We start from the raw sequence: 144,179 nt of genomic DNA on the forward strand, positions 1-144,179 counted from the left end.
CTTTCTCAGAATGGTTTACATGAATTTATTCAGGTGTTCAAGCATTTCCCCCTGTCTGTCCTAGTGGGCTCACAATCTATCTAATATACCTGGGGTATTGGGGGGACCAAGTTATGTGCCTAGGGTCACAAGGAACAGTGAGTGTCAGAACCCACAACCCCAGGGTGCCGAGGCTGCAGCTCCAACGCCTGCGCCACATTCTCAGACATAGTATGGTAGGAGTTAGCATGGCAAATATTGTCAGACAGGGGTCTTTTTACTAAGATGTGTTAAATCGGTTATTGTGTCTTACTAAAAAGACCCCATAGTTAACAAAACATGATAAAACAGGGATCTCAAAGTCTCTCCTTGAGGGCCTCAATCTAGTCGGGTTTTCAGGATTTCCCCAATGAATATGCATGAGATCTATTTGCATGCACTGCTTTCAATGCATATTCACTGGGGAAATCCTGAAAACCCGACTGGATTGCAGCCCTCAAGGAGGGACTTTGAGACCCCTGTGATAAAACATAATATGATAAACAGTATGGTGAAAAATAGTAATTTATGTGGCAGAACATTCATTAGCTGTAAATACAAACAAAAAATAGTTGAAAAACACCACAGGAATGAACAAGCCCTGTAACATTAACAAAAGAGGAGAAAAAAAGCCTCAGATATAATAGCAGCGATATAACAGCATAAAAGCCGATTCATCAAAAGCTGCTTAAATCAAGGCATAGGCACAAAACCACTTCACTCATAGTTCAAAGTTCATCCTGCTGTGTACATATGCAGTTCATAACCTATAGTAAAGGACACAGTGAGGAATTTGACTGAATCGCTCTGGTAAATCTTCACTGCAGTCTTCAAACGCTACTCCTGAATAAAGTACTCTACCACATCTTAACAACAGAGCCAGTCCAGCAGAATTATGAGTGGAGTTTTTCTGTTCCTATGACTTCATTTAAGGAGCTTTTCATGAATCGGCTTTTATGCTGTTATATCGCTGCTATTATTTCTGAGGCTTTTTTCTCCATGTTTGTTAATGTTACAGGGTAACATATTGGCTTGTTCATTCCTGTAGTGTTTTTCAACAGTCTTTTTGCTTGTATTTGCAATGTCTGTTCTGTTGGAATCCCTTTTTGGATATTGTGTTATACAGAAGAATATTCATTAGCCAATTTAGAAACAACCATGTAGATTCTGCCTGTTAGAAACAGCTTGGCAATGATCTCTTCTAGTATTAGGTGGGCGAACTTTTGACTTGGAAAGATCTCACAGTTTCCAGAGCAAGGGCTGGCTCTCCTGCCTGAGTGATAGGATAAATCTGACAGACTAGACAGTACCTTTGGTTTTGGCTTTCTGCTCCCTTGGCATCTACAGCTCATGTAAGAGGAAGATGGTTAACACAGCTAGTGCCACAGACTGTTGGTAGTTAGACACATACCCTCAGATTCTGTAACCTGTGCCCATGTTGGACATCTGCCTTAAAAATGGTCGCTGATTGCGTGTTAATTATGCAACACCGGTTACAGAATTGTTTGGCAGGGGAATTTATCCTTGATCAGCTGAGTCGTCAGGACTCATGAAGCCTGGGATGCACTGGGAGGGGCCTAAGACTGACTGGTCCAGGCACATAAGGCCCCTCCCATCTGGCCCCAATCAGAGCCTTAGGCTTCTCCCAGTGCATCACAGGATGCACCAGGAAGGGGAAGACCCATAATTTTGAAGAGGTGGCATCCCTCCTACCAGATTTGTGTGTGTCTGTAGTGGGGGGGGGGGGGGGGGTTCAGAGTGTCCGGTTGGGGTGTTAAGAGTTCGAGGTAGAGTGTTGGGTTGGGGGGGGGGGGTATTGTCAGGCAAGAGGCATCCCTCCTGCTGATTTCTGATGGTGGGGTATTGGGGGGTATCAGGCAGGAGGGAGTGGGCATCCATCCTGCCAATTGGGGTGGGGGTCCTCTGTCCGCTGCAGCTGGCTCAGCTGATCATTGCAGGGGAGTTTCCCCCTGATCAGCTGAGTCAGCAGGACTCTCTGAAGCCATAGCTTTGGGGAGTCCTGCCAACTCAGCTGATTGGGGATAAATTCCCCTGTCACAATTAGCTTTAAAGTTCTATTTAACTAAACACTGTGGGACATCGAGAGGCTTGAAATTAGAAAGAGTGAAATATTCAGAAATTGTTTCAAAGTTAAGTATTTAAGAACCGGAATATCAAACATTTCTTCTGCTGGAGTTTTTTGGCCGATGAAGTTATTGAAAGTTTCAAGTTTATTTAGGACTTGATATACCGCTTTTATGTGCAAAGCAGTTTACAAATTATATAAAGTATTAAAAAGATGTTTAAAAAAAAAATCATGGGGAACAATTTCGCAAGAACATTACAGACAAAATGAGATACATATGGGAAGTATGCATTGCTTAAATTAAAAGAAAGGAGAGGAGAAATATAATAGGAGGAGAGGGAATCTTTAATATCTGGCCTAATGTCTGAGGGCTCCTTTTACAAAGGTGCACTAGCGTTTTTAGCGCACGCACTGGATTAGTGCGTACTAGCCGAAAAACTACCGCCTGCTCAAGAGGAAACGGCTAGCATGCGCTATTCCGCGCGTTAAAGCCCTAACGCACCTTTGTAAAAGGAGCCCTGAGATTTTGAATAAGGAGAACTAAGTATAGATCTCAAAAGCATTTCTGAAAAGAAATGTTTTGAGATTAGATTTAAAGTTAAGGTTCTTTTCTTGTCTCAGGGACAATGGTAGGATATTCCACAATGTGGGTGCAGTTACAGAAAGATTGCTTTACATGTTGTATCATAAAACAACTGACGATACCCTCGCTAGTCTGAGGAGAGTTTTCCCCAATGGGGTCCCTAAGACCTTTTTCTTTTCCAGTTATCAGAATCACCATTTCCCAATATATAGCCTTCGGTGGAAAGTATGTTTAAATAGTGGGGTTCCCCAGGAGTCTGCCCAGCCACGATGCTCACCCCGAAGTGCCGAGGGGTGGGGGGCGACCACCATCTCTCCTGCAGCGATAGTTTCAGTAGGCGGTAGGCAGGTTGCTGGGGCCGCTGAGCTGCAGCGATCAGTTCAGTGGCCCCTTTTTCGGCACTTATACCTGTTTTGTCTATGTCAAAACGTATAAGTGCCGAGTAGACAACCTGCCTAAACTTTTGGTTATACCTGCTGTACGCCTAGGTGTAGGTTGGCCCACCTTCCGCCCACTGCCCGCTCTTTTCCCTCCTCTAAAAATGCCTCTTTTCGCTCTATGCGTTTAGAGGCAGGGGAAAGGACTAAGCTGGTTTTAGATACGTCTAAAACCAGCTTTGGTTATGGGTACTTGGACAATCATGCTTTTTGATCATCCAAGTACCCATTTAGGCCACTTTTTAGATGTTTGGTTTTTTTTTTATTATGAGACCCATACTGTATATGCATTCTCTCATTCTGAACCTGTAACATTATTTATTTAATTTTCAGCAGATTGATATAGGCACCATGCTTATAATGTGTTTTCTATTCCTTTGAGTCCGATATGTCCCTCCCTTCACCTTCTCCTAGAATCTATTTTGTTACTTGGGATCTATCTAGATACTTGGAACCTGGGTTGATCACTGTTGGAAACAGGATACTGGGCTTGATGGACCTTCGGTCTGTCCCGGTATGGCAATTTTTATGTCCTTATGTCCTTATTTATATGAGCCAAGTATAGGACAATGAAGCCATTGTGACATCACTGATGAGGCTGGCTCTTAGGCACTGGTGAAATGAGGCATTATGACATCACAATATGAGCTCTGGAATGTTGGCTACTATTTGAGTTTCTGCTAGGTACTTGGGACCTGGGTCGGCCACTGTTGGAAACAGGATACTGTTTACTTAATGGACCTTCGGTCTGCCCAGTATGGCAATTCTTATGTTCTTTCCCTTCTGTAAAAACTGTAAAAACTTGCCTTTTTTTTTTTTTTTTTTTGCTGCTCTCTAGACCTGGAGCTGTACATGGCAAAATTAAGATATTTATTTTTCATGTTTTAGAGAGTTAGGCAATTGATTCCTTCAAGGATGCTTCAACTGCTCCCAGGGGGAAGAGACTGGAGTGGCTAAAGTATAAGGAGGAAGAAAGTTGAAAGAAAAGAAACAGCCCTAAAATGCAAAACCTTTCCTTTCCCAACTTTTACTGGTCTTAAATAAAATTCAGGGAGGTCCTACACTTTCAAGAAAATCTGCAACAAAGGGGGAAGAGGATTAAAAAGAATGAGGAACTGCATTGGCTCCCGGTATATTGAAGAGTTCAGTTCAAATGTGCCAATGTAGTATTTAAAAATCTATATGGGATCTTTTCTCCATTATTTCCCCTTGGGAAGGGATAAAACGCGGACCTCACTGACCTGACGGACCTCGCGGATCTAAACCCGCACGTCCTTAAAAATCTGAGGTCCTTGCCGCTTGTAGTTAGTTTCTGGCTCTGACAGACCTCGGTGACAATTTAGCGCTGACGGATCCGTCTCAGCATAGGGAGGGAAAAGTATTAGGATCCGTCAGCACTACAATGTCACTGAGGTCTGTCAGAGCCAGAAGCTAACTATAAGCGGCACGGACCTCAGATTTTTAAGGACGCGCGGGTTTAGATCCGCGAGGTCCGTCAGGTCTGCGTTTTACCCTTTCCCTTTCCCCTTTCTTTCAACTCTCGACCTCGAGGCATACATAAATTTAAACTAGTATTCCCCTTCTACTAGAGGAATTCAAACTTTAGGTAGACTTTCCCATTCTATGGCATTTACCATGGTGAAAATCTGGAATAATTTCCTTTCAGAAATCAGAGTTCTTTTCATTTTGACATGTTTTAGAAAAACCCTAAAAACATATCTGTTCAATAAATTTTTAGATGACAAATAAGAGATGGTAATAGATGAACTTTCCTGTCCAACTATTGTTCCCTAATATTACTTTGAGTAAACTTTTGTTAACTGGTTTGAGTCCCTCTGGGGAATGACCCGGTATACAAGAGTAAGGGCTCCTTTTATCAAGCCGCACTAGCGGTTTAATGTGCGTAATAGCGAGCGTTAAACCGCTAGCCACTAATGCCTGCCTTGAGCAGGCGGTAGTTTTTTGGCCAGCGCAGGGGTTAGCGTGTGATTAAAAGTCGCGTGCGCTAACCCCGCTAGCGTGGCTTGATAAAAGGAACCTCTCATATGAAATAAAAGAAGTCCACCCAACATGGGGCAATAAAGATGTTAAAATGTCTATCACATATTCTTAGGTGGTTTGGCAGTACCAATAAAACTTAAGTGGCAAAGTATATTTCCCCCAACTTGAAGTACAAATGTAAGGAATCAAGGTGGCATAGGAGAATATGTTATAGCTAAGGTATTAACGTAGAACAAAATCTTTTCCAGAGAAAGGAAAATGGTAAAACCAGAGGACATAAGTTGAGGTTGAGGGGTGGTAGATTCAAGAGCAATGTAAGGAAAGTCTACTTTATGGAGAGGGTGGTGGATGCCTGGAATGTGCTCCCGAGAGAGGTGGTGGAGAACAAAACGGTGACAGAGTTCAAAGAAGCGTGGGATGAACACAGAGGATCTAGAATCAGAAAATAATAGTAAATATTGAAGAACTAAGGCCAGTACTGGGCAGACTTGCATGGTCTGTGTCTGTATATGGCCTTTTGGTTGAGGATGGGCTGGGAAGGGCTTCAATGGCTGGAAGAGTGTAGATGGGCTGGAGTGAGCTTTGACGGAGACTTCAGCAGTTGGAACCCAGGTAGAGCTTTGGATTCTTGCCCAGAAATAGCTAAGAAAAATTGAATCAGGTTGGGAAGACTGGATGGACCATTTGGATCTTTATCTGCCGTCATCTACTATGTTATTATATTAGAAAGAAATGCTACAGTAGCAAAATTATTATTATTTTTTTTATATCCTCAGTCTACAAAAATTGCAATCACCTCCACCTGCATCATTTACAGAGAAAAAGAGATGGAGAATGTTCCTAAAAAGTAAAAAAAAAATTAAAAAAAAGAGGGACAAGTTCTTCAAGAAGGGCTTTTTATTTGGCATAATTGTACATTTTATAAATATTATACAAATATATACACAGATGAACAGACACTTCTGGAAACATTTTTAAAAATAGTAAAATGCAATACACATAATACTAAGGTTCCCATGTAGTATAGGCTTGTGCAGATTTACCTATTCATAATTTCAGAGTAGGAACTTCTTCTCTCCTCCCGCCTTTATTTTTTTTTTTGGCATCATTTGAGAAAATGAGATTTTGAACAGAAATATGGTGATTTTTGTTTGCACTTCCTTGTTGAAATTCACACAGCTCTTTGGAAACCTGTTTTGCTGTGTCTTCATTACTCCTCTTCTGACCCAGCCAGGAGGGCAGCTTTGGCATCCTTGTCTGAATTTAGCTTCCGAATCTCAACATTCATTTCAGAGTTGTTCCACCTTCGTCTCTTTACAAAACTGTGTGGAGCAGAGAGAGTGACTAGATTACATAGCAGTCCATAAATGTTACTATAGCACAGTACTGTACATTAGATGGGACATCCTTCTTCCTAACAGGATCTCTGCAGGCTTTACACTTACTACTTCAAAACAAATGCCCTATTCTTTACCTTGCACAGTTTAGTGGCACTGCTGAGACAGGTTTAAAAACAAGAATGAGTTCTCTAAGGCATGCAGAGGGAAAATGAATTTGCTTATAGTCATTATTAATCCGCTATAATAATTCCCTTAGCACGCATGCGCACTTCAAACCTGGTGGCTCCGTGCGTCCGTGGCTTTGCATGGGCAGTAGAAGGAGTCGGCGGTGGTTTCTTCTGCGCATGCGGAGGCACGTGAAGCAGGGATGCACAGAGGTGACTCCCCCCTCCTGCTCTCACTCTGTATAACAGCGGTGTCAAACTTGCGGCCCCGCAGGTACTGTTCTGCAGCCCGCGGTCTAGCAGGCTCCCTTACCCTTGCCAAAGTTATTTTTAAGTTCAAAGCAGCTATGGCGGCTCCTCTCATGAGCTGCACCTGCGTCAGAAGCCTCTCTGATGTCATTTCAGAGAGAAGGCTTCCGATGCAGGTGCGGATTGTGAGAGGAGCCGCCGCGACAGCTTTAAACTCAAAAATAACTTTGGCAAGGGTAAGGGAGCCGGCCAGAAATGCTGCTGCACAAGGAAATGGGGTGGGAGGAGGGAAATGCTGCTGCTGCACAGGGAAATGGAGGGGAGGGAATGCTGCTGCTGCACAGGGAAGAGGGGTGGGAGGAGGGAAATGCTGCTGCTGCACAGGGAAGTGGGGTGGGAGGAGGGAAATGCTGCTGCTGCTGCTGGACAGGGAAGAGGGGGCAGGTGGAGGGAAATGCTGCTGCTGCACAGGGAAGTCGGGTGGGAGAAGGGAAATGCTGCTGCTGCACAGGGAAATGGAGGGGGAGGGAATGCTGATGCTTCATAGGGAAGTGGGGGGTAGGGAATGCTGCTGCTGCACAGGGAAGTGGGGGGATAGGAAAATGCTGCTGCTGCTGCACAGGCAAATGGGATGGGGGAGGGAAATGCTGCTGCTGCAAAGGGAAATGGAAGGGGAGGGAATGCTGCTGCTGCACAGGGAAGTGGGGTGGGGGAGGGAAATGCTGCTGTTGCTGCACAGAGAAATGGAGGGGGAGGGAATGCTGTTGATGCTGCTGCACAGGGAAGTGGGAGGATAGGAAAATGCTGCTGTGCAGCTGCTGCTGCTGCACCGGCAAGTGGGGTGGGGGAGGAAAATGCTGATGCTGCACAGGGAAATGGAGGGGGAGGGAATGCTGCTGCTGCACAGGGAAATGGAGGGGGAGGGAATGCTGCTGCTGCATAGGGAAGTGGGGGGTAGGGAATGCTGCTGCTGCTGCTGATGCACAGGAAAGTGGGGGATAGGAAAATGCTGCTGCTACTGCACAGGTAAGTGGGGTGGGGAGGGAAATGATGATGCTGCACAGGGAAATGGAGGGGGAGGGAATGCTGATGATGCTGCTGCACAGGGAAGTGGGGTGGGGGAGGGAAATGCTGATGCTGCACAGGGAAATGGAGGGGGAGGGAATGCTGCTGCTGCACAGGGTAGTGGGGGGGGGAAGAGGGAAAGGGGGCCAGAGAGCAAACTTGCTTTGATTTTGGGGGAGGGGTGTGCTGGGGGGGCAGGGAACAATCTTGGTTTGCTTTGGGGGGGGACAGAAGGGGGCCACAGAGAAAGACAAAGAAAGGCAGGCAGGCAGGGGGCCATGGAGAGAGACAGAAAGACAGGCAGGCAATGCAGAGAACAAAAGACAGAAAGACAGACAGACAGGGGGCCAGGGAGAAAGACAGACAGAAAGAAAGACAGGCAGGGGGCCAGAGAGAGACAGACAGACAAAGGGGGCTAGGGAAAGAGAAAGACATAAAGAAAGACAGGCAGACAGCGGGAGGGAGAGAGAGAGAGAAAGAAAGAAAGATAACAGGAGGGAGACAGAAAGAAAGGAAAAAAGAGACAGGGGCAGGGAGAGAGATAGAAAGACAGACAAAGGAGGCACCCTCAACCAGAAGACACCATAAAATATTTTGATGTTTCACCAATCAGTAGTAGTAAAGGCAGTAGCGTATGAAAGGAGGGTGGCTGTTCCTGGCATCACCACACTGTGCACCTCCCACTACTCTTTCCCATTGTGCCCACCTCTTGAAAATGTTCACAGGCACAAGCAGCATTTTTCACCTGCTGCTCGTGCCAGCATTGGCTCCCTTCTGACATCACTTTCTGGTTATGGAATCAGAAAGTGACATCAGAATGGAGCTGAGGCCAGTGTGAGCAGCAGGTTTGTGCCAGTGAACATTTCAAGCTTGTGCGTGCAAACATTTCAAGAGGTATGGGGATGGGGTGGGGAAGGAGGAATGGTGCCAGCACTGGTGTCCCTGTGAAGATGGCACCTGGGACAGTATGCCCCCATCTCCCTTTACTATGCTACCGAGTAGAGACATCTCTGTGAAATAACAAGTCATACCTCGGCTCTAACAGGCAAGATGCTATAATTTAAGCACCCAGAACAGAAAACAGAGAGTGGGCATAAATGGGAAGTTCTCCTACTGGGAGAAAGTGACTAGCGGTGTACCCCGATCTTATTTAATATTTATATCAATGACCTAGAAGAAGGAACATCTAGTGAGATCATCAAGTTTGCAGACGACACAAAGCTATGCCGGGCGATCAGATCGCAGAAGGATAGCAAGGAACTCCAGAGCGACTTGTGTCGGTTAGAGAAATGGGCAGAGAAATGGCAGATGAAGTTTAATGTGGAGAAATGCAAAGTAATGCATTTAGGCAGAAAAAATAAGGAATACAAGTATAGAATGTCAGGTGCAACTCTGGGTAAGAGCAAACAAGAAAAGGACCTGGGTGTACTGATAGATAGGACCCTGAAACCGTCAGCACAATGTGCGGTGGCAGCAAAGAAAGCAAATAGAATGTTGGGCATGATAAAGAAGGGAATCACGAGTAGATCGGAGAGGGTCATAATGCCGCTTTATAAAGCAATGGTCAGACTCCACTTGGAATACTGCATCCAACAATGGTCCCCCAACTTATAGAAGGATATAAAACTGCTGGAGAGGGTGCAGAGACGAGCAACGAAGCTAGTAAAAGGTATGGAGAAACTGGAATATGAGGATCGACTTAAGAAACTGGGATTGTTCTCCCTTGAGAAAAGAAGACTGCGAAAGGATATGATCGAGACCTTCAAAATACTGAAAGGAATCGACAAAATAGAGCAGAAAAAATTATTTACATTGTCCAATTTGACATGGACAAGAGGACATGGAATGAAGCTAAGGGGGTACAAGTTCAGGACAAATATCAGGAAGTTCTGCTTCACGCAGAGAGTGGTTGACACCTGGAATGCTCTCCCAGAGGAGGTTATTGCGGAATCGACCGTCCTAGGTTTCAAAAGCAAACTAAATACACATCTACGAGAGACATAAAAGGATATGGGTGAATTACGCCAGGTGTACACCTGGCGGGGCCTCCGCATGTGCGGATTGCCGGACTTGATGGACCGAGGGTCTGATCCGGAGATGACGCTTCTTATGTTTTTATTCAGGCTTAACATTAGACAAGATCACCCTCCAGTTCCTGCTCTTCTCTCTCAGGCCTAGTGGTTTAGCAGTCATCAGGACAAGAGTGAACCCCACTCCTACTCCTAGTGAATCAGTATTAAAAATGAAAAATGACCAACATGATCTCTAGCAGTAGTCTTACAATACTACTGCTAAAGTTCATGGTAGCCATTTTTAATCTGGAGCCACTTTTTTTTGGGGGGGGGAGAGGGCACTGTTGCAACTTGCTGGATGGTGAAGGGGCTTTTCTAGTATGAGGTGGTGAGTTGAAGAGAGGGAGGAGAGTGTGGACATTCATGACTGAATGGGGACTTGGGGTTGAAGTAACCGGGGACTGAAGAACTGAGTGGGGGACATAGGGGTTGGTTGGTAGTGAGGACAAGGCAACTGGTTAATAATAATAATAATTTATTTCTTATATACCGCTATACCGTATGGTATGTGTAAGGGTATATTAAATTTGCTGGGCTAGAAATGTGGGTTAATATAGAGAATCAAAAACGTAGGGAATGGAGGGAAAGTAATTCAAAACAAAAATCAAACACACTCCATGGTAATGTTAGTGCATTAAAGCAAATAAATTTAACCAACGAAAGAAAAAGCCTGGGTGAGTGTGTATTTGCATTACCATGGAGTGTTTGATTTGGGTCAATATAGAAAGACAGTATGAAACTGAAGGACAGAAAGTAGGAAAGGTATAAGTCTATGAAGGAGTGAGAAAAGGTGAAAATTGGTGGAGAAGGCAAAAGGGAGTATGGGATGGGTAAGAAGCAGAACAAATGAAACACAGGATGGAGCTGGTCCAGAGGACAGCAATTAAATTGGTCAGCGGTCTTCATTATAAAGGGCATGGGACAGAAAGATCTTAATACGAGTGGCCGCTAAAAAGTTCTCAGCTCAACCAACAAAGTCGGGGCAGTCTCCATCGATGACTATACACACAGTCCGGTAATTTTCCACTTTTTCGTTCTGCATTTTTCTGCCAGAAGCAGAGTAAATGTGCATAATTGACTTTCCCTGACTTTTATCCCCAATGTTTTACTTACCAATAAACTAGATAGTAGTTGATGGCTGTTACGATCAGGGCAATCAAATAATGCCAGCAGAAACACATGGTGATAAACATGATGTTGTTATGGTCCGTTTGTTTCCACTCTGGTCCTCCTGAAGGTGGAAATAGCACAAATCCAATCTGGGACAAAAAACACAAAAAGATGTTAACTTTCCAAATTCATTACCTGTGTGTGTCATGTGTCTTCCCATTTTCATTTGAAAATGGGAAGACACATGCCCCTAGATCACATATGACTAAGGTGATCATACGTCCCGTTATTACATTGCCCTGCCAGCTGAACATCTCTTTCTCTAGTTCAGCAGCCAGAACTTTGGATTTATAAAATGACAATTGTACAGAATATTGTTTCTTTTCATACTTTAATAAAATAAGTTAAGTATAAAACTATTTGAGGCTTATGTGGATAGGATCAGATGGTTTGCGGGGACGGGGACTGGGCTCGCGGGGACAGACAGAGACAGGGACAAATTTTTTCCTCGTGTCATTCTCTACTGCTACACAGCTTATTTGTGGTGGTGGTGGTAAGTTTGAACATATTGCTTCTCTTTTTACAATTGTACTGGTTCTTATTAAGAGCTTGATAGTATATAAGGCATTGGTGCCGATTTTTCAAGCAGTTCATAATGGAGCGTCGTGGTATTTATCACAATCTATGACATGGCATCACCCACAGCGCTCATTGAGATCCGAAAGTACAAGGTGGCTGTCAATTTCAGTAGTTGGGGTGAATCTTTGGAATAAACTGATTGGGCAAGTGAGGCTGATGGATAACATCCAGCATTTCAAGTAACTTCTGAAAAATCACTATTTATGGAATTTTTTTTTTTTTAATAGTTATGAGGTATTGTTTAATAATAAATAGCAGATGAAAGATGTTTGATTTTATGTTGATTTTATTTGGTTTATGTATACTGTATGTTACTATAACCTGCTTAGATTTTAAGCAGGATATAAAACTGTTAAATAAATAAATAAAATACTAACCTGCCAGAACCAGGTACCCTGGAGGATGAGGAGGCTGGTACAGAAGAGCTCCAAAACAACATGGTCCCTTATGAACACCTCCAGAAAGATAATGAATGCCCCACCAAATATCGCAATGAGAAGCAGTGTGTGGATATGCTGGTCCAGTTCAGGGCGATTATGGACATGAAAATAGAAGAGAAACCCTGATAAAATTATGAAATACTAAATTAACTTTGAAACAACTTTATGAAAGGCACAACAGTCCATGACTTTAGAACATATCAACCCAAACCAGAAAGGAGAGTTATACTCTTTTTTCCAGAACAATCCTACCCATCTGCATTGCAACTTCCCTAAAATAGATTATGGGGTCCTTTTACAAAGTTGTGTTAGCGGTTTTATCGCACGTACCGGATTAGCGCACGCTAGCCGGAAAACTACCGCCTGCTCATAAGGAGGCGGTAGCGGCTAGCGCCTGCGGCAATCTAGCGTGCGCTATTCCACGCGTTAAGGCCCTAGCGCGGCTTTGTAAAAGGAGCCCTATATGCAGTGTAGAGGATTTGCAGTTTGCAAATTAAGATATTAATAATGAGTCAAAATGCTGGGACACTTCCAAGCCAACCAACCGCTGAAAAATGGAATGAATTGCAGATTGTTCAGCTTAACATTCCTGTCTAACAAGGTGTGAGAGATTCCTGGCCGGGGTTTCCAGGAACCCTACACATTCACCCAATCAGCACACATAAACCACTTTAGAAGGTGCAACAAAATGTTTTATTGAGACATCTTCCCAAGTCTATTCCTTCATAGGCTCAGGAAAGGCAAAGAAATGGCCAGTGCAGTAGCCTGTACTCTTTAGGCAGTTAGCCATATCACATTCAGTCCAGCAACCTCAGCTTTTGGTTCAATTTCCCCAGTTCTCTCAGCTTTAAAACACCATAAGCCTCGTTCCTACTTCACTTTGTTCAATAGTCCAAACAGAAGAACATTTTGGAGAAAGAAACCTCTTTTCTCCAACAACAGTCTCAACTCAGCTGTTACACCCCCAAACACAGGCAGTCACCTTTAAACAAGCTGGTTCAGTTTCCAACGTTTTTGGTTTAGAGCAAGCATGTCAAACTCAAAGGCTGACATGGGCCAAATAAACAGAGGGGCATAATTTAAAAAACCGTCTAAGTCCCCTTTTGGCCTAAGTCTCTAAACGTTGAAAGAAGAAGCAGGGAAAATGTCCATTATCAAATAAAAGTCCAAAAGGAGGTTTTTTTAAAATAATGGCCTGCCTCTACGTTCAGCTGTTTAAACGCCCAGACCACCACTATGTCTAAACTTACACCATATAATCAACCTAAAAAAGGCCTAAGTCCCAAATGCCCAAAACAATGGCTTTTATGGCGAAGGAGGGGCCAGTCCTTCGCCTAAAAGCTAGATTCTGTAACCAGTGTCTGTCAAAAAGAACACCGGATACAGAATCCCCAGCACCCCAGTAACGATCAGGTCAGGAGGGAGCCCAAGCCCTCCTGGCCTGGCGAAGGTCGACACCCTCACCCCGACAGCAATTGGGCCAGGAGGGAGCCTAAGCCCTGCTGCCCAGGTGACTCCCCTAACCCCCATCCCCACTAAGATACAGGCAGCAGGGATTCCAGGCTCTCCTGCTCTCGGCGCTGTCACAATCCGTCCCCTGTGGCTCCGCTCATCCCAGAGCTGCCGGTGACTAAACCCTATCCAGTCATACAGCGAGCTAACCACGGGGATAGGATTGTGACTAGTCCCAGGGGAAAATGTGGATTTCCCTTTAACTTAAAGCAGGCTGAACTGCAGGGAGTAGAGGAAGGGGAGCAGAACAGCTCAGAAGAGCTTCAGAGGAACCTCCCTCCTCCTGTTCACTCTCAGCTGAGACCTATAATGAAAAATCCAAGACAAACTAAGCAAACAGGGCAGGTAACTCCTCCCCCTCAGAGAGCAGGGTGTGTTCGGTTGAACAATATAGAGGCTGCTCTGAGGAGAGGAAAGTTAGTTGGCCCTGAGCCAGCTCAGGGAAGGGTCTCTCCTGATTATATTCCTGACTGTGAGGATGTGATAATGCAGGAAGCTGACACTGACCCTATTGCCAACCAGCCAGCTCTGCCTGAACCCATGGATTGGGGAGAAAACCTTGGACTGCCTGAAGACATGCTCCTGGAGTGAGGATAAGTGGCAGGTCTGGAGGTTTGTGCAGGCAGGAGCTTTCTCTGTTTAATAGAGTATTCTTGTGCAGTAGTGCTGTATGTGGGAAACTGCATAGACTTGTGCTAAGAAGAAAAAAAAAACACGTTTTTTTTTAGTTAATTCAATTGGCCTGAATTGGGGACTCATGTATGTGAATGTGAGGGAAGTAAATGTTGTGATTTTTGGGGAGAATTCACTTAAGATCCAGGTTGGGATAGTGGGGCCATTATTGGCATTCTGAGGTATCAGAAAAGTGATAAGTGAGTTCCTTTACTCCCCTCCCCCACCAACAGCTTCTCTGTTGGTTACAGCCAAGCTTTAAGACTTGCTGAGCTTGGAGGCCCAGAACTTGTGTGAGGGAAAAAAGGTTCCTTTGCCTTCTTAAGGTAAAGACAACCCCTCTAGAGTTCTGTTAGTGATTGCAATACTGAACTGTTACTTACCTGAATTGCCTGAGTGAAGGTAGCAGTGGTAAACCCATTCCGGTGGGTCCACTCCATACTTTATTTTTGATATTTGGTTAAAGCATTCTACTTGGACTTTGATTTTTCTTTGAGTGCTTAAGGGAGACGTTGCTCCCATCATCGTTTCACTGAATAAAGTGACTTTGAACCAGTAAAGCTGATTTGTTTATTTTTTATATTGGATTTCTGACAAGTAAGGATATACCAGCAGGACTTCCTTCCTTCATCGGAAGCACGCCGGAGTTGCGCTCGGGTGAGCAGAGACCGGGTTCCGGAAAATACAGGTACCGGCTCTGTCACAGCGCACCCCCCTCCCACGATCACCCCCCCGAGCCCCTGATCGGCCCCCCACCCACCGACCCCGCGACCCCCTGCCGACCACTTGACCTGTAAAAATGTTGGCCAGATGGACGGGTCCCAAGCCCATCCATCCAGCAGGCCTGCCATCCATTGAATGGTGGGCCATAAGGCCCGATTGGCGGGGTTTGAGGCGCCTGGGCCAATTGGGCCCTAAGGCCTGCCATTCAACAGATGGCAGACCTGCCGGACGAAAGGGCTTAGAAACTGTCTGTCCGGCCAACATTTTTACAAGTACGAGGAGGGAGGTTAGGGGTATGGGAGATTGAGGGGTTGGCAGGGGTGGGGGGTGGGGGGCCAATCGGGGGTTTCGGGAGTGATCATGGGAGGGGGTGCGCCGAGGGCAGGAGGGCCTAGGATCCCCAGGAGGGCTTGGGCTCCTTCCTGCCCGGATTGTAGTCAGCAGGGTGGGGGTTGCCGGGACAGGAGGACTTGGGCTCCCTCCTGCCCGTTCTTGTTGGGGGGCGTGATGGATCACAGCAAGAGAGATTGGCTATCTCCCCTGGTGCGATGGCGATCACCCCTCTACCCGAGCTGCCACAAACCGCGGCAGGAGAGATTAGGCATCTCTCCTGTTGCGGGTTGCGGTAGTTTGGGTAGAGGGGTGATTGCCATTGTGGCAGGGGAGATGAGCCATCTCTCCTGCCGCGATGGTTACAGTAGAGGGTGGGTAGGTTTCTGGGCTGCTGAGCTGATGGCGCCAGCCGCCATCAGCTCAGTGGGCCCTTTTTCGGCACTTATACCTGTTTTGACTTGGTCTAAGTTAAAATGTATAAGTGCCGACTAGGCAACCTGCCTAAAGTTTTGGTTATACCTGCTGGACGCCTAGGTCTAAGTCGGCCCATCTCCCGCCCACCTCCTGCCCTTTCCCCTCCTCTAAACACGCCTCTTTTCTCTCTGTGCGTTTAGAGGCAGGGGAAAGGCCTAAGCTGGTTTTAGATACGTCTAAAACCAGCTTTGGTTATGGGTACTTGGACGATCAGACTTTTTGTTTGTCCAAGTACCCATTTAGGCCACTTTTTAGATGTTTGTTTTTGATTATGAGCCCCACAAGGTTTATGTTTATGTGGACCACAAAAAAAACAAAAAATGTAATTTTTCATAGAAACTTAGGTTTATTTTGAAAAGTAGAGTATAAAATAGAACAAGAGCAACGATAAAATTAATGTTTTCTTCCTGACACTTGGTATCTCTGCTCTGCTACTATTTTTCCTATTTCAGGTGAAATCTTGTCTGCGGTGATTACTTTAAAAACTGACCCAAGGTGAATGTCGATAATTCTGGATCTTATAGGAGACTTATTTCCTTTCATAAGTATAATTAACTGCTTGTACCGATAAGTACTTCCAAACATGGAAATAATTTCATATGCAAATTTTCAAACCTGATTGGCAAATATTTGTAAAATGCAAGCAAGCCAACTTCACTGTATTTCGTCTTCAAATCTGAATCTCACTGGATCTCGATTACTTCCATTTGCATATGATTAGGAACTGATTCTATATTTATTGAGAAAATCAAAGAAAACAAAGATTTTAAATTTGCAAATCTTGTTTCAAACTCAGTTCTAAGGCTTAAAATTTTTTCCGTGTATTTTTGATAAGATGCAATTTCACCTAAACTTGATTTGTTGATGTTACATGTCAGAAAGTGCTTTAAATCTTCATTTTTCAACTGCTTTTCCCAAAGAACTAGCTTACATTGGAATGCTTTAACTTGATCACACGTTTGTAACGATCTCATCTTTTCCTTGCACTTTTAAATTTAAATCATTTAAGTGTTTTGTTATATCAACCATGAAGGATAAATCTTGTAAACATAGTGGATCAGAAAACACCTTTGTATCTTGATTTTTAGTTATTAAAAACTGACATATTTCTTCTTTCAAGTCCTAGAATTGTTTAAGGACCTAGGACAAACCGGAATATTCACTTTCTAATTCACTTAAGAAAACAGAGAATTGTCGCTGATTTAAGCTTCGAGATCTTATGAAATTGATTATTTTTTTGACAAATGCAATACATTTTCCATGTTTGTTACCTTTATGCATAATACTTCTTGATGTATAATGCAATGTGTATGATGAATCTTGGAGCCGTCATAAATTTCACTTTATTTTTTTGAAGTAATGCCACAAAACTGTTGGTGTTTTCTGGCCATTGAAGGAGCTCTATCTGTAGCTACAGAAGTTAAAGGTAAATTGTATTTTTGCAGAAGTTCATAAACACAAATATATCTTGTCCCGTAGTAGTGCCACGCATTGGTACTAGTTCCAATAATTCCTCAAAATGTTTAAATTTGTGTCGCAAGCATGAAGAAACACAGCTAATTGAGCTACAACCCCAATGTCCGTACTCTCGCCACAGGCAATGGAAAATGCTTAGAAACTAGATGATTTTGCTTTGATATGATCACTTAAATTGCCGGCCAAATCAGTAATTCTTTCTGCAACCGTATTTCACGACAAAGATTGTTTGAAAAACCTTCATGTTTCCAGGACCAACAATTTCTGCAGCTTTAATTAGACATCCCTTGATTAAATCACCTTCGGTAAAAGATTTTGAGTGTTTAGTATCAACTCTGACAAGGCGTAGCTTGCATGCACCACCTCTTCACTTTCTTGTGATACTTTAGTAAACATGAACTGTTGTTTTTCAATCCCAACTTGAGCTCTTTCAACTTTTCTTGTCTCATTAATCCTTCGTAGTGCCGTTTAATGTTATATAACTTTGGCACACTAATAGCATTATTACATATCAAATTATTTTATCTTTTACTTCACTGCAAAAATACTCCAATTCCCACTTTTCTTGGAAATTTCGATGTTCATCAGCAATTTTTCGTTTAGTTTTACTACCACTTGGTTTTGATAAAGATATACTGAATACAAAGAGCTGAAATAAGAGTAATTGTTAACACAAAAAATAAAACATTTCAATAAAATTCAATAACTTTTCTTAAATATTAACTTACCAGACACAGAATAATTGCACAAATTAATAAACCTATACTCGTATTTTTATTGTACTCAAAAGGCAAAATATTTCCTGTTAGACACACCATGCAAGTCAGTACAAGACTAATGGTGTCTGATTCACTGCTAGTATTAGTGGGGAAATTGTGCGTTATAACTAGAGGTGTGAACTTGTACACATTGTAGTACTTAATAAGAATAAGCAACTGATTATACTCGTACATTGTATCATTTTCGACCGGCTTAGATAGGCGACTGCTCGGCACTGATGGATTGCAGAATAAATTTCAGGACTCTAGTTATGACTTATTGGATTACATTGGCTGGGCCACAAAGATGTTTGTTCTGGGCTGCGAGTTTGACATGCTTGATTTAGAGGCTCACCTCTCTAGTGTCTTCCTGTATAGGTTCTTGGCTAGCTTCTTCGCTCAAGTCCTCCCCAGGGCTTGAATGCAGCCATGGCTAGGGAAGGTTACTCTCCCTCAGAATCCTTGCACTCTAGGACCTCCATGAATGATTCTCCTCTGTGGCAGATAAATACCTCCCCGCTGAACCCCACCGCCTGACTCAACAGGGTTACCTGTAAAGCCAAGTGCAGTCTTTGCCATGTAGTCTACTCAGTCTTGTGCTAGCAGCCCCTGCTATATGGAGGTGGAATGGCTGCATTAGCAGACAATAACTCCTTACTCTTCCACAAAGGCCTGCACTTATGTGCAAAATCCATTAGCATTGCATTGAAAGGAAGGACTAGAGGAGATGGTACTGTACTTCTCCATAAAATTATTTCCTAACTGCCCTCTCAGTTACATTATAGCATAAGTTTGAATCCATACTCTCTGATATTTAAACTCTGGGGTGGTTTTTTCTCTGAAAATGGCAGCTTCAGCATTAAAGATATACCTGAATTTTAAGGTCAGTGATGCTGAAAATCTGAGGATGGAGATATCTAGTGATTGATTTTATTGTAAACCACCTTAAAAATACTTTTTGTTAAAAAAATCCATCTTCAAAGCTTCAATTACCTTTCCCTACTCCGAGCAATGCAAAACTAACAGTTTTGCAAAAATAACAGTTAACTATTGAAAAGTATTCTGAAAGATCCAAGTTTTAAATATCATACAGAAACCAAGTTAACTTTTTACCAAATTAACAATGCCAGGACAGACCCTTGGCACAATTCAAGAACTTATTTTTCCTGAATCAACCCAATTCTGCTCCGAGTGAGTCAGTGTGTGTGTGAGAGAGAACAAGAGAGAGAGAGACGGGTTTTGAAAAGCTGTCCGGACCCCCAGACATGTTCTCAAAATGATGACATGTCCGAGGAAATCTAGACGCCTGGTAATCCTACTTGTCTGTCACTCACTCAGTTCTCCCTGTTTTCTCACCTTTCACAGGAAGAGGAAGGGGGTATGTAATTGCCACTGGAATGCTTTTGTGTTTTGACTTATATAGTCTGATATTTGTCAATATTTGCTTATTTCTGATCTGAAAAAGAAGGGTTAGCTTCGAAAGCTAATAAAAAAATGCAGTTAGTTAAAAAAAAGTTTATCAACCCATTTTCATTTATGTTTTGTTTTATTCTATATATTACCAACAAATATTTAAAACAACACTCAATCACATAGAAACATACACAAATGAAAGTAGATAAAGGCCATATGGCCTATCCAGTCTGCCCATACATACCGTCTACTATCCCTTCTTTTCCCTTTGATATCCTATTTACTTGTCCCAGGCCTTCTTGAATTTAGATACAGTGTTTGCCTCCACATTGAACCCATAACACTCCTTTCAAGCAGGGGCCTGGAATAGAGAGTTGCGCGGGGACAGAAATCCCACCCGTCCCTGCCAAAATCCCATCCGTCCCCACCCGTCCTCGTGAGGAAGCCCTCCGTCCCCACGATGAATCCACTCCATCCCTGCCCATCCCTATAAACTTCAGAAATAGTTAATTAAGGCTCTGGTAGAGACCCATTTACAAATAAGCAAAGACACTTTATTAATTTGGAAATATTAATTGGGAAGAATACATACTTTGTAAATGGGTTTCTACCAGAGCCTCTAATGTAAATAAAATAGAACTACTCAGCTGATGAGAGGACCCTCAAGCTTTCAGCTGAGGACTTCCTCTGCAGTTGGCCGGCGGTCCGTTTTGCCAAGCTTGGCAGACAGCAGTAGCGTCCCTGAGTCACAGATGCTGGCACCTCAGTGGCTCATGGATGCTGCCAGCAACTGCTGTGCTTGGTGGAGGGGAGTTCTGGCCGTCTCCAGAGGAGGTCCTCTGCTGGCGGTGCTTGGGGATTCCCACCAGCCACAGCAAAGGTTAGCAAGTACTTCAACACTGTAGAAATAAAACCAGAAATGCATTTCCTTTTCTTTTGAACACAATACAAAGACATCTGCTCCATACATTTCCCAAAGCTAACATGGTTTAGTTAATAAATTCTGTTTTTTACCTTTGTTGTTAGATTGAACTGAAAAGCTAAAAACCAAAAGGTAATAATAAATATTAAAAATCATTTTAAAAACGGATAATTTTTTTAAAAAAATTATTTATTCATTTTCAGACTTACAATAAGTGTGACAATAAATCCAAACAAATTAATAATAAATATATCGTTTTAAAAACGGCTAGAATAGGAGCAACTAGGCTAAAAATAAAAATAGGAGCAGAGACTGCCCAATCTCCTATGGAGATTTGTACAAATCCAGGCTAAGAAATGGAACGGGTCGTCTAAAGAAAGCTAACCACCCCTCCCCCCGCCTCCAATGCCAAAAAGCAAAAATCCAGAGAAAGTGCAATAAACTTGAAAGGACAAAGCCTACAGGAAAGCCCCCAAACAATGTATTTAAATAATCACTTACCAGATATGGGGGTCTACAATGCAAAACAGCTCTGCTTCTCCCAACTGACTGAGCTGCACTTCTTTGCAGGGCAGCAGTCCCTGTCTTTTCTGCCCCCCTCCTGTCTCCCGAGTGCTGCACATCGCAGAGCAGCGGGCCCTGCCTTTTCTGTCCACCTCCGAGGCTCCCACAAGACTCTACCTCTCCCAAGTGCTGCACATCTTCACATGGCAGCGGGCACTGCTCGCTCCACGTGGCTGACCCAAAAAGCCTTGCCTCCGACGTCAGCTCTGACGTCTGGGGAAGACTTCCGGGTTAGCTACGTGTGGTGTGCTGGGAGCAGAAGGGCAGGAAAAGAAGACGAGCCACTTGGCTCGAGCTGCCTCTCAACCCCACGGGATCCCCATGACCAGAGGGGATCCCACGGGATTCCCGTCGTCCCTGTTCCCGTGCAGCTCTCTAGTCTGGAATAACACCTTACGCTACCTAATCCTGAACTCTCTAACATACCACTCTTTCAGAAAATCACTAAAAATCCACCTTTTCGACAAATTTATCTGATCTTCCAAATCTGCGCGACATCTACCTCATTTTACACACCTCTTCCTCCTACCCTATTCTACTTCATCACAAAACTGTCTTTATACCCTTCCCCAATTCTAATTGATGTCACCTCGCTGTCCTTACAGCACCTCTTGTTCTACACCGTCTTGAACTGAAAAGCTATTATTATTATTATTTGCAGCGGTAAGGGGACTGTTTTGTGTGTTGTTCTCTGAGCATCAGGAGAGAATAGGAAATGACCTCATTAATATCCATTTGATTATATTTGCATGCTATTTGTGCTAATCTTTGACACACCTGTCATCTCTCATATTACAGCCCTCTGAGCATTCTGCATTCATTAACGCCACTGCTAGTCCAGCACTAGTTGCCTCTAGTACCAGCATTAGGTTTTGAGCATCCCCATCAGTGTGTCAGGGCAATAATCTGATTATAGGAACTCTTCTACAAAAGGGACACTTACTCCACGGCTCGGTGCTTGGGCCGCTGCTATTTAATATATTTATAAATGATCTAGACGAAGGACGAAGTGTGAGATAATAAAATTTGCGGACGACACCAAACTATTTAGTGGAGCTCGTACTAAAGAGGACTGTGAAGAATTGCAAAGGGACTTGAACAAACTAGGGGAATGAGCGACGAGATGGCAGATGAAGTTCAACGTTGAGAAATGTAAAGTATTACATGTGAGAAGCAGAAATTCGAGGTACAACTATACGAAGGGAGGGATGTTATTGAATGAGAGTACCCAAGAAAGGGACTTGGGGGTAATGGTGGACATGACAATGAAGCCGACGGCACAGTGCGCAGCAGCCGCTAAGAGAGCGAATAGGATGCTAGGTATAATCAAGAAGGGTATTACAACCAGAACGAAAGAAGTTATCCTGCCATTGTATCGGGCGATGGTGCATCCGCATCTGGAGTACTGCATCCAATATTGGTCGCCATACCTTAAGAAGGATATGGCGTTACTCGAGAGGGTTCAGAGGAGGGCGACACGTCTTATAAAGGGTATGGAAAACCTTTCATAAGCTGAGAGATTGGAGAAACTGGGTCTCTATTCCCTGGAGAAAAGGAGACTTAGAGGGGATATGATAGACTTACAAGATCATGAAGGGCATTGAGAGATTAGAGAGGGACAGATTCTTCAAACTTTCAAACAATAAAAGAACAAGAGGGTATTCGGAAAAGTTGAAGGGGGACAGATTCAAAACGAATGCTAGGAAGTTCTTCTTTACCCAAATGCGCTTCCAGAGGACATAATAGGGCAGAGTACGGTACTGAGGTTTAAGAAAGGATTGGACAATTTCCTGCTGGAAAAGGGGATAGAGGAGTACATAGTAACATACATAGTAACATAGTAGATGACGGCAGATAAAAACCCGAATGGTCCATCCAGTCTGCCCAACCTGATTCAATTTAAATTTTTTTTTTTTTTTCTTCTTAGCTATTTCTGGGCGAGAATCCAAAGCTTTACCCGGTACTGTGCTTGGGTTCCAACTGCCGAAATCTCTGTTAAGACTTACTCCAGCCCATCTACACCCTCCCAGCCATTGAAGCCCTCCCCTGCCCATCCTCCTCCAAACGGCCATACACAGACGCAGACCGTACAAGTCTGCCCAGTAACTGGCCTAGTTCAATCTTTAATATTATTTTCTGATTCTAAATCTTCTGTGTTCATCCCACGCTTCTTTGAACTCAGTCACAGTTTTACTCTCCACCACCTATCTCGGGAGCGCATTCCAGGCATCCACCACTCTCTCTGTAAAGTAGAATTTCCTAACATTGCCCCTGAATCTACCACCCCTCAACCTCAAATTATGTCCTCTGGTTTTACCATTTTCCTTTCTCTGGAAAAGATTTTGTTCTACGTTAATACCCTTTAAGTATTTGAACGTCTGAATCATATCTCCCCTGTCTCTCCTTTCCTCTAGGGTATACATATTCAGGGCTTCCAGTCTCTCCTCATACGTCTTCTGGCGCAAGCCTCCTATCATTTTCGTCGCCCTCCTCTGGACCGCCTCAAGTCTTCTTACGTTTTTCGCCAGATACGGTCTCCAAAACTGAACACAATACTCCAAGTGGGGCCTCACCAATGACCTGTACAGGGGCATCAACACCTTCTTCCTTCTACTGACTACGCCTCTCTTTATACAGCCCAGAATCCTTCTGGCAGCAGCCACTGCCTCGTCACACTGTTTTTTCGCCTTTAGATCTTCGGACACTATCTCCCCGTCCGTGCATATCAGCTTCTCTCCTCCCAGCATATACGGTTCCTTCCTATTATTAATCCCCAAATGCATTACTCTGCATTTCTTTGCATTGAATTTTAGTTGCCAGGCATTAGACCATTCCTCTAACTTTTGCAGATCCTTTTTCATATTTTCCACTCCCTCTTCGGTGTCTACTCTGTTACAAATCTTGGTATCATCTGCAAAAAGGCACACTTTTCCTTCTAACCCTTCAGCAATGTCACTTACATACATATTGAACAGGATGGGCCCCAGCACCGAACCCTGAGGGACTCCACTAGTCACCTTTCCTTCCTTCGAGCGACTTCCGTTAACCACCACCCTCTGGCGTCTGTCCGACAGCCAGTTTCTGACCCAGTTCACCACTTTGGGTCCTAACTTCAGATAGAGGATTACTGCGCAGGTCCTGGACCTGTTGGGCCGCCGCGTGAGCGGACTGCTGGGCATGATGGACCTCAGGTCTGATCCAATGGAGGCATTGCTTATGTTCTTATGTTCATCCAATACAGCTTCCTGACACTCTCTAGTCCCTTCTTCTAATGACCTTACCATCAAATCTAACCTCTTTTACTAAGCCCAATAGCGCGGGCTGATGCAGTAAATGCTCCAACGCCCATAGAGACCGAATGGGTGTTGAAGCATTTGCCATTCGACACTCACCTGTGCAGCTTTGTAAAAGGGGGCCTATGTTTGATTTAGTGTTCTAGTATGGGGGTCAAACCACCTTGTCCTATATATCAATGGTGTACCAGTATGGTTTATGTGGATTTTGTTTCTTAAATTTTATGGTCTTTCTGACTTGCCCTAGATTGGGCTAGGAAGCTATAGTTTATTTTTATTTATTTATTAAAAAACGTATATACCACATACAACTATGCGGTTTCCATATCACACAAATAAAATATTGTTTCCCTATGATTATCATATATGACATAGACATATCTAAACAACATCATTAATTGTCCCCGTTATAAACAGGGTTAGAGCACAAATTCAATCAATTCAGAAATACAAGCAAGCTTTAAATCATACATTGCAGTAAAAAAAAAATTCTAAAAGGTGATTATCAACTGAAATATTCCTTAGTTATATATATAGTTATTATGATTTAATATTCTGTAATGCTTTATCCTTTTTCTTTTATTTGATTGGAAGAAATTGTTAATAAAAAGAGAGTTTGGTCTATGTTGCACTATGGAAATTGTTAACATGTATAACAGTCATTCTCATTTCCAGAATCATTAGACAATTTTAATAATAAATTGATAGAATTACTGACCTTCAGCAAACAGAGCAAGAGCCATAGACAAACGATCCATTCCTACAGGTATGTTGAGTGGGAAGTATGTGAGCACATCCAATATACCAGAGAGTCCGAAGAACAAATACATGGTGGAGTGTTGCCAATTCATCAGTTTGACCCAGCTGTGATCCTCCCCATTAACGAGACGCATGTGAGGGCCATCGGGAACAAACTGCTCTGCCAATATTCCTAAGACGGAAAAATACAAGCGATGAAGTCTCTCTTTGAAAGCAAGGTTTGAGTAATGATTCACACAAAGTGAGAGGGACAAGCAAGATATCTAATCAGTCCAAGAGGGAAAACTTTATTATACGCGTTCCAATAAGGATCCATGTTTTGACAAAATAAAATTGTCTTTCTCAGGGGATAAAAATACTACATAACAATAAAAAAAGTATTGAAACATTAAAATAAAAACAATAAATACAAGTGCACATATCATTATAAAATTAAAATAAACATATGATTTAATTGGAGAAACACTAAATGAACTTACCCCCTCCCCTTTTACAAAACTATAGCACAGATTTTAGCACCAGCCGTGACAGTAACAGCTCCGATGCTGTTACCGCCATGGCCAGCGCTAAAAATTGCATTACATTTTGCAAAAAAGGGGGGGGGGGGGATTAATGAGACAAGAACAAAGAGAAAGTGAATATACTGTAGTGCCAAAAGTATCAGAAAGGAGTAAACTTGTGCCAAAATAGTGCAAGAACGTGATTTAAAAAACTTTTTAAAAAAAAATATCTTTATTCATTTTGAAGCCATAAGTAAGTGCAACATATAATAAAATCATATTACACTATAAAAGCACTTAAATACAATTAAAATTGTAATCTATGACAAATAGATATCACCCCCCCCCCCCATAATTATATTCAAAAAGAACACTCAAATTAAGAAATTAAAAATATGTTCCAACCCACCCTGGGCGTGCATGACCAAAGAGCAAAATCAACAATCATTCTTTGAAAAACTTTGTCAATGGCTCCCAAATCTTCAGAAACTTTTTGTAATGTCCCTGTTGTATAGCCATAATATGTTTCATTTAAAAACATGAAAGAGAGACTCCCACGAAAAGGTATAGTTCAATCTATCCCAGTTTTCCCAAATGGCAACCCCTGTCATAATAAAGAGAAGTTTATTATTATGAGATGATATTTGGCTTTTAGCTCTCATCATAGAGCCAAATAGCACAGTGTCATATGTTAGCGCCACTGGATTTTCCATTACTTTGTTTACTTGATTCCCAAATGTATCTCCAAAATTGATGTATCAAGGGACAATAATATAATAAATGATCCGATGTCCCAGGTTCAAGATGGCAGTGCCAGCATCTATTAGACTTGGAACTATTTAATTTCTGTAATCTAACCGGAGTCCAACATGCTCTACGTAACAAGAAAAACCACGTTTGTCTCATAGATGCAGATACCGTACATCCCATCCTCCAAGTCCAGATTCGTGCCATTGAGACGCAGTAATCTGATGCTTTATCTCAATGCTCCAAATGTCACGAAGTCCAGTTTTTAGTTTCTTATTCAAAAATCCAGATATTAATTTATACCACTGGGCCTGATGACCCAGGAAATCCGCTTGGAAGCACAGGAACGGCAAACTATACTGATTTTTAAGATTTTACAGCCAGAGAACCCCTCCTGAATGGCCTGCTTCAACTGCAACCATCTTCAACTGCAACCATGCTTCAACTGCAACCATCTTCAACTGCAACTTTGAGTTTTAGCAATATCAAATTTTTGTTGCAGTCGTGAAAACTCAAACAGCTTTCCATCTGATACTACATTGTCTAAAGCAGAGGTTCCCAACCCTGTCCTGGAGGAACACCAGGCCAATTGGATTTTCAGGCTAGCCCTAATGAATATGCATGAAGCAAATTTGCATGCCTATCACTTCCATCATATGCAAATCTCTCTCATGCATATTCATTAGGGCTAGCCTGAAAACCCGATTGGCCTGGTGTTCCTCCAGGACAGGGTTGGGAATCACTGGTCTAAAGTATGTATGCCTGCCTTCATCCAGTACTTCCAGATGATCTTAAACCCGCCAATTTGAATCATGGGGTCCAACCAAAGGGACTGACAAGTGGATTTATGAGTTGGAATATCTTTTAAATTAGTAATAAATTTTAATGTCTTCCAAGTGTCCATTAAAATTCTATTGTCCTTATACAGCCTAGGCATCTTGATACTCAAAATGTGACACAAATGGAATGATAAACATCAAACAAGGTTAAGAAAGAAGCAGAGTGTTCCCAATAAAACCCTTTGATCCTTGTTGGGACTCATATAAAGTTTTCTTTCTTGGAATGATTAGACATCTCACTTGCCCTTCTCACCGTATGTGCTCTGTTTTGCGGGGTGGACTCTCTTCCTTTTGGAGGCACACAGGTTTGCTTAGCTTTTATGTACAATTTTGTGTGCATCTAGGTCAGGGGTAGGCAATTCCGGTCCTCAAGAGCCGGAGCCAGGTCAGGTTTTCAGGATATCCAAAATAAATATGCATGAGATAGATTTGCTTCTCAAGGAGGCAGTGCATTCAAATCCATCTCATACTAAACTAAACTAAACTAAACCTTAAGTTTATATACCGCATCATCTCCACGGAAGTAGAGCTCGGCACGGTTTACAAGAACTTAAAAATGAGAAAGGGTAGGAAAAGGTTTACATAAGTTTATAAATCGAGTGGAAAAGTAAGGGAAAAGAAATTACATGTTAGAGAAGAGCCAGGTTTTTAGTTGCTTGCGGAATAAATGGAGGGAGCTCAGGTTCCACAGCTGGATAGTAAGGTCATTCCAGAGACCTGTGATTTTGAAAAGAAGTGATTTTCCCAGTTTACCTGCATGGAGAATACCATGTAGGGAGGGGAAGGATAGTTTTAATTTATGGGCGGTCCTGGTGGAGTCAGGGCACGAGGAGTTGAGTATCCTGAAAACCTGACCTGGCTCCAGTTCTCGAGGACCGTAATCGCCTACCCCTGATCTAGGTAGAAACGAGTTTTGCAAACAAGACATTGGTGCACAGCACACTTAAATCCATGGTAATGAAGCTTAGCTATTCTCTGCAGATGCAAAGAAATACATAGAAAACAAGAAAGCTGCATGCAACTCCAAGACTTTAATGCAAGTTCTGAGGAAGAGTTGAAGTTTAGCTCATTTGCCTGTGAGGATTTCATACTTGTTTCTTCTCATTGCCACTAGTATAAACATCCCACAACTTTTTTCCTGGATTTCAGGAACAGTATGGTTAAAAGTAGCAAAATATAGCCCAGAGATCTGAGAGGGGTATTGTTCTTAAAGGCCTTCCAAATTTTGGTTTCAGTTTCAGCATCAAAAACTGACCTGAAAATTAGGTTTGTGTTTCAGCTGAAATCAAAACTTTCTGCCCCCAACCACCAAGCCCCATGCAGTAGTACATCTTCCCCAGGACTATCTTAACAAACCCTGGTGGTTTAGTGGCTCTTCAGGGACAGGGGAGAAGGTTCCAGCAGATATATTGAGATTGGCACCAGCATAAACAAGACCAGGGATACCAAAACAGAGCTGGAGATGTCAGCCCATTGGTTTTGGTCACGCTTTATCTTCCTCTCTAAGCTGAGCTGCATTGCTGCCAGTGAGGGTACTGTTGTTTCAATACTGTGTTTTCAAGTGCTAGAGATGGGTAAGCTCCCTGGAGATCTACAGAGCTTTCCTGTCTCTCACTATTGAAAATGTGATAGAGAAACAGCATCCTCTACTGGTAGTATTGTAGATAGAGGCCTCCAGCTTAGAGGGGACAGTGGATATCAAAATATATAAAAAAGTGAACAGGGAAGGACTGGTGGTATCATTTACTGTAAACAAACACTGTCAAGTACCTTCTTTGATGTGAAAGTTGACTAACGTGACCATATGTTCCATTTTGAACGGGACCATCCCGTTTTTAATTAGCTTGTCCCGTTGTCCCAAAGCACAGCTTTGGGATGCCGTTTTTGAGCAACCCACTGTAGTATTCTCCCTAGTGCAGGGGTGCCCAAAATGAAGGCAATGCGAGTCGATCGCCTGGGAACATCGCCAACGCAGGAACAGATCAGGTGCGTGAGGCGACTGCACAAGCTTTCCCCTCATCAATTTTGAGGTTATCAATTTTGAGGTCGGAGAGGAAGTTCTGGGCCAGTCAATCGCTGCCTGGCTGGCCTGGAACTTCCTCGCTGACATCAGAATTAACGTTGGGGGGAAGGCTTCTGCAGTCATTGCACGCAACTGGCCTGTTGCTGCGGCGTGGCTTGGAGAAATCTGTGGCGATGGCTTGGGGGGGGCAGGAAGAGAGAGAGAACGACAGAAAGAAAGGAGGGGCAGGGAGAGAGAGAGAAAGAAAGAAAGAAAGGGGGCAGGGAGAGAGAAAGAAATACAGAAAGAAAGAAAGGGGGCAGGGAGAGAGAAAGAAAGAAAGAAAGGGGGGGCAGGGAGAGAAAAAGAAAGAAAGAAAGAAAGGGGAACAGGGAGAGAGAAAGAAAGAAAGGGGAGGCAGGGAGAAAGAAAGAAACATAAGAACATAAGTAATGCCTCCGCTGGGTCAGACCTGTGGTCCATCGCGCCCAGCAGCCCACTCACGCGGCAGCCCAACAGGTCCAAGACCTATGCAGTAATCCTCTATCTATACCCTTCTATCCCCTTCTCCAACAGGAAATTGTCCAATCCTTTCTTAAACCCCAGTACTGTACTCTGCCCTATTACGTCCTCTGGAAGCGCATTCCAGGTGTCCACCACACGTTGGGTAAAGAAGAACTTCCTGGCATTTGTTTTGAATCTGTCCCCTTTTAACTTTTTCTAATGCCCTTATGTTCTTATATTTTTTGAAAGTTTGAAGAATCTGTCCCTCTCTGCTCTCTCTATGCCCTTCATGATTTTGTAGGTCTCTTATTATGTCCCCTCTGAGTCTCCTCTTCTCCAGGGAAAAAAGACCCAGTTTCTCCAATCTCTCAGTGTATGAAAGATTTTCCATCCCTTTTATCAGACGTGTCGCTCTCCTCTGAACCCTCTCGAGTAACGCCATATCCTTCTTAAGGTACGGCGACCAATATTTGACGTAGTACTCCAAATGCGGATGCACCATTGCCCGATACATTGGCAGGATAACTTCTTTCGTTCTGGTAGTAATACCCTTCTTGATTATACCTAGCATTCTATTCGCTCTTTTAGCGGCCGCTGCGCACTGGGCCGTCGGCTTCATTGTCATGTCCACCATTACCCCCAAGTCCCTATCTTGGGTACTCTCATTCAATAACATCCCTCCCATCGTATAGTTGTACCTCAGGTTTCTGCTTCCCACAGACAGAAAGAAAGAAAGGAGGGCAGGGAGAGAGAAAGACAGACAGAAAGAAAGAAAGATTAAGAAATGAAAGAAAGAAAGGATGCAGTCAGAAGGAAATGCAACCACAGACTCACCAGACAACAAAGGTAGGAAAAATGATTTTATTTTCAATATCTGCTGTCTATATTTTGCACTATATTTGTCTATTTTTCTATAGTTGTTACTGAGGTGACATTGCATATTTTAAAGTCATCTGGCTTGACCTCTTTTTAAACCCCCTGAATATAAATAATAATTAACATTTTCTCTGTATACAGCGTGCTTTGTGTTTTTTAAAAATTTTATGGTTACCATTATTTTTTTTTTTTATTATATTTTTATTATTTTCAACTTAAATTTCAAGTATTACACTTGTACAGAAAGCAAGAATAGAATGGATATCAAATACAATAGTAATATAATTCCTAAGTTAACAATTATACTATTTATGCTCAAGTCCACAAATTAAGATCCAAGAATTAAAGAAACTTGGCGAAGAAAAAAAAAAAAAAAGAACAGTAATAATAACAGAAAACTGAGAGCTATAGCATTGAGATAGGGGTCACAATATCTAAATTATAGGGCTCAAAGATTGTTAACATTCAGACGAGACATAGCCACGAAGTTAGTCAGTTGTGATGGTTCAAAAAACACATATTTAAACGTACGATAATATACAATACACTTACACGGATGTCTCAAATAAAAAGTTGCCCCCAAAGATAAAACCCCAGGTTTCAAAAGAAGAAATTCACGGCGGCGCCTTTGCGTCTCCCGTGCCAGATCTGGGAACATTAATATTTTATAACCAAGAAAGCTTTTTTGTCTATTTTTAAAGTAAAGTTTTAACAACCATGTTTTGTCAATTGGCAAAGCTAAGGTGATAATCATAGTGGCTGGTGATGCTAAATCCTTCTCAGATGTTTCTAAAACCTGTGAAATATTTAAAGGTTCTTGATCTGAAGATTTTACTTTTGGTTGTTGATTTTGTTCTTTATCAGGCAAGTAATAAACCCTTGAAAATGGTGGTAATGAGTCCTCGGATATCTCTAAATTTTCCATTAGATATCTCTTAAGCATATCTCTAGGTGTTACTAACTCGAGTCTTGGAAAATTAATTAACCTTAAATTATTGCTACGTGAGTTATTCTCAAGCATTTCAATCTTCTTCCTTAGGTTAATATTGTCTTTAACTAAGATCTCTTGAATTTGTTTCGATGATTCAATTTCTTTTTCTATTTTTTGAATTGATGAATTAGAAGTATTTGTTTCTTCTCTTAAGTTCTTCAGTTCCTTATCATGTTCCTTAATTTTCTCTTCAATTTGTTGAAATGTAGGAGTAATATTTTTAACAAAACCAGCCATTAAGTCCCAAATAGAGTCTAAAGTCACTACTGCAGGTTTAATCAGTACAATTGGAGTTTGTGTAAGTGTAAATTGCTCACCGTCCTGAAGTCCTTCGAGGTTACCATTATAAATTAATAAGATATTGTGTGTACATGAAAAATGAATGGAAGAAATTGGGGGTGGGGCTAGGGTGGAACTGAAAATTAGTAGATGCCCTGTTTTGAGGAAAAAAAAAATGGTCATGTTAAAGTTGACAGGTATGGTGCACCAGCTCTTTCTGCAACCCTTACCTATTAAAGAACAGATGATTTTAATCAGGCCCTCAATGAGCTCTAATCGCTGGTAAAACAAGCTTGGTCGACAATTGGTCTTCACCCTCCTGCTCAAGTATTTCAGTGGATATTTTACTGACCACCAAAGCCCAAACATCAAGAAGAAGCTGCCTGGAAGTGCGTGGCCTTTGAAATTTGCCATTGCAGACCAGAATCCCTGAAAGAATAAAAATGTAACAATAATGTCACTGAGTGCACAAAATAGTGGAGCTTCTTTCTATTGTGCTATTAGAAACATACACCAAGTTCTAGAAAGTTGGATGCCGAACTTTACATTTTACATGCAATTTATAGAATAAAGTTGGTTGCGCATACAACTTAATTTAAAAAGTGACCAAATAGAAACAAAGAAACATGATGGCAGATAAAGGCTAAATGGCCCATCTAGTCTGCTCATCCACAGTAACCATTATCTCTTTCCCTCTCTGAGAGATCACATGTGCCTTTCCCATGCCTTCTTGAATTCAGTCTCTGTCTCCACCAATTCTTCTCAGAGACTGTTTCACGCATCTACCACCCTTTCTATAAAAAAGTATTTCCTTAGATTACTCCCGAGTCTATCACCTCTTAACTTCATTCTATGCCTTTTCATTCCAGAGCTTCCTATCAATTGAAAGAGACTCGACTCATGCACATTTATGCCACGTAGGTATTTAAATGTCTCTATCATATCTCCCCTCTCCTGCTTGATAAATATTATTACAGATTGTCTCAGGACCATCATAGTTTCAGGATGGAGCACGATTGCACTGCATTATGGAAGTTGCGCTCCATTAAAAAAATACTTTGACCCTACTTCTTTCAGATTACTATTTCAAGTATTAATCTATTTGGGAGCTTATAAAACTGTCTTAGGAAGATTAAGGCTAATCCAAAATACAGCGGTCTGTTTAATTTTCGGATTAAAAAAACAGGAACATGTCAGACCTTACTACCATCAGCTGCACTGGTTGCCAATGGAAGCAAGAGTACTTTTTAAATTTGCTTGCATTTGCTATAAGATGTTATTTGGATTAGCTCTTCTATATTTCTTCTCTCATTTTGAATGGTACTGTTCTGTTAAGTCTACTCGGCGTACTGGTTTATTCACTTTTCCTAATCCCAAAAATTGCCATTATAAAAAATATTTTGATCGATCCTTGGCTTATCAAGCAGGTAAAGTTCAAGTATGGTTAGCCGATCTGATTCAACAATTTGCATCTTATTGCACCTTTAGAAATTGGTTAAGACCTATTTGTTAAAAAAATTTGTTTAAAAACTATGTCATAGTTTCTTATGGTATTTTTCATTATTGAGATATTGTACTGCTTGTTACATTACATTACATTAGTGATTTTTATTCCGCTTGTACCTTGCGGTTCAAAGTGGATTACATAAGAAGAGAACTGGACATTTCCAGGATGGTACATGACAATAGAGAATACAGTTTGAGGATAGAGACTTAATAACAGAATGATAGTAAAGACTTAATAACATCGGAAGATGTTTTGGACGGCAGTGTTTTGGTTTCTTGGGGGATGGGGTGAGGGAGGTTAGGTAGATTGTATATGCTTTTTGAACAGCAGTGTTTTGATTTCTTTACGGAATGTCTTGAGGTCTGATGTTGTGGTTAACAATCTGGTGATGGAAGGTTCGAGTTTTGCAGCATGTGTTGCCAGGAGGCTATCATAAAGCTTTTTGCGGTGAGTACCCTTGAGTGGTGGGTATGTGAATGATGTCAGTTTTCTTCTTGTTCTGGTTGGAAGGTTACGGTTTAGGCGGTCATTTAGGTAGGTGGGTGCAGTACCGTTAATTACTTTGAAGAGTAGACAGTATAGTTTGAATTGAATTCTGGCTCGAATCGGTAGCCAGTGTGAGTCTAGGTAGGCATTGGTGATGTGGTCAAATTTTCCGAGTGAGTAAATTAGTCTAAGGGCTGTATTCTGAACAGTTTGAAGTTTTTTGATCATGTTTGTGGGGCATGGTAGATAAAGGATATTGCAGTAGTCCACGAGACCTAGTACCAGGGATTGTACAATTATCCTGTAGTGTTCTTTGTCAAAGAATTTCCTTATTTTTCTTAAGTTGCGCATTGTGAAGAATGCTTTTTGGGTAGTTTTGTTGATTTGGGTCTGCATAGTGCAGCATCTGTCTATCTGCACTCCCAAGATTCTGAGTGAGGTCTGGATTGGGTATTTGGTTGCTTTAATTTCTAGGTCTGTTATGGATGGGTTTTTGTCCGTTTCAAGCATTAGGAATTTGGTTTTGTCCGAGTTTAGTTTCAGTTTGTGGTTTGTCATCCATTTTTCTACTTCATCCAGAATTATTTCCAGGTGTCCTGTTGAGGTGTGGTCTTGGATTTCAAAGGGGAGGAGAATAGTTATGTCATCTGCGTAGCTGAATGATGTTACATTTAGGTTGTCTAAAGTGGTACCGAGGGAGGAGATGAAGAGATTGAATAGAATGGGCGATAGTGGTGACCCCTGCGGGACTCCGCATGGATTTGACCATGTGTTAGATTTCGTGTTGTTTGTCTTAACTCTGTACGTTCTTGTTTTGAGGAATCCTTGGAACCAATTGTAAACCACCCCTGAGATCCCGATTGCATCAAGTATCTGGAGTAATATGGTGTGATCGACTAGATCGAAGGCGGCGGAAAGATCTAGTTGGATAATTAGGATCCTGTGTCCTTTACTGAGGTGTTGTCGGGCTATGTCTAGTAGTGTAGCTAGTAGTGTTTCCGTGCTGTGGTGAGATCTAAATCCTGATTGAGAGGAGTGAAGTATATTATGGTCAAATAGGTAGTTGGTGAGGTATTGAGCCACAAGTCCTTCAATCAGTTTGACATATAATGGGATCGAAGCGATAGGTCTGTAGTTGGTAGGAGCGTCTATAGGGCCTTTTTGATCTTTCAGTAGGGGTGTGATTATAATCTCTCCAAGATCTTGTGGGAATTGACCTTCTATGAGAGTGCTTTGAATCCATTGCATGAGGTTGGTTTTGAATTTAAGGGAGGCATTTGTAAGCAGATACGATGGGCAGTAGTTCAAGTCGCATGAGGTGTGGCTGTATTTTTTGTATAGTCGGTTCAAATCAGACCATTGTAGGGTTGGGAATGTGGTCCATGTTCTGTCTGCAGATATGGCTTCTTCCGTTGTGGGGGTTATTATCTCGTAGAGTTTGGTGGTTGAGTTGTTGAAGGTATTTCTGATTGTAGTGATCTTGTGTTTGAAGTGGTCTGCTAGTTGAGAAGCTGTTGGTGGTTTATTGCCTTGAGTGGCAAGGAATGGGTTTGTGTCCGTAAGTTTTTTTACTAAGTTGAAGAGTGTTTTTGTGTCAGAGGTGTTTGTGCCAATTAGTTTAGAGTAGTATGTTTTGCGCTTTTCTTTAAGTTTGATATTGTATAGTTTGATTTGGATTCTCCAAGCGGATTTGGTTTGATCATTTTTCTTTTTTCTCCAAGATCTTTCAAGTTGTCTGCAATGCCTTTTATGTAGGAGGAGTTCGGAGTCGAACCACTTGTCTGAGGATCTGCAGGTTCTATGTTTGGTTTTTTCAGGGGCTAGCTCGTTCAAGGTTGTTTCACTTAGGATGCGCCAGTGATTTACGAAGTCAGTTGGGTCGATGGGGGCGATTATAGGGTCAACTTTATCCCAGAATGTGGCAGGCTCAATTTTCTGTCTAGATTTGAAGGTTGTTTTTTGTGGCTTGGGTTTTGTGATATTTTGAGGCCAGTTGATGGTGAAAGTGTATTTGTGGTGGTCTGACCAAAGAGAGGGATGCCAGGTACCATTGGTGATATGAATTTTTGGGGTGTGGAGGTTATGAGACGTGAATGCTGCTATATCAAGTTGGTGGCCTTTTTCGTGCGTGGGTTCAGGATTGAGGATCTGGTAGGATAGGGCGTCGAGGTATGAGAGTATATCGTCTACTTGTTTGGATGTGTGGTCCTCGAGGTGGAGATTGATGTCTCCTAGGAGCAAATTGTATGTGGAGGTTAGAGAGTTTTGAAGTGTTCCATTTTCCTGGAGTGATGTAGCATAATAGACAGTTCAAGGTGTCTGTGAGTGTATTGTCGGAGAGTTGGCATGCAAGAAGGTCTAAGTGAGGGGTTGAGTGTTTGTGTAGAACTTTTAGGTTGAGGTTGTTTTGTACTAGAATAGCTAGTCCTCCCCCTCGTTTGTTTTCTCGACAAACCAGCTCTAATTTGTACCCTTTGGGGCAGAATTCGGTTATGCATGGGTCCGAATTGGATGTTAGCCAGGTTTCGGCTAGGAAGAGACAGCTTAGTTGTTCTTCAGTCAGCCAGTCTTTAATTAGGTTTGCTTTTGGGCTAATTGATCTTATATTCATGTAGGCACAGGTTAACGAGGTATATTTTGTGTTGGAATTAGGATTGCAATTAAGGTAGAGGATATTTTTTGGTGGTGTGAGTTGTTTTTGAGTAGTAGTCTTGTGCTTTGGTGGAGGTCTTTTTCCCCAGGTGGTGGGAATGTGGTCTTGGCTGGTCAGTGGGCAGGATGTTAGGGTTCTCGTGGTGTGGATTTTTCTGGGTGGTTGTGGTTGTCTGTAGGTTGTTGTCAGAATTGGGATGGGTGATAGGTGATATCCTGTGGTTTGCCAGTTGGAAATGAGTAGTGAAAGTATTAGGATGGCAAGTGTGGTTTTGTATATGTAATTTTCCATTTTGTTTGTGGTGTGGAAGATTCTTTGGTTCTGGTATGTCTCTGGTTTGGGCTGTGGTAATGGTGTTGGTGCGGGCTGGGTTGTCTCTGTCGGCAAAAGCTCCCGCTGCTGGAGTTCCCGAAGCAAATCAAGAAAGTAAGGAAAATAACTGTAAAATAACTGAAAAAGTCTCCTCTCCCGTCTGGCAATGGGGAGGAGGCGGATCGGGGCTTGAGTGGCCTGTTTGCAGGTCCGATGCTCTCCTTCTCGGCAGCGTGGGCTGGCTCCCGCTGCTGGAGTTCCCGAAGCAAAATCAAGAAAGTAAAAAAATAACTATAAAATAACTGAAAAAAGTCTCCTCTCCCGTCTGGCAATGGGGAGGAGGTGGATCGGGGCTTGAGTGGCCTGTTTGCAGGTCCGATGCTCTCCTTCTCGGCGGCGTGGGCTGGCTCCCGCTGCTGGAGTTCCCGAAGCAAAATCAAGAAAGTAAAAAAATAACTATAAAATAACTGAAAAAGTCTCCTCTCCCGTCTGGCAATGGGGAGGAGGCGGATCGGGGCTTGAGTGGTCTATAACAAGGTATAACAAGGTATAACAAGGTATACCAACTAATAAGAATAGCACGGTATATTGCCGGCAAGGTATACTGAATAACTGTTAAGTATAACAAGGGATATTGCAAGCAAGGCAGATCGCCGGTGTGGGGCTCTAAAATCAAGGAGACCCCGCTGGTTTCGGGGGAGGGGCGGACTGCCTCACGCTCCCCTGCAGGATCGGGCTCCTCTCTCTGCTTTTCCTGCCTTCCTGCTGTTCAGAGTGCAGGCAAGGCAGATCGCCGGTGTGGGGCTCTAAAATCAAGGAGACCCCGCTGGTTTCGGGGGAGGGGCGGACTGCCTCACGCTCCCCTGCAGGATCGGGCTCCTCTCTCTGCTTTTCCTGCCTTCCTGCTGTTCAGAGTGCAGGCAAGGCAGATCGCCGGTGTGGGGCTCTAAAATCAAGGAGACCCCGCTGGTTTCGGGGGAGGGGCGGACTGCCTCACGCTCCCCTGCAGGATCGGGCTCCTCTCTCTGCTTTTCCTGCCTTCCTGCTGTTCAGAGTGCAGGCAAGGCAGATCGCCGGTGTGGGGCTCTAAAATCAAGGAGACCCCGCTGGTTTCGGGGGAGGGGCGGACTGCCTCACGCTCCCCTGCAGGATCGGGCTCCTCTCTCTGCTTTTCCTGCCTTCCTGCTGTTCAGAGTGCAGGCAAGGCAGATCGCCGGTGTGGGGCTCTAAAATCAAGGAGACCCCGCTGGTTTCGGGGGAGGGGCGGACTGTCCGCCTCACGCTCCCCTGCAGGATCGGGCTCCTCTCTCTGCTTTTCCTGCCTTCCTGCTGTTCAGAGTGCAGGCAAGGCAGATCGCCGGTGTGGGGCTCTAAAATCAAGGAGACCCCGCTGGTTTCGGGGGAGGGGCGGACTGCCTCACGCTCCCCTGCAGGATCGGGCTCCTCTCTCTGCTTTTCCTGCCTTCCTGCCTTGTCTGTGTGCCTTGTATCATCACTGGAATGTCCAGGCCTTTTTATTCTGTGAACCACCTAGAACTTTTTGGGTGTTGGCGGTATAGAAAAATAGAAACATAGATAGTTATTATTATTATTATTATTATTATATAGCAAGCAGGGTTAAGCCACTACAGGAACTAAGCAGTTTGATTTAGGAGTCATTTTGCTAGCCTAAATTTAACCACAGCTACATGGATAATATCTGAATATCACCGTTATACATAGAGCTTTGGAATCATATGTATATTCAGACTCATTGAGTGAACTATGACAGTTCATTTTAGTAGTGCTATTCCCATTGTAGATGGGTATAAAGTGTCTACCTTTTCCAAAAAGATGTCCACCGAGCCCAATATCTCTTGCCATTATTGCCGTCGAGGGTGGGGGTGAGAGGAAGATAAAAATAATGGGGATTAAGGGGGTAACCATCCTTACTCCCTTCAAGTGGTGCATTGTACAAAACAAGCTGCTTTCTAAAACTTAGATATTCCCCAGGTGCAGGTGTAAATGCTGCCGTTCATGTCGGCAGACATAAATTTACATTCCCCCTCTGATATGGGTCAATGCAGGTGTTATCTTTTAGGCCCTTCCTAGTTCCACTGAAAACACACCCAAATCATGCCCCTTCCTGTGTGCACATTTTATAGTTTTAGACTTGTGTATTCTCCAGTTTTCTAAAATCTGGATTAGTTCTGTTTGTAATACTACTACTACTATCCATTCAGTCGTGTCCAACCCATGGATACTCTGTAGGCCAGTCCTCGCCATGATACCTGTTTTCCACAGCTTCTTTCAATTTCTTGATGTTCATTCTCGTGCCATTCTTGATGGTATCTGGCCAACGGGCCTTTGATGTCTCCTGCTTCCTTTTACCACTGACTATTCCGAGTAGCATCTCCTGTTCTAGTGAATTTGCCCTCATCACATGTCCAAAAATTGGTCAGTTTCTGTCTGGTAATCTTGGCTTCCAGGGACAACTCTGGGTTTATATGATTAAGAACTAGGGCTTCCAGATGTCTGGGAAAACCTGGACATGTCCTCTTTCCAAAACCCAGCAGTTTGTCTGGGTTTTGGAAAGCCCCAAGCTCTGGCCATGTCTGAAGGGCCTTAAAAATGCATGCGCAGATGATATCACATGCTTCTACACATGCTGGAGGCTCTCCAGTCACAGCCTGGAGGTTGGTGGGGGGGGGGGGGGGAAGAAGAGTTGAGGCTTTTTGGGGGCGGGGCTGGAGACAGAATGGGGTGAGGCCATTCATCCGGGTTTGCCCTTCGTTAACTCTATTAAGAACATCTTTGTTGGTGATCCTAGCTGTCCAAGGGATTCATAGAATGGAGCTTTAAGCAGCCAAGACAAATGAGCAATGTGTGTTGAAGCTAGTGTTAACCCTGATGAAGCACAATGAGGGTGAAACATGCCCCATTGGCATATGCTCAATCCTATGTGACTCAAATTTTACATCAGTAATTCCAAGACAAAAGCTTGGGACTAATTGTCTTCCCAAAATTTGCTATCAGGTCCCAAAAGGCTTCTAAGGTCACCTCAGCAGGCCTGTCCCAAAAGGAAACTTGTATTGAAGTGCATAGTCTCTCACCTTCCTTAGGATATCCTGGGTTTTGTTCCTTCTGGTTCAATCTAGAGAGCTGCACGGGAACAGGGACGACGGGCATCCTGCAGGTTCCCCCTTCGGGTCACGGGGATCCCGTGGGGACGCCCCCTAGGGTCGCGGGGTTCCTGTGGGCCTGGATGTACTCAGTTGCGCGGCTCTTCTTCTCCCTACCTGCTCTGCTTGCAGCACAGAGCCGAACGGAAGTCTTCCCGATGTCAGCGCTGACGTCGGAGGGGAGGGAGAGCTTAAACAAAGCCCTCCCTCCCTCCGACATCAGAGCTGACGTCGGGAAGACTTCCGTTCGGCTCTGTGCTGCAGGCAGGTCAGGTAAGGAGAAGGAGAGTAGCCTCGCGGCTCGAGTGGCGTACCAAGGAAGGGGGGCAGTCTGCCCCAGGTGCAGCACAGACGCCCAGGTCCCCTTACTTTTGTGGCGCTTCCCTGACCTACCGACCGACCAACAACAGCCCCGGTCCGACAAACCTCCCTGCCCTGTAGCCGCGAATCTAAATTACCTTGTTACAGCAGCTGTAAGAAGGTAATTTAGATTCACGGTTAAGGGCAGGGAGGTTTGTCGGACCGGGCCTGTTCTGTTGTCGGTCAGGCGGGGAAGCGCCACGAAGGTAAAGGGGCAGGAAGAGAGAAAGGGAGGAAAGGTGGAGTGGAGAGGAAAAGACGCTTAAGGGAAATGGGTAAAACTGAGGGGGGGGGAAGGACGCTGAAAGCACTGGGGAAGACAGAGGGGGGAGAAGGACGCTGACAGGACATGGGGAAGATGGGGGGGGAGAAGGACGCTGAAAGCACATGGGGAAGACAGAGGGGGGAAAAGGACACTGAAAGCACATGTGGAAGACAGAGGGGGGAGAAGGACGCTGACATGACATGGAGAAGATGGGGGGAGAAGGACGCTGAAAGGAAATGGGGAAGGGAGAGTGGGGAGAAGACGCTGGCAGGGAAGAAGACAGAGATGCCAGACTATGGGGGGAGCGGAGGGAAGAAGATGGGTGCCAGACCAATTTGGAAGGGGGGAGAGGCACAGTAACAGAGCAAATGGAAGACGCAGAGGAAGAGAGACAGTGGATGGAAGGAATTGAATGAGAACACGAGGAAAGCAGAAACCAGGCAACAAAGGTAGGAAAAAAGTTGTTTTTTTTTGCTTCAGGATAAAGTAGTATATTAGTTGTGTTGATAAAAATTTATAAACATTAGAGGCTCTGGTAGAAACCCGTTTACAAAGTATGTATTCTTCCCAATTAATATTTCCAAATTAATAAAGTCTTTTTGCTTATTTGTAAATGGGTTTCTACCAGAGCCTTTAATTCAGTAGCATAATTAAATGAAATAACTATTTTTGAAGTTTATAGGGACGGGCGGGGACGGAGGAGATTCCTCACGGGGACGGAGGGGATTCCTCACGGGGACGGGTGGGGACGGAGGGATCCTCACGGGGATGGGTGGGATTCCTCACGGGGACAGGTGGGGACGGGTGGGACTTTGGCGGGGACCGTTGGGGACGGGTGGGATTTCTGTCCCCGTGCAACTCTCTAGTTCAATCCTCCTCCTGCTGTTGTAATTTCCACAGAATCTTTTCCAGAGCCTACCCGAACCAGGGTCTCCATTTCCAGGCTCCCTGATGTTGAGTCATCCGCCTCTGGGGATAGTACCGCCCCTTCTTTTGAGGTTTCCTGGCCCCTGGGAAAACTGGCTCTTTAAATTATTTATCTTTTTTATTTTTTAGGTGCTAGCAGAGGAATGCAAACCATGAGATAAAATAAATCATACATGCCTGCTGCTGCCAGGTATTCAAACAGCAAAACAAACAGGGCATGACAAAAGCAGGTCTTTGAAATCATTTGAAAACAAAAATGTTTACGAGAGGTTTTTCAAGTCTCATTGCTCATGGTTTTCAGAGCTGCATTACTTTCTACTAATTCAACCTGTAAAACTTTCTGAGGATTTGGGTACTGTGCATCCCTCAAATATGATACAAATCACCAAAAAAATAACCTTTGTAAGTTTTTTTTTAGAAGTCTTACATTCCAGGGATCTATGTCTCTGCAGAGATCCTTGCAATATACATTGGTGTCTGTAATACTTTTAGATCAGTGTTTCACAAAGGGGTATGCGGTACCGGCGCTGTATGTCTCCCAACTTCCTTCTGCTTCGTGTATCTCCTGCCTTCCTCACTGTGTGCTTTTAACTTTTCCACACAGCTGCTGTTAGCGTTAGTTTAGCATTTCATCAGGTAGCCTTGGCCCGCCTCCGAAGAAAGAGAACGTTGCATCATCAGAGGCGGGCCAGCCTAGCAAAGGCCCCGAAGCTGCTTGATGGAATTAGAGAATGACACGGGGAGCGATCCCCGCAGGGAGCCGCGGCGTGGCTGCGGTTTGGCTGCGGGCTATGGAGACTCCATAGCCAAATCACCGCAGACACGGGGACAAAAGTTTTCACCGCCCGCAAAAACGGTGAAAAGATTTGTCCCCGCAGGCAAATGTACCCCCTTCTATGTACCGCTATTTACCGTGAGTCTTTGGTTCGGGACCGGGTGTCAGATTTTTTCCGGCGGCCATGTTTGTCTCCGCGTGGTCTGTCTCCTCAACCCGACTTGCACGTTGCCGCATTGACTCCGCCCCCTAATATACAGGCTCTTCATTGGTCAGTTCTTTTTGCTCAGAGGACCAATCGCTACTGCCACACCTGATATTTAATGGGTTGTAGTGCAGCAGTAGCAATTGGATTTCGGAGCCGAGCCCAGGATTTCAATTTTGTTTGCAGTCGCTGCCTCGCTTGGATTCACTCGTTTCACTTCGTCAGGTACAAGTAAGTGTTCTCCCCGGCTGATTTAGATGACCACCCAGCTAATCCTGCTGCTGCCGCCGATGCTCCTTCCCGGGCTAACTCGCCGCCGAAAATTTTGTTTGATGCCTGCCTTTTTTTGCCAGCATGCTTTTACTTGCTTTGGGCCTTCCTCGTTGCCGGATCCTGCCTACTTTCTGTTTCCGCGAAGGCAGGACCCGGCAGCGAGGAAGGCCCGAAGCAAGTAAAAGCATCAAGTTGTAAGCTTCCCTCCGGGCCGGGGCTCTATCGTGTGCGTGCCGGCTTCCCTTCTCTTCCCCCCCCCCCCCGGGATGCTACTTCTGGTTTCGGAGGGAAGAGAAGGGAAGCCAGCACGCACACAATAGAGCCCCGGTGGGAAGCTTACAACTTGCTGCTTTTACTTGCTTCGGGCCTTCCTCGCTGCCGGGTCCTGCCTTCGCGGAAACAGAAAGTAGGCAGGTCCCGGCAACGAGGAAGGCCCGAAGCAAGTAAAAGCAGCAAGTGTAGTGGTATACCATTTGAGGAAAAAAAAAACGCACGTACGTCGGACCTGATTCTGCTTGCTCTTGCCACGGACACGGACCGACACGGCCCTCAGATTTTTAAGGCAGTACGGGTTTAGATCCGCGAGGTCCGTCAGGTCCGTGAGGTCCGCGTTTTACCCCTTCCCCAACCTTGGTGTTTATTGTGGTCAGCCAGGAAGAATGAAATCAAAAAAGTTTGAATTTAATCAAGCTGTGATTTGAACTTTATAGGCTTTATTTTTTCATCCTTTAACTGGCAGGCAGAAGAATGCTCCATTTATTAATCTTGCAAAGTCTGATACAGGAAAAGCTAGAAGTGCATCAGGATTTAAGGAGCTTGGGGTGTGCAAATCTACTTAATGCAGAGATTACAGTAAAACAAAATCACTTTTCTATTTCACTGCAGGTCTATGAGGTTCTTTTGCCCTTAGCTATAGTCAAATGATGGATAGGAATATGTTTATTTCATTTAAGTTAAGGGAAAACAATATTTTTTCTGAGTATCCTTTAAATAATGGTTCACAAATTAATTCAGCCTGTTTTAAGGCTGGGTTTTGTTTTTCATATTATTGCTTCTATTTTTATAATCCTTAAAAAATAAGGGGCAATTTTCCAAGTGGGTTCTTTCTCGTAGGCACCCTGAGACTGTACAGGGAATGCCTATTCTATAGCAGTGAATGGGCTCCCAGGTTCCATTACAGAATGGTAGCATATAGCCTTAGATTCAGGCGCCTTACAGTTAAAGCAGCCATAGAGCATGTCTACTTGTGGGAGAAATGATTTTATTTTCAGTTTAGTGATCAAAATGTGTCTGTTTTGAGAATTTATATCTGCTGTCTATATTTTGCACTATGGCCCCCTTTTACTAAATCGCAATAGCGGTTTTTAGCACAGGGAGCCTATGAGCATTGAAAGCAGTGCAGGGCATTCAGCGCATCTCCCTGCGCTAAAAACCGCTATTGCGATTTAGTAAAAGGGGAGGGGGGTATATTTATCTATTTTTGTATGGTTGTTCCTGATGTGACATTGCATAAAATCATCTGCCTTGATCTCTTTGAAAACCTGCGGAATATATATGGGGTGGGGGAAGATTAGTGATAGAAAAATTGTATGAAAAATGACTATTTTCAATTTAGTGATCAAAATGTGTCAGTTTTGAGAATTTATATCAGTTATCTATATTTTGCATTATATTTGTCTATTTTTCTATAGTTGTTTCTGAAGTGACATTGCATATTTTAGTCATCTGTCTTGACCTCTTTGAAACAAATATTAATTAATATTTTCTCTGCATACAGTGTGCTTTGTGTTTCTTTTAATTTTGTGGTTACCATAATGAATTAATATTATATACAGTAGTGATGCTGATGTTTTAAGATTTTGGAGAAATAAACAAGAATGCTGGCCAAAATTAGCAAAAGTTGCACGAGGGATACTGTGCATTCCAGCTACCAGCACATCTTCAGAGAGGGCATTCTCAATTGCAGGAAGGACTGTGGAAGAAAGGAGAACTAGACTGAATCCAGAGATTGTGCATGATTTGTTTCTACGGGTTAAAAAATAAGGACAATTAAAAGTATAGGTTGTGTTTTGTTTTTGTATAGTTAACTAAGTTGTAAAGTTGTAAATAATGTTTCCTTTATACGTTAATAAAGATAAGTATATAAAATCATACCTGTTTGAGGCTTTTATGCATGCTGCGGTGACGGTGACGGGGCGGTGAATGGGATGGCAGTGGCGGTGACGGGGCGGTGAAAGGGATGGCGGTGGCGGTGACGGGGCGGTGAAGGGAATGGCCGTGACAGGGCGGTGCAGAGGATAGTCGGCCGGTGACGGGGACAAATTTTTTCCCCGTGTGATTCTCTAGATGGAATCATAGGCTCAGCAGTACCTCTCCTTTCCCTAGCGGCAGCTCACTGCGTGCTTTTAACTTCCCCATACAGCTGTCGCTAGCATTAGTTTAGCCATGGTTCCATCAGGCAGCCTCAGGGCCTTTGCTAGGCTGGCCCGCCTCCAATGAAAGAGGAAGTTGCATCATCAGAGGCAGGCCAGCCTAGCAAAGACCCCAAGGCTGCCTGATGTAACTGCGACTAAACTAATGCTAGCGATAGCCGTGTGGGGAAGTTAAAAGCTCGCAGTGCGCTGCTGCTAGAGAGAGGGGGTAATGCGCAACATGGGGAGAGGGAGAGGTGCTGTTGGACAAGGGGGTTTCGAAAGGGAAGGGAGAAGAGGTGCTGCTGGACCTGGCAGAAAAGGAGGGGAAGGGAAAGGTGTGGCTGGACTTGAAGGGGAAGGGGAGGGAAAGGAAAGGTGCTGCACGCTGGAGGGGAGGGTGAGATGGTGCATGGGGAGAGAGCATATTAGTTGTTAGTGGGGTTGGGGGAGGGAAGAAAGGAAAATTGTTGGAGGATGAGTGAGTGATGAAAGAGGGAGAAATTGACATGGTTTGAAGGAGAGAGAGAAATGGGGCATAGGGAGAGAACATGTGAGTGGAGTTGGGAAAAGATGGACTTGGAGTTGGGAAGGAGGGATGTCACACTTGCAGGAAGGGGCGAGGAGAAAGAGTTGGACTCATGGAAAGAGAGTGAGATATGTATGGGGAGGGCAGAAAGGAGGGAAGGAGAAATGTCACACTCAGGGAAGGGGGGAAAGGGCAGAGAGTAAAAGGTTGGATTGATGGAGGGAGAGAGAGATGTTGGTTGGGGGAGGGGATGAGGACTGGAGGAGAGGAAGCATGCAGGAGGCAGAGAGAATGAAATATTGGACTGGTAGAAAGAAAGGAGAAATGTTGGCTGTGGCAGTAGAGGGAGTGGGAGAGATGCACCCTGGATCTCTCTCTTTTTCCCCACTCCCTTTGCAGCGAGGGAATGAGAGAAGGACAGTGAGAGAGGGAGACGCCAAGGAGGTGGAGGAGAGAGGAAGAAAAGTTGGACTTATGGTTGGGGAAGGGAATGAGGTCCAGAGGAGAGGAAGCATGTAAGAGGCAGAAAGAAAGAATGAAGTGCAACCAGAGACTCATGAAATAACCAGACAACAAAGGTAGGAAAAATTATTTTGTTTTCAATTTAGTGATCGAAATGTATCAGTTTTGAGAATTTATATATGCTGTCTATATTTTGCACTATATCTATTTTTCTATATTTGTTACTGAAGTGACATTGCATATTTTAGACATCTGCTTTGACTTCTTTGAAAATAATGAATATAAATGATAATTAACATTTTCTCTGCGTACAGTGTGCTTTGTGTTTTTTTAAAAAAGTTTTGTGCTTACCATTATGTATTAATAAGATTATAGTGTGCTTATATGAAAAATGGATGGAAGAAATTGCATTACAATTAGTATTATGGGGGTGGGGTCAGGGGCTGAGCTTGGATGGGTCGGAGCTTGGGCAGGGGGTACTCGGTTGATATTTGTTAGACTTAGGGGGTACTTGGCTTGAAGTTGAGAAACACTGTTCTAGATCATGGAGAAAATAACAGTTTTCAAATAATTTTTTTCTTTATAAGGTATACAAATCTAAATGCATGAATGATTTGCTAGGTGCCACAAGTATTTCTTTCATAACCTCATCAACCTATAAAAAAAACCTTCAAATTTATGTGTACTGTATCTATGCATGCAGTTTATCACAGATATGGTATCCTTTGATAAATGACGCAGTGTACGTGTAGACCTTGTTGAAGAATTATCCCCATGATGCACTGGGATGGGAAGGTTTCTGGACACCCACCAAACACTCGCCCCGCCTGATAGCACCTAAGCGGCTGTCCATTTCTTCTCACCTTTGTTTTCTCCAGCCCACATGGGTTAATGAATCTAGAACAGGAGTTTTTAACCTTGTCTTCCAGCCAGTCAGGTTTTCAGAATATCCACAATGAATATACATGAGATTGTATGCATTGCCTCCACTGTATGCAAATCCAACTCATACATATTAATTGAGGGTATCCTGAAAACCTGACTGGCTAGGTGTATTCCAAAGACTGGTTTCAGAATCACTAATCTAGAAAACAGTTTTTTTAAAAAAAAGGCAATCATTTAAAATTTTTTTTACAATTCTTTATTCATTTTTTAAAAATTTACAATAAGTGTAACAGCATTTATAACATTTTAAACTCAAATAGAACACTTAATATTCTGTTAAAATCTACATCAGAATTTATCCCCTCCCCCCTAATCAATACCAGTCTTTAAATTCAAGAAAACCTACCAAAAACCCCATTCCTATATACCTTATTTAATATTCAATCATTTTTATTAAGTATCAAACAAAATACAAAATACAAGAACATTGTGGTACAGTCAATAGGAAAGAAAGCCATACTACAGAGAAGCATGATGAAAGGAGAAGCTTATAGCCAAAGAAACAATGGTAAAGCGAAGTTACAAGTAAGTAAACAGGAAAAAGTACATGGAGTATAATGACAAGATACAATTGTACAAGCCCAGAGTAAAACCTAAGAGACAGCTAGCATAGTACATGGTCAATGGGAACCAGATCTAGAAAACAGTTGATCATCTCATGTGGGTTTGAGGCAGTAGTGATTCTAGCTTCCATTTCCAGAAATCTTTTACATAATGATAATGATTCATAATTATATTACATGACCCACTGAGTAACTAGATACCACAAGTTAGAGAGATATCAACTGCATAAGCCTGCAAAATGTCTACCTCAGGTATGGGCTAATTACATCTTTAAAAAAAATTGGACAATGTTTTATCAAGGAAAAAATAAATAACCCCAGAAATCACATGCTCCACTTTCTTTAGGTACCTGCAGTTTTTAGGCTGTAGAACATGAAAAACATCAAAGTTGTGAAAAAAAGTTGTATAGTCCCATTCTACTGACTCTATAATACAAAAAAAAAAAAAATTCAAAAATGAAAAGGTGTCCCTCCAAACTTTTATAGCCTTTATTTCTTGTTATTTGTTACCCCACTTTTAGTATCTTTCCATTCAGTTGGTCATACACATGTACTGTATATACGTACATGAGGTCTGACTATTAAGTTTGCAAACTCATCCTAGAAAAAGTGTTACATATCTCATTCCTGAATATCACTAAAGACACCTTTGAAGTACTCCCCCTTGGAAAGCTATGCATCAACACCAGCATCTAGTCCACCCTTCAAAGCAATTTTGAAACGCCCATCAGTGCTGTCATTATATTACCCTTGATGTCCTGAATGTCATGAAAATGTTTTCCTTTCAATATTTTCTTTATCTTTGGGTAAAGAAAAAAAGTCATTGGGGGCCAGATCAGGTGAGTAGGGAGGGTATTCCAATACAGTTATTTGTTTTCTCGCTAAAAACTCACTTACAGACAGTACCGTGTGAGCTGGTGCATTGTCGTGATGCAAAAGCCATGAGTTGTTGGCAAAACGTTCAGGTCATTTTCATCAAACTTTATCACACAGCCTTTTCAGCACTTCCAAATAGTAAACTTGGTTAACCTTTTGTTCAGTTGGTACAAATTCATAATGAACAATCCTTCTGATATCAAAAAAGGTTAGCAACATTGTTTTGACCCTTGATTTGGATTAGCGGAACATTTTTGGCCGTGGAAAATTGACCGACTTCCATTGTGCACTTTGACACTGTTTCAGGGTAATATTAGTACACCATGTTTCATCACCAGTGATAACACGGCCCAAAACATTGTCTTGCCTCTCCAAAAGGTCTTGACAAACTTAGACTTTCCTTTTGTTCATCGGTGAGCTCTTTTGGGACCATTTTTGCACACATCTCAAAATTGGGAGGCCCCCTTGCCCTTGCCTCACCCTCCTTTCCCCCACAACAAACTACAATCTGAGTCGATGGTTAATTTTCGTTATGGAAGTGTATTGTAGGCCGCAGCATGGTTACATAACAATACACAGTATAGTAATTATCACTAGCATGCAACTTAATTCCTCTATTAGGCATAACAATTCTTAGTACTAGCAATAACTACTGAATCTATCCCTGAATTCTATCCCATCTATTAGCTTTTCTAATCTCAACCCAGGAGGCCACACTATCACACGGAGCAGGGGGAAAACTGTGGCCGCTGCCATTTACATTAGTCAATTCCAATGTGTAGCTGATTGTATATAAGTAGGCACTTTCATTCAAGCTGTGCTCTATTCCTACTTGGCCTGAGCCACCATCCAAGCTACTCGGGCCCCACTGACTACTCCTGCCCCCTTTCGCCGTTCAAACGAGAGGGTACTGCTGGTTACTTCTAGGGCGTGCCCCTCTGCCCAAGAGGGGTTTCTCATTAGTCGAGGGGTAGGAGCCCTCACTTTAGAGTGGCACAACCTAATCCACTTCCTCCTACCTGAACCCCCCTCTGCTCATTTCATGGCCCCCTTGGGTCACCAATCCTGCCATAACTCGAGGCAGTGAATCCTCACTTGCCGAGAGTTCCCACTTGGACCCCAGCCCCCATGCTGTGGCTTCCTAAGAAAGCATTGTTAATGTACCTGTGTAGCACTGATGCACAGTGGCGTACCTAGGGGGGGGCGGGCCGCCCCGGGTACCAGCCCTAAGGGGGTGTTCCCGGCCTTGCCGTTCAGTCCCCCGCCACCCCCGAAGGACCGCTCGCCCCCCTGGCCTCCCCGCACCACCTATGAACAGCCGCAGCAGGATCGCGAAGTTAGCGTCAGCATCCCTGCGCTGCTTCCTACGACGCGATCCCGCCCCTCCTCTGACGTCAGAGGAGGGGCGGGACCGTGGCGCAGGAAGCAGCAGGGATCGCTGACGCTGACTTCGCGATCCTGCTGCGGCTGTTCATAGGTGGTGCGGGGAGGCCAGGGGGGCGAGTGGTCCTTCGGGGGTGGCGGGGGACTGAACGGCAAGGCCGGGAACACCCCCTTAGGGCTGGTACCCGACGCTGACTTCGCGATCCTGCTGCGGCTGTTCATAGGTGGTGCGGGGAGGCCAGGGGGGCGAGCGGTCCTTCGGGGTGGGTCGGGGCATCAGGCCTTCAGGGTGGGGCGGGCGGGCAGGCAAGCAGGCTTTCAAGGGGGAGGGGGTGACAGGCAGGCAGGCAGGCCTTCAAGGGGGGACAGGCCTTCGGGGGGGGGGGTGCAGACATTCAAGGGGTGCAGGCCTTCAAGGGGGGCAGGCAGGCCTTCAGGGGGGTGCAGACCTTCGGGGGGGGGTGTAGGCCTTTGGGGGGGTGCAGACCTTCAAGGGGGTGCAGGCCTTCAAGGGGGGAAAGGCAGGCAGGCCTTCAAGGGGGGGACAGGCCTACAAGGGGGGGGGGACAGCCCTACAAGAGGGGGGACAGGCCTACAAGGGGGGGGACAGGCCTTCAAGGGGGGGTGCAGGCCTTCAAGGGGGGGTGCAGGCCTTCAAGGGGGGTGCAGGCCTTCAAGGGGGGGGACAGGCCTTCAAGGGGGGGTGCAGGCCTTCAAGGGGGGGTGCAGGCCTTCAAGGGGGGTGCAGGCCTTCAAGGGGGGGACAGGCCTACAAGGGGGGGGACAGGCCTACAAGGGGGGGGACAGGCCTACAAGGGGGGGACAGGCCTTCAAGGGGGGGTGCAGGCCTTCAAGGGGGGGTGCAGGCCTTCAAGGGGGGTGCAGGCCTTCAAGGGGGGAAAGGCAGGCAGGCCTTCAAGGGGGGGACAGGCCTACAAGGGGGGGGGACAGGCCTACAAGGGGGGGGACAGGCCTACAAGGGGGGGGACAGGCCTACAAGGGGGTGGGACAGGCCTTCAAGGGGGGGACAGGCCTTCGGGGGGGTGCAGACCTTCAAGGGAGTGCAGGCCTTCGGGGGGGGGTGCAGTCCTTCAGGGGTGGGGTTTAGGCCTTCAGAGGGGGACAGTCCTTCGGGTGGGAGGTAAAGTCCTTCGGGGGGTGCAGGTCTTCAGGGGTGGGGTGTAGCCCTTCGGAGGGGGGACAGACCTTCGGGGGAGGGGGGTCCTGGTGTAAAAGTACACAGAGGGAGAGAGGGAAGGGGGGGTTCAAAGATACATGCATATGCCAGACTTTGGGGGTTAGAAATAATGGGTCTAAAAACAGAGGAGTGGGAGAGAGATGGTGCATAATGGGATTTAGGGAGGGAAGGAACAGAAAGGGAGAGAACTTGGAAACAGGGGATGGTGTGGAGGGGGGATAGAGATACTGGATAGGAGGATAGTTGGGAACAGAAAGGGAGAGATGGTGGATCCTGGGGTGGTGGGGAGTTGAGAAAAGGTGAATCTGTGGATGGAGACAAAAAAAAGGAAAGATGCCAGATCTCTGGGAGAGGGAAGGGAAACGGAAGGGGAGAACAGAGATGGCAGACGGATGGTTAGCACGGAGAAAGGAGACCCTGGCAAGCAAGACAACAAGAGCCTGGGACCAACAAGATTTGAATATTGATCAGAGAACAAAAGGTAGAAAAAATAATTTTATTTTCTGTTTTGTGATTACAATATGTTAGATTTGAAAAGTGTACATGAGACAGCTTGAAATGGGAACTTTTCTATTTTTGTGAATGGCAAGGCTGAGTTCAGTTAAAATATATGCTTTATAAGAAAATATAATAATGTGTTTTATAAAGTTTATAAGCATTGCTGGCATACTCGGTGAGGTGTTCCTAGTGTTGGTGGTGGTGGTAGCATGTCAGTGTGTTGAGAGGAAGAGGTAGTCTGGGAAATTCTGCTGAGCAAACTCTGGGCCCATTTCCACCCCCAGTTAGTCCACTCCACTCAACTGGTTCACACACTGAGTGGGTCTTTGGGTGTTATTTCTGGGTAGTTGTTTTAGAATCTCTTCCAGTGGTTTGTCAGTATCTCCTTCTGGTCCAAGGAAGGAAACTTTGTCAACCTTAGCATTGACCTTCAGAATATGTTTGTAACAGCGCTGCTTGTGTGGCATTAGGCTATGTAGTGATCGAAAGAAAAAAACAGACCTTTGCACATTTTTGCACTATATGGTGGGTGTATGAGGAGATTCATTTCCTGCACAGTTAAGTCCATTTTTTCTACTGAATAATAGTATAGGTACAATGAAAGTAAATAGCAAAAATGTTTGAGTAGATAATTAAGGAAATCTTTTTCATATTGCTTGCTTATGGACTGGGAAAAAAGACTGTTCAAGCAAATGTCTCCAGAACTGCTTTAATGGAAAAATGTGATTTTTTTTTTTTTTAAGTACTTTGTGAAATTTATTGTTGTTGTGAAATTTATTGTTATACTTTGTTTAAACTTAAAAAGCGGTGTCATTAACAGTGAATCTAATCGAAAAATCGATTCAACAGGGTGAATCGGATCGAATGAAATATTTTTCTCTGAATCGGGCAGCACTATTGGCTACCATGAGAATGGGCTACTGGGCATGATGGACCATTGGTGTGACCCAGTTAGGCTATTCTTATGTTATGTTCTCATCTGTAGGGGCCTTTGTTTTCACTTCTTATTTTAATGTATTTTTTTCCTGGGAACTTATCAGTGTTTTTTTATAATGGGAACAAAAATGGAAGAGAATTAATGTGTGTGGAATGGGGGGGGGTAACTAATTTCTTCAGCTAAATAATTCAATCCACTTCAAACAGACATAGGAGAACTCACGCACCATTCACACACCCTCCAACCAAAAACGTCAAAAGAAAAAAACTGTTCGACAACCTCCTAGCCATTCGAGCTGCAACACTTGACCCCCAACTCTACAACCTATTGACCTCGACCACAAACTACAAAACCTTAAAAAAAGAAATAAAAACCCTTCTATTAAAAAAACACATAAAACCAAACTAACATAATCAGAACTGTCCCAAGCATCACCTGCAACTACTCCATATGTACTTCTGATGTCATGAAAATTCAGACATAATTTATGTTATGTTATGTTTGGAATAATGGTTACATAAATGAGGTTCAATAAAAGAAAATTTTCTGTGGGAGCATTTGTTGGAACTTCTGTTATCCTGATTTCTTCTATCTGTGGGCTTTCTTTAGCTAACCTACTTATCTGGGGCTTTCCACTTCTGCAGCTGCCCTTTTCACGGTCCACTTTGCGCTTGCACTCTCTGGGGAGGGGGGGTTGGGTCTGGGCTTGGTGGGGTAGGTGTGTCTGGTAGTTTTGTCTGGGTGGTGGCTGGGTGTTTCTTGGGTGCTTGTTGTGCGGATTGGTGTGTCTGGTGAGCGGTCTGGGTGTTGTTGCTTGTGGGGGTTTTTTTCATTATAAAATATGGCTGAGGGTCTAGTCCGGCTTATTATTCTTGTGGGTTCTGGGGTGGGATTTGTTTGCTTGCCCCAAGTTTTGGCCTTTTGTTGTGTATTGCTATGCCTCTCATTGGCAATTTTCTCTTGGGAGAGGCTTGTTCATGCTTGTTGTTGCTGTTACTCTCATTCTGTGTTCTTTTTGATAATGTATAAGTTTCTGTACAGACCATGGTTGCTTGTCTGGACCTTTTGCCATTCTCAATAAAAATACTTTGGAAAAAAAAAAAAAAAAAAAAAAGAAAATTTTCACTGCCTGTTTCTATTTTGACCATTTATTCCATTTCATGGTTATTGCAAAAAAAAAAAAAAAAAAAAAAAAATTTACATGAGGGGGGGGGGGGGGTGTCAAAAAATGATGGGCCCCGGGTGCCACATACCCTAGGTACGCCACTGCTGATGCATATAGGCCTGTGGCACGCATTTATGAAATTGTTCATCCACATCACCGCATGCTCCCTTCTTCTCACTTGAAGGCTTATGAAGAGCCAACTAGGGTGTGCTTTATTCAAATATTGTAGTTCAGTCCCTCTTTCCCAATTGTGTGACGTTAGTATATGTGTTCTACTGTAAATGTCTACTAATTTAATACTGTTTTGTATAATTATTTTAACTCTAATTTTATCACTTTTATTATTGCTGTACACCGCCTAGAAAATTTGAATAAGCGATATAAAATTTTTTTTAATAAACTTGAAACTAGATCCTCTAAGCATGCTATTTAGCAGATCAACGCTGTACATATGGTCCCCGAATTTCCCCATTGTATGAAGCGTGCCCTCACTTGATGGTTGCCTTATCTGGACTCCACTTTAGGCCTTGCCTCCCGGTCATATGACCCTGCAGACCAGCCCTCCTGTCCACTGGTCAGCAATCATAGATTATCAATAGTGAGCTTTCAGGGCGCCCAAGATGAATCTAATGATTAGATTGGTTAGACCTGGAACTTCAAAGCAGGTAACGGGACAGGGTAGTCCATGAGCGAATGATCCAATGAGCGAATGATCTTTTACCTTGAAGTGGGCATTCATAACTGATCGATCCCAAGTCTGAGTCAAAAGGGGGTTCTCACCAACTGCCTCAAGCTTAAATCATATAATCCTCCTTCCGCTGTGAAGAAAGTAGGGGATCCGCATAACCATATGAATCACCATTCGTAGAGAAAGATCAGTGAAGAGGATTAAATGCTACTTGACCACTCCGCATCGTGGCCCATGGACCAGGACTAAAACTTTCGATGTGCGACCATGACTGGAGCCTTGGTAATTCAAGCCATAACTGCAAGATGGAAATGGAGCAAGATCATCCCCAGAAATGACAATATAACTGCACAAGGATGTGTGGGAAACGCCATTAAATGTCCCTGCGACAAAGTCTAGGGAAACCTCCCATGAACATTGCCCAGTCTCCTAATGGCAAGTTTCGAGATCAAGTGACTACAATTGCCTACAATGCAATCTGTCGTTTGATAACAAGGACTAGACCAGTCAAGAATTGTAGAGATGGCCACAGGTTTTTAGGCCAAATCAACATGCTGCACAATTGGAAGGATAGCAACCTCCCCTTATCTATTGGACAACTGCTCTGCCTGTCTTGATATGGGGGATAGAGAGCCTGAATAGAAAGGGAATGACCTCATGACTATAATCAGTGATGCAGCACTTTATAAGATGAAGAAAGACTTGGGTCTCTGAAGATAGCATGACAGGAGCCATGACAGAAGCCATATCAGCCACTGAACATAGACAAAGAGGTCTTATTTCAGAGGGTCCAAATGAGGATCCCCAACTCGGGATACCCCTGAAACCCAGGATATCCCCTAAATTCCCAAACTGCTGCCCCTGGGCCCACGAAATGACCCACAAGTGAAACTTTCAGTGAGAAGAAAAAATATTGCAATGCCAGCATCCAGTTCAGCAACACAAGGAACAATATCCATTATCAGGAACAGAATTGAGCAAGTAGGTGGAACCAGAGTATCATATATAGTCTTGATTGGGGGATGCGTCAGGATGCTAGTGGGATAATCTCGAGTGATCCACAACTTTAAAGCAATGGAGACAATATATGGAGCTAGCCACCTATGTTAACCGAATAAGTCAAAGTATAACATTGGGAAATAAACTGACACTGAAGCCAGGCCATATATGCTAACTGAAAACATCATGTCACCCAACTGGCGATCCGATACCGATGATATCCCAGTTAAAGTCATCCAGCACAAAAGGTGCTCATAAAACTATCTAGGAAGAAAACATGGCCATTCAACTGCAGGGAATCACTGCTCGTATCTATAGCAAGGAAATGATGACCCTAGGACTGTAACCACTATAGAACACTTGAATTATTTACGTCGGCCAATGTCGCTAAAATTACTGTGATGACCAACTCCAACCGTTTCGGAGAAATATACATTCCCAATAATGGTAGAGGGCTATTAAACAAATTTGGAAAATTGCATCAATCATAACCAATACATGGAAAATTACATCAATCATAACCGATACATGGCCTTTATAAAAATCACGCAAACTTATCAAAAATGACTATGCCAATCTAACTGGTCTTAATGTAACCCCCTCCTTCTCAGACTGAGGTAAAAGGTATCCCTCTTGAAATAAGATTTTGTAGTCGTGAACACCGAGGGTTAAATTGATACCTTTCCCCAGGAAAAGGAGTGAATTACATAAAAAAAATAATATATGTAAAAACAAAATATAATATAACCTGGAAATAAAAATGTTAATTAACAAAACAGATATAAAGAAGCACTAAGGACTCTAAATTGAAAATAGAAATAAAATTTAATAAACAAGTATAACAAGTCTAGACAATGAAATTTAGCTTCACTTCTGCTCCGTTCTTTAAATGTCCCAATAAAATCTTCTTTGATCCCATTAATTGTGTTTCACAATTGCAAATCCTTACAGCTGCAAAATCTAAACCTCAACTTCTCCACCAAGGCAGAAAGTTCTTTATAGTTCCAGACCTGGCCAAATCCACGGCCTTGAAGAGAAAAGCATTTCTTTCCCATCGACAGGAGCTTAAAGATATAGGAGCCAAGTATGGTCTTATGTACCCAGCAAGGATGAAAGTGACCTACAACAACCGCACATCTTCATATACTGACCCTAAAGACTTAGTTGCATTTCTGGAATCTTTAAAAATGCGCTGACATGATTTGCTGCAAACATACTCACTTGTTTCTCAGTTATATCGCAAATATTGATAAGCACACCAATTTTCAAGTTATTGATATTGTATGGGTGTGGGGTTCTTTGCTAGCTTTCCCATTTGTGTTATATCTTTATGCTCACAGGAGCACCCATAAAAATTTTTAACTCTATCTATGAGAATGTGATCCTTTGTGATGACATTTTTTACTTTTTCTCTACTACCTATATGCTCTTTCTTTTACTTTCTGACAGGAGTGTCTACCTTAAACATTATCTTTGCTATATACACACATTGAACATGTGCAAAATATACTGCAATATAGTAATTTATTTAAAAGATTATGGCTGACTTGCATATTTTTTCTTTTAATGTGAATGGACTAAATCATCCCATTAAGAGGAAAAAGATAGCTAACTATATTTTTAATAAGCACCCTGATGTGGTTTTTTTACAAGAGACTCACCTGCCTCTCGCTGCTGCCTTAAAATTTCAATTAAAGGGATACTCCTCTCACTTTTATTCTCCTGCGACCCAGCGTAAGAAAAATGGAGTCTCAATATTTTTCCATGATAAACTCTCTCCTGTAGTTCACTCTTCTACGACGGACAAGGATGGAAGATGGTGCTTGGTGCACGCTGCGTTGCACTCAGTGAACTTTGTGTTCCTTAACATTTATGCTCCAGTCCTAGACCACCCAGAATTTTTCCAAGACCTTCAGATGGCGTTAGTAGAATACAGTTCTTGCCCTTTAGTACTTGGAGGCGATTTCAATCAAATTCAAGATATTTATATTGATAGATCATCTTCTTGCAAACCCTCCAAATCCAAGTCATTCACAGCCTTACATGCCCTTAAAGATGCCTTCTCCCTTGTAGATCCATGGCGTTTGTTTAATCCAAAGGGTAGAGAATACTCTCACTTCTCACCACCTCATAATACCTACTCAAGAATAGACTTCTTTCTTATATCCTCCTCTCTCATTCAGGACCTGGCAAACAATGTTATTCACCCAATCTCTCTTACAGATCATGCGGCCACCTCCCTACACCTACTTATCTCTGCCCCCCGCAAAGAATCTTCTTCTTGGAGACTAAACAATGCTTTACTCTTAGACTCAGAAATAGCTGACAAAATTCAATCTTTCACTGCTGAATTCTTCGAACTTAACTCCAAAGATCCAGAAATTTGCCCATCCATTGTCTGGGAGGCTTATAAAGTCTCCCTTAGGGGTGAACTTATCAATCTCGCCTCTTGGAAAAAGAAACAATCCATGAAAAAAGAGAAAGACTTAGAATCTTCTATCAAAGAGTTAGAACTACAACATATGTCTACCCACTTACATGATCCATCTATTTTTCAACGTATACAAAATCTTAAATACGAATTTAACACTTTAGTTTCCAGTACTGCTAGACGGGATATTTTTATCTCAACCTCTGGACATTATATGGGAGACAACCTTATGGGACGCCCTTTGGCTAGATATCTTAAAACCAAATCCAAACGCCTACATATCACAGCCATTCAAAACCCAATGGGGCAGATGGTTAAAACCCGGTCTCTGATCTCTTCTCAATTTGAAAACTTCTATACTACTTTATATAAATCTGATTTTTCTGCTTCAGAATCGGGGATAGACTCTTTTCTTGCTTCTTTGGTTCATCCGACCTTATCGGACTCTGTGAAATTGAAACTGGACTCTCCCATTACTGTATCTGAAATAGAAGCCGCAATATCAGCTATGCCTACCGGCAAAGCCCCAGGTCCTGACGGGTTTACCAATGAATTTTTTAAGCAGTTTCGTAATCTTCTGGCTCCCCATCTTCTTTCTTACTATGAATTCCTCCACTCTGATCCAGACAAACAATTCAACTTCACTGAGGCCACTATAGTAGTCATTCCCAAACCTGACAGAGACCTTACCTTGGTTAAAAACTTTCGCCCCATTTCTCTTCTTAATTTAGATTACAAGATCATGGCAAAACTTCTTGCACTGAGACTCAACAAAGTGATCCCCTCTCTTATTCACAAAGATCAAACGGGGTTTATTAAACAAAGGTTTATAGGAGACAATATACGCCTCTTTCATCATATTAATGCCCATGCTAAAACACTCTCAGATCCCGTAATCGGTTTGGCCATAGATGCCGAAAAGGCCTTTGACCGAGTTGAATGGCCTTTTCTATTCCAAATTTTAAAGTGGTACAATTTTGGCCCGTTCTATACAGATTGGATTAAAACTTTATATCATCAACCCACAGCTCGCATTTTAATTAATAATTCTCTCTCCAACAAATTCTCCCTACATAGAGGCACTCGCCAGGGCTGCCCTCTGTCGCCGCTGCTATTTAATTTAGCGTTGGAACCTCTCCTCTCTGCTATCCGACAATGCCCAACAATAACAGGAATTGAAACCACTTATTGTCATATCAAATTAGCAGCATACGCTGATGATGTCCTTCTCTTTATCCGAGATCCTGTTGCTTCCCTTCCCTCACTCGTTAATATTGTCTCTCATTACTCCAAGCTTTCTGGATACTCAGTTAACTGGGAAAAATCAGAAATTTTCCCTCTTAATGATCTTTTTTACCCCTCAGATCTCGCCCAATTTCCCTTCACGTGGTCACCCGGAGCTATAAAATACTTGGGAGTGTTAATACATAAAGATCCGATTCAAACTCAAGATCTAAACATATCTAAAATTAAAAGTTTAGTTCTTAACACCCTGTCTCGTTGGTCTCCACTCTTCCTTTCATGGTGGGGCAGAATAGCTTCTATCAAAATGACCCTTACTCCTCAGATAAACTATACCCTCTCAATGCTTCCCTCCTTATGCAAGAAGAAATTTTTTCATTGGTTGAATAAGAAAATATCTGACTTTGTGTGGAACAACAAAAAACCTCGTATTGCTCTCGACAAGCTGAAAGCCTCTAAAATTAATGGGGGTTTGAATGTACCAGATTTTCATTTTTATTATATCGCATCATTGGCCAAATATGGAGCCTATTGGATTATTAACCCTAGTACCCAAGACTCACCAACCTGGTTTGACCTGGAACGGTTTTTATGTGCACCATTACATGTTTCATGCTTGTTGACGGTGCCAGTGCCCAAACTTTTGAGAAAATACTCCTTATTGAGTGCAACGCAGCATGCCCTTCACATACTAGACGTAATCGCAGAGATTTCAATTAAAGACAGTCTACTCTTGTCCATTTGGAATAACCCCAAAATCCAAATCAATAGTAAATCTCTTTCATGGAAAAGGTGGCAGCGGGCTGGTTTGTGGTCTCTCCATCAGATAACCACTCTCACTTCGTTTGTTCCCTTTGTCACAATTTGCTCTACTTACTCATTGTCTCCTTCTGCTTACTCACAGTGGCTTTCTCTTACTAAGACGTTATCTTCTATGTCTATACGCTTTGATTATATGACATCCATTCACACCTTGTATCACTGGTCCACATTGGCTATATCAAAAGGTAAAGCGATATCTCTCTTTTATAGTATTCTAAGAGATCACTCTTTCACATTTTCCTCTCATTCCATGAAACATTGGGAATCTATGCTGACAACCTCACTTACTGATGTTGACTGGGAACTCTTCTGGTCATCGACAAACCGACCTCTTTTATCATCCAGAGTCTCACAATCAATGTTCTTCATTATGTGGAATGCGGTATGGACACCCTTTCGGATGTGGAAAGCTAACCTAAAACAAGACTCTATATGTTGGAATTGTATGAAAGAAGCTGGGACTCTTGATCACATGCTTTTTCACTGTGCTAAAGTTCGTTCCTTTTGGACATGCATTTGGGACACCATAAAGTCTATTACCAATTGTTCAGAAGAAATTTCCTTTGACATTATAATTCTCCGATCTCAACACCCTTGTTTTACACAGTCTAACTGTCCTCCTAAACTCATTGATGCAATGTTTGTGACTGCCCTTATGCACATCTTGAAAAATTGGAAGTCCTCTTCATTACTAAACTATACCTTTTGGTGGAATTCTTTGAGCATGTATCATAAATTTGAATCATATGCTTATGAAAAGAAAAATATAATTCGACTTTCCAAAAGTTTGACACAATGTAAATCACCCTGGAAATTCCTAGACTCATATGTTCAATCTATTTCATAGACACTCCTCTCTTCTTCATCTTCTTTTTCTTTACCTTCATCTTTTTCCTCATTTTATTCTTTTTCTTTCTTCTTTCAATTTCTCTTTCCTCTTATCTTTTCTTTTATTATCTTTTCATGAACAGTCCTAGTACTTTAGATCTTTTAAAACGATTCAATTCTACATTGCACAATACAACTGAATATTTGTTATACTAAATGTTTTGTTTTATTTTTTGATACCCTGTACTTGAACTGTTTCTTATATTTTTTCAAAAAACTCAATAAAAAATATTGAACTGAAAAAAAAATTGTGTTTCACCATCAGCAATTACTATGTAGGATTTCTTATAAGTATTATTTATTCTTTTAAATCCTTTGTCCAGGGAAAGCTAACTGATGGGTCTAAAAACGCTTTCTTTAAATAATGTAACTTACAGCCTCCAGCTTCTCCGAATTCTCCCTTTTTTCCCTTGGGTTAGTGTATTGGAAACTTTCTGTCTTTTCTGTGTATGGGTACCACTTTGGTGCGCTGTTGCTAGTAGATCTCTCTCTCCCTGTAACCAACCTACTACTCTAACTAAAACCAAATCAATAAGAAAAACCCTATCCTAAAATCTAATAACCCCACAGTTGCCTAAAATACTTTCTAAGCTATGAAAAAAAACAGATAATTGATGATCCCTATACTATTTCCCTCCCCAAAATTTCCTATATATAATCACAAAACTCATCCTTCCTCTAAACATTTCATGCATATAAATCTTTTTCCAAAATCCCAAAAATCTTTACAGAAATTATTCCCAGGAAAAGATTTCCAAGGTAGTTTCACAACTTTGCTTCACCAGTATTCTCTCACAACATTCCAAAGAAATCTGTCACTGGACAAATCATTAACTTCTCCAGAAATCAGCGCCACAGAGACTGAAAATTTCTCCAGAAATCAGGTTTCAAAAGCAGGTTCACAACTTTGCTTCACCAATATTTCTCTCACAACATTACACAGGAATCTCACAAAGGACTGCTCATAAAATCTTTTCCAAAAATCAGCACCACAGATTTTTCACTCAGAGAATCTCTCAAAACACTTCCCAGAAGATTATCACAGACTATTTCTAGCATCAAATAGTTTCACAGATAAAACAACTCTTCACATTAGCCAGAAAGAAATGTTTTCAACCTTGGATAAATACCAGAATCTATGAATCTATAAATCCAACCTCAACGTCAACCAAAACTTCCAATTCCTATTCAAAATTCAATAAAATCAGCTATAATTACCTTCTCAAAAGCCTCCTAAGCCAAAACACCTCAATACAGAACCAGGTCACCCTCCCAACTGTCAAATGTTTAAGCAGCTGATGCTGATCTCTGCACTAGGACAGCAAACCTGTGCAGGAAATCAGCAACATAATACCAAAACTGCACCAATACAAAAGATACACAAACCAAACTTCTCAAAATAGGAAAAATCCCACAGGTCTTACATTCCAGATTTTCTTTGCTTTAAAAACTTTTTAAAATCTTCTTTAAACCCTGTTTTTCTCACTCAGGTAACTTTTAAACTTTTAACCCTGGTCACATTAATCAATGTAACGTTTGGTAAGGATGGTGAAGCCATTTCCAGAAGCAATTAAGAAAGGTGAGCTTCGGGTTAAATTTGGGCCAGAATAAAACAACCTGTGCTGTGTATGATAAAATACTGATCTCGAGCAGCCCAGAGAACAGGCCACATCTGCTGAGAAGGTCACAACCCGGGATTAGCACTAAACCTGTAACCTCCGTCCCCTGGGCTCTCATGCCATTTAAAAGTCAACCAGCATTCGACAAACAGCCCCTGGCCACTCCCCATAGGCACTCATAGCAAGGACACCACATTCCAGTGATGGTCAGACTGGTGCATGTACACATTTATTCATTGGCCACTCCCTGATGCGCAAGCTGGACAGCTAGATATTATTGACTCACCTGAACTGTGGTGCTGTGTGATCCGTGGACTGCCAGCAGGACCAGCAGATTACAGGCAAGGATAGTACAGTACCGGCCCAGTGACTAATCCAAAAGTGAAGCCACTGTTGTCTCCTGCTGTTCACACAGAAGAGAAAAGGCCACTGGCTGTGTTCCATGTCGTGCTCTTTTGCTTGCATCCTTGCCATGCCATGAGGATACCCATAATCGGACTCATATCATCATCCTTCCCAAACCCGGCCAGCCCCTAGACAGCTTGGTATTCTATAGACTGAGTAGTGGCACTGGCTGGCTGGTAGGGGGGGGGGGCGCTATAATGCTGGAATGGAATGGATAGTGTGCAAGACATGTTTGTGGAGTATGTTGTAGATTTTTCTACATATGAGATGCATCCTTTTCATGTGATTCTGGGTAAATCTAGTTAGAAGCATATGTGATAGATAAGGCCACACCCAATAGAAACTTATGAAAAGTTGGTGCATAAATATAAAAATAAAAATCTGACTATGGATTGCAGCCAAGGCCAGAAAAACACTACAGATAAGGAAAAGCATAATGATATTCTATTTATGTATTTTGCTATTAAGCCAGATCACAGAGGAACTCCAGTATTAGGTAATACATAACACATTTAAAGAGTTAAAGAGGTATTAATCTGACTCCATTTTGCCATCTTTCTTTGTCTAAAATACTGAAGGTTTCCCCGCTTAAAAAAGGCCTGGGTTTCTAGTGTTCTTTGTGTGAACTGCCATGCCCAGGGGGAATAGGAGAAATCTCATGGCCTGAGTGAAAACAGATGTCCCTAGCAAGAAAACCTAAAGTTCTAAAATATGCTTTAACAAGTATTGAATAAACGTGTTGTGTGTGGCATGCATGGATGATGGGATCCCATGAGTGATTATGAATGTGAATGTAAATTAAACATAGAATTGGTTTTGAAAATTGTATTTTTATATATTTTAAACCTGAAAAAATCCTGAGAAGTAAAACATCTACAGTTTGACCTATCTGGCCTTTCAGTTAGCCTACCATAGAAACTTGTGAAGGGTGGGCTCCTTTAGCCCACATAGCAATTTCCAGTAAGGGAGGTTATATGGGCTTTGTGTGTGTGAGTGAAACTTGAAACTGTCAGTGTTTCCAAAGCACATTTTCTCCTGACACAGAAAGCTGTTTTGGATTCAAAGTTTCTGGGGGTATAGTATAATGTTTATACATATGCAGAAAGTTTTGTGAACATATATATAATTTGTAAAACTTTTCTTATGCCTGGTAAGTATGTTAAAAGGAATTTTCTTTGTTCATACCTAAGGTCGGACTCCTCTGTTGGATGATTGGTCGACAGGTGTGAAGTCATACTAGACATTGCAAAAGTATATAAGTGAACTTTGATATGTCTGACTTTATATGATTTTCTTGCACAAAGTACCTAATGAACGTCGATTATGATAAAGCTAGTAAAACATAACTGATTGGAAAAGATTTGTGCAATGGTCATTATTCCCGGGCAACTAAGGGCAGGGTTTGGTAAGTTACCCTGTTCAAGACATTAAACTTCTAGTGAGTATCTTGGCGGCACGCCTTAACGATTTTCTTCCCTATCTAATCCAAGAAGACCAAGTGTGATTCATGCCTGGCAGATATGCCTCAATGAATCTATTGAAGTTTCTGGCTTTTCTGCAATCCCCTCATGATGTGGCTGATCGTGCTCTCATCATGAGCCTAGATGTCGAGAAAGCTTTCGACATGGTGTCTTGGAATCACCTCTTTTGGGTTCTGGGGTGCTATGGCATTCATGGGGATTTCGTTCATTGGTTCTCCGCTCTCTATCACAATCCTCATTCTCAGTTGTTGGTGAATGGAGGGGTGTCGAACTTCTTTCTATTAGGCTGTGGTGCGAGGCAGGGCTGTCCCTTATTCCCTCTTCTATTTGTCAGGATCCCACTTTGGAGGGCCTGCATGCTGGCACCCAGAAATTTCGTATCAGCATGTTCGCGGATGATATGTTGCTGTATGTTCAGCATGCAGACCGTACACTGCCAGCACTTATGTCCTTCATCACTGCGTATGGGAAGTTTTCAGGTCTAAAAATTAATTTTGATAAAACGGAGGCCTTGTTGTTGGGTACCTCTATTCCTGGTCCGGGGAGTTGGTGCGAGTGGTTGGGCATTGTAATAACACCCGGAAAACTGAAATATTTGGGCATTATGCTCTATTGTAATTCTCAAAAGACGTACGAGGCAAACATAACTGCCACAATTGGCAAAATAAAGACTCTCTGCCATAAATGGTGGTCGCTTCTCTTGTCTTTGATGGGCAGAGTTGATCTTGTCAAAATGGTGCTCTTCCCAAAATTGCTGCATCCGCTTCAAACCATCCCTGTCTGGATCTCACACAGCAATGAGAGGCATTTCCAGTTGATCATTTGCACCTTCATATGGAGCGGTAAAGCGACTCGCATTAGCTTTAGGAGGAGTGTGTGGCGCAGTGGTTGGATCTACAGCCTCAGCTCCCTGGGGTTGTGGGTTCAAACCCTGCGCTGCTCCTTGTGACCCTGGGCAAGTCACTCAGTCCTCTATAGCCCCAGGTACGTTAGATAGATTGTGAGCCCACCGGGACAGATAGGGAAAATGCTTGAGTACCTGATTGTAAAAACCGCTTAGATAACCTTGATAAGCGGTATATCAAATCCTAATAAACTTAAAACTTGAACTTGAAACTTCCTTAAGTTGTTGCAAGCCAAGGTCTGTGGCAGTTTGGGTCTGCCCAATTTACGTCTTTATAATGTTGCGGCCCTTCTTCGTTGGCTTCATGAGCATATGGTATCTGCGAGGCGTTATTCTCCCCTGGACCTGCTCAAAGATTACTATCTGCCCTGGTCTCTTTCCTATTTAATTCACTGGTGTGGCAGGGGGTAAACGGGCTCTTCTTTCTCAAACTTCCCATTTTTGTTATCCTTTGGTAAGGCCTGGCAATGGTGGAGGGTGCAACAGGGCAGGGTGCCTTCTGTCTCTCCCTTTATGTCCCTTTTCCAAAATCCTGATTTTGTGCCAGGTATGGGTGGTCTGGCGGGCTTGAGGGGGAGAGAGGAGAGGGACACCACCTTCGGGTCTTCTATTGCAATTGGGGGGTGACCAATTCCCCTCACTTGTGCAGGTACAATCCACATGGCATCTCCCTCCTGGCCATTCTTACACTTATTTCCAAATTCAGCACTATTATCAATCTCTGGTCTAGGCTCACGGGGACACTTGCAGTTGTGGTAATCTAGATTTGGCCTTTCTTGCTATCCCTTCAGCCTTAAATAGAATCTCTACAAGGTATTGGGAGGGTAGAGATTTCCGGGGGAAGGATTGGCTATCTTCCTTAGCCTGTGAGTGATCCGCCAAGTTGGGTATGGTGGTCACCCCATATGATTTACATCAATTTTTAAAAAATCTCTATACTTCAGGAAGACTCAATTCAAAATTCTCCACAGGGCTTATCTTACTTATTCCAGGGGGCATGCCCTAGGATTCTGGTCTGATGGTATGTGTGTTAAATGTAAGACCCAGAGGGGTACCTTTCTTTATTCGTTTTTAGAGTGCCCTACTCTGGCCTTCTGGTCCCCCCCCCCCCCTGCAGTGCTACTTGGAGGGGCTGCTCTCCTGGTCTTTATTTTGGAACCCTCCAGTATTACTGTTGGGGGATGTACAAGACTTCACTCACCAGGGTTTAGAGATGATATCCCAGAAATTTGTTCTCCATGCTATCATTCTTAGAAAAAAACTTATCCTAAAATACTGGGCTTCAGAGGAGGTTCCGACATCCCATGTGGATCGCCCTGATGAAGACTCAAGCCCGATTCGAATTAGACATTTACTCTACCAGAGATAAGGATTGTGGAAAACCTACTGTGGCTACTAGGAGAGCTTTTTGTCCCTTTGTGTGTGATTTTTTAGGGAGTGGCTATTGATGGCGTGTATGTGCACCTGTCTATTTGTATACATCAGATACTTTTACTCTTCCTTTGATGCGTCCGCAGAAGTGTTGGAGGGTGCCTACTTTAGTGCTTCTGTCCTCTGTTCTTCTCTTTATTCCAGTGCCTGGATCTACTGTGGGGCTTTCTTTCTTCCTTTTCCGCGTACCAGGTGTATGTTTAACAAGTGTGTGTATGAGTGTTGGTATGTGTGACGCTGCTTGTTGGGATGCATGGGAGAGCATGTGGGGTGAGAATCATTTGGGGATTTCTTTTGGTATTTGATTACCTAACAATGGTGGAGCTAGTTGGAGGCACTTTGCACCTGTAAGGTTTTATTCTTTTAAACCTCTTCTTGGCTGCAGTGTCTTCTAGTATTACTATGTTAGTGCTATGTTCTGTGCCTAGCATGTTTGCATTCCTCAGCACTATTTCTGTTGCCTCTCTGATATATGGCCTCTATTTTGCCTTGTTGTGCCATGATTGGTATTGTATTGTGCTTCCAACTGTGCTTTGCTTCAATAAACCTGATTTTACAAAACAAAACAAAAAAATGAGATAAAAGTAAAAACCTACAAGCAAAAGCTGAAGTGGAAATCCTAAGAAACCAGTGTACACTTGCAATGTCACTCTGGAGAAATATAGAATGCCTTTAACCCTATGCTGTGCAAACTAAAGGTGTCAGAGATTAACATTTCTAAAGCTCTAGTAACTACATTGGAAACCATTTGGTCTACCTTTTGGGCATTTTATGGTCCTAATCTCATTGGATCCGGTCTCTTTTTTTCTGCTTCTCTCTTTTGGTCTTCTCCAAACTCATTTTCCCAAATATTTTCTGCTTCTTCTACCCATCTTCATTTCCTCCCTTCCTCTGAAATTGATCTTTCCCTTTTCAAATTATTTTTCTCCATCTCTCTCTCTTTCTGCCTTTTTACCAATTCATAGCTAGGTTTCACCCTTAATCCATGTCCCAACCCAGCATCTGCCCAACTCTCCCTTTTACCCCTTCTCTGCAATCTAGCTTCAGCTATCTGGCTCCATATTTTTTCACCCACCACTAACTGCCACCTTCCTTTTGACCATCTCAAATCCCTTCCACTTAAACTATCTCTGATTTTTTTTTCCTCTTTCTTTCACTCTAACTTGACCTAGGCCGGTCCTCAAGAGCCAGAGTCAGGTCAGGTTTTCAGGATATCCACAATAAATATGCATGAGATAGATTTGCATCTCAACAAGGCAGTGCATGCAAATTCATCTCATACATATTCATTGTGGATATCCTGAAAACCTGACCTGGCTCCGGCTTTCGAGGACCGGAATTGCCCACCCCTGGTCTAGGCTCTCCTACTCCTAAAGCCATCTTTTTAATTCTCTTCCCTGCTATCTTCCAATCGATTTCACCACACCAGTCTACATCACCTCCATACTTCAGCAGTACACATCCACCCGCCCCCTCCACTCCGAGGCAGAAAGGCGGCTTTGCATCCCCCCCCAGGGAGATCTCTTCAGATTGAAACCGTCTGTAAGCGCTCCTATAGCCATTTTGTCCCATGCCTATGGAACCAACTGCCTGCACAATTTACTAATTAACATAGGCGCCTCTTATAGAATTTACCTGTTAAGAACCAATTCCTGCACCCACATTTGGGTGCCAGTATTTATGCCAACTGAAAACTGATGATAAGTGCTACTGCTCAATTATTGGCATTTGGATACTATTCTATAACTCTGCATGCAATTTTTTGAAATGCTCCTGTCCCCTTTTGGATTGTATGTTAGGGGATTTAGCCATACAGGGGTAATGCCTAGGGAGATGTGACTGACACAAATGGGGATGGGACTCGTATACTGCCTTTTTGTGGTTGCACATTCAAATAGGTTTACATATATCCAGGTACTTATTTTGCACCTGGGGTAATGGAGGATTAAGTGACTTGCTCAGTGTCACAAGGAGCAGTGCTGGGATCAATCCTACAGCAGCAGCTCACTGGTAGAGCTGCTGCCTCTGCACCCGGAGGTTGCGAGATCAAATCCCAGTGCTGCTCCTTGTGACCCTGGGCAAGTCACTTAATCCTCCAGTGCCCACCACCTTGAATGTCAGCTATGAAATGCCAAAGCCACAAAAAGGCAGTATACAAGTCCCCATTCCCTTCCTTTCTACCACTAGACCACTCTTTACCTCACATGTATTTCCAAATGGCACACAAATTTGGACATTAAATATAGAATCCAGGGGCAAGGGTGTAATTCTATGAAAGATTTTTCAAACTAAAACCATGCTTTACACACAAAAGCCACTTCTTATCCTACAGGCCATGCTTGGTGACAAGGTGTGTACTTTTACACAACCTATATGTAGGTGTATTCAGGGTGTAGGCTACGAAATAAATGCATACTTTGACCTAATATTTATACCAAGTCTCAAGCATGTAGAAATACATGTGCTTGCTTGTGAGGCTACTTTAAGAGAAATAGTCTCATAATAGGCACCTACTCATCTACCCAGCACTGATGACTTGGGATAAAAATTACCCTCTGCATGACTGACAATATACAAACTTAATGGTTTTCAGTAGGAAAGTTTCTAAAACAAGCGAGTCATATGGAGTAGACACATGGGATATCATGAAGCAATATCTTCACAAGAGAAGTGGTAGTATGTGAACTGTATCCGGCTGGTGGCCAAGACAGTTCAGGAATTTAAGAAAGTCTAGCCAAACTGCAAAGGATCTTTAATACAAGGAAGTCAAAGCTATGCATGAGATGAGGTGAGTATAAAATTAATTGACCCCAAAATACTTACCCTCCAATATTCTAGCCATGGCGATCAGCAGTTTTAAAGCTGTTGACCACTGTGGGCTGAATGTAGCCTGGATATTAAAGCCAGATCACGTCTGGGCATCGATATTGAATACTTGGGTCAACCACAAATCCACGATTATGCAGGTGTTTGCCAATATTCAGTGTGTCGGCACCAGCATAGCTGACTGAGCACAGATAGGACTGTATTCATCTGTTTGGGCTAAATAGTCCCAAATCAGCTGAGTGGGGTTAAGAGGGCAAGAGAGAGAAATTAGAGAATGACACAGGGACAAATTTTTCCACGTCCCCATGGGAACTCCTTTTCCCGGCCCGGTGAGTTCTTTTCCTGTTCCTGCCCCATTCTTGCAAGCTCTATCCTCATCTGCACAAGCCTCATACACTTAAAAATCATAAATGTCCATGGCTTGTGCTATTAAGGCAGAGCTTAAATGAATGGGGCAAGGACAGTGACAAAACTAGCGGGAATGGGATGGAGAAATTGAGTTCCTGTGGGGATGGGGAAAATTTGTCCCCGTGTCATTCTCTACAGAGAATGACAGAGGGATCCATAGTAATCCATGGTAAATCCTTAATAACAGTAGTAGTTTTAACAGAATTTGCAAGGACAGAGTGAGGATGGGTCAAACTTATCTTTTGTTTCCGGCTAAGTATGTACCTAGAATAGGCTTCAAATAGGGGTTTTCCTAACATCTCTAACTCACCCCCCTCCACACACACACCCTTTTTTTTTTTTTTTTTTTTTTTACAAAGCTGCGTTAGGGCTGGTGCTGTAGAAACTGCTACAAAGCCACATAGGGATTTAAAGGGCTTTGCTGCTTTATCGTATGGCTTTGTAAAAAAAAAAAAAAGGAGGGGGGAGGGAAGGAGTCAGCGATTACCAAACCAGTCCTGAGGGAGCCACAGCCACTTAAATGCAATTTCTACAACAATCCAAGCCACCTGTCTTTACAAGTCCTAGTTAGCCCTGATGAAGCGGCTTTGAAACATTGGCTTCAAGGATAAAGACCACATAAAATTTTAGTACAACATGATAATTTTGGCGTAGTAAGCTTAAGTTGCAAAGAATCTTGGTCCTATATGACTCTTTGCGGCGAGTAGTTACCTTTGACGAAAGTTTTTTTGCCAATGATGTGGGCAGAGGTGGTTGAGCATTACTAACAGCTCACCAGAGACCTGAGGCTTTTTTCTTTCAGTCAGATCGGTAGCATGGAATGTTGCTACTCCTTGGGATTCTAGAATCTTGCTACTCTTTGGGGATTCTGCATGGAATGTTGCTACTATTTGGGGTCCCGGAATCTTGCTTACTGTGAGATAATGGAATGTTGCTACTCTTTGGGTTTTGCCAGGTACTAGTGACCTGGATTGATCACTGTGAGAACGTGCTACCTCTCTTCCCACTTTGAATTCTATAATCCTAGCAAGAATACACGAAGATTATGCTGGTTTATGTTTCCTTCAGCAAAAGCGTGCTGTAATAAGAGATTTTGGGGGAAAACTGACATTTCAGACTGGTACAATGAATTCTTACTGGAATGCTCTTATCCCTCAAACTCAATCCTATTCCTTATTTCGAAAACTTTTTAAAACTTATTTGTTTGAACATTTTTTGACTTAATTGTATTTTTTATTTGAGCATGATTCTTATTTCGTATACTTTTACTTCTACTTATTTGGAACCGCCTTTAAGACTAATTAATTTTGGTTATGATTTTGAATTAATTGTAATTTGTATTTTTTCTGGGAAACTATTTGACGAATATTGTAATTCACTTTATGTCCAGCTTTTTCTTATTGTAAACCGGTATATTGGCGGTATATAAAAATAAATTATTATTATTATTATTATTGGTCTGACCCAGTAAGGCTATTCTAATGTTTCTGCAACTGGCGTCATGATTGTTGCAGTTGTCCGGGTCTAGCCACATCTGATCCAGACAATTGCAATAAATCAATGTGAGAAATTTATAATCAGGTTGGAGGCAGCATAGAAAGGTTTGTTGCCCTAGTAGTTTTTTGGCTCCCCTCCAAAAGAATGAAATTGAATGTTAAGCAGTTTTCTGAGCAAACTTTATGGAAAAACATCTCCTCTGAAGGCTGTTAATGAATTCTAGGGTTGCCAAGGGTGGCCCAACCCAAAGCTGGAGATTTACCACAGCTATGCAGAAAATTGAAGGTCAATGAGCGAGGATTTTCTCACAGGCCCAGGCAGGTCTAACACTAGTTCTGGCACCTATACATTACAAAAACTAATAATCTAATCAGTAAATATAAAACATTTTTTCAACTTTGCCATCTAGTCATTACTAGTAGTGTTGATCCCAGTCTCTGGTTTCCACCTTTCTTGGTCTTCTCTTAACTCGTATCCCAGGCTCTCCTAGTCCATCTGGTATTTCTTCTCTGTCCTTATCCATCATTCAACTCCCTTCTGTGTCCCTGCTCCTGTCTTCTTGCAATGTTGAGCATCTCATCTCTGTATCTTTATTCTTGCCATGTCCAGCAGGACCTGCATCCCTAATCCCCCTCCCTTTGTATGTGCAGCTTTACATCTCTATGTCCTTATCCCTTCTCACATTCAGCTTCTCTTTATTCCTCCTTTCCTCTTGTCCTCTCCTCCCCCTTCCAACCAGGGTGTGTCCTCTCTCTCTTCTTCCTTCCATCTGGCGTCTTCCCTTTTTCTATTCCCCCCAGCTGCCGCTGCTTCTCTAAATGTGGGCCTAGCCTCTCCATTGGTGTGATCGCTAGCTCTGCCTCAGAACTAGGGTTACCAGACGTCCGGATTTCCCCGGACATGTCCAGGGGTCCGGATGACTTTTCAAAATCCAGCACTTTGTCCAGGTTTGAAAAGCTTCCTGTCAAAATCGTTGGGAAGGGGCATCTTCGCATGTGCGGACATTATGTGGATGCCATCTGGCGGCGGGGGCTGGGGGTGGAATGACAGTCAGAACTGGGTGGACCTGGGGGCATGGCCATGGCCCCAGATTTTCCTTCGGGAAAATCTGGTCGCCCTACTTGGAACAGGAAGTGACAGCCAAGGGGGCAGGGTAGACAGACATATCTATGGTCGAGATCAGCCCTGTGGTGAGTGTAAATTCTTTTGCTGCCACTACTGCTCATACAGAGAAGCAATAGAAGAAGCAGGAGTAGTGGTGACAAGGAGGTGAGGAAAGTCCCGACGCCAGCTGGACAGCAGTGGAGAATTGCTGCATTGCAACTTTATAAACGGTACGAGGATGGAAACATTGACCAGGAGCCAGAATGCATGTGAGGAGGTACAAGTATGTATGTCACACGCCAAATGCATGCAACTTGGTATTTCAAATTTGTTTAGTGCTCATAAGTGCTCATTTTTCAACAACTGTGAGAAAGCACCCATTTTCGATCACTGCACTTTTCCTGGAAAATATCCATTCTTAGTTCACAAATCTCAAGGATTGGCAAGAGAAGAAAAAGTGCACTTATCAGTTCCAATTTTCAACTCCCGCTTCTCTTCATTGTTCCGGAATTAAGGAATTGCAGTGCAAATTAACCTGGGACTATACGGTTTATTACAGTATACTCCTGGTTTTTGGATTTATGATGTCTGGCATTCGTTTTCAGCATTGTTGCAGCAGATCCACTTACTGCTGTACATGTTTGTTCAGTAAAAGACAAGATGTGATGGTAGTAAAGATAGTGAAATAAACAAATATTAGCAACTCACTTCTTAGCAATATAACAGGAAGTGTAACTAAACATAATCCTATACGAAAAACAAATTTACTACTGAAAGATAGCTGGGAAGCGATGACCACAAATGCTCGCAGTCTAAGCAACAAAATTAATGATCTTCAAAGCCCTGATGTTAGAGGCAGACCTGGATATTGTCGCTATTACTGAGACATGGTTAAGTGACTCCCATGGATGGGATGCAAACATATCGGGATACAATCTTTTTAGGAAAGACAGAGATGGTCAAGGAGGTGGAGGAGTAGCTCTCTCTGTAAAAATCCATATCCAAATGACTGAAATGCAGGGGACCTGGGGAGAGGGATATGGATCGCTTTGAAAAGAGAAGATGAAACTTCTATCTACATGGGTGTAGTCTACAGACCTCTGACTCAATTGCAGCAAATTGATAAAGATCTGATTGCGGATATCCAAAAGTTTGGAAAGAAAGAGGAGGTGCAGCTGTTGGGTGACTTCAATCTGCCAGATGTGGACTGCAATGTTCTGTCTGCGGAATTGGAAAGAAGGGAGATTGTGGATGCCTTTCAAGAGGCTCTGCTCAGACACATGGTGACGGAACCCACGAGGGAAAAAGCGATACTGGATCTGGTACTCAGAAATGGGGAGAGTATCTCTAATGTTCGAGTGGGTGCCCACCTGGGAAATAGTGATCATCAAATGGTTTGGTTTGATATAACAGCTAAAGTGGAGGGCAGCCACACAAAACTCAAAAGTCCTAGATTTAAAATGTACGGACTTTAGTAAAATGGGAGCGAACCTGAAGAAAGAGCTGTTAGGATGGGACGATATAAAGGAAGTTGGAAAACAGTGGTCTAAGCTGAAAGGAGCAATAAAAATGGCTACTGACCTTTATGTGAGGAAAATAAATAAAAACAAGAGATAAAGGAAACCAAAATGGTTCTCTAAATTTGTGGCAAATAAAATAAAGGCAAAAGAGCTGGCGTTTGTGAAATATAAAAATATCCAAGAAAGGACTACCAGGTTAAACTGAAAGAAGCCAAATGAAAGCGCAAGCTGTCACACCTGTGCCCTTAAAGAGCATAACGGGCAGTCAGGTAGTGACACGTTGCTCCAATCTGGCGTGGTCCCTTTAGAATTAGGGTGCCTTTCAAATTGGTTACCACTAGGCAGTTGCCTATCTTAGCTTATCTCCAAGGTTCTTTTAAAGAACATCATGTAGTCAAAATAGCCTTGGTGAAAAATCATAAGCTTTATTTGGCCACTGGCCTCAAAATCATAATCCATCACAGGTTTCATATGTGAGCATGAAAATATAACCAAAAGAAAAGGTTCCTCAAAACAAACTTTAACTCAATTGCCAGCTCTGGACTTTTAGTAGGCAACTTATATACAGTCCTCTTCACCAGAGTCTTAAGGTTAGGCATACATTATGCAGGAAAAAGAATACAATCCTTTAATTTAGCTTAAATGTTTCACTGTTGTACAACAGTTGAAATAAGCAGCTCCCTATTCCTGAGCTGCAGGAGGGGAGTTTATGGCAGTCATTAATAAGCCAGCACTACTGGGCTCCTGGTACAGGTAGCCATGAGAAAGAGACAGAATCATTTATACTTCTGGGAAGCAGATTCCTTAGCAAGGCATACACAGCTTTATATCATTCAGAGAAAACATAGCAGTTTTACACTCAGAGATTCTCATTCTGTTTCTGAGAAGCATGCAGGCTAGTGCTGCCCGATTCAGGGAAAAAAATTTCGATTCGATTAAGAACATAAGAAGTTGCCCCCGCTGAGTCAGACCAGAGGTCCATCTTGCTCAGCGGTCCGCTCCCGCGACGGCCCATCAGGCCTAGTGCCTGAACAGTGGTCCCTGATTAATTTTGTAACTTACCTCTAATCCCATCCCTATAATCTACCTCTACTCTTATCTGTACCCCTCAATCCCTTTGTCTTCCAAGTACCTATCCAAAGCTTCTTTGAACCCCTGTAGCATGCTCCTGTTTATCACATCCTCTGGTAGCACGTTCCATGTATCCACCACCCTCTGTGTGAAAAAGAACTTCCTGGCGTTTGTTCTAAACCTCTCCCCTTTCAATTTCTCCGAGTGCCACCTTTTTATACAGAGTACTTATATACTTATAAGAGTACTTATCTTGTACTTATTGATCCCCTTAATTTGAAAAATCTGTCCCTGTCTATTTTTTCTATGCCCTTCATGATCTTGAAGGTTTCTGACATGCATTCCCTGGACATATAAATGATTCAACTGGACATACTGGCCTCACTTGTGTATGCTGGACACTACAGACCTATATTTTCCCATAGCCAGGCCCAGCCTGTACCTTGCTGTCTGTAAACATCTTCAGCCTTTGCAATGCTACCAATGATGTTCTTGTTTCCATTCCCTGCTGGGAAGATATCCCTTCAAGGTTCTGCTGAACTGTTATCAGTGCTGTATGACTTCATATGCCAGACACCCTAGAAAGCCATAAAACCTTTATAATGAGCAAGGAGCCCTGCTCATGTGGGTGTAACGAGATGAAAGAACTTGGTACCAAAACATTTGCTCTCTGTCTCTGAACCAAGCTATGGGAACCAGACATCTGGATTGTTGAAAGGTCACCTTTGCCAACTTTTCATCTTACAAGGACACCATCCCGAATATGCACAGAATTGTAAAACCACTAATTAGCATCTACAAAGTGATAAAGTGATCTCAGGGCTTGGGAAAGAAAGTTCACCAAGAGTTCTCTGTTTCTGCAAGGCCCCCCTTTTACTAGGGAGGGGGGGTGGAGGTGAGAGAGGCGTGGACGGAAGGGAGGAGTTAGCTATACATTATTTTTATGTACCAATAGGGAATTACATAACCAGAATTCGGGGATGGACTTTCTTGGAACAAAGGAAGAATTGCTCTGTATAAAAATCACGTGTATTTTAGGTAGAGCCAGAGAGATTCACTTACTTATGCTACGGGGAACTGCTAGCCCCCTGCTAAGCATATGGGTGCAAGTTCTTCTCTCCATTGCATATTCTGAACTGACAATACATTTTTTAGATATCTCTTTGCTGCTGTAATACTTATAGTTTTTATACTAACAATAAACGAATATTGTCTGTTTTGGAAGATACAATGCCATCTTGTAGTTATTCCAATGAGGTAAACAAAGCAGCCTTTACTTCATTTCTATCATGTCTCCTCTAAGTCTCCGTTTTTCCAGGGAGAAAAGTCCTAGCTTTTTCAGTCTGTCAGTATATGAGAGGTCCTCCATGCCCTTTATTAGCTTAGTTACTCTTCTCTGGACCCTTTCAAGTACCTCCATGTCCTTCTTGAGGTACGGTGACCAGAACTGAACACAGTACTCCAGGTGCGGGTGCACCATAGCACGATACAGTGGCAGGATGACTTCCTTTGTCCTGGTCGTGATACCCTTCTTAATGATACCCAACATTCTGTTTGCTTTCCTTGAGGCCGTGGCACACTGCGCCGATGCCTTCAATGTTGTGTCTACCATCACTCCCAGGTCTCTTTCAAGGTCACTCACCCCTAGCGCTGATCCCCCCATTTTGTAAGTGAACATCGGGTTTTTTTCCCCTATATGCATGACCTTGCATTTCCCTATGTTGAAACTCATTTGCCACTTTTTGGCCCATTTTTCCAGTGTTGTCAGATCTCTTTGGGGATCTTCGCAGTCCTCCATGTTATTGACCTTGCGATATAGTTTGGTGTCATTCGCAAATTTAATAACCTCACATTTTGTTCCTGCCTCCAGGTCGTTATATTGAATAGGAGCGGTCCCAGCACCGACCCCTGTGGAACGCCGCTCGTGACCCATTGCCAGTCTGAGTAATGTCCCTTTACTCCAACCCTCTGTTTCCTGTCCGCCAGCCAGTTTTTGATCCATCAGTGGACCTCCCCTTGCACCCCATGGTTCCATAGCTTCCTTAGTAGTCTTTCGTGTGGCACTTTGTCAAAGGCTTTTTGGAAGTCAAGGTAAATGATATCTATGGATTTCCCTTTATCCACCTGGCTGGTTACCCCCTCAAAGAAGTATAATAAGTTCATGAGGCATGACCTGCCCTTGCAAGAAGCCATGCTGGCTCGACTTTAGCTGCCCATAGTTGTCGATGTGTTCCCAGATGCTGTCTTTAATCAGTGCTTCCATGATCTTTCCCGGGACCGAGGTCAAGCTCACTGGCCTGTAGTTTCCTGCGTCTCCCCTTGAGCCTTTCTTGAAGATGGGCGTGACATTTGCTATTTTCCAGTCTTCCGGAATCTCTCCAGTTTTTAGGGATAGGTTGCATATTTGTCGAAGTGGCTCAGCTATTTCGTTCCTTAGTTCCTTGAGTACCCTTGGGTGAATGTCATCCGGACCTGGCGATTTGTCGCTCTTTAGCCTGTCTATCTGCCTGAGGACATCCACCTTGCTCACCTCTAGCTAGACCAGATTTTCATCCTGCTCTCCTTTTACGATCTCCTCGGGCTCCGGAATGTTGGTTGTGTCCTCCCTCTTGAAAACTGACGTGAAGAACTTATTTAGCCTGTCAGCTATCTCCTTTTCTTCTTTTACCACTCCCTTTCTGTCCCCATCATCCAAGGGTCCCACTTCCTCCCTTGCTGGTTGCTTCCCCTTAACGTACCTGAAGAATGATTTGAAGTTTGTTGCTTCCCCTGCCAGTCTCTCTTCATATTCTTTTTTTGCTTTCCTAACCACTCAATGTCACTCCTTTTGGTGTTTTTTGTGTTTCTTTTGGTTCTCCTCTGTTTTGTCCTTTTTCCATTTTTTGAATGATGCTTTCTTGTCACTTATCGCCTTTTTCACTGCATTTGTTATCCACACTGGGTTTTTTGTTCTATTTTTTTTGCACCCTTTCTTGTACTTGGGGATGCACAGATTCTGTGCTTCGTGCACTGTGCCCTTGAGTATGGTCCAGGCATTTTCTACGGACTCCATCTTCCTTGCGCTGTCGTTGAGTTTCTTTCCCACCATTTTCCTCATGGCATCATAATTCCCTTTTTTGAAGTTAAGTGCAGTCGTTGTAGTTCTTTTCACCTTTGATGATCCAATTTCTAGCCTGTACTGGATCGTGTTATGATCGCTGTTTCCTAGTGGGGCTAGTACCGCCACCTCCTTAGCGGGTCCCCCTAGTACGTTGAGGATTAGATCAAGAGTGGCATCACCCCGTGTTGGTTCTGTGACCAGCTGTTCCATGAAACAATCCCTCGTGACCTCCAGGAATTTGGTCTCCCTCATGCACTTTGAGTGCCCAATACTCCAGTTTATTCCCGGGTAGTTGAAGTCTCCCATCACCACCACACTTCCGCTTTTGCATACCTGCCTCAGTTCAGCCTCCAGATCCTGTTCGATTTCTTCCATTTGTCCAGGTGGGCGATAGTACAGACCCAATTTTATGTCTGCTCCAGTTCCTCCTAGTAGCTTAACCCATAGTGATTCCAAGTCGTCCGCCCTTACTGTTGTTTCCATCCTGGTTGAAGGTATGGAATCTTTTATATATAGCGCTATTCCTCCACCCTTTTGTGTGACCTATCTCTCCTGTAGAGTTTGAATCCTGGTAAAGCCACATCCCATTCATTGTCATCAGTCCACCACGTTTCTGTGACTCCAATTATGTCTAGGATCTTTTTGCTGGCTAGGATTTCCAGCTCTCCCATTTTAGCCCTTAGGCTTCTAGCATTAGTGTATAAGCAAAGTAAGTCCCGTTTGTTCACCTTTCTTGCTGTTTTTCCTCGTGGTTTGGTGCTCCTGGCCCCCTCGTGAGTTGCCAGACCCCAAGCCTCGTCTCGGTCATCCTCCTCCTGTGGTGTGTCTGTTTTGTCCTCAGCCTGTTCCCCTGTTTTTGGTTGTCCCTCTGGATTCCGTTGTTCTCTATTAGTGCTGCTTGCCAGTTTTGTTCGTGCACTAGACCCCTGCAATTCTCCCTTAGGTCCTTTTTCAAAAAGTTCCCACTCAGACCTGAGCCCTCTTTTACAGTATCCTTGCTCAATATCTTTGGCCCGGGTCCCCTGCATTGCGTCCTTAGGTTCTTTTTCCAAAAGTTCCCTCTCAGTCCCGATCCCTTTTTTACAATGTCCTTGCTCTATGTCCATGGCCCTGGGCCCCTGTGTTGTATCCTTAGGTCCTTTTCCCAAAAGTACCCACTCAGTCCCCAGCCCTCTTTTACAATGTCCCTGCTCAGTATCCTTACTTGATACTTTTGTACGATGTATCAGATCGACTGTCGGCTTTCCCCTCTTCCTCAGTTTAAAGCCAAATCAATGACGCTCTGGATGTTGCGTGCCAGAATCCTTGTCCCAGTTGTGCTCAGGTGCAGTCCGTCTCTCCTGTAGAGCTTATTCTTTCCCAGGAAAGTTGTCCAGTACCATGCAAAAAGGAAACTCTCCTCCTCGCACCATCTCCTGAGCCAACCGTTTATTGCTTGTAGTTCACTCTGCCTCCTTGCGTCCGCTCTAGGTACTGGCAGGATCTCTGAGAAGGCTATCTTCCTTGCCCTTAGTTTCAGTTTCCTCCCCAGGATCATGAACTGATCGGTTAGTGCAGTCCTGTTGTAGTCCCTCCTGCTGACGTCGTTGGTTCCAACATGGATTACTATTCAGCCTACTGAATTGGTTTTTCGATTCGATTCAATTTTCCTGCCCAATTGGGTGTTTTTTTCAAACATCCTGGTGGGATTATTTTATAGCCTTTTCACCCCCTTTGCCTTCTCCTAACCACACTGGCACTGTGGTGTAAACAAAATAAACAAACAAAAAACACTTTTCCTCGCTCTCTTACATCCTTGCCCACGTTTGCGGTCTAACACCAGCTCTGGCAGGATACATGTTTCAAATCTGAAATATTGTAATCACAAAATGGAAAATAAAATTAGTTTTTCTACCTTTTGTTGTCTGGTCATTATTCAAATCTTGTTGGTCCCAAGCTCTGGTTGTCTTCTGATAACTTGCTTGCCAGGGTCTCCTTCTTTCTTCTTTCTGCATGCTAACCATCCATCTGCCATCTCTGTCCTCCCCTTCCATTTCCCTTCCCTCCCCCGGAGATCTGGCATCTTTCCTTTTTTTGTCTCCCTCCACAGATCCACCTTTTCTTAACTACCCTTTCATCCAGCATCTCTCTCTCCTTCCCCATCACCCCAGGGTACACCATCTCTCCTTTTCTTTTCCTAACTACCCTCTTATCCAGTATCTCTATCCAACCCCCTTCCACACCATCCCTTGTGTCCAACTTCTCTCCCTTTCTGTTTCTTCTCTCCATACATCCCATTGTCCATCATCTCTCTTTCTCTCCTCTATTTTTAGACCCATTATTTCTTCCCCCCAAAGTCCGGCATATGCACGTCTCTTTGAACCCCCCTTCCCTCCCTCCGTGTAGTTCTACACCAGGGCCCCACTCCCCTGAAGGTCTGTCCCCCCCTGAAGGCCTGCACCTCCCCCCTGAAGGCCTGTACCCCCATCCCTGAAGGACTGCCCCCCCAAAGGCCTGTCTGTCCCCCCTGAAGGCCTATGCCACCATCCCTGGCCTATCCCCCCTTTAAAGGCCTGTCCCCCCCTTGAAGGCCTGTTCCCCCCCTTTGAAGGCCTGTTCCCCCCCTTGAAGGCCTGTTCCCCCCCTTGAAGGCCTGTCCCACCCCCCGAAGGACTGCACAGCCCCCGAAGGACTGCACACCCACCCCCCCACCCCCGGGAAGGCCTCCCCGAACCATTTACCTTATTGCTGAAGCCTGCAGCTGAAGATCGTGGTTACAGCGTCTTTGTGCTCTGAGCTGTTTCCTCCACTGCGATCCTGCCTCTGACGTCAAAGGAGGGCGGGTCCGCAGCAGAGGAAACAGCTCAGAGCACAAAGACGCTTTAACCGCGATCTTCAGCTGCAAGCTCCAGCAATAAGGTAAACAGTTCGGGGAGGCCAGGAGCAACACGGAGTCCTTCCCGGGGTGTGTGTGTGTGTGTGTGTGCAGTCCTTTGGAGGGGCAGTCTTTCGGGGGGGGCAGTCCTTCGGGGAGGCCAGTAGGGAAGCCAGACTGCAGCACTTTCCGACTGACCCTCCCTCCTCGCCCTCTAAAACAGGTGCGGTAGCAGCCAGCCAGCAAGAGCAGCACTGCCGCTTCTGCTTTAGGGGGCGAATCGGGAAGCCGATTTTTCAAAAATTTAAAATCGATTTGAATCAATTCATCCGAAGTGAATCGGTGAACCGATTCGAATCGTAAATCGGGCAGCACTAATGCAGGCTAAATGTCATTAACAGGCTGCTATAGTAACCACTATCAGCTGGTCTTCTCCCACAGAGATCTGTGCACAGTGAATCAGAGAAACAAACAGGTTGAGTTTCCTGTTCAGCGTTTGGCTTAATTTAGTCACTGTTTTGTACAGTGAGGAATACTGTCCCTTTGCTTAAAGCACAGAAGAAAAATATAGAAAACTTTACAGTCCAAAGTTATCCTCTCTGGTAGCCCACACAGTCCGATTACCAGAGAGGAAAAAAAAAACCCAGCCATGGAAAACATCCAAAAGACTCACATTTGTTTCAAGCCACTTCCATTTGCTCTGGCCAAACTTCAATTGCAGCACTATTGTCATCCACTATTATTGTTTCTCCTGGCTCTGAAGACAGGTTTTCTTCAGCCTGCACCTCTCTCATTTCCCAGTCAGGGCTGCCTGCCTGGTCTGGGGTAAGCTCAGTCCTGTTCTGAGCTTACTGTCTCTCCTCCTGTCCTGCCCTCCTCTGCTCTCTGCTGAGCCTGGCTTTAAGCTGAGGGGAAAAACCACACCCCCTTGGCTTCAGTGGGGGGGAAGGGCTTTCCTTCCTCTGCCTGGAATGATTCTCTGAGGGAAAACTGTCTGTCTGTTTTCTGCTCTACAGGAACTGGATAATAGTAGGGCAGAAATTTCCTGCTTTGCTTTTGCACTGCCTTAGGTAAGGAAAACCTTTCCCGTTCTGTCTCAGCCTCATCTTCACTGCACATAGGGTAATCAGCTAAATTACTGTCATGGGCTCTGACTTGGTTTGTATGTTTTCCTATATTTTCCTGTGATTAAACCTCGGGTCTGCAGTAGGTTTGTCACATAGCAGAAGAGCAAATGGCTAGGAATGTAAAAAAGGGAGCCAAAATTTTTTTCAGATATATCAGTGAAAGGAAGAAGAAGAAAAATGGAATTGCAAGACTAAAAGATGATATTTATCGATATGTGGAGAGTGACAAGGAAAAGGCAAATATGTTAAACAAATACTTCTGTTCTCTGTGTTCATGGAAGAAGATCCTGGAGAAGGACCGAGACTGTCTGGCAAAGTTACACACGAGAATGGAGTAGAAACCATGACAGTCACGGAAGAAAGTGTTTATGAACAACTTGAAAAATTGAACCTACTATCTGTCCCTTCCATCAAAGAATTACATTACACAGGAAAACTAATTTCTCTGTAGTCGCCCCAACTTTATGGAATGCCTTGCCTTCCCAACTCCACCACAAAAATCTTGACAAACTTAAGACTAAACTAAAAACGTTATTTCAAGATGCATTCCATAGCACCTAATCTTCTCATTTTCAAAAGTCTGCCAACCGCTTTTAAGAAGTGACCCAATCCCTAATGCTCCTTCCTTTTTTTTAATGCAATTTTTTTTCAAACAATGTAATTATCTACCCCCTTTTCCTTTTACCCCCCACTTTCATGTTTGTCTTTGTAACATGTTTCTTAATGTTCACTCTTCCCCCTCCTATAAGTATTATTTTAATCATTTATTTTATTTTAGCATTGCAAACCGGCTAGATACTTGTCGATGGTCGGTATATTAAAAATAATAAAACTTGAAACTTGAAGCAATGAGACCGGACGAGACCCATCCCAGGATATTGAGGGAACTCAGAGAGGTTCTGGCAGATCCTATTAAAGATTTGTTCAACAAATCTTTGGAGATGGGAGTAGTTCCTGGGGATTGGAGAAGAGCAGATGTGGCCCCTATTCACAAAAGTGGCCACAGAGATGAAGCTGGAAATTACAGGCTGGTAAGTCTAACTTCGGTTATTGGAAAAATAATGGAAGTGTTGCTGAAAGAAAGGATGGTGAAATGCCTAGAATCAAATGGGTTACAGGATCCGAGGCAACATGGTTTTACTACAAGGTAAATCATGCCAAATGAATCTGATTGAATTTTTTGATTGGGTGACCAGAGAATTGGATCAAGGGCATATGCTAGATGAATTTACTTAGATTTCAGCAAAGCCTTTGACACGGTTCCTCATAGAAGGCTCTTGAACAAACTTGATGGGCTGAAGTTAGGATCCAAAATGGTAAACTGGTTGACAGACAGGTGGTGGTAAAATGGAATCTGCTAGAAGGAGGGAAAGATGAGTAATGGAGTCCCTCAGGGATCAGTGCTGGGGTCGATCCTGTTCAATATGTTTGTGAGCGACATTGCTGAAGGGTTAGAAGGAAAAGTTTGCCTTTTTGCGGATGATACCAAGATTTGTAACAGAGTATACACCGAGGAGGGAGTGGAAAATATGAGTAAGAATCTGCAAAAGTTAGAGGAATGGTCTAATATCTGGCAACTAAAATTCAATGCAAAGAAATGCAGAGTAATGCATTTGGGGATTAGAAAATCAGAAGGAGCCGTATGTGCTGAGAGGTGAGAGGCTGATATGCATGGATGGGAAGAGGGACCTTAGGATGATAGTATCGGAAGATCTAAAGGCGAAGAAACAGTGTGACAAGGCAGTGGCTGTTGCCAAAAGGATGCTAGGTTGTATAGAGAGAGGTGTGACCAGTAGAAGAAAGAAGGTTTCGATGCCCCTGTACAGGTCAATGGTATTGGAGTATTGTGTTCAATTTTGGAGACCTTATCTGGCAAAGGACATAAAGACTTGAAGCGGTCCAGAGGAAGGCAATGAAAATGGTAGGAGATTTGCGTCAGAAGACGTATGAGGAGAGACTGGAAGCCCTGAATATGTATACCCTAGATGAAAGTAGGGACAGGAGAGATATGATTCAGATGTTCAAATACTTGAAAGATATTAATGTAGATCAAAATCTATTCCAAAGAAAGGAAAATGGTATAACCAGAGGGCATAATTTGAGGTTGAGGGAAGGTAGATTCAAGAGTAATGTTAGGAAATTCTTCTTTACGGAGAGGATGGTTGATGTGTGGAATGCGCGCCTGAGGGAGGTGGTGAAGAAGAAAACAATGACAGAGTTAAAAAAAACGTGGGATGAACACAGAGGATCTCTAATCAGAAAATAATGGGTATACAATGAAGGAACTAAGGCCAGTTGAGGACGGGCTGGGGAGGGCTTCAATGGCTGGGATGGTTAAGATGGGCTGGAGTGAGCTTTGATGGAGATTCAAGTAGATGGAACCTAAGCACACTACCGGGCAGGGCTCTGAGTTTCTAGCCCAGAAATATCTAAAAAAAAGGACCAATTAAATGAAATAATTAATTTATGGAACATGTATGGTTGGGCAGACTGGATGGACCATTTGGGTCTTTATCTGCCATTATTTACTATGTTACAAATGATTTAATGTGGTGCAACACAGGATATATGGACTCCTGAGGAATATATATGTTACCGAAACACGGACCATGTTGGGTACCTAGTATATCCATTCTATCTGGATTTTGCTATCTCATTCTTTTTAATAAAGTGGCTTGATTTTGGACTCCTGCTTTCATCCTATTTGTGGCTCTTCAACTTTTTGTATTTTGGGTTTGATTTTTGTGGTCTGCCACCCCTTTAAATTAGTCTGGAATTGGCATTACTTGAACATAACTATCCAAGTGCTGGCCACAAAGAAAGGAGAACTAAACTGAATCCTGAAATTGCTAATGACTTATTTGACCATAGATTAAAATCATAATAGTATTTTGATTAAAATTTTAAAATATATGGTTTTTTTAACATTATTTTTCCTGGTTTTATTTAAAATTTGATATACCGCTTAAAAAGTTGTCCAAGCGGTGTACAAAATCTTAAAGAGATAAAATCACTGGGGAGGCATAAATTAGACAATAATAGTCATAAATGATGCATTGAAACAAGAAGAATAGGGGGAGAAATACAATTTGCAATAGGAGAGAAGAACAATTAAGGTAAATACAATAGGTAGGGAGTATGCTGTTCCTTCTTTTAGAAATTTAAAGAATTACTTATAAGCATCCTTAAATAGGAAGGTTTTTAGATTTACTTTGAATTTGTCAATAGGGGTCTCTTCCCAAAGGTGCAGGGGTAGAGAGTTCCAGAGTGTAGGGGCCGTAACTGAAAAGATCCTCTTTCTAGTTATATTTGTTATAGGCCTATATAACACATAAAAACTGTAAAGCCTGCAGAGGAGAGGTCAGAGCTTGTGGGGGTGGGGGCCGCGATAAACTTTGTTCCTATGTCATTCTCTAGGCAGGCGCCTCTCCTGCCCACTTAAATCCCTTTAAATATCTAAATTCTTTATTAAATTTTCAAACTATCAACAAGTGCAAACAATATATATACTTATATAAATAATCACAATAAGCACTTATAATCTGTCGGTAACAATACAGAAAGAATAAAACCCCCACCCCTGTCAAATATTTTCTAATAGGGAATAAAACCAAACAAAAGAGATACCCCCCTCCCACCCTCCCTCCCTTGGATGTGTACTAAAACAGAAAATATAGATAAAAGACAACTATAACGAAGTCACGAAAAACGTCAATGGATCCCAAACTAATTTGAATATCTTATTATGCCCCAGCATGTCAGCATTCATTTTCTCATACTTATAACATAAGCATAAATTTGCTCACCAAAAAGAAAAACTAAGGCGATCCCAATTTTTCCAATTGCGAGTAACCATTTGCATGGCTATCCCGGTCATAATAAGGAAAAGCTGACATTTATATATGTCCAATGAAAGTTTAAGATATCATCCCACATATGACAACATCATATGACTTCCAAAAGTTGAGTATCAAAGGACAACAAAACAGCAAATGATCCAGTGTGCCTATGTCTAGATGACAGTGCCAGCATCTATTAGATTTTGAACTATCTAACTTTTGTAATCTAACAGGGGTCCAAAAACTTCTATGCAACAAAAAAACCCCAAGTTTGTCTCATAGATGCTGATGCTGTACATCTCATCCTCCAAGTCCAAATTCGTGGCCAATGAGATGCAGAAATCTGCTGCTTTATCTCAATGCTCCAAATGTCTCTAAGACTAGTTTTTGGTTTCTTATTCATGTAATCATATATTAATTTATACTACTGGGTGGCCTGATGCCCTAGGAAATCTGTCTGGAAGCATAGGATTGGCAAATTATACTGATTTTTTAGATTTCGCCAATCATGGAACCCCTTCTGAATGGCTTGCTTCAACTGCAACCACTTATAAATTTGAGACTTTGAAATACCGAATGATTGTTGCAGTTGTGAAAAATCAAGCATTTTCCCATTTGATAAAACATCATCTAGTGTACGTATACCTGCCTGCATCCAATGCTTCCAGAAAATCTTAGACTCATCAATTTGAATCTTGGAGTTAGCCATAAGGATTGACACGTGAATTGCTCCACTGGAATATCTGTTAAGTTGTTAATAAATTTCAAGGTTTTCCAGGTGTCAAATAAAATACTATTATCCTTAACATATCTGGGTAACTTGATAACACATGAAACAACCATAATGGGGACATAGGGCTCCTTTTACAAAGCCATGCTAGGGCCTTAACGCGCAGAATAGCGCATGCTAAACTGCCGCATGCGCTAGCCACTGTCTCCTTTTGAGCAGGCATTAGATTTCCGGCTAGCGCACGCTAATCCAGTGCGTGCGATAAAACCGCTAGCACGGCTTTGTAAAAGGACCCCATAAATTGCCACTCAGGAAGATGTTCCATGAGCTCAGGAAGGATCCAATATATACCCTGACGCAGTATATAGGCCTGATGGTACCTATAAAAGTTTCAGAAATTTACCCCACTCACCGCAATTGGTTTTTGTAAAGATACTAAAGAAATTTAAGCAGTTTTACCCAGCCAAATAAATTTGGTAAGAATACTATTCAATTTTTTATAAAAGGACCCCTGAAATAAACTGGCAACATACCCATTTGGTAGCAAACCACAGGCAAAATCATCATTTTAACTGTTTGAACTCTCTCCCACCATTGTGTTCCATTGCTCACACATTTCTGAGACCTTCAGCAATAGAGATTTTTCATTTACTCTCATCGTCTCTTCCAGCATTTTTTGAATCCAAATACCTAAATATTTTATACCCTCTTCTTTCCAAAGAAAAGGGAATGAGTCAAATAATTCTTTTGGACAGTGCACATTTAGTGGAAGAACCTCCGATTTACTTCAATTTATTTTATATCCAGACAATTTTCCAAAATGGTCAATCATATTAGAGAGCTGAAGGGGGACGACGGGGATCTCGCGGGTTCCCCCTTCGGGTTGCGGGGATCCCGTGGGGGATGTCCCTCGGGTCACGGGGATCTTGAGCAACTCGATCTGCGAGGCTCATCTTCTTTTCCTACCTGTCCTGCAGCAGCACATATAGCCGACTGGAAGTCTTCCCCGATGTCAGCGCTGACATCGGATGGAGAGCAGCATGTAGGGCAACGAGCTCTGCACGCTGCACACGACTGATGCAACGCCTTCCATACGACATCAGTTCTGACCACGGGGGAAGACTTCCGGTCGGCTTTATGTGTTGCTGCAGGGCAGGTAAGAAAAGAAGACGAGCCTCGTGGCTCGAGCTACCTCTCAGAGCTCCATTTGGATGAGAAAGTTGCTGATAAGGTAATTTGCTGGCAGATGAGGGCCGGATACAAACGTGGGAGGCAAAAGCAGGACACAGAAGGGGTCGAACATGGGAGGCAAAAGTGGAACAAAAAGGGGGGGTGGGAGTGCATTTTTGGACACAAGGCATGACCTTGGGAAAGAGGATGGAGGAAGGGAGGGAAAGAGATGCTGAGGTAGGGGAGGGAATACGTTTTTGGACACAGAAGGCATGAACTTGGGAGAGAGGAAGAGAGGGAAAGAGATGCTGAAATGGGGAGGGAATGTTTTTTTGGACACAGAAGGCATGAACTTGGGAGAGAGGAAGGGAGGGAAAGAGATGCTGAGGTGGGGGAGGGAATAAGTTTTTGGACACAGAAGACATGAACTTGGAAGAGAGGAAGGGAGGGAAAGAGATGCTGAGGTGGGGGATGAAATAGAAAGGGAGAATTGGGCGTGGGTGTGTCAATGAGAAGGAAAGAGATGCTTGTGTACATGGGGAATGGAAGAAAGGAGAAGTTTTGGTCATAGGGAGGGAGTGAGGTACAGATGAGAGGGAGAAATGTGGTAGAAAAGAGAACAGTGGGACAGATTGAAATAGATGCAAGAGGGAGGAATGTTAGACATAGTGGTGAAGGGAATGGAGGGAGAGATGTTGCATGGTGCTGGAGAGCAGTGATAGAATAGAAGGAGAAATGTTGAGCATGGGACTGGTGGGCAGGCACGAAAGATGAGAAAGGGATAAATGCTGGACCATGGTAGGAGGAACCAATGGACAGCAACAGAAGAATTTACAGAAGATAGGAAAGCGGAACAAAGAAACTGGGCCAACTTTATGGAAAAATAAGTCTCCAGAAAACAAAGCTAAAAAAATGGAATTTATTGACTAAAATATGTTAGCTTTGGGAAATGTATATAGCAGATGTCTTTGTATTGTGTTCATAAGAAAAGGAAATGCATTTCTGGTTTTATTTCTACAGTGTTGAGGTACTTGCTGATCTTTGTGTGACTCAGTGGCGTACCAAGGGGGGGCGGTCCGCCCCGGGTGCCAAGCCCTGAAGGGGTGCTCTCGGTCCGGTTCCCCCCCCCCCCCTGCGCCGGGTGTCGCGTCTGGAAACAGCCTGCAGCAAGATTGCGATGCCAGCGATCTTTGCCTGCTTCGGCTGTTTCCAACGCCACGGTCCCGCCTCTCCTCTGACATCAGAGGAGGGGCGGGACCGCAGCGGAGGAAACAGCCGAAGCAAGCAAAGATCGCTGGCATCGCGCTATCTTGCTGCAGGCTGTTTCCCCAGGGAAATGAAGCGGAGAGGCCGGGGGAATGAGCATTTCTTCGTGGTGGTGGTGGGGCCGAGCGGTCCTTCGAGGTAGTGGGGGGGTCAGCAGGCCTTGTGGAGGGGGGGAGACAGGCCTTCAGGGGGACAGGCAGGCTGTCGGGGGGGGTGCAGGCCTTCGGGGGGGGGACAGGCCTTCAAGGGAGGGCACAGGCCTTCAAGGGGGGGACAGGCCTTCAAGGGGGGACAGGCAGGCAGGCCTTCAAGGGGGGGGGGACAGGCCTTCGAGGGGGGTGCAGGTCTTCGGGGGGGGCAGGCCTTCAAGGGGGGGCAGGCCTTCAAGGGGGGGCAGGCCTTTGAGGGTGTAGGCCTTCAGGGGGAGAAAGGCCTTCAGGGGGGCAGACCTTCAAGAGGAACAGGCAGGCAGGCCTTCAAGGGTGCAGGCCTTCAGGGGTTGCAGGCCTTCAAGGGGGAGAAAGGCCTTCAGGGGGGACAGGCCTTCGAGGGGGGGTGCAGGCCTTCAAGGGGGGGCAGGCCTTTGAGGGTGTAGGCCTTCAGGGGGAGAAAGGCCTTCAGGGGGGCAGACCTTCAAGAGGAACAGGCAGGCAGGCCTTCAAGGTGGCAGGCCTTCAGGGGGTGCAGGCCTTCAGGGGGGACAGGCCTTCGAGGGGGGATGCAGGCCTTCGGGGGGGATGCAGGCCTTCGGGGGGGATGCAGGCCTTCAAGGGGGGCAGGCCTTCAAGGGGGGGCAGGCCTTCGAGGGGGGGACAGGCCTTCGAGGGGGGTGTAGGTCTTCGGGGGGGGGGTGCAGGCCTTCGGGGGGGTGCAGGCCTTCAAGGGGGGGCAGGCCTTCAGGGGGGGCAGGCCTTTGAGGGTGTAGGCCTTCAGGGGGAGAAAGGCCTTCAGGGGGGCAGACCTTCAAGAGGAACAGGCAGGCAGGCCTTCAAGGGGGCAGGCCTTCAGGGGGTACAGGCCTTCAAGGGGGGGAAAGGCCTTCATGGGGGACAGGCCTTTGAGGGGGGATGCAGGCCTTCGGGGGGGTGCAGGCCTTCGGGGGGGTGCAGGCCTTCAAGGGGGGGTGCAGTCCTTCAAGGGGGAGGGACAGACCTTCAAGGGGAGCAGGCAGGCAGGCCTTCAAGGGGGGACAGGCCTTCAGGGGTGGGATGCAGAACTTTAAGGGGGGGACAGGCCTACAGGGGAGGGGGGCCCTGGTGTAGAAGTACACGGAGGGAAGGGGGAGGGGTTCAAAGAGACGTGCATATGCCGGACTTTGGGTGGGAATAAATAATGGGTCTGAAAATAGAGGAGAGAGAGATGATGGACATGGGTTTTAGGGAGGGAAGGAACAGAAAGGTAGAGAAGTTGGACACAAGGGATGGTGTGGAGGGTGGTGATAGAGATACTGATTAGGAGGGTAGTTGGGAAAAGAAAGGGAGAGATGGTGGACCCTGGGGTGGTGGGGAAGGAGGGAGAGCTGCTGGATGAAAGGGTAGTTAAGAAAAGGTGGATTTGTGGAGGGAGACAAATAAAAGGAAAGATGCCAGACATCCGGGGGAGGGAAGGGAAACGGAAGGGGAGGACAGAGATGGCAGATGGATGGTTAGCACAGAGAAAGAAGAAAGAAGGAGACCCTGGCAAGCAAGTTATCAGAAGACAACCAGAGCCTTGGACCAACAAGATTTTAAAAATAACCAGACAACAAAAAGGTAGAAAAACTAATTTTATTTTCTGTTTTGTGATTACAATATGTCAGATTTGAAATGCGTATCCTGCCAGAGCTGGTGTTAGACCACAAACGTGAGCTAGGATTTAACAGAGAGAGGAAAAGTCCTTTTTGTTTCTTTATTTTATTTTATTTACACCACAGCGCCAGTGTGGTTAGGAGAAGCCAAATGGGGGGTGAAAAAGCTATAAAATAAACCCACCAGAATGTTTGAAAAAAAAAACACCCAATTGGGCAGGAAAATCGAATCGATAAACCAATTCAATAGGCTGAATCGAATCGAAAATTTTTTTCCTGAATCTGGCAGCACTAGTTTGCGCTACTGTCTTAGACTTTAGGACCTGGGATTGGGGAGAGATGGCATCCTCAGTACTTTATAATGCAAGTGAAATGAGGATTTGGTCAGATTTTTGAAGGGTCTGCACTCTGCAGAAGAAAAGTATTGTATAGGCCGGGGACATGAGATAGCAGGAAATGGGAACTTTTCTTCCTTTTATTTTTGTGAATGGCAAGGCTGACGATGTCAGAGAGTTCAGTTAAAATATGTGCTTTATAAGAAAATATAATAATGTGTTTTATAAAGTTTATAACATTGCTGGCCTACCCGGTGAGGTGTTCCTAGTGGTGGTGGTGGCATCGTGTCAATGTGTTGAGAGGAAGAGGTGATCTTGGAAATTCTGCTGAGCAAACTCCGGGCCCATTTCCACCCCCCAGTTAGTCCACTCCACTCAACTGGTTCACACACTGAGTGGGTCTTTGGGTGTTGTTCCTGGGTAGTTGTTTTGGGATCTCTTCCAGTGGTTTGTCAGTATCTCCTACTGGTCCAAGGAAGGAAACTTTGTTAACCTTAGCACTGACCTACAGAATATGTTTGTAACAGCGCTGCTTGTGTGGCATTAGTCTTTGTAGTGATCGAAAGAAAAAACCAGACCTTTGCACATTTTTGCACTATATGGTGGGTGTATGAGGAGATTCACATTTCCTGCACTGCTAAGTCCGTGTGAAGTTACCTTGTGCTGTATTTGATATCTAGCAAAGTCTCTGTTTGGAAGGAAAGATCTCAGCTTAAAAATGAAGTGGCCAGAAGTTATGGTAAAAGCAGATAGCGTAGCTGGTTTTAAGAAAAGTTTGGACAAATCCCTGGAGGAAAAGTCCATAGTCTTTTATTAAGACATGGGGAAACATCTGCTTGCCCTGGATCGGTAGCATGGAATGTTGCTACTCTTTGGGTTTTGATCAGGTACTAGTGACCTGGATTGGCTTCCATGAGAATGGGTTACTGGGCATGATGGACCATTGGTCTGACCCAGTTAGGCTATTCTTATGTTATGTTCTCATCTGTAGGGGCCTTTGTTTTCACTTCTTATTTTAATGTATTTTTTTTCTGAGAACTTATCAGTGTTTTTTTATAATGGGAACAAAAATGGAAGAGAATTAATGTGTGTGGAATGGGGGGGTAACTAATTTCTTCAGCTAAATAATTCAATCCACCTCAACCAGACATAGGAGAACTCACGCACCATTCACACACCCTCCAACCAAAAACGTCAAAAGAAAAAAACAGTTCGACAACCTCCTAGCCATTCGAGCTGCAACACTCGACCCCCAACTCTACAACCTGTTGACCTCAACCACAAACTACAAAACCTTCAAAAAAGAAATAAAAACCCTTCTATTCAAAAACACATAAAACCGAACTAACACAATCAGAACTGTCCCAAGCATCACCTGCAACTACTCCATATGCACTTCTGATGTCATGACAATTCAGACATAATTTATGTTATGTTATGGTATGTTTGGAATAATGGTTACATATATGAGGTTCAATAAAAGAAAATTTTCACTGCCTGTTTCTATTATGACCATTTATTCAGTTTCATGGTTATTACAAAAAATATTTTTTTACATTGGGGGGGGGGTCCAAAAATTATGGGCCCCGGGTGCCACATACCCTAGGTACGTCACTGGTATGACTGTTGGGGATCCCCAAGCACCACCAACATAGGACCTCCTCTAGAGATGACCAGAACTCCCCTCCACTAATCGCAGCAGTTGCTGGCAGCATCCATGAGCCACTGAGGTGCCAGCATCTGTGATTCAGGGATGCTATTGCTACCTGCCAAGCTTGGCAAAAGGGACCCCGGCCAACTGCAAAGGAAGTCCTCAGCTGACAGCTTGGGGGTTCTCATCAGCTGAGTATTTATATTTTATATTTACATTAGAGGCTCTGGTAGAAATCCGTTTACAAAGTATGTATTCTTCCCAATTAATACAATACTCTCCCAATATTCGTGGGGGTTCTGTTCCAGGAACCCCCGCGAATGCTGAAAAACCGCGAATACGGTTTTTAGCGGGGGGAGATAGGAGAAGGCACACGGAGAGCAGGAAAGAGCAGTCGGAGTATGCTCCGCCCGCCTCTTCCTGCACTAAAGTTTGGCCTCACTAATCAGAAGCTGATTTGACACGCAGCTCCTGATTGGTGAGGCCCGACTTTAGTGCAGGAAGAGGTGGGCGGAGAATACCTCGAGTGAATTCCTTCACTCGCCAGCACTCTGGCTGCTCTCTCCTGCCGTTGCAGCTGTCCTCTCCTGCCCGGTCATTCGCAGTCAGAAAACCCACGAATGACCGGGACAGCAAACAACGATCTGCGAATGACTGGAGGAACACTGTGTCTTTGCTTATTTGTAAATGGGTCTCTACCAGAGCATTTAATTCAGTAGCATAATTAAATGAAATAACTATTTCTGAAGTTTATAGGGACGGGTGGGGATGGAGGGATTCCTCAAGGATGGGTACGGGTGGGATTTTGGCGGGGATAGGTGGGATTTCTGTCTCCGTGCAACTCTCTAAATTAAATCTAGTAAATGTGGGATGGTAGATTCAGGATTACTCAAATGAAGCAAAATGTCATCTGCATAAGCAAAGACTTTATATTCCCAACCTGCATAAGGAATACCCTGAATCTCCTTTGCCTGTTGAATAGCCAATAGCAAGGGTTCCACAACAATATCAAAAAGCAAAGGAGATAATGGACAAAGTTAGACAAGTTCCTGCTGAACCAGAATGTACGCAGGTAGGGCTAGTCTCAATTAGGGCGCTGGTTGGACTGCTGGGCATAATGGACCACTAGTCTGACCCAGCAGTGACAATTCTTATATTCTTATGTTCTTAACTCCCCTCTCCAGATGAAAACGTTCTGAAAAAGTATCTACTATAATAAAACGCTAAGCGCGCATGCACACTCTTACCTGCTTGATCCTTGATCCCTGATCCATAGGTCCGTGGCCGGCAGGAGTGCACATGTGCATATACAACATTCCCTCTCGCGCAGACCCCAAGGTGATGTGCTGTCTTGCCGGCTCCCTTACACTTCACACCTGGCCGGTTTATTTATAAGTTTAAAAGCCGCGGGGGCGGCTCTTCTCAAGAGCCGCACCTGCGTCGGAGAAGGCTTCCGACGCAGGTGGCGATCGTGAGAGGAGCTGCTGTCGTACCTTTAAACTTAAAAATAAATTCCGGCAAGGGACTAAAGGAGTTGGCCAGACCACGGGAAGGGAGGTAGGGGAAAATGCTGCTACTGATGCACAGGGACGTGGAGGGGGAAGGAAATACTGCTGCTGCTGCTGCTGCACAGAAGTGGAGGGGAGGAAAATACTGATGCTGCTGCTGCACAGGGAAGTGGTGTGGGGGAGGGAAATGCTGCTGCACAGGGAAATGGAGGGAGAAGGAATGCTGCTTCAGCTTCTGCACAGGGTAGTGGGGGGGAGGGAAATGCTGCTGCTGTACAGAGAAGTGGAGGGGGAGGGAAATACTGCTGCTGCACAGGGAAGTGGGGGAATGCTATTGCTGCTGCACAGGGAACTGGGGTGGGGGGAGGGAAATGCTGCTGCACAGGAAAATGGAGGGGAGGGAATGCTGCTGCTGTGGCTGCTGCCCAGGGAAGTGGGGCGGGGGAGGGGGGAAGGGAAATTCTGCTGATGCACAGAGAAGTGGGGTGAGGGAGGGAAATGTTGCTGCACAGGGAAATGGAGGGGGAGGGCCACAGGGGCAGGGAAAGAGACAGAAAGATAGACAGACAAAGGGGGCCAGGGAGAGAGACAGACAGAAAGAAAGACAGACAGTGGGAGGGAGAGAGACAGAAAGAAAGACAGACAGAAAGACATATTCTAGCACCCGTTAATGTAACAGGCTAAAAGACTAGTTAATATATAATCTGGCAGAAGGGGAACTATACAAGGTTTGAATCATTTGTATAAATCCGGATCCAATACCAAACCAATCCATTGCTTGATACATAAAGGTCCATTCCACACGATCAAAGGCCTTCTCCACATCCAAAGAACAGAGAAGGCCGGATCTTCCATGTCTTTTGTTAAATTTAACATATTAAAAGCCAGTCTAGTGTTATTTGATGAATGTCTTTGAGGAACGAAACCCATTTGGTGCATACCAGTAATATAAGGGAGAGCCTTGGCCAAGCGTAAAGCCAATAACTTAGCCAGAAGTTTTCCATCTACATTAATCAAAGAAATAGACATGTAATTTGAAATCAACATGGGATCTTTATTTGGCTTTGGCAAGACAATAGTTAAAGATTCTGCCATAGTACCTGAAATGCAACCTTTAATTAGTTGTGCCTGATAGAAATTTAAAAGATGAGGTAATACTCCACAGTAAATCCATCACCACCTGGAGTGGATCCAACTCTAAGTGACTTCAACGCTGTCTGAAGTTCTTTCAATGATATAGGTGCCTCAATATCTCCCCTTATATGCTCAGGAATTTTTGGCCCCTTAATTCATTTAAAAAAATTCTAAACCCTCAATTTCCTTATTTGAATAAAGCTCAGAAGAATATAATGCTTTGTAATAGTTCAAAAATTGTTTTAAAATATTTCCAATTTGAAAATGAGTTTCACCCTTCTCATCTTTAATTGACACAATCTTTACTTTCCTTTTTATTACTTTGAGGTAATTAGCTTTATTTGAGTTTCCATAATACAAATCTTTCCTAGCCAGTTGTGAGGAAATCTTGTTGTATTTATATTTAGCTTTCAGGAGGGCCTGTAAAGTAATTTGTTCCCACTTCAAGGCCAATTGTGACTCCAAATCCTTAATATTTTGTTTCAAATTAGAAAATTCCATTTTAAGTTGTTTCCTAATATGTGCCGAATATGAAATGATTTGCCCTCTCATTGTAGCTTTAAAAGCATCACAAAGAAAAATGGGAAGACCCAATGATCCACAGTGAAAACAATCCATCGATGAAAACAGAAACAAAAAACTGTGGATACAGATGTTCTGGAGATAATTTATTATACACTGACATATAAAAACATGAAAATTCAATTAAAAAAGTACAATGATAAAAAAATACAGTGATAAAAATCCAACCGGACCCTACATTGTCTGTGTTTCAGTGAACACACCTTACTCAGGGGTCCAATGGTTTGCAAACTCACATATAAAGAATTAGACTGAAAACAGTCTATTGTCTTTAAACATGTGAGCAAGGAACACCGCAGACAAGCTAGCGTTTTTTTGCTGTTGCTGCTGACTGTTGTGGAGGTGTTGGCAGTGGTGGTAGGCACTGTTGGATGCTGTTCTAGACCAGGTGCTACTGCTCAGGAGCTTCCAGAATGACGGAGATAAGCGATGATGGGACGCTACCTCAGTGCCTATGTCCTCGCCGTGCTGCCGGTAATCGGTGCTGGGCCTTCCATAGAGTGCCATTGGTGGGTATTAGAGCCGGGATAAAGCTGCCGACCATATTAGTAAGAAACGCGGTACTCTGGCAGTTATAAAAGAGTACCTTTATATGATGGAAGTCTGGTTTTTTAATTGTTTGTTTAATTGTTCAGGTGACCCTAGCAGAAGAACCACTAAAAGTATTAAATACGCTTTTGAGTGCGATATCAGTTAGGTTTGTACAGGGTTTAATGTTGGTTTGTCAGGCGAGGCAGAAAGGAGAAAGCAACCCGCTTAGTCAAAAAAACCAAACAAACAGTATCTGGCGTATCTGGCGAAGGATGTAAGAAGACTTGAGGCGGCCCAGAGGAGGGCGACGAAAATGATAGGAGGTTTGCGCCAGAAGATGTATGAGGAGAGATTGGAAGCCCTGAATATGTATACCCTAGAGCAGCGATGGCGAACCTATGGCACGCGAAGGCCTTGTAGCTGGCACACGGGAAGATCCGCAATAGAGAAATGCACGGGTCGTGGGGATCCCGTGGGGACGCCTCCGAGGGTCGCGGGGTTCCTGCGGGGCTGGATGTACTAAGTTGCGTGGCTTTTCTCCCTACCTGCTCTGCTTGCAGCACAGAGCCGAACGGAAGTCTTCCCGACATCAGCGCTGACGTCGGTAAACAAAGCCCTCCCTCCCTCCGACGTCTGTGCTGACGTTGGGAAGACTTCCGTTTGGTTCTGTACTGCAGGCAGGGTAGGTAAGGAGGAGTAGCCTCGCGGCTCGAGTGGCTACCAAGGGAGGAGGGCGGTCCGCCCCGCCCCGGGTGCAGCACAGCCGGCCAGGTCCCCTTACTTTTGTGGCACTAACCCGACCGACCGACAACAGCCCTGGTCCGACAAACCTCCCTGCCCTTAACCGCGAATCTAAATTACCTTCTTACAGCAGCTGTAAGAAGGAAATTTAGATTCGCGGTTAAGGGCAGGGAGGTTTGTCAGACCGGGGCTGTTGTCGGTCTGTCGGTCGGGAAAGCGCCACAAAAGTAAGGGGACCTGGCCGGCTGTGCTGCACCCGGGGCGGGAGAGAAGGAGGGGTGAAGAAGGATGCTGAAAGGCCATGGGGAAGACGGGGTGGGGGGGAAGGACACTGAAAGCATTTGTGGAAGACAGAAGGGGGAGAATGACACTGACAGGACATGGGGAAGACGGGGGGGGAGAAGGACGCTAAAAGCACATGGGGAAGACATAGGGGTGGAGAAGGACGCTGAAAGGACATGGGGAAGACAGAGGGGGGAGAAGGATGCTGACAGGACATGGGGAAGATGGAAGGGGGGGAGAAGGACGCTGAAAGGAAATGGGGAAGAGAGAGTGGGGAGAAGACGCTGGCAGGGAAGAAGACAGAGATGCCAGACTATGGGGGGAGCGGAGGGAAGAAGATGGGTGCCAGACCAATTTGGAAGGGGGAGAAAGGGAGAGGCACAGTAACAGAGCAAATGGAAGACGCAGATGGAAGAGAGACAGTGGATGGAAGGAACTGAATGAGAACATGAGGAAAGCAGAAACCAGGCAACAAAGGTAGGAAAATAATTCTATTTCTTTTTTTCTTTGCTTCAGGATAAAGTAGTATATTAGTTGTGCTGATAAAAATTTATAAACAAAAGAGGCTCTGGTAGAAACCCATTTACAAAGTGTGTATTATTCCCAATTAATATTTCCAAATTAATAAAGTCTTTTTGCTTATTTGTAAATGGGTTTCTACCAGAGCCTTTAATTCAGTAGCATAATTAAATGAAATAACTATTTCTGAAGTTTATAGGGACGGGCAGGGACGGAGGGGATTCCTCACGGGGACGGGCGGGGATGGAGGACATTCCTCGTGGGGACGGGTGGGGACGGAGGGATTCCTCATGGGGACGGGTGAGACTTTGGCGGGGACGGGTGGGATTTCTGTCCCCGCGCAACTCTCTAGTCCGCAATTAAGATATGCGGCGCGGTGGGAGGCGAGTGTGCCGGTGTCTGCTTTGCAGCTCACCTGGCAACAGGGCCGGACTGGCCATTGGGAGGACCGAGCATTGTCCCGGTGGGCCGCGGCCCATCCTCCTGTGCTGGCTGCAGTCCTGTGAGTGGATGTTTAGCCTGCCTGTCTTCCCCTTAGTATCCTATGAGCCAGGCAGTGTGTGAGGGGGAAGTGGGGGGAGGAAGAGAAGCTTCACACTGAGTCTGTCACAGGAACTCAGTGAGGCTGTAGTGTGACTCCACATGTGACATCTGTAATCAGGAACAGTTCCTAGTGCTCCCATGCTAGAGAGATGAGGATATGGGGGGATGTTAATGTGTCTAATAATGTGCTCCTCTATAATCTTCCATGGGGGACATGCTAAATTCGAGGAAATAAAAAAGCTGCTTATGATGATTGCATAGAGAAGTTCAGTAAGCTGAGAGGAGGGCTGGGCTCTCTGTGAACAACCAACACACTTTTCCTCTGCGCTGTACCTTATGGAAAACTCAATATAGCAAAAAACAGTAAAGTGTATATGTGGCCCTTCACAGTGCTTTTGTAAACATCATAATAAAATAACAAAGGCTCCAATAATGAAAAATAAAAGTCCTTTTCCCATACACTCAGGTTGCACAAGTCCGGTTTTCACCCGGACAGTATATTTTTTGACCAAAACGGATGTCTACAATTAGTAAAATTACCCAATCACATATTTTTTTATGGGGACGCATTTGTATACAGCACTTAGATTTTTTTTATTATACAAATTTTATCTTTTTGTAGACTTGAAGTCTTGAACAAAGAAAATGAGTACAGCAAAAAAAGCAAAAACAGATAGTGGAAGACCATTCCAAGAGGCCTGGACAGAGTACATATGGAGTGATTGAACGCAGTGGGAAAGCATTGTGTATTATGTGTAATGAAAGTGTTGTGTCTCGCACATCAAGTGTCAAACGTCACTTTGAGATCAACCATAACAGTGTTGCTGAACTTGGTTTAGCTCAAAGAAAAGAGTTCCTTGTAGGAAAATTAAAGAAATATCACTCCCAGTCTCTTAGTTTTAGCAACTATCATTCAAAAACTAATCATCTTACAGTTGCCAGCTTTCAAATTTCACTGTGCATGGCAAAACATGGTAAGCCCCTCTCTGATGGAGATTTTATCAAAAAGGCAATTTTGGCTGGGAGTAATTCACTCTTCCATGATTTCCAAAACAAGGATAAAATTGTGCAGCGCATTTCTGAGATGCCGCTAAGCAGAAATACTGCAAAAGATAGGGTTCTGCGAATGGCTGCTGATGTTAGTCAACAGCTTACTTGCGACTTACAAAAAGCACCCTTCTATTCCATGTGCTTGGATGAAAGTACAGATATTACTAACCATGCAAGACTAGCGCTCATTTTGCGTTATGCTACTGGTGACATCATGAGAGAAGAGCTGGTAAAACTGCTGCCTTTGCCTGGAAGAACACAAGGGATAGATATCCACAATGCTGTGATGGAGGCTTTTTCATCACTAGACATAAGTCCAGAAAAAGTAGTTTCAGTTACTAGCGATGGAGCACCTAGCATGGTGGGGACAACATCAGGATTCATTCATTTCTTTGCTAAGGAAGCAAAACATCCACTGATTCAATTTCACTGCATAATACATCAAGAGGCTCTCTGCGCCAAAGAAAGCAGCAAAAAACTTGACGATGTCCTCAAAGATGTAACAAAAATGGTGAACTTCATCATGGTGTGTGCTCTTAATTTTCAACAATTTCAAGCCCTTCTTGATGAGGTTCAGGCACAATATAACACTTTACTGATGTACAATAATGTCCGGTGGCTGAGCAGAGGACGAGTGTTAGAGAGATTTGTGGCCTGCTTGGAAGAAGTTAGGCTATTTATGAACGAAAAGGGGGAAGACTATCCTCAACTCACCAACATGGCCTGGCTTACCAACCTCATGTTCTTTACAGATTTTACTAACCACTTTAATGTACTAAACAAAAAATTACAAGGCATGGGAAAAACAGCAGAAAGCAATTCCACCATTGTAGCCGAAGCAAAGGAGAATTTTAGTAAAAGATTTTCTCAGTTCCGTAAGATGGAGACAACCCTTTCATTTATAATTTCCCCAGAAAAGTCCACATTTGAAGATCTTGATCTTTCCTGCTTACAGTGGTTGGATATTCAAAATTTGGAAATGGAGCTACTGGAATTTCAAGAAAGCTCTATCTGGAAAAGTAAATTCAATGACCTGCATGCGTCTCTTGAACGTATTGAGTGTGAAAGGGTGACAAATGAAATCACTGCTAGCAGTTCTGAAAATGAAATCCTAAAAGCATGGAATTCTCTGCCAGACAATTTTAAGTCCATGAAAGCACTTGGGATTGCTCTTCTTACTTTGTTTGGGTCATCCTATGCTTGTGAGCAGCTGTTTTCGGCTTTGAATCATATAAAATCTGATGCTAGAAACAGATTAACGGATGACATGAGTGCTGCATGTGTTGCTCTAAAATTAACGCACTATGAGCCAAGGATTGACAAGTTATCAGCATGCATGCAACAACAAAAATCACATTAATTTTTTTCAGAGCATGCCCAATGCATATGTTTACATGAAGCAGTGTTTTCAGTTTGCAGTTAAGACACTTTCTAAGTTATTTAAATATTATTTAAAGATGTTATTTAAAAAAGCCCTGTTGTATTCCAATCTGGAATTTCCAATAAAAATGGTTGGTTTAATTGAAAGCTCTTTTGTTTTCTTTACATCATATTATTAGAAATGTAATGATTTAACTATTTTCTAATTTGATTGTAAATTTTACAAAAAAACATGTATAGACTCTTTGGGAATACACACCGAGTCTTGTCACAGTTAACAGTTTTAAGAAGTTTATCTTTTTTTTTACTCAGGATACATTTGACATGTTATGTGAATAATACATTTAAAATATATTGTGTAACTGAATCAAATTCTTCCTAAATTCATTAAATTGAATGAAATCATTAAAACATTATAAATTGCCAATAAATTGAAATGAAAACCAAAGGATTGTGAATCAAATTGATTCTCTGACAATACAAAGATTCCAACCTTTAAAAATGATGTTACATAGTTCAGGCAACTTTATAAAGAGTTTTTAGATACTAAAATCTTGTTATTAAGGTTTAATTGATGTGCTGGCACTTTGAGGAAATTCTTTGGTTTTGTGCGGCAGTTTGGGCACTCGGGCTCAAAAAGGTTAGCCATCACTGCCCTAGAGGAAAGGAGAGACAGGGGAGATATGATTCAGAAGTTCAAATACTTGAAGGGTATTAACGTAGAACAAAATCTTTTTCAGAGAAAGGAAAATGGTAAAACCAGAGGACATAATTTGAGGTTGAGGGGTGGTAGATTCAAAGGCAATGTTAGGAAATTCTACTTTACGGAGAGGGTGGTGAATGCCTGGAATGTGCTCTCGAGAGAGGTGGTGGAGAGTAAAACTGTGACTTGAGTTCAAAGAAGCGTGGGATGAATACAAAGGATCTAGAATCAGAAAATAAGATTAATTATTGAACTAAGGCCAGTACTGGGCAGACTTGCATGGTCTGTGTCTGTATATGGCCATTTGGTGGAGGATGGGCTGGGGAGGGCTTCAATGGCTTAGGGTGTAGATGGGCTAGAGTAAGTCTTAACAGAGATTTCGGCAGTTGGAACCCAAGCTCAGTACAGGGTAAAGCTTTGGATTCTTGCCCAGAAATAGCTAAGATGAAAAAATTAAAAAATTTAAATTGAATCAGGTTGGGCAGACTGGATGGACCATTCGGGTCTTTATCTGCCGTCATCTACTATGTTACTATATGTTAACTGTCCATTCAAGCAGTAGCGTACCTGGGGGGGGGCAGCTGTCCGCCCCGGGTAGACGTCCCAAAGGGGGTGCACAAGAGAGAGCAGGGACGACGGGGTACCTGCATGCTTAAATATAACTCGAACCGCGAGGCTTGTCTTCTGCTCCTACTGCCCTGCCGCTCACATATAGCCGACCGGAAGTCTTCCCTGATGTCAGCGCTGACGTCAGAGGGAGGGCTTAAGCAAAGCCTGCCCTCCGACGTCAGTGCTGATGTCAGGGAAGATTTCCGGTCGGCTATGTGTGCGCAGCAGGACAGGCAGGAAATAGAAGACAAGCCTCACGGCTCGAGATCCATTTTGCTGAGAAAGTTGCTAAGATGGGCTGGGAGGCAAACGAGGAATACAAAAGGGGGGAGGGAATGCGTTTTTGGACACAGAAGGCATGGACTTGGGAGAGAGGAATGGAGGGAAAGAGATGCTGAGGTGGGGGAGGGAATGCGTTTTTGGACACAGAAGGCATGGACTTGGGAGAGAGGAAGGGAGGGAAAGAGATGCTGAGGTGGGGGAGGGAATGTGTTTTTGGACACAGAAGGCATGGACTTGGGAGAGAGGAAGGAGGGAAAGAGATGGTTGTGTACACAGGAATAGAAGAAAGGAGAACTTTTGGTCATAGGGAGGGAGTGAGGTACAGACAGTGGCATACCAAGGTGGGGGTGGGGTGGGGGTGTGGGCAGTCCACCCTGGGTTTACGCCCCAAGGGGGTGCACAGCTGGCCACCCTCCAGTGTTCTCCCTAGGCCGGCAAACTGCGTCTCTTTAGCCACTTGAGTGCCACCGCCGCTATCGCAAACAGGCCGGCGCCGAGTTCTCCCTGTTTTTCCCTGTGGGGCCGACCAACTCTCACCACCCGCGTCAATTCTGACGTCGGAGAGGACGTTCTGGGCCAGCCAATGGCTGCCTGGCTGGCCCAGAACGTCCTCTCCGATGTTAGAATTGACGTCGGGTGGCGAGAGTTGGTCGGCCCCGCGGGGAAGAGAAGCAGGGCGAACTCAGTGCCCGCCTGTTCCCAATGGCGGAAGTGGCAGCCTATTCCCCAGTGGCGGTGACAGCATTTTCCCAATGGTGGTGGCATAGGGGAGAGCAGGGAGAAAGAAAGAAAAGGGTGGTCAGGGAGCCAGAAAGAAAGAAAGGGGGCAGGGTGAAACAAAGAAAAATGGGGCACGGAGAGAGAGAGAAAGACAGACATACAGAACGAAAGAGGGCATGGAGAGAGAAAGAAAGAAGGGGGCAGGGTGAAACAAAGAAAGAAATGGGGCATGGAGAGAGAGAGAAAAACAGACATACAGAAAAAAAGGGGGCATGGGGAGAGAGAAAGAAAGAAGGGGACAGGATGAAACAAAGAAAAAGTTGGGGGAGGGAATGAGGTCTGGAGGAGAGGAAGCATACAGGAAGCTGAAAGAAGGGAAGAAATATTGGATGCACAGTCAGAAGAATAAAGTGCAACCAGAGACTGATGAAATTACCAAACAAAGGTAGGAAAAATGATTTTATTTTCAATTTAGTGATCAAAATGTGTCCGTTTTGAGAATTTATATATGCTGTCTATATTTTGCACTATGGCCCCCTTTTACTAAACCACAATAGCGTTTTTTAGCGCAGAGAGTCTATGAGCATCGAGAGCAGCGTGGGGCATTCAGCGCAGCTCCCTGCGCTATCGCGGTTTAGTAAAAAGGGAGGGGGAATATTTGTCTATTTTTGTATAGTTGTTACTGAGGTGACATTGCATAAAGGCCTTGACCTCTTTGAAAACCTGCGGAAAATAAATGATAATTAACATTTTCTCTGCGTACAGTGTGCTTTGTGTTTTTAAAATTTTATTGTTGGTAGATCATTTTGACTTGGCCACAAAGGTAAGGGGGAGGGAGGGAGGGATGGGAGCTGCTGAAAGACATCTAGTAATCCTTGCAGGCTTGACTGTGCAGGGAATTATTTTTGTAAAATCATGTTTTGTTATGTGACTGGCATTATTTAGACTTTAATTTCTATGAATGAATAGAATAAAAATGATATAAAATTACTTGCTTGTTTTTATGTGCGTGCGCTGAAAGAAAGTGGAGAGAGAGAGAGTGGGCTGAGGACGCTGAAGGGAAATGGGGAAGAGAGAGTGGGGAGAAGACGCTGATTTATAAATTGACAATTGTACAGAATATTGTTTCTTTTTATACTTTAATATTCAAGGCTTGTGTGGATTGAATCAGGTGGTTTGTGGGGATGGGGACTGAGCTTACGGGATTAGTGCAATAAAATTGTATTTTTTATTTCTCATTATTTGTTTTATTTTTATTTGTTAATTTGTAAAGTGGTGATTGTTATGTATCAGTTTTTTCAAATTTACATCTACTGTCTTTATATTTTGCACTGTATTAGAGGATATGTGTTACTGTTTTTGTGGTGTTGCATTGTATCCAGGGTCTGGTTTCTTGGCAGTTCAGTTTAACTTTTGTCTACATATTTCTATTTTTAGTTTGTGATTATTTCATATTGGGCGAGGGTGTATCTCTGTTCTGTGTGTATGAAAAGAACATAGTTTTCAGTTGGTATTGACTACAGGATCAATTGACTGGCTTGTTTAGTTTTACAATGTATGCGTTGGTGTTCTAGTGCTCACTGCAGTGTTTAAGATGCTGCCTTTTCCGACTCGGCAATTAGAACACAGAGCCGCATAAGAGCGCCTTTTCCTCGCAGGTGCCTTCCCGTTCTTTACGGAGCCCAGGAACGTGCTCAACAATCGGTGAGGTGCCGACTCCAATTCCACCATCTTCTAACAAACTCACAACGTTTCAAGCCTCATTCTGATAAGCAAGTCCCAGTCCTTCCAGCATTCCATTTTTCACCATTAAAAACAAAAAAACAAAACTTGTTCCAATTCAAATAATAAGAGCTAACTGTTCAAACATGTTTGAGGCCAAACAAAGAGGAAAGAAAAAACCCTAACCGCCCTCTCATAAAACAACAGTAGGAATTTACTCACCAAACATGTTAAATAAAATAAAATAAAATAAAGAATATGTTGTCCATCCATCTTTTTATATGTTTTTATATGTCAGTATATAATAAATTATCTAATATAACAAAAAAAGTGAATTAAATTATTTAAAGTATATATTATAATATTAAAAATAATTATAGAGTGCTCAGTGTAATATCTTATTTAAAACCAACAGGTTAATAGAATGAAGATGTATTAACATTGCATCATTGCACTCACCTACCTACCAGCCCTAAACATTTAGTTAAATTTAAGTTGTTCAAGCAGATTAATAGTGGTGAAGATATATAGATGAATACTTAGCTGAATATGATTGATGAAAAACATGAAAATCTCCACTGTCAAATATGTCGTCTCAAGATAAACAAAAGTGTCCTTGAGATCTGCTCGTCGGTACTGGGAGTCGTGCAATGAAGTACTTCTTATGTAGTTGGTTTAGAATTGATAATATAAAATGAGTGAGTCCCCAAATCCACCGTTAAAAGCTTATCAAATTCAACATGTAGCTAGAACTCCTTAACGTGAAAACAATCCAACATTTCCTCAACACCGATCGTGTTTCACTTTAATTTGCGTCATCAGGAGGAAATAACTAAAAATAAACAAAACAAGAAATATAACAGTTCTCAAAAATCAAAAATATTCAAAAAATATATCTTCTAAACTGAAGAATGAATTACCTTCGGACCTCACAATGGAGAGATCACGCCGACAGAAGATTTCAACAGAAAAGTCGAATCAACGTATGACGTCTAAACGTATCAACGTATATAAAGACCGTTTAAGGATCACATGGTAAATGAAGTCTTAATGATATATTATTATATATGATTGAAAGATAATATATGACAATTATCTAGTGGTCCATTCTATTTCTTTGTTGAGACCATTAGGAATTACTGTATTCCAAGTATAGATTAAACGTTGTTCGTGATAAAGAAGAGTATGAGAGATATCACCCTGTCTATTGAATTTAAAATGCCTAATTACACAGAATTTGAGGTCAGCTGAATGCCAGTGGTCAGTTAGAGGAGCTTCTGATTTATTGGTACGAATACTACTCAGATGTTCTGCTATTCTCAATTTAATAGCTCTTTTGGTTTGACCTATGTACATCTTATTACAAGGACAAAAAATTCCATATATTACTTGAGAGGTGTTACAATCCGAATGACCCCGTAAATGATAAACATTGTTCGTATTAGGTATTTTGATTTGATTAATAATCAAAGAACGGCAGCAGTATTTACATCTGCCACAACTAGTGTGTCCTATTAATTCAACATTATCTTCATGAATTAGATTGTTATTGAAATGTTCACCCAAATTTTTGCTCCTTTTGTGAGATTAATTAAATAAATCAATATAATAAATTATCTCCAGAAAATCTGTATCCAGTTTTTTGTTTTCATTGGTGGATTGTTTTCACTGTGGATCATTGGGTCTCCCCATTTTTCTTTGTTGTCCATCCATCTTGGCATTATGACATTCCATCTAAATTTTGATTGATGAACTCCTGTAGTTTTCCAGGGTCCTCATAGTTAACAGTTTTATTAGCATAGGTCACCTTCATAATCGCTGGATACATTAATCCATACTGTGCACCCAACTGTTTTAGCTGTGGCCAGAGCAGCAGGAACTTTTTTTCTCAGATCAGTTGCTGTTTTTGCAAAAACTGGTAGGAGCAAAACTTGATTCTTGCCATTTTAGATTTTTCTTTTCTTTTGTCATTCTCAAAATTTCCACTGCTTGCTGGAAGCGCAGCAACTTAAATATCAATGGCCTGGGGCCTCTTTGACCATTTACCCGTCTTGATGGGACTCTGTGAGCCCTTTCAATTTCCAGTGGCTTAGAAAACTGCAGTGATAGTACTTTTGGTAGGAAGCCCTCCAAAAATTTTATGCCATCAGTACCTTCCACTCCTTCAGGCAATCTAATTAACCTGACAGTTTTCCTGCGTTTCCTATTATTCAGCTCTTCCAATTCCTGGGACAAGTGCAGGATGGTGTTATGGTCAGTATGACATTGGACCAACTTAGTCTCGCAGGCTTCCACTCTGCTCTCACAACTCTTCAGCCTTGCATTAAATATCTGAACCTGCTTAGTAAGGCTGCCAATTTCTTCCTGTACCTGGTCAACTTCACTGAATTAGCCTCCACTGTATCCTGTACAATTTTCATTCTCTCCATAAGTTGTTCTAAGATGTCCATAGAGTCCTTGGGGAGTGGTACTTTTAAAGGATTCACCTTCAATCTTTTACTAATACTGTTGCCTGCAGCAAAGGTATTCTCAAGATGAATTTGGTTCTCTGCTGCCATAATAATAACAATAAATTATCTATCTGCTGTGAGGGAATCAATTATAATTGCTGAAAAATATGCTGTAAGAGTCACCAGAGGAGGAGTTCAGCATTCACACAGCCATCCTCATTGCCTCCAAGTTCCGGAATGATCCCTTTAAATATCTATCCTTACTGCCCAGCATATATTTGCTGTAGAAAGTGGAAGCCTTTTTTCTGTTGTTGCTGCTGTACCCAATTATTAGCATAAGAATCAGTTCTAACAACTTATATTAGTTTTTATATTTGGCTTGGTTTTGTTATACATATGTATTTATAACATTTTTTATACTGCTATTTTAAACTTGTACATGTCAAGTCTTTTTCATGCAAAAAGTACCTTACCATCATAGGGCACCTTCACTGCTTTTCTTGTCATATTATTCCCCGCCCCCCTTTTTAAAAAAAAAAAAAAAAAAATACTAAGCCATAGTAGAGGCTTCTACCATGGCCTGGAGTGCTAAATGCTCCAATACTATTCCAATGCTCATAAAATTCCTATGAGTATTGGAGCATTTTGTGCTCCGGGCTGTGGTAGAAACTTCTATCATAGCTTAGTAGACGATGGCTTTAAGTTATGAACTAAAGCAAGCATGGTGAAAAAAGGTGTGCACGTGTATATATGGTGATGGCTGGGCATAATTACACCAAGCTTCAATCAAAACTATTAATAGCAGTGGGGCTTGTTTAGCAAGATGATTAGAAAAAAAAAAAAAAAAGAAGGACAAAGCCTGACCAAACCAACAGGCTCAACTGCTTGAACTATTTCTACTGGTTGGTTGATTTGCATCAGGAAGGGGAAGGGCAAGTTGAAGACTCCACAGCTAAAATAACTTTTTCATTTAAAAAAACCAAAACATCCGGGTGTAATAGGAAAACCAATGATCCACACCTTATTTAAATCATTACAAACAAGCAGAAGGAAAGCTAGAAGCAACACCCTTTGATCAGCAAACAAACTTTATACTTGCCAAGCCCACTTCCTTTTTCAACAGTGACACCAGAGTTCTTCAAATTCACATTAAAATTTCTTCCTACTTAGATAAGATTACTTTCATATATCTTCTGTTTTACTGCTAACCCGAGAAAAGAAAAACGCTGAATTTTTGTACTTTCTGCTGTTGAACTAGTTAAATTAGGAAGAAGGAACTAAATACAGTGGCTTTGGAACTGTTGGATGATAGATTAGTAATAATACAGTAAAGGGGGAAATTCATTCTATTTGATACTCTAAAAGCAGAAATATCTTTCTACATGTTGCATCCATCCCATAACATTTTAAGCAACTTAATGTTTGTTATGTCATCTGTTCAGTCTTATTGTATAACCAACAACAAAAGTTACTATCCAAACCGCAGGCATTTCTATTTTCTCTGCTTGCTGTGAAAAAAAGCTGCAGAACAAACATACCCCCCCCCCCCCAAGCAAAATTAGATGGCGGATGGAAGATTGATAATACACAAAGGAATTCCTACTAACAAAATGACACAGGCACCCTCCCAACCCTATCTTTCTTCCCAATATAGCTGCTAAAATACCCTACATCCCAAATTCTCTCTGAAGTCCCCTTTTACATTTTCCATGCACTAGTTTATTGAACTCATTTAATGGCAGTCTACCTGTGAAGCAGAAGCAGCACCTGCGACAGCAAAGGGAAAGAAACAAGCACCGGCACCTGCCTGCTGGGAAGCTCGTGACGTCACTCGACCATCCAGCAGCTGTGGCCGAAGGTGCATCACGCACAAAGGCGCGGCCACTAGGATCCACCCTGAAACTGGGTTAATGGTTGACGATTTTAACCCGATAGCTAGAGCACTGAGTGAATAATTTGTGGTGTGGGGACTATGCTGAGCAGCTTTAGCGTTACAGGCAAATTTAAAAAGAAAAGAAGAGAAAGCATTAAAAAAAAAAAAAAACCCCACAACAACCCCTAATTAAAAAAGAGCCATAACGATGAGTGTTTTTCATCTTTTTCACGATCCTCCAATTAAGTACGAGCATGCAGTTGTTTTTCTTTCTTTCTGTTAAAGTAGCTAGTCACACAGTACCAATCTGCTGTTTATGTAAGGAAAATACAAAAACGAACTGGCCTATGTTGGTAAATAGCCTGTGAAGGGTGATCAAACAGTTGTTTATAAAAAAGCTCAGAGATTTGAAACTCTTAAGTGTATTTACCTTATATCCCTGAATATACTTTAGTAAATTCGTTTATGTAAGGAAAGCATTATTATTGTTGTAAAAAAAAAAAAAAGTTTCACTGGAATGAGTACCCTTGAGCAATAAAATATTACAGGTTTCTTTCTTTTGGCCCCTGTGCTCTAGGGAAATGTTCTCTTCCCTTCAGGCTGTTCTGAAAATTAGCAGAATACAGAATGGTTGAATTCTAGTAGGTTTTTATTGATTATTCTCTGGTGTATGATTCACCAATTTAACTATTTTCTCTCTGTGTGTCCCAGTTCAATGCCCTGTAATGCTAGTGTGTTAGTTTCTTTTAAACCAGAGACTTTCAAGTTCCTGTAGAGTTCTTCCGAGGTTGGTAAGATTTTTTGGTATTATCTCTACCCCCTTTTTATATATATCTACACTTTTTAAAAAGTATATTGTTCATACTGCCTTCCTTATTATTTTTAGCGTTTGTTTTGAATATTGTGCCAGACAGTAGGATTCGTTCAGCACCTACCGCTAGGTAATACGTGTTTGCTTTTAAGATCCTCCACGGTGTTTTATTCTTCTGTTCATACTGGCTCCTTCCTTTTTGTTTTATCATTTCCCCTCCCCTTGCTTTTGGTATACACTCTTTTAGTTTTTATTGGCTTTTTTTTTTTTGATGCCTTATTGTTCTTATTTACATTGTGATGGATATTTATTGATTATTTTATCTGTTTACCTTTAGTCCATATTTTGGCTTTTTTCCTTATGTATTGGCGCCATCTACTGGGTAGGTTTGGTTTTATCATGCTTTTTACTTTTTGAATCATTTTTTTGCTGTATTCATTTTATATGTCACAATATTGTTGTTTTAAGAAATTTTTATATCTTATGTGTATTTATTCATTTTCTTAGATGGATGGTAAGATGGATCTATGGTTAAGTGCCATTATTTCTCAGGCCCATTCATATATGTCCTTTAGGAAATTACTAAAAAACTGATTTATTCGACAAATTTGTAAACTGATGTTCCAGAATATCGACTGGTAAATTGCATATTGATTTTATAATTAGTAACTTCTTGTGGAATTTTTATTGTATTTTAGTAAACTGTATTTTATTCATTTATTGTATAATCTTAGCACTGTTTTTTTAAGTATATTGCATTTTTATTCATTGATTGTATAATTTTAGTACTGTATGTGAACCGCCTAGAATTTTGTGGTAGGGCGGTATATAAAAATAAAATAGTAATTATTATTATTTATTACTATTTCACTATTTCAATGTGATGTACAATGATATTCCAAAATATTGTATATCGTTTTGTATTTTTATGGTTTACTATTTATTTGTGCTGCTCTTAGTACGGCTCCTCTGTCAAATTTAAGAACCCATTGTGGCCCACGAGTCAAAAAGTTTGCCCACCCCTGGACTAGGCTATAAGTATATTTTTTCTAGAAAGGTGACCCAGATTTCACCCCATCTACTGGTAGTCCAGGAACATCTACTGGGTTGAAGGAAGAGTTACCATCTAAAGTCTACAGTGTTCTTAAGGGTCCCACAAAATATCCAACAGAACCTGCCCTGAGCCTCTTAACAGCTAACCTCTGATCTGAACTGTAACTACCTTGCCACCCTGATAATTTTGGATGTATAAGTCATTTATAATGTAAGCTCAAGGAAAAAGAGGGAATCGGCAGCACAGGTCAAAGATGCTAAAAGAAATGCAGCAGGGCTGGCTGATGGTACAAAATGGGTAAAGAATTAAAACAGAGGAAGCACATTTTATTAAAAGATTCATAAATAAACACAGACTTAAAATAAAAAAAGATCGAGGCCCAACATGGCTCTTGTTTCAACAAATGCCTGCATTAGGGGGTCATATGTTTATCTTATATAGCAAGTGTTTGCAATACAATTTCAGGGCATAAACTTCAGAGCAATGCAATAGCTCTTTCAGCATCATCTTACAAATATTTTCTGGTAGCTGAACAGATAATTTTGGATGTATAAGTCATTATAATGGCCAACATTTTTCATCCCAAAAGAGGGTTGGCATTGTTAGCCAGAAAGTCCAATGGCAAGACACTCTACTCCCCTCTTTTCAAATGTCATTAAGCCACCCTCCATATCGGTAACAAGTGAGTCTGGATAGGGCTAGGCCAGGGGTAGGCAATTCCGGTCCTCGAGAGCTGGAGCCAGGTCAGGTTTTCAGGATATCCACAATAAATATGCAAGAGATAGATTTGCATCTCAAGGAGGCAGTGCATGCAAATTCATCTCGTACATATTCATGGTGGATATCCTGAAAACCTGACCTGGCTCCGGCTCTCGAGGACCGGAATTGCCTACCCCTGGCCTAGGCCTTCATAATGCCATGTGCTTAAAGTAGCTCCAGGACCACAGTTGTAATATTTCCAACTCAAAGTATCCACCTGACACTGCTCCAGACTTGGCCAGGCCTCTCCCAACTCTCCATTCAACCAGGAGCACACACATTACAGTCTTGCTGTCCAGTAGTACAGTTTGAGATTCAGTAGTGCCATTTTAGACATATGCAAAGTGTAAAGACCTTTTGGTTCTGCTTCTTGATGGAACAGACAAAATCTGTAGTGCCTCTATCAGGTTATTTCAGTGCTGGCCTTTGACATAGAATATTCTCACAGGTTTTGGAACAGAAATCTGGCTATCCCGCCTGTGACTGATAATGGTAGGAGGAGCTACAGTGGAATTTGAAACAGGTTCTCAAACCACTGATCTAACTGGACTACACTTGCAGTAGTAGTTGTTAAGGTGTTGTAACTCATGACACAGCAAGTATTTCTTTGGTTAATGGGGGAGGATCAACAGGATTTGCTAAGGAAATGTTGTTGGTAGCTAATACATGACACTGTTTAATATTAAAATATAAGTTGGGCGTGCCCTAGGACATTGCAGGAAAGTTAACTCCCTAGACTCCACCAAAAATATATAAATCTCAAATCTAAATTTTTAAAATAAGGAGCACCCTCAGCATGAGTTTGAAAGCTTTAAATAGCAACTCAAGGAGCAGCTCTAGTGCTTAGAATAGCAAAGCCAGCAACCACTGAGCAGAGATTTAACACTCACTGCCAGCCGCACACCATCATCTGGGTGCTCCTGTATGCTTTAAAGTGCAAGTCAAGTGCAAACAATATGCAATAAATAAATATATATAAAAGTGGAAGACAAAAAGTTCACTGTCCTGCAATGCCCTGAATGCCTAACCAACTTACCTGAACAGAGAATGAAAAAAATGAGTCACTTGTCCCTCCAGTTATGTAGCTGAATAAAGGTGCTGTAGTCAAATAACAGCAAGGAGAGTCCAGCTTTAACACGGCTCGACCCAGCACCAGTACCAGTCTTATTAGGAGGAAGGTTTTCAGAACCTCCTCAGATCTTGGACAAGCTCAGCAAATCCCCCAGGCAGTCTACAAGCAGTGCTGACTTGCCATTTGCTGTAAGAGTCCTTGCCTCTAAGAAGAAAACTCAAAGACAAATTTAGCATATTAAGTCACCATCTGCAAATCAGCTGTCATTGAGCATCATATCAGCAGATTTGCAGATGGCGACATTTAAAGTGTGAAGGATATTTACCCCTATTAAGAATACTTGTTGAATTATTTGAAGGTACAGCATAAGCAGGATAAAATATTGACTGAAACTCATTTGACGAAATCTGAGCATGGTAAATTAGTGCATGGATGTGTGGATAGATGCTATAGTATTGGGTATAATCATTTTGCAGAATCTAACCCAGTGACATGATGGGCTGCACTGAAAGAGGTGTTGAGAGGGCTTTTGACTCCTAACTCCTCTCACCTTGGGTTCTGCATCCCCAACCCTATATGTTATGTCTTGTCTGTCTAAGTTAGATTGTAAGCTCTTCCGAGTAGGGACTGCTTATAAATGCCAAACTGTACAGTAGAGGGCTTATTATTGCTCATCCAGCAACAAAACAAATGGTGGACGAAACACAATGTTCTTAACCTTCCTTTATTCTTCAATCAATGTTAAGAAAAATATCCACATCAACCGTAATATTGCTCATACCAGATACTTGAAAAAGGGTGAGTTGGCTAAGTACAGGCAGTTGGAGGCAAGGATTAAGGAGCTAGAGTGGCAGCTTAAGAGAATATGTTCTTGCCCCACACTTTTACAAAACTGCAAAAATGGCTTTTAGTGCAGGTGTGCTGAATACTCTGTGCTGCTCCTGCCGCTTATAGGAACTCTGAGTGTTGGGAGCAGCGTAGAGCATTCAGCGCGCCGGCCTGCACTAAAAACCTCTTTTGTGGTTTTGTAAAAGACTTCCCATATTCCTTTTAAAATAACATGTTTTTTTCTTCTACCTTTGTTGTTTGGACATTTTATTTTTCCATCATGTTGGTTCTAGTTTCTCTTTTCTGTCGTTTGCTAATTCTTCAAGTAGCTGCTATCATTTATTTTTTCTCGTCTCTCCTGTTTAGTACCTCACTACACCTGCCTCTGACATATTGATTGATCCTTTTTAGCTCTATTCTGCCTCTTTCTTAAGTTTTTCTTTTCCATTTTTCAGCTACCTATCAAATTTTCATCTTCTCTCCCATTCCCCATCTCATTCTTTCCTCATCTCTCCATTCTTTTTCATTTTCAACATACCCCCATTATCATATTTCTACCCTTTGTAATATATATATTCTCATCTGTTTCCTTGCCACCCTCTCCTCCCCATCCAGGGTTCTACTATTTTAGCGTCTTTCTTCCTCCACCCTTATAGCCTGACATCTCCCTCTCTCTCTCCCACTCTCTTCCCTCACTCCCATTTCCAGGCCTGTGTATCTTTCCCTCTCATTCACCCCAATGCCCAACACCTCTCTCTCACCCCTTTGTGTCCTTCACCCTCCCCTTGTGGAATTCTCCCCCTTCCTCCCTTCCACTGCCATATCCAACATTTCTGTTTCTTTCCTACTATCCACTAGCTCTCTCTTCCCCTGCATTGTGCCCTGGGTCAAACTTCTCTATCCCCCCTCCATGCACTATCTCTCCCTTATATGCAACATTTCACCCTCTCCCCTCACCATGCATATCTCCTCTCCCATGTTAGCATCTTTCCTTCCTCTTGCCCCTCCCCTGTACTCTCTCTCCCTAAGTAAGGCTTGACTCAGTGGGTTGTGGCTTCAGCAGAGATTCCCACACACTGCCTGCCACTTAACCTGGAAGCCTCTCTCTGCTGCGGTGAAGCTTCTGGGTTAGCGAGAGGCAGCGTGTGGAAATCATTACCAATACCATGATCCGATGAAGCTGACACCATCGTTGAAGGAGATTCTGCACAGGAAAAGGGGAATTTTGTGCAACTGTACAATTCTGTGTTGTATAGTTGCACAAAATTCTGCCAGGAGTAATAAATAAGCTTGTTCCAAGTTATTTACAGTTTGATAAATCACCCATCATTGAGTATCTGGTCGGTTTACAATACTAAAATAGGAGTTTAAAATAGTTAAAATTAAAATGGGGCCATACATGGACAGGACAAAGACAACAGGGAAGGGGAGTTGATACGAAAGGTGCTGAGGGAGGGGAAAGGTCAAAAAATACATCTAAGTTAAAATAAAAATTAAGGGTGGAAAGGCAGGGAAGGGGGAAAAACAAGTAAGGAGGGATAGTAAGAACATAAGAATAGCCTTACTGGGTCAGACCGATGGTTCATCAAGCCCAGTAGTCTGTTCTCATGGTGGCCAATCCAGGTCATTAGTACCTGGCCAAAACCCAAGGTGTAGCAATATTCCATGCTACCAATCCAGGACAAGCAGTGGCTTCCCCCATGTCTCTCAATAAAAGACTATGGACTTTTCCTCCAGGAACTTGTCCAAACCTTTCTTAAAACCAGCTTGTTGTTATTTCAGACCAGAATTTCTGAATATAACTCTTCATTGAACATGTATAGCTTCACAGCTCCAGCCCTCTCCACCACTTCTTTCTGGCTAGTTCATTTCAACTATGCTGTCTGCTCTGCCCAAAATGCCAGCAGCAATCATTCCATAGTTCCATTTGCCTGCTTTTGAAAGGAAGTCTACCCCCATAGTAATTTCAGGAGAGTTAAAAAGCAACTCAGGATCTCATCACATTTGCAACTGCCTCTCAGGGAGCCATAACATACATCTAAGTCAAGAATATATATATAAAATGCATTGCTTATTTCTTTTCATTCTCTTGGAGTCTGAGTGCCATCTGCAGGAAGCTTTTATGTTAACAAGCGGAAAGGGGGGAATAAGACTATTGAGACTTTCCTGTTTTCTTTGCAAACTTGTAAAAACTTAAACTAAACTAAAGCTTAAATTTATATACCAGGTCATCAACTTAAGGAAGCTCAACTCGGTTTACAACAATTAAATAAAAACTAACGAAAGTAAAAACAAAGGTTTTAAAAGAGATTAGTTTTTAGAAATTTACGGAAAGATTGGAAAGAACTGGAGCTCCTCAGAATTAGGGGGAGTTCATTCCATTGAGAAAATTTAAAAGCCAAAGATTGACTGAAGATCTTAACTCCTTTAATTCCTTTTCTAGACAGAAGAGAGAGTTTCTCTTAGATTCATCCAATGGGTATGTTCTCTCTCTGTTCTCAGGGAAATTATGTCCTGCACAAATTCAAACAATTAATTTCACCAATGCTTCTCAATCCTCTTCCAGAGATGCATCTGGCCAATCAGGTTTTCAAAAGTACCACAAAGAGTATACATGAAAGGAATGGAAAACAAAGATTTGCATGCATTAAGTGTCAAATATATTCATTTTTGTCTCATGCATATTACGTATGAACATATCAAGCTCAATATCCTATTTCTAACAGTGGCCAAACCAGATCACAAGTACCTGGGAAGATCCCACAGAGTAAAACAGATTTTATGCTGCTTATCCTAGGAATAAACAGTGGATTTCCTTAAATCTATCTTAATAATGTCTTATTGAATTTTCTTTTAGGAAGTTATCCAAACCATTTTAAAACCCCGCTAAGCTAAATGTTTTCGATCATTCCCTGGCAATGAATTCCAGAATTTAATTACACATTGACTTATGAAAAATATTTTCTCCAGTTTGTTTTAAATCTACTACTTAGTAGCTTCATTTTGTCCTAGTATTTTTGGAAAGAGTAAACAAGTGATTCACATCTACCTGTTCCACTCCACTAACCCCCTCTTTTACGAATGCTCTCAGTGTCATAGCAGTTACCACCGCTGCCAGCGCTAAAACCCATGCTATGCTTTTGTAAAAGAGGGGGAAGTATTTTATAGACCGCTCTCTATCAACACTGAGCCATCTCTTCTCCAGGCCGAAGAGCCCTAGCCCTTTTAGCCTTTCCTCATAGGGAAGTCATCTCATCCCTTTTATCATTTTCGTCACCCTTCTCTGTACTTTTTCTAAGAGCTCCTTTTACGAAGCCACGTTAGAGGTTTTAGCGCACACAGCTTTTTAGCGCACGCTAAACCCGTGCTGCGTGGCTAGAACTAACGCCAGCTCAATGCTATTACGCGTGTTAAACCGCTAACGCGGCTTCGTAAAAGGAGCCCCAAGTCTGCAATATCTTTTTTGAAATGTGGCAACCAGAATTCCACACAGTATTTGAGATGCAGCTGAACCATGGAGCGACACAAGAGCATTATAACATTCTAATCTTTGTTTCACATTCCTTTCCTGATAATTCGTAACATTCTATTTCTTTCTTAGCCACCTAGGGTTTCAAGTTCTTTTTTTTGTGTGTGTTTTTCATGCAAGTATCTAAATGGTTAACAATAAAATAGAATATAAAAATTAAAAAAACTTAAAAGCATGGCTAAGATAAAAGAAGGGAAGCACTTATGCATATACGTACATGAAACAGAAGGGAAACAAGGGGAGAGGAAAGTTGTTAAATACATCGAAATAGAAAATAAAAAATAAAGGGAGGCAAAATGGGGAGGGAAATACAATTGGTAAGGGGGGAAGCATGACATCTTTTTTTTTTATTTTTTTTAATAAATCTTTATTCATTTTTAAAACTTTCAACAAGTGTAACATAAGATACAATCATTTACCATGAAATTCTAACTCATATCAAATATCACCCTCCCTTATACCCAACAATTGTTCTTAAGCATAAGAAATCATAAATTATTCCCTCCCCTCCCTCCCCACCCTGGACGTGTATGAACAAAGGAAGAAAATAATATTCATTCTATACAATATTTTGTTAATGGCTCCCAAACATCCCTAAATTTCTTAAAATGCCTCTGCTATATAGCTATTACCTGTTCCATTTTAGTGTAAAGCAATTTTTTTATTGAAGCAAAAATAACACAGCAAAAGATACCAGCATGTAGAAAGCATAACAAGTCCCCCAACACCCACCCACCCCCCAAACCCACCCCTCCCCAACCCACCCCCTACCAAAACCACCCAAGCTGCGGAAAGAAGAAACAAGAATATGCAAGCCCCGAAACCAGCAACATCCCAGCCCTGTGCCACTGGGGAGGCCCAAACACCAGAGTCCAAAATACCAAGCAAACAGAGCTCTGTACTCTGATGAGCCCTGAGAGAAACACTAGCCCCCCCAACCCCCCCACCCCAAGACACAAGAAAAAAAACAAAAAACAAAAAACCTAGAAACACAAGGATAAAATGTAAAATAAAAAGAAATAAAAAAAATAAATAAAAAAAATAAAATAAAATAAATTAATATATGTGGGGCCGGGGAGAGGCACACACGAGCAACCGCCCTCACCGCTCAAAACAGCTCAAAGCCGCAGCTGATTAAGAATCAAGCTCCGACTTCTAGGGGACAATGAATTGATGTAGGGCCTCCAAACCCGCAGAAAAATCTTTGTCTGTCGAAAGGAAGCACGCACCCGACTCCTCTCAAGTAACAGCAAAGCATGCAACCTATTGCGCCATGCCCAGTACGCAGGAGGGTCAGCCGACACTCACTCCGTCAAGATGACTTTTTTAGCTACCAAGCACGCCTTCCGCAAGAATAAATTGCCGACCCCAGGTGGCAAGCGAAAAGCCTCAAATTTATCTAAGAGAAACCCCACCGGAGTGAGCGGGATTGAACAACCCAACACAGCCTCCAAATATCGGACTACCCGCCTCCAGAAAGACTTAACCACCGGACACCCCCAAAAGGCATGGAAGAAGGACTTCGGGGCAGCAGGACATTTCTCACAAAGATCCGAATCAGCCAAACCAGAATGAAACAGTTGAACCCTCGTAAAATACGCCCTATGGAGCACCCGAAACTGGCATTCCCGAAGTTCAGCGGAAACAGAAAGAGTCGGAATCCTACGAATAAGGCCACCCATATCCAAATCGGTCGGAAGAAGACCCAAATCCGGGGCCCAACGAGCGCACAAAAGGGCCCAAGAGCGAGGCAGGGCAGCAAGCAAAGTTCCTTATGTAACGACGAAACAGAAAGCCCTCTATCAGCAAAGTCAGCAAAAAAGGAGCGAAGCCGAGCACCTAAACCAAGCCGCAGTCCCTTCGCCCTCAAGGAGCGAACGTAATGATCCAGCTGCAAGTAGGCAAAAAAATCAGTGGCCCGAACCCCGGTCCGAAGTTGAAAGGTCAGCCAAGAGAGGAGATTCCCATCCCCGGTCAGTACCTGCTCCAAAATAGTCAATCCAAGTTGGGCCCAGCGGCGAAAGGAAGCTGAAGAGTGGCCGGGGAGGAAATGAAGGTTCCCCTGCAAAGGCAACTGATCAGACACCCCCGGCCGTTCTTCCAAGCGCAGCACCAAAGTCTTCCAGGCGTCCCGCAAGGATCCCAACAAGAAGCTAGAGTGCAGAGAAGAAGGAAGAGCCGACCGAGGCGCATGCAATAAAGAAGATAAATGCCAAGGATGATAGTACGCCTGTTCATAAGCCCAACACGAATACACGTCTTGTTCCAAAATCCAATCCCCAAGATAACGGAGGAGGCAAGCCTGATTATAGGTCTGCAAATCGGGGACACCCATGTCGCCCCTCAACCAAGACCCTATCAAAAAGAGCAGGTAACGCCGCAACCGGATTAGTAAGATGGACGAGGAGGTCATCCGCGAAAGCTGAAACCGTAAAGGACTCCGGACCAATACGAACCCCACAAATATCTGGATTATGGAGAACATCCCGAATCAACGGATCCAGGGTAAGAACAAACAGAAGAGGAGATAAAGGACAATCCTGTCTCGTGCCCTGCCGAATATCAAAAGACTCAGAAAGTATCCCATTAACCCAAAGCGCAGCAGTGGGGGAAGCATAAAGCGCAGCAATCGCCTCCAGAAAGAACCCTCCAAAACCGTAATGCCGCAGTGTATCAAACAGGAAGTGCCAGGAAACCCTATCAAAGGCCTTCTCTGCGTCAAAACTTACCAGTAGGGAAGGCTCCCGACGAGAAGCGACGAATTCCAACGAAGTCAAAAGACGACGGATATTTCTGGAGCTATGGCGGTTCCGAACAAACCCAACTTGAGAGTCCTCCACAAGATCCGGAAGAACACTAGCCAATCTGTTAGCCAAGATTTTCGCAAAAAATTTTGCTTCCAAATTAAGGAGAGAAATCGGGCGATAAGAACCAGGCAAGGTAGGATCCTTGCCAGGCTTCAACAGCACCACTATATGAGCATCGCGCAAGGATGGTGGTAAAGCCACCTGTTCTACATAAACAGTAAAGGTAGAGGCCAAAAGAGGGGTGATCTCCAATGAAAGCAATTTATAAAATTCAGCTCTAAATCCATCAGGTCCCGGAGCCTTCCATAACTGACTAGACTGAATAGCCAAAGCCTCCTCCTCAGGCGAAATAGGTGCATTCAGACGCCGGAGCTGAGGAGCAGTCACGCGCGGCACAGGAACATTGTCTAAATAAAGATCACTCGGCAGAGACGGCTCTGCAGACCGCGAGTACAACCGCCTATAAAATGTACGAAAAACCTCAACTATTTCAGCATCCGAGTGAACCAACCCGCCCCCTTCCCCTACCACCCGCAACACCCTACAAGGGCCATCCGCAGCCCGCACCAAATTAGCCAAAAGCCGTCCTCCCTTATTCCCGTGTAAATAAAATTTATGGCGAAAATATTGTAAAGAACGGGAGGCTCGTGCCTGTAGCAACTCATTCAAGGAGGCCTGGGAGGCCAACAAATTGTTACGGCGCCGAAGGGTCGGGTTACACGCATACCACATCCTATCAGCCTTCACCTGTTTTTCCAGGCGTAAAATCTCTCTGTCCCGAGCCTTCTTCCGAAAACTGGCGTACGCAATGATTTCCCCACGTAACACGGCCTTAGCCGCATCCCAGAACAAAACAGGGTTATCCAGATGACTCGCATTGTGTAACTTATATTCTGCCCATTTCTGAAGCAGATGATCAGCGAACCCGGGATCCTTATACAGCGCTGGCGGAAACCGCCACCGCCTGGAGCTGACAGTGTCCAACCCGAGATCCAAAACACACCAGACAAAAGCGTGATCAGAAACACAATACGGACCAATCCCCGCAGCTCTCATGGAAGAGAAAAGGACAGAAGACAAAAGCCAATAATCTATCTGAGATTGAGTGCTGTGAGCCCGGGACAAGTGAGTATAGTCGCGTTCCCCAGGGTGCAACGTGCGCCAAACGTCCACCAGCTCTAAAGAGGAACAAAGAAAAGGAATACCCTTAGAAGAATCCAAACGGTCCCGGGGACGAGGGTCCGACTTATCTAAACAGGGGTCATGAACAATATTAAAATCTCCCCCCATCAACAAAGGTAATCCAGAATATGCGCTCAGCGCCTTAAACAAACGAAGGTAGAATACTTTGTCATAAACATTCGGTGCATAAATATTACAAAGGAGAAGAGACTTTCTCGCCAAGGTAATGTGAGCTAATACAAACCGGCCTGACGGGTCCGCGTAGACCCCTTGTACGACAGCCTCCAAGGTCTTACGAAGAAGAATAAGCACACCAGCCTTACGGCGCACTGAGGCCGCACCCACCACCTTCCCCACCCACCAGCGAGCGAATTTGTCATGTTCCTGAGAGGTCAGATGCATCTCCTGTAAAAAGGCAATATCCGCCTTATGGCGATTCAGGGTTTGCAATATTTTTTGGCGCTTAACGGGGGAGGTAACCCCGCAAACATTCCAAGAAACGAATTTAACCATCAGAATTCAAAAGGACCCAAAAGTAAAGAAAGTCCTGAGAGTGAGTACAGGGATGGTGAGGCCGTCCCAGCCTACAGACCCACCAAAACCCCAACTCTATCCAAGCGGTGAGCTGGATCCCCGAAAGCCCTCCGGAACGGCTGGCCCGGAGAGCCCCCCCCCCCGGCCAATCCTCCAAGCCATGGCAAAAAAAGGAAACCCAAAACAAACAAACAAAAAAAAACACCGCACCAAACCAAAAAAGAAAATCAAGCGAAGAAAACAATCCCCACCCCTACCCCCCCATCCCTCCCAATCCCCTATCCCCCATAGGGACAGCCCCCATACCACCCCCAAAACACCAGAGTCCCTGAGGACCACCTAGGGCTGCCCCGAGCCCCCCCCCCCCCCGAACCCCTGGCAACAAGCCCACAACTAGCACTAGAACACAAAAAGCTACCTCCCCGCTCATCCCACCTAAATGCCCCCTCCAACTGGACTCCCCCCAAAAGCCAAGCCAAGCCAGGCAAAAAAAGAACACCCCCCCAACAAGCAACCACACACCAGGAAACCCCAAGGAACAACAGCTGAGAGCAGGCCAGGGGTGTTCCCGAACCCAACCTGTGCCCTAACGGAACCCCTCCAACCAGACCCCAACTCCACACACCTCTACATGCAAGCAATCCCAGAAGTACAAAAGGAACAAAACAGGAAATCGGGATCGCCCTCTTCCACCCGCACTGCTACACAGATACACTGCCAAACACTCGCAACACAGACATACCGAGTCCCAACACCTGAAACACACCCGAAGCACACTGTCAAGCAACCAAAGTCCCAAAAGGAACAAAGTTCAGGAGAGGCAGTGGTACCTGTTCCATTTTAAAGATTTGGCATAACGAATTCCACCAAAAATTATAATTAAGCCGATCCCAATTTTTCCAATTTTTCATAATTTGCTGTATGGCAATTCCTGTCATGTTGAGCAAAAGTTTATTATTATTAGAAGCTATTTGACTCTAGCAGTAGGATCAACTGACATGGGGAAAGGAGTAGACAGAACAGCCTCCGAGGTCCATGATGGCAGAAAAATGCACTTAAATTGGTCTTTTTTGTTGTTGTTGTGCTGGCCACCATCCTCTTCTCTGTAAATCAGCTAGAGCAGCCAGATACCATTCAGTTCACAGCCCTCTTTCTCCCTGTCAATCGGCCTTCCAGCGGAGATGATGGACATGAAAATGATAATACAGGCAGTCCCTGGGTTAAGAACGAGTTCTGTTTTTTATACTGTTCTTAAGTTGACTTTGTATTTGTATGTCACATCCCATATCCCCTCGACTATACAATTTTACGTCTAACTTTTAAAACTAGAATGACACAATCCCCGGGATTCATTAATAGATTCCTCACTCCGTATACACTCGCACGATCGCTATGCTCAAACAATCAAAATCTACTAGCAATTCCATCACCATGTCATATACTATACGATTCGACCAGAAAATCCATTTTTTTCTGTTGCTGCTCTGTCATTTTGGAACAGTATGCTTATGTACCTTCGGAAAGATTCTTCTCTAACCAAATTTAAATCCAATTTTAAAACATTTTTTATTCAAAGATGAATTTGACTCTTAATACCGTTGATATGCTTTTACTATTTTTACAGGATCTTAGTACGCTCCCTATTGTGTTTCCCTTTTGATGTCTCTCTTTCCTTTTGATTATTGTATTTCTTCCCCCTTTCCTACTTTTGTGGTAGTCTGTCTTTCTTATTGTGATTACCTTTTTAATTTTTTAAATTTCAGCTTTGTAATCATGTCCACTGCTTAGATATTTGATAAGCGGTATATCAAAATTTTAATAAACTTGAAACTTGTACAGTGCACAGTCTATAAAAACATTAAACATTAAAGAAAGTCCTCAAAACAAAGTACTGTAGTTTAAATAGAAAGAAAAGATAGGAGGTTTACACTTACTTCATCTATCCCACTGTTCCCTCTCCTTCACCACCACATCAACATTTCTCCCTCTCATCTCTCTCTTCTCCATACGTCTGTACCACGCGCCTCTCCCACCACCATCTCCAATATTTCTTTCTCCCTCCCCATGCCCAATTCACCTCTTTCTTAATTTCCCCTGTGCATTGTCTCTTTCCCGCTCACTCAAACACCCATGCCCAACAATTCTCCTTTTCTATTCCCTCTCCCACCTCAGCATCTCTTTCCCTCACTGCCTCGAATGTTCCATCCTATCATCCAAGTTCATGCTCCCTCACTCCTTCCTTCTTCCTTCCATCCTTTGTCTGACATTTGTGCTCACTCCCTCATTTCCTTCTGTGTCCCAACTTGATCCTGCTTCTCCCTTCTGTATCCCAATGCGCCCCTCGTTGTCTTTCCCTCCATTTTGCGTCCAAACTTCGTGCCTCTGGCTGGCTCCGTCCTCCCATCGCAGTTCTCTTTGCAAAGGCTCAGTCATGGGTTCTGCACGTGGCTGACCCCGCAGCCTGACCCTTCTTGCCTCCTGCAAGTGTTCACCTCCTCTGACCAGCTCTCTTCTCTCAGTGGCACTTCTCTTCACGAAGCCGCAGCCATGGCCATTAAAAAACAAACAAACAAGAGAGAAATTTTATAGTTTTGAAAATGGGCACGTTTGGTACTGGATTTTTGTGTGTCGTCTGTGAAACGTCCAAACTTGGATTTGAACATCATATCGAAAATGACCCTCCAAATGGTATTGTATCAGGAACAATATTTTCTACCAGATCATGATAAGTAACAGAACTGGAACCTTTTTGAACTACATAAAATTTATTTCTTTTATAATGTTGTTGGATTGGGGGGGGGAGGACTTCTGCTGGCCCCCACTCAGTGTGTCTGTTTAGAAAATTAGCACTGACCAAAGAACTGCACTGGGCAGACTAGATGGGCCTTACAGTCCTTAGCCTCATGGTATTGTATATTTTCCCATGCTTTTAACATTGTGATGGCAGGCCTGCATAGGAGTATGAAAAGCTTTAGGGTAAAGGGTCCTAGATTTGGTTTATATTAGAGAATGACACGGTAACAAAATCCATCCTGTCCCTGTGGATAATCGCAGGAAACCATCACCATGTCATTCTTTAAGGAGAGAGGAAAGAATCAGAGTATGAATGGGTACAGTCATTGACCCTCAAGCCTTGCATTGAAGAATGCTGGTGTAGAAGGACCAATGATGAGGTAGACACTAAAGAATGATAGTCTCTAGTATTCAGAGCAGATGTCATAATGCCTCATTCCACCAATGCCTAAGAGCCAAACTCATGTGATGTCACAATGGATTCATTATCCTAGACTTGGCTCACATAAAAATCAGAATATGAATCCTAAGTTGAGGACTTGAGCATAAGTAGTAAATTCTGTTAACTTATGAGCTATATTTATATTGTATTTAATATCCATGCTATTATTGCTTTCTGTAAAAGTGTAATACTTGAAATTTAAATTGAAAATCAATAAAGATTTAAGAAACAAACAAACAAAAAAAAGAATCAGAATATGACTGGGCATAGCCACTAGCCCTCAAGCCTTGTATTGAAGAATGCTGGTGTAGGAGGACTGAGGTTGAGATAGACACTAAAGAATGACATGGAATGATTTCTCGCGGTTATCTGCTGGGGACGGGAACGGTGTGTCAAGTTTTATTAAAGCTTGATATACCACTTAACATTCTCTAGTTTACATATATTCTATGCACATAGGCCCGGATCATATAAACGTCCCGATTGTAGGCAGCAGTAGGTATCTTACTGCTCTCTAACCGGCTTCTGAGACCGGGCATCCTATACAGAATGCAGATACTTTTTCTTTCCCTATCACAATCTTGGGGCTCCTTTTACGAAGGTGCGTTTGTGTTTTTAGCACACCCTATACTGCCACGTACGCTAACCTCACGCTACACGGAAAATACTAATGCCAGCTCTATGGAGGTGCTAGTGTCTAGCGCACGCGGCATTGTAGTGCGCGCTAAGTGCACCTTCATAAAAGGAGCCCTAAGTTTTTGTACCTGAGACAATGGAGGCAGGCTCTAGGTAGTTGTAAATGAACACCTATGACACCACAATACCTGTTACAACTGAGCTGAGGGATCAAAACAATTCTTTTTGAAATAAGTGCTTCAGTTGTTTATGCCAACTTTAATTATGGTTTCACTTGGAAGTACTAAGGTGTTGCTGAAAAGCTCTGGAATAAAAGGGAGAAAGGAAGTGATACTGACAGAATAATTTTCCCAAAACATTTTGTAAGACCATTCTCTTCCAGTTAGGCCTTTTGTAAAATTGTGAATGCCATTCTATTTTTTTCAGAATATAGTGGTATGGTAGCCATGCTAGTCTACTTTTAAAGGTAAATAGAAATAAAACAGAAAAGAAAATATCATGATACCTTTTTATTGGACTAACAATCTATTTTTTCATTAACTTTTGAAGGGGACACCTTTTTCAAACAACTCCCTATTTATGCATTGCTCACCAGATGGCTCTGCTAGTCTGTTTTGGAAACACTTTAGCACCTGTAGGGATGCTCACAGAAAAGAAAACTCTTGTGAACTGTTTCAGAAATATGCTGCAACACTGGCATTTAACATAAGAACATAAGAATTGCCACTGCTGAGTCAGACCAGTGGTCCATCATGCCCAGCAGTCCACTCACGTGGAGGCCCTCTGGTCTAAGACCAGCACCCTAACTGAGACTAGCCCTACCAGCGCACGTTCTGTTCAGCAGAAACTTGTCTAACTTTGTCTTGAATCCTTGGAGGGTGTTTTCCCCTATAACAGACCTCTGGAAGAGCGTTCCAGCTTTCTACCACTCTCTGGGTGAAGAAGAACTTCCTTATGTTTGTACGGAATCTATCCCCTTTCAACTTTAGAGAGTGCCCTCTCATTCTCCCTACCTTGGAGAGGGTGAACAACCTGTCCTTATCTACTAAGTCTATCCCCTTCAGTACCTTGAATGTTTCGATCATGTCCCCTCTCAATCTCCTCTGTTCGAGGGAGAAGAGGACCAGTTTCTCTAATCTTTCGTTGTACGGCAGCTCCTCCAGCCCCTTAACCATCTTAGTCACTCTTCTCTGGACCCTTTCGAGTAGTACCGTGTCCTTCTTCATGTACGGTGACCAGTGCTGGACGCAGTACTCCAGGTGAGGGCATACCATGGCCCGGTACAATGGCATGATAACCTTCTCTGATCTGTTCGTGATCACCTTCTTTATCATTCCTAGCATTCTGTTTGCCCTTTTTGTTGCCGCCGCACATTGTGTGGACGGCTTCATCAACTTGTCGATCAGAACTCCCAAGTCCCTTTCCTGCAAGGTCTCTCCAAGTACTGCCCCCGACATCCTGTATTTGTGCATGAGATTTTTGTTACCGACATGCATCACTTTACACTTATCCACATTGAACCTCATCTGCCATGTCGATGCCTATTCCTCGAGCTTGATTATGTCACGTTGCAGATCTTCGCAATCCCCTGCGTCTTTACTACTCTGAATAACTTTGTATCATCCGCAAATTTAATCACCTAGCTCGTCGTACCTATGTCCAGATCATTTATAAAGATGTTAAAGAGCACGGGTCCAAGCACCGAGCCCTGCGGCACCCCACTGGTGACGCTCTTCCAGTCCGAGTATTGTCCATTTACCCCCACTCTCTGTTTCCTATGCTCCAGCCAGTTTTTAATCCACGTGAGTATTTCACCCTCAATTCCATGGCTTGCAATTTTCCGAAGTAGTCGTTCATGCGGAGTCTTGTGGAACGCCTTCTGAAAATCCAGATATACAATGTCGACTGGATCGCCCTTTTCTATCTGTCTGTTTACTCCCTCAATGAAGTGCAGCAAGTTCGTCAAACACAATCTGCCTTTGCTAAAACCGTGCTGACTGGTCCTCATCAGCCCGTGTCCGTCAAGGTGATCAATGATGCTGTCCTTTATCAGTGACTCTACCATTTGGTGAAAGTATTCACTATAGACTTTAGTAGATGACATTTTGGACAATTATTGCCAATTCAGTAGCATTTTCAGGGCTGCAGGGAAATGCACCCAAAAGAGTGAATTTTACTGTTTATGCTACTCCCCCTTCCCCCAGCATTAATACATTTCTAGAAGCAGACATCTTGTCCACAAAAATAGGTGTTGATTTGTCTTCCTTGCCACGGTAAATATTTTATCCCGGTCCCTAGGGCAGATAAGATGGTGGAGGTTTACAACAATATCTGCAAGGCTGCATTGTTTGAGATAAAAACTATCAAACATACATAGAAGGGCTCTTGGGTGTCTTGCTGATGTGAAAGTTCTGGGTTCAGGCATATGAGACTGTCATGGAATCTAGGAAAGCCACAAAATACCAAGAATCCCTCAGAAAAGGCCTGATGCTGCCAAATTCGTCATGTTACCTTATCAACGTATCCCGTAACTAATACACAGAAGAGAGATAAAATCAGATGAGGTCTTTAAATAGCACAAAAATTATAAGTACAGTGATGAAAGATCATTGTGCTCAATCCTGAGAGGAAAACAAAGGGAATTAGTTATGTATCGTACTTGGCAAAGATCATTCATTTTTCATATGTTCAACAAGTGATCATTTTGGATTATAGATAATACAGTATTTCAGACCTCAAAAACAAATGGTCTTATTTAGCATAAAGTATAAAAATATTATGCTGGGTTTTACTAAACAGCAGTAGAGGTTTCCACCACAGGCCTGTGAGGTAAATGCTCTGACATTCATAGAATTCCTATGAGCGTTGGAGCATTTACTTCACCAGCCTGCGGTAGAAACCTCTATCACTGTTCAGTAAAAGAAGCCCTTAGAGATTAAAGCATGTGGTACTTAGAGTTGCATTACTTGTGTCTGTTGCAGTTACAGATCAATCCTGTAATTTTTTTTTCTAAGTATTAGTGGTAATACAGTATTACTTTTACAAGTAATACATTATTTAAACACTAATCCTACCTAGACTAGTAAATGTAACTATTCCTGTTCTTAATGAACCTAGTAACTGTTTTATATTACTTTTGGAAAGTAAGTTACCCTAAACCTAAGTTACTTGTTACTTATAAAAGTAATATATTATCAGTGATATGTTGCCAGTAATATATTACTGTTATTATTACTTTTCTTACCCTTTCCTTCATTTTATTTCCTTCCCTATGAAAGCTGGCAGTAGGGATGCCTGCGACAACCCGACAACCCACCGAACTACCATTTGTAGGGGGGGATGCCACTCCCTCCCACCTCGACATTCCCCACCCCCCTACCTTTTAAGTAAGGCCGGCTGAAGGGATGCCTCTGCTACACTGGCATAGTCCCAGTGCAATTGCTGCTATCGGCATTCCCTGAAGCTCGCAACTACTGGAGATTCCTGAAGAAGGATGTTTATCCGAAACTGAGTTCAGCCGAACCAGTTGTTTCTTGAGCTTGTCTTTATTTTCAAGCAGCGCATTATTACCTTTCAGATTGGATTTCTCGTCCTGAAATAGCTCTGGGAGCCCTGTTGTCCTCCGGCTCTCTCTTTGAGATAAGTAACTTTGTTTTACTTCAGTTCTCAGGACTGTGCAGTAATTTTGTTTTACAAACTGTGTTAGCACAGCACTGTGAATATACACATTTCTTTAGTGTTATTGCACTTTATTAGTTTTGCATCACACATGGAAGACTCTATGATGGTGTGGTGTGCTAGGCTGTTGCCTGGACAAGGGTTGAAGTATTGAACATTAATTTCTTTATTTGACTGTTCAATCCGCACTGAGGTCTTCTCACCAAAATTTAAATTATATTTAAGTAAGATTTTTGTTTTCTTTTCTTCTGGCTGCACTATACAGTTTGTAAGACATTGATGTTATAGAACTTGTTTCCCCCCCACCCCCACCCCCCAGTTTATGATGTTCTATAAAAACTCGGGTTTTGTTAACCTTGATACTCCCTCTAGCTGGCAGGCCTGCATCCTCTAAAATGGCAGTCCTTCCCCTTCCTGGTGCTGCCCAAGATTCATAACCCTAAGACCCATTCCACTGACCACTAGTCTAATCCTGTGACTTCCATGTTGTTCTAATAGGAATGGCGATCATATTTGAAGGTGTCATAGAGCTTGGTATGCATTGCCACTGTTACAAATTTTGGGGATGGGAGGGGTCAGTAACCACTGGGTGATTAAGGCAGGGTCATGGTCATCTCATCATATAGGGCACCTTTTTGTAATTTAGGTGTGTTTGAAACAGGTCTAGACAAAACCATCTCAATTTTTCCCCCGACCTTTTGGTTTTGTTTCATAACGGCAGAAAAAGTTAAACTTTTGGGAATGCCCAAGTTCTACCTAAAACAAGCCCTAACTTCCCTCCCCCCTTGAAATTTGGATAAACTGCAGAGAAAAAACTCTCAAATTAATCTAATCGAATCTATTTCTGCGTTGCACATACCTAGGCAGGCTCAGAGTTTCAAAAATTACAACCTAGACATTTTGGTGAGAAAAACACCCTTCTGCTGCTTTATGATGTTTTTCAGATAGGTTTCTCTTTTGAAAATGAGCACCATAGCCAGAAATAGTCATAACCATGTTATAGCATTTCTATGGGTTAAGGACAATTGACAAGTGTTTGGAAGTTCCAAACTCTTATTTTAGTTTTGAAATTAGAGGAACTCTCTCATCCCTTTTCAAAACAACTTAGCCACATACAGCCCGGCTGAATGGTGAATATGAATGCACAAACCTGGCAGTACTAATAGATGTGTTTAACTACTTGGGATCTGGCTAGGTACTTGGGACCTGGGTTAGCCACTGTTGGAAACAGGATACTGGGCTTTGATGGACCTTCGGTCTGTCCCAGCATGGCAATTCTTATGTTCTTGTGCATTCAGTCATTCAAATGAAATTAACCTAAAAAGCAACTATTCTGTTGACCCCATACTGAAACAACAGTATAATATTCCTTTTATTTACTGAATTTTTCAAAGGTTTCTCCTACCTCACTGGTGAGTTTGATGATAACCAGTTTTCCCTACTGATGTGCGTGTAGAATCAATTAGAACATAAATGTAATCCGAAATCAAGCTATACAAATTAAGGCAATTTATATCTGTACTTTTATTCAGTAAGCATACCATACACATTAATACTGTCATGCATTCATAACCAGAGTTTCCATGCTTACTAGACACCTATATTTTACATTTTAATTTTATATCCACATATAAGTTCAAGTTACTTAGCAAACAAACAAAACCACTAACAATGGAAACATAATATCCACATTGAGTAATAAAACCTTAAGATGTTTTCTCTCCATGGTTGGAGCTAGTCCATTAAACCTTAGTCAGAAGTAAATTACTGTATGTATAAAGGGTGACCATATCAAAAGAAAGAGTAAATTTTTCCCTCAAGAAACATGTCAACTTATCAAAACAAACAAATGCTCCTGCTCAACATAACTAATTAATACTGTATAGCTCAGATGGGATTTTTCACTTTCTTGTAATTGCCATTTTGCCATTTGGGTCATTAGCGGTGGTTTGTTTATTTATTTAACTAATTGTCTATCCAATTTTCCCCAACAAGCTCAGAATGGGTTACAGGTTAGCACTGATGGACTAGTCTCAAAGCCTTCCATTTTCTGTTATATTGTCCAACCAGACCTGGGAGACAGAAATGTGGGTCCACATTTGGAACAGCCCATCCTTCCAAAATTGCAAAATTGTTGCATCTGATCACATTTCTGTCACTTGTGATGAAACATCCCTTCTGTCTCACATCTCTGCTAATGATATGGAACGTGTAATACCTCCAAGGAGAAATATTTAAGTACCTGAGTGTAAACTGTGCAGAGGGGCATTTTTGATAGACTATCTAACTTTGACTTTGGAAATTTCCACAAGGACATCCAAAAGTCAGGCCAAGAAAATGACCACTTTTGAAACCACAAGATGTCTATTTTGGGGTTTGTTTGTTTTTTCAAATGACTTGTCTAGAAGTTCTGGTCCTTAGAACGTCTATCTTTTTTGGTCATTTTCAAAAAGCAAAACATCCAAAACAAGCCCATTTGAACATGGAAGGGGCCAGCATTTTAAAGGACTGACCACACAGTCATGCCAACAAAGCAGTGGGGCACCGTAGGGATTACCAGATATACATTTTATCATAACCCCCTTATAGTGTATAATGAGCTCTTCAAACCTCCCCCCAAACCTGTCTACTACCCCGATAGACCTTATGGCTGCAGGTGTCACCAATGTGGCAGTACAGTAGGTTTTAGGTGAGTTTTGGTAGCTTCAAACTTTTCACCTTTAAATGTAGTGGTTAGGGTGGGATATGGGCCTGAATTTCCTTTTCTACAGTTCACTACACTACCTACCAGGCTACTCCAGACACCTGCTTGCTGCTCTAATAGGATTTCCCATTATTTATTAAAAAATTTTTTATTCTGCCATAAAATCTCAGCGATTTCCAAAATAACATACATAAAAGCATAAAAATACACCAAAACATAACAGTCCAAAATCATCATACATATAGCTAATGACATGAGAAAATACCCTTAATATCTGCAGCTGTTATAGAGGTTGGTATATACTGTTTCTTTCATATCTTTGGGGGATGGGAGGGGGGGGGTCAGTGACCACTGGGGGATTGTGGGGGGAATCATACCTTCACGCATCCAGTGGTCATCTGGTCAGTTTGGTTACCTTTTTGGCCCTTAGGCACTTTTAAAACAGGTCTAACTCCAATATCTAAATGATACCCTGGCCATCTTCAAAAAGGTTTCATTATCCCTGTAAGATGTCCAAGTCCTAAGGCTGCCCTAATCCCACCCAAAACACGCTTCTAACATACCCCTTAAGATTTAGATGTACTGGAGGGAAAATGACCTGCAAGACATCTAAAATCTCTTTCAAAAATCAGCACTTGGATGTTTTGGTGATTAAAACACCCAAGTACCACTTTATGCCATTTTTGGATGTCTTTCTGTTTTGAAAATGAAGCCCCTTAAGAACATAAGAACTGCCGCTGCTGGGTCAGACCAGTGGTCCATCGTACCCAGTAATCCGCTTACGCGGCAGCCCTTAGGTCAAAGACCAGTGTCCTATTTGAGTCTAGCATATGATCTGGTCCAGCAGGAACTTATCTAACCTAATAAAATTAAAATGCTGGTGTGATCTGTTCGTGCATCCTAGAAACTATTCTTTGTTTGCTTACATACAGCAATAATGGAGCATTTTTATATATGAATAAGAAATTGCTTCCAGTCCTTCTTGTCTGAATGAGATTTCAGCCATCCATTTAAGGTGCAAAATGCAAGAGCCTTTTGGAAGCATTTTCCCTAAAAATAATTTTATATACTATATCCTTGATAGCAAGTATCTGAAAGCATCCCCTTCAGGGAGAAACAATTCCAGCAGATGTGACTCCCTACAAATATTAAAATAATTCTCTTGCACATCACAAAGTATCTAAGTTGAAAGTACTGAAAGAAGTGTTGACCTTGCCTTTCGTTCAAAAATTGCATCGATACAAAGGTTCTATAAATTCTTATTTGCCCTGTGTTGCTCATTGCTTTATCCAGAGCATGGTAGAATGCAGCAGAAAAAAGTCTTCAATTCCATATTGAGCAGTGGTAGAGAATGACACAGGGACAAAATTTTTCACCGTCCCTGCGGGAACTCATTTTCCCGTCCCTGCGAGTTCTTTTCCTGTCCCTGCCCCATTCATGCAAGCTCTGTCCTCATCTGCACAAGCCTCAAACACTTTAAAATCATAAGTAGCAACATTCTAGAGCTCAGACTGTGATGTCATAATGCCTCATTCCGCCAATGCCTAAGCTCCGTTCTCATCTGCACAAGCCTCAAACACTTAAAAATCATAAGTAGCAACATTTTAGAGCTCAGACTGTGATGTCATAATGCCTCATTCCGCCAATGCCTAAGCTCCGTCCTCATCTGCACAAGCCTCAAACACTTTAAAATCATAAGTGTTTGAAGCTTGTGCAGTTAAGGCAGAGCTTACAGGAACGGAACAGGGAAACTGGGTTCCTTTCGGGATGGGGACAAATTTGTCCCTGTGTCTTTCTCTACCACTGCAGTGGCTCCTAAAAGGAAGTTAGCCAAGAAAAGTGGAACAGGACGTAGCAAGGATGAATGACAACAGGTTGAATCCCAGATTTATTATGAACCATAACAAAGCCCCATTGAAGAGACCTGACATGGGACCATGTTTTGACAACCTGATCCTGCATCAGGGTCATCTGATAGAACTGTGGCAACCTAACTATATCATAAAACCAGCAAAGTTCACTGTGTGCAGTCATCAATAATGTTTATTTTATCTATGTGTTGGTCCTTAAAGAAAATGCTCAGCATTGAGACCTCTTTGAAGAACAGCATGTAGCGCTGTTTCCCACACCCAACTGTGCTTGCAAGGACTTATGCCTGCTGAAACCAGGGAATAAATCCTGGGCCTGAATCTTGAAAATGCGTGTCCTGATGGCAGGCGGCAGTAGACGTCCTACCACTATCTGGCAGCCAATTGGGAAAAACTTCTTAAAATAAAAAAACTCTCTGGGGTAGGACCATCCACATTGTAGGCCTCTAGAGTGCATCTAAGGAGATGTGCAACACTTCTATGTAGATGCGTAGTGTTGCTTAAGCACGCCCAAGGTGGGACGTGGGCATGTCTTTGCCTGGAAGTGACCTTGGGTGAGCTTAAGCATTACTACATGGCCTACATTTTGGGTGTCTGACCATGACCGTAAATGCAATTCTCATTTGGACGCCAATGCATGATTGATAAGCGATTGACATCCACTTCTTAGATGGCCACTGACGTCTTCATCCAAAAGAGAATCAGGCCCTCATGTACACAAGTTGGGCCCACATCCCCAGTTTTCTATAACATAATGTCCAAATTTTCAGAATGCCCCCGAGCCTTCTGTGTCCTTCCCATGGACATAACTCCTAAATGTTGCCATTTAGCATCAATAATTGATTGCTATTCTTCAATTATTTATTTATTGATATTTATTAACTGCCTTTATGAAGAGAGAGCTTTTAATGGCTCGTTAACCAATTAATTTGCATGTGCATTTTAGGATCACACCCAGATTTGAGTGACCTTTATAGACTCTGGGGCAAATGCATTCTATCCAGATCTCTTTGATACACAGTCATTAGGGATAGCCTGAAAATCTGGTGTGCTTGCAGCCCTCAAGGACTAAACTTGGACAAGCCTCATATAGAAGAATCTTATAGGTCTAGATTCACTAAACTTACCGATCCTGTAAAGAGGATCAAAAAACCAGTTTTACTGGTTTTGCGATAATTCCTGTTCCCCGACCCGATTCACTAAATGGCCCACCACCTACTTAACGATCCGATCCGATCCACACATGCAAATGAGTAAAACCCAATGCAAAATAGCCAAGTGATTGATTCACTAACAATTGCTTGGCTATTTTGCATCTGGTTTTACTATTGTAAAACCCGACTGCTGTAAACCTGTCAGTACTGTGCTACCGAAAGGTCTGCCTGTTTTGGGGTTTTTTTTTTCATTTTTTTAAAAAATGGCACTGATATTTTGCATGTATTACACATGCAAAATATCTGCACAATTAATTTTTTTTTTTTTTTTTAAAAGCTCCCCCTGACAAAGCAATGGCCAATCAGGAACTTCCTTAGGCTACTCCTTAAGGAAGTCCCTGATTGGTTCAGATGTCTCAGGCCCCTCCCAAGAGAGGAGCCCGAGGCACCTGAGCCAATCAGGGCCTTAGGCTCTCCCCACGCATCACACGATGCACCAGGGTAGGGCCTAAGGCCTGCAGTTCGGGATCGAGGTCTCCGGAGAAGGATATACCTGGGTGGAGATTTAATTTACTATGTGAAAAGGTTGCCCCCCCAAACTGATTATTCACAATAAATAAATCAAACATTACTTGGATTTGAAGCTGGTTTATACAGCGTTTATGGTACTGTGTGTTAACTAGGTTTGGTTTTCTGTCACCTTTTTTTGTTTTATATTTGTATCATTTGTTCAGTTATGATCTGCCTTGGATCTTAGGTAGAACATAAATAGATTGCATTTTCATATCTCTGCAGGATTTTTTCTTTAAATGTTCTCCCACACAAGGAGCAGATGCAAATTTATGTCCATGGCAATAATCAAAACAACACTGTATGTAATTTTGCATTCATTATTGTTACACACCTCACAAGTGACATGTACTGACAATATTTATATCACCATGGCCATTTGATTTTTTCCCCCACAAAATGTATGCTTGGACCCATTAGAAAGATGAAATCTCTCACCAACAGTCTTTGATGTTTATAAACCAGGTTTTTTAGGGTGTTTTTTTTTTAACAAAAAATTATCTTATTCGATATTTAAGATACAGCAATAAAAATGGAAAATATAGGGGTTACTTGAGAAGCACTACAGCTTATACATTCCTGCACTTTTATGGTGTGTTTTGCAGAGGGCAATAAAGATTATAATTTTAGACCTTGGTTTGCACTGGATCCATGGACAGCCTCTAGGGGAGTATCAGGCTCACTAATTAGGTAGAAAAACAATGGCACCTCCACCTCCTACTATTTCTCTAATTGTCTATGGGGGCAGCTCACATTACAGAGGCCATAAACAGTTTCCAAAATAATGGCCCAGTTGTCACCATTGTTCAGGCATTCTATTTTAGAAAGGGACAGATTAGCTTTAATGTTCCCCCTCCCTCTCCACCCCCCACAGCTGTCCATGAGGTTGTATTCGGATGGGTTCCAACACCATGGAGGTACCACAATGGCTGGGGTGTTCTTGTCAGGAAGGAGGAGGGAGGCTGCAATGACTGCACGCTAATGGTGTTTTGACATCTTGTATCAGGAACGATGTTTAGGGCTGGGGAGAGTTGGAAAACAGCTGCTGGGAATCTGATACAGGCGGACAAAGAAGGGAGTACGGCGAAAGGACAGGGTCAGTGATGAATGAGTCATATAATGGGTTGTTATAGGGTCTTATTTTGCTCTTTACTAAATTGTTAAGTGGAAAGATGGACAAATGGAATCGGCTGACTCCTTTGAAAAGCAAAAAGGTGAAAAGTGATAAGTGCAGTGAATGTGAGGGGAGAGGGAGGCTGCTAGGCAGTGGGCCAGTGATTTGCAGGTCAGATGAAGCAGGCACCTTTTGAAAGCTGCTCTTGTTACAGCTCAGTAATTCGCAGCAAAATATTGTAATATACAGTACATTAAAATCTATTATTGTATCTTGGTATCATTACAGGGTACTTGAAAAGAGCTAATGATGCTTTGGGAAAAGGGCTTAGCAAAAGCTTGCATTATATGTAATATAAACAATGCACTGTATCTATTGCTGAGCTTATATTATGTATATATCTCTCTATATTGCTCTATATTTGTCATCTATGTATAGATATAGATAGACAGGACACCCTGAGGGTAGAACTGGGCCTACTTTAGAGATTGCTCTTTGCTCCCTGACCAAAGAAGATCTACTCAGAAAAGCAAATTTGGAAGAAGAGAGCATTGGTTTCAAAGTTGGTAGCCAAAATATACACAACCTGCACTATACAGATAAAACAACACTCATTACCAACAGCAAAGAAGACATGCTGTATCTACTAAGAAAAATCAAAGCCAAAAGTCATAAATGGGATTAGAACTGAACATAAACAAGATGAAGATCATGAACGCGAAAAATGATGAAGACTTTGAGTTTGAAGGTGATAGAATGGAAGTTGTAAAAGATTTCAATCTCCTGGGCTCTTTTGTAAACAAAGACACAACTAGCAGGGAAGAAATACTCCAAAGAATAGCACTTGGTCACTCTTCAATGAAGGCTCTTGACAAAATATTCAAAGGCAAGGAAATAGTACTCCAAATGAAGAGTCAAAAGAGAAAGATTATTGGAGAAGGATGACATGTTTGGAAAGATCGAAGGCACCAGGCAAAGAGGGCAACCTGCAATCAGATGGCTGGAAAAGTTGAAAACAACCATGGTTTGACGCTGGAGAACCTTACCAGACTAACGTTAAATTGATTAGATCTGCAATTCATCAGGTCACTAGGACTCGAGCTTGAGTCAATGGCACCTAAGAAGAAAGATAATTTTTAACAGGCATTAACAATGGAAAAATAATAGCAAAAATTATATGTTCCTGAATATACTCCATATCTTCCCATACCAAACTTTGCTCAAGCACCAATAAATGACCATGCCAAGTTTCATCAATGGTTCATCTGTTACAAAGTTGTCAGGAAATTAGCCAGAAGAAAGGTAATAACAATAGCACAGGTAGAACCAAATAATTCTGGGAGGCAATGTTTATTTATTTATTCAGTTTTCTATACCATTCTCCCAGGAGAGCTCAGAACAGTTTACATGGGTTTATTCAGGTACTCAAGCATTTTTCCCTGTCTGTCCCGGTGGGCTCACAATCTATCTAATGTACCTGGGGCAATGAGGGGGATAAGTGAGTTGCTCAGGGTCACAAAGAGCAGCGTGGGTTTGAACCCACAACCCCAGAGTGCTGAGGCTATAGCTTTAACCACTGCACCACATTGTATAATGTCAGTGGGTAAAGTGGTAGGGTAGCTGTGCTAGTCTACTTTTTAAGGTAATAAATAGAAATAAAACGAGACAAAGAAAAAAAGTAAGATACTTTTTTTTTATATTGTACTAACTTGATACATTTCTGAAGAAGGGCTACCTTCAAAAGCTAATCAAAATATGAATTAAGTTAGTCCAATAAAAGAGGCACAACCTCAGGAAATTAATTTAGGTTTTTTTTTTACTAAATGGTATTTGTTAAGTCCTTAACACGCAGTTAGATTGTGCCAGTAGGCTACTGCAACACACGTTAGAGTTTTGCAGTATTTTGCCTGTTAGTATGCAATAACACGCATGTTAACTAATTTTTTTTTTAATATTGAGGGGGAAGGCATGTCATGGGTAGAGAATGGGTGTGGAAGCATTGACCAGCTAACATTTTTGTTTTAGCACACCCTAAGTTGTTAACACTGGGTTAACACAGGAGCATTTATCACCTCCTTAATTTTTTGCAGGACTTGCATGCTAATTAAAATCACTAGCACACAACCTGCCAAAAGCAAAAACCTAAAAAGCTTTAAAAATAGAGCCATCTGGGCTTAGTGCACAGGAAAGTCCTAGGTTAAAATATGCTAATCTCCAGATGTCAGCACACTTTAGTAAAAGAGTTCCTATATTAGCTATTTTTCAAAATATTTCAAGGGTAGTATACTGTACACCAATAACGTTGTACTTCTGGCGAAAGAAGCTTTGATTTAAATCAGCTTCTTGGGATTGCAGTTGTATACAGAGATAACAAAAATAATACATTCTGAGAAGGAGCAGTTATGAAGGTAAAAAAGCAGGGGGAAATATGACTCTTCTGCAGTCAGTATTTGAAGCCACCATGAAACAAGAAAGAAAACTCTTTCTCGTCTCTCCTCCTGCTTAATCTTTCTCCAATAAAGCCGTAAACTCTTAGAGCCAGTAACTTGCTGTGATGCCTACACAGCACCCACGAAACAAAACAGAAAACTATAGATTCAATGTACCCTCGATGCAAGTGCTTTTATTTATTCCAACAAATAAAATCCATCGGTAGAATCTACATGTGCTGTGGACAGCTCAATTATACATGTAATTCACAGGAATTAGGAGCCGGCACAGTCCGTGTTTCGATTACAATACCTTCCTCAGGGAGAATAATGTAAGAAGAAATGCAATATGAAATAGGGTAATGTCCTATTCGCACCTAGGGGTCGTTTTACGAAGGTGCGCTAGCTGTTTTAGTGTGTGCTAAATGCTAATGCGTCCATAGACTATGGTCTCCTTTGTTTAATCGATTTGTAACCTAAGAATTTTACAGTTGTTCACTTCTTCCATTCTGTAAGCTTGCATTCGATCAAATCGTGCACTCAGCACTTGTTGCCCCCCTGGCAGGTAGGACCTGGTACAAACGACACTCAGACAATTTCAACTCAGAGTGGAATTTATTAGGCCGCAGCCAGCAGCGCAATATAACATTACTTATCTGCAACAGATGAACATAACATAACAACATAACGTAACAACATAACATAACAACAGCCGCACAGCATATGCCTATCTCCCTGCACGATGTAGGGGGCCGTACAAGTTTCCCGGCTCGCCAGACCCTTCCCGTGCAAGGAGGTGTCCTCTCCTCAGCGTTAGGTTGCAGTGAAGCTCATGGCCTGGCCTCCCTGCCGTCCAAGCAAGGTGACATGCCCTATTTCTTAACACTGCCCATATGTATGCTTTTAGACATATGCTGTGCTTGGGCCGATCCTTTTTAATATTTATATCAATGACCTGGAGGAAGGAACATCCAGTGAGATCATCAAGTTTGCAGACGATACAAAACTATGCCGGGCGATCAGATCGCAGGAGGATAGAGAGAAACTCCAGAGCGACTTGTGTCGGTTGGAAACATGGGCAGAGAAATGGCAGATGAAGTTCAATGTGGAGAAATGCAAGGTAATGCATTTAGGCAATAAGAATAAGGAATACGAGTATACAATGTCAGGTGCAACTCTGGGGAAGAGTGAACAAGAAAAGGACCTGGGTGTACTGATAGATAGGACCCTGAAGCCGTCGGCACAATGCGCGGCAGCGGCAAAGAAGGCAAATAGAATGTTGGGCATGATAAAGAAAGGAATCTCGAGTAGATCGGAGAAAGTTATAATGCCGCTTTATAGGGCAATGGTCAGACCCCACTTGGAATACTGCGTCCAACATTGGTCTCCCTACCTAAAGAAGGATATAAAACTGCTGGAGAGGGTGCAGAGACGAGCAACAAAACTGGTGAAGGGTATGGAGAAACTGGAATACGAGGACAGACTTATAACACTAGGATTGTTCTCCCTTGAGAAAAGGAGACTGCGTGGGGATATGATCGAGACCTTCAAAATACTGAAAGGAATCGACAAAATAGAGCAGAGAAGATTATTTACATTGTCCAATTTGACACGGACTAGAGGACATGTAATGAAGCTAAGGGGGGACAGGTTCAGGACTAATGTCAGGAAGTTCTGCTTCACTCAGAGAGTGGTTGACACCTGGAATGCCCTCCCAGAGGAGATTATGACGGAATCGACCGTCCTAGGCTTCAAGAGCAAACTAGATGCATATCTCCTTAAGAGAGGCATATAAGGATATGGTGGACTATAAATTAAGCCAGGTGTACACCTGGCAGGGCCTCCGCGTGTGCGGATCGCCGGACTTGATGGACCGAAGGTCTGATCCGGAGAAGGCAGTTCTTATGTTCTTATGTTCTTATGTTCCACTACCCGTGCTAGCGAAACCTCGCTTAGCGCGGGTTCCCCCCAAGTGTCATGGCTGCGGCCCGGGACGCATCAGTAGCGCTTCTATGCCATCCTGTAGGGTACTGAGGAATATGTCTAGGCCGATATCGGAGAGGTGTACCCCATCCGGTCGGTACAAGCCCGGACAGCCGTCCTCAAGCAGGTCATGTACTATGTAAAGTCCTCTGATGGTAGGCATGAATTTGCACATCCATTTATTTAGTTTTTTCCGCGTTCTCTCTACCGCTGAGTGGGATCTAGCTCCTTTCCAAACTAACCGTGGTATTATTTGCGACCACATTAACGTGGTATGGGGTAGCATGGCGGCTAAAGACAAACAGTCGTGCTGCATTCTCTTAACTAGCAGGACACTGTTCGTGGATGTGATATCGTTCCCTCCCAGGTGTAAGATGATTGTGTGAGGACTGCAGTGGGACCGTAGCGCCCATTGAATGGATGGCATGAGCTGATCCCATAGCATTCCCCTTGTCCCTATCCAAGTGACCACTGCTTCGGACATCGGGAAGCCGAGATTAATACCCCCAGGTCTCACCTGAGTTCTTCTCTTGGCCCAATGCACGAAGGAGTGGCCGCAGATCCAGATGTGTCTCAGAGAACCTGCAACCGGGAAGAGGAGATGGGAGAAGAGTTAGTAGAATATCGATTAGTGAGCAATGGGTAGACGGATGTATTTTCGGAATGCAGCAGACTTCCATCTCCCCAAGACTTTTATTTGATTGTCTGAGAGACCCTGGTCTGCAGCGGTGGTTGCTGCTCCTATGCGAAAGGAGTGCGTGCGGAAATGTTTGTCTTGCATCCCTAGCTGAATCATGGAGAGTTGCAAAATTCTTGCAAATTGAAAACGGGACAGCGGAGACCCGTCGTAATGTAACAAGAGAAGGCCGGGTGTAATGGGCCTGAGGGCCATATAACGTAGAAAATTGTGTATCGGGCAGACACGTAGATCGTTGGAGGGGTGTAATGATAGCCAGGCGCCTCTGGCTAGTTGGTCGGTTTTAGATCTAGGTATCTTGATAGATAAGGAGGTCTCTGTGAAATGGACGTTGGCTAGTAACATGCCTCCTAACGCTCCCGGACGTTTGGAGGCTGGGACCAGTTCACTAACGCGTAGGGCGCCATGAAAAGCCAGGCAATAGGCACACCGGAACAGCGTCACCTCGTATGCATCGCGGCATACTTTTGGCAGAACCTGTAGAATCAGAACTAAGTAATCGAGGGAAATAGGGAGGCGGCGGTCAGGGAGGGAAGCCTGCTCGTGCTCCCATCCTCTCATCATGCGGCGCACCACCGCAGCCTTCGTGGGGTTTGGGGAACCCATCGCCTCGGTGAAGAAACTCACGCTGGAGAGTGTGGCCGCTATCTTAGTTCTTCGTATGCCCGACTGTTTGGAGTGCAATATAAAGTGGACGAGGGAGGTCAGTGTGCAGTCCATCCCTGCAGATGTGTAGTCCGTGAACAGCTGAATATATCTTCGCTGAGTAGATGGGGATAGCGAGTTGAGCATCAACTTCCAAACCTCGGGGGTCCAAAGCGCCATACTTCGTCCGGAATCAACGTTGGGTGGTGTTCTGCTGCTGGGGCCAACGCCCGGAATGTTGCCATCTTAAAGCGAGATAAAGCATCAGCAATGGCATTTTGGGAGCCGGGTATATGCTGAGACTTGACAGTGATGTTGTAGCGTAGGCAAAGGAGTACAATGTGTCTTAACAAGTTGATAATGGGTAAGGATTTGGAGGTTAACCTATTAATGGCTTCGACTACGGCCGAGTTGTCAGACCGAAACACAATGGACCTATGTGTTAACAATCTACCCCATAGGTGTAGGGAGACCATGATAGGAAACAGCTCCAGAAATGTAATGTTTTTGAGGATGCCTGAGCTAACCCATAAACTAGGCCATTTTGCTGAAGACCATGCCCCCTGAAAGTATATACCGAATCCCTGGCTGCCTGCTGCATCAGTATAGAGCTGTAGGGCGTCGGCATTTTCGGTAGACGATTGCCAGAACACGCGTCCATTGAAATTGGTCAGGAATGAGTCCCATAGTCTGAGGTCGTCCCTGATAGTTCCGGTAATTCTAATGTGGTGGTGGGGCTTATCTGCTCCCACTGTAGCTCTAGCTAGTCGTCTGGCGAAAATGGGAATCACCCTGGTGGCAAACGCTAGTAAGCCCAGAAGTTCTTGGAATTGGCGTAATGTAGCCTTTTTCCGTGTACACATGTGATGTATTGCCGAATGAAGTTTATCGAGTTTGTCTGCCGGAAGGCGTGAGACTTGATTAATCACGTCCAGCTCAATACCTAGGAAGGTGAGAACGCTTGACGGGCCTACTGTTTTTTCTTGGGCTAGTGGGATGCCAAATTGTTTGGCCAGTTGATGGAATGACGACATTAAATGTTCACAGTCATTCTGAGTCTTGGCTATGAACAGGAAGTCATCTAAGTAGTGGACAGCTAAACCATGTGACGTTGTCTGACCAAATACCCAATTGACAAATGTACTGAACTGCTCGAAGTAAGCACAAGAAACAGAACAGCCCATGGGCATACATTTATCAAAATAGAATTGCCCGTTCCAGTGAAAACCCAGTAGGGGAAAAGATTGGGGGTGTACCGGCAAAAGTCTAAAAGCAGATTCTATGTCAACTTTTGCCAACATAGTACTAGGGCCAGATGCTTTTATGAATGATATG

At 43.0% G+C, this 144,179-nt stretch overlaps 1 protein-coding gene across 2 annotated transcripts; it reads right to left on the bottom strand.

Annotated features, from left to right (window-relative positions):
* Positions 1-6,183: 6,183 nt before the first annotated feature.
* Positions 6,184-109,604, bottom strand: LOC117347039 (transmembrane protein 45B-like). Of its 2 annotated transcripts, none has more exons than XM_033917345.1 (6): positions 109,430-109,604; positions 32,072-32,270; positions 25,063-25,275; positions 12,142-12,326; positions 11,129-11,274; positions 6,184-6,447 (listed from the first exon to the last, which is right to left on the bottom strand). In XM_033917345.1, the coding sequence occupies exons 1-6, from the start codon at positions 109,544-109,546 to the stop codon at positions 6,336-6,338; spliced, it is 972 nt and encodes a 323-aa protein (XP_033773236.1). In that variant the 5' UTR covers positions 109,547-109,604; the 3' UTR covers positions 6,184-6,335. The 2 variants fall into 2 exon arrangements, with proteins under 2 accessions (XP_033773236.1, XP_033773237.1); XM_033917346.1 differs by having other exon boundaries at positions 109,490-109,602.
* Positions 109,605-144,179: the final 34,575 nt, after the last annotated feature.

The sequence above is a fragment of the Geotrypetes seraphini genome, chromosome 13, assembly GCF_902459505.1.
Source record: "Geotrypetes seraphini chromosome 13, aGeoSer1.1, whole genome shotgun sequence".
In the NCBI taxonomy this organism is placed as follows: Eukaryota; Metazoa; Chordata; class Amphibia; order Gymnophiona; family Dermophiidae; genus Geotrypetes; species Geotrypetes seraphini.

What these genes read in the sequence shown, in the direction of transcription:
- LOC117347039 (XM_033917345.1), bottom strand. Translation starts at nt 109,546, where the DNA reads ATGCACCTTCGGCCACAGCTGCTGGATGGTCGAGTGACGTCACGAGCT. An exon ending in TCTTGCTCTGTTTGCTGAAG is followed by an intron (nt 12,327 to 25,062) that starts GTCAGTAATTCT and finishes TAATTTTATCAG; the next exon opens with GGTTTCTCTTCTATTTTCAT. An exon ending in AGGGTACCTGGTTCTGGCAG is followed by an intron (nt 11,275 to 12,141) that starts GTTAGTATTTTA and finishes TTTTTGTCCCAG; the next exon opens with ATTGGATTTGTGCTATTTCC.